Consider the following 144,179-nt stretch of genomic DNA (forward strand, 5'->3'; position numbering starts at 1 on the left):
GGTGACGGGCGAATGAAGACGGCAGCGGCCACCAACCCCCCCCCCCCCCCCCCGGAGCTCAGTCAACTTGGAACCGAGGCTGAACGGATTCATGCGGGAATAAAAGATGCATTTAATGCTCCGGGAACATGTGATCAGTACTGAAGTGGGAGAAAGAGAGGAGGTGTATTAGTCACCTACGACTCTGTGAGGTGATAATGTGTGTGGCCTCACTGTTTATCTTCATACTCACTGATCACTGATTCTCCTCCTGAGGCAGACTCGTGTTGATATTTCACAAGTAAGAGTACATGCACGCTCTGCAGGTGATCAAAGAGCACGCTACTTTAACAGCCATACTTTAAATCTTCTTATCGCCCTCAGTCAGCGGCACACCGGCCTTCACGGTATCGGCGGTGAGCATTAACATGCATGCCAGGCCTCGCACATGACTCGTTTCGAATTCACGCCGTGTTGATCCTTTACATGCGACGTCCACACACGGCAGACACCATGACAACAATCGAGCCCAGTCTTTTCCACTCCTAATCCTTCAAGGAGACATTTCGGTTGAAGCTCGGAGCGAGGTGGTGGAGGGAGAGAGACGAAACAATCACCCACTGATGGAAAAAAAACAACATTTCATTCTAGTTGTTATGGTCAATGCTCTTAATCGAACTATACATTATCAGATTCAGTAAAATTGTTTCTTATAGCAAATGTAGGTTTAGCTGTTCTATCACATCATATCCAGAGTAAAAAAAAACTGAAAGCTTTGCACTTAAAAACTATTGTCAATTTGCTTCAAAACTGTAATCGTCCACAGTTGCTTTTGTGCAAAAGACAAAGTATCAGTTACTTTCTAACCACATTTAATTGGATTCCAACTCGCAGGTCTTCGGTGTGTCAGTTTAACATGTCTACAATTGAAACAGACACACAATAAAGCTTATTAAATGGAATGATAAACTTCTAAGCTAATAAAGTTGGGATCTAAAGATACAAATTTGTGGTCATGCTCACTTGTAACTTGTGATCCTGTACTTAAGAATTAGTCAAATAACATACTTAGAAATAAATCCAAGTACCACAAATTCCTGCTTAATTATAGTAATGTGTGATGCAATTTACTCGCTCCGTACCTGATGATGTGTTGATGTTATTAGTGTAACGTTGGAAAACGTTTGACGTGTCTCGTTCTGACTGTGTCATACAGAATACAGAGGACGGGAATGAGCGATGAGTTAAGCACATAATGAACAAATCGACTGATTAATTTTTGTAGCTGGAGGTGAAATTCACAGCTTTTACAAGCCGTTACACTGAATAACTTTTGTATTATTTTGTGAATACAATTCACCTCTCAATGATAGCAACATTCTTGGTCTTCACAACTTTGAATTCTGTGTTGGTCTGGTTTTGTATCTTAGACCTGCAGTGGTGCTTTGGCTGAGGAGGCAAAAGTGGAGCGTTTTCAACTTTACAGGACTTAAGTTGTATTTAAAAGATTTCATAAACTGTTACACCACAATCATAAAAAAAAAAAAAGAAAAAATGTCTCCACGGTCACGACCTGGTCAAGTGATTAAGTTAAGAAAGAAATCAAAGCTAAATAAGGGCTCGCAACAGAATTAATGCTTCTTTCTGCTTTCCCAGCCTGTGTTGCCGTTGCAGTTCACTCACAGGTTGGCATTAGCTGACGCTGGGGGGCAGGGGGGCAGGGGTGGGGGGGCTTCAGTTTCCAAGCTGCCGGTTTTCTATTAGCAGACAGACGCACTAAAACTGTAATGAGCGAGTGTATTTAGGTGCTTTTTTCCCCTTCACTTATCATCGTAATTACCGCGTACCATTAGAGACGCCATGACTAAAACTTGCTTGGGAGCTTAACTCCACTGCCGCTAATCCGGGTCCATAGAAACCGTGCAGGAGGAGCCGGAGCGTTCCAGAGAGGGATTTGTCTCTGGGTATACTGGGCAGACCCGGGCATGCCACAGGGGAGTGTCAAGGACGAACACAGGCTGGCAACGGCCCGGCGATGCCTCACTCTGGCAGGACGAGGCATTTTCACAATTTTCAAAAAAAAACAGGCCTGACGAAAGTGCCGGGACTCGGCCGACGACGTGGTCAGATGTTGGATCACAACTACAGATGCTTCCCTGTCAGGAAACGGCAGCGGGGCTGGTCAGTGGCTCAACAGGAAACGCCCTGTCACCGGCTTGAACGCTCTGCTTGTTATTTGCTTTGTTAGGTGGACTTCCAGCCGCGACATGTCACAAACAACATGGTAGTCCAGGGAAAGAAAAAAAAAAAAAAAAAGGAGTGTTACTGACCCCTGTATTTGGTAATTATAACATTTTAATGCTACAATTGATCCCCGGTAACCTCAGGAGAACAACGCGTGTCCTGTTTCATGCAGTTCATCGTCTCCTCTCCTCTTTTGACTCCTGCTTTTTGAGTAACAGCCTCAGTGTCTCGGGATGAAATATTCAAGCCGCCGAAGTAATCTGAGTATCGAGCCAGTCCACCTGCTGCCATTGCAGACCATTTGAACCTGATCTCAAAGGAAACCCGAGAGCGACTGCCACGCTTTTGGGTGTAACGGAGCTGGTGACAGAGCTTCAGTCCTTCAATGGGTCACTAACGTGGTGTCATTGGATCTTGACTGGTAAGAGGAAGTTTGAGGAATTCTATTTTCACATAGCATGGCCCCAGACTTTGTGATATCAGCCTTGAGACTCGTTATGGATATGAAGCACAGCAGGACACATACATGTAGCAAAAATAATCTGAGGGTTATTTGCATTTTTCTTTAATTTGCATGTTTTTTTAAAAGTCTAAACTCTTGTATAGCTCCTATAGGGTCAGTCCTAGAGGCCTGGGATCTGGCCAGTATATAAAACAGGCCTTCCTGATGAAAATGTAACCATAATCTAAATAGGCGTGGCCACGGCGCTCCAGTGACTGTCTGATGGTTCGCCATGAAACGGGAAGTGATGCGTAACTCTGCTCTACATGCTGCGATCTGCCTGAAATCTTCACGTTTGTCTTCATAGTGTTGCCTTGAAAACATGGATATGCTCTCTGTCCATTCACAGCCGCAGTGCAACCTGTTGACGTACAAGTGAAAATAGTTACTTTGAAGGCTTTTGCCACATATTCTGCAACTATTTGTGCGACTCAGTCTTTGATCTAAGTAATCCATTAAGTTGTAGCTATAAAATAAAGCTAATATAACTGTGCTTTTTGAATAGTTGCTTTCTGGGCTAATACCAGAATCTTATTTATTACCTAACTTCCAAGAAACTTCTAAATATATATTATTATCACATAGCAATAGCCTGGTATCCTGATGTAGAATGTATTGAGAGTCTATGCTGTACTGTTCAAACATGATTTCGGCAAGAGTGACAAAATGCTACGAAGTAAGATCACCCTGAAAGGTTTGTTTCCATCACTTAACACAATACAGTCAAATATTTACTGTAAATCCGTTGACTGGTTTTGAAGGAGCTCTGTAGGAAGGTGGTCTGACTCGTCTTTCAGATGGAGAGCTGACTTCTCATGTGATCACAGGCAAACAATATGTTCAATTCAATGGTATTTATCTTGGGGCCAAAATCAATACAGTCATTTCACATTTCACATTTCATAGAAAGTCATAAATCCACTTGCTGCAGATGATTGTTAAGACTCTTATTTATTCCCCATGAGTTCCTGACAACATTGGCTGTATGACTGGTGTCATTGTGTCTGTTGCAGAATAGATCGTAAAACCGATCACATGCATTGTTAATAATGACAAAATGTTGAAAAAAGTAGCACTTCTTCCAGACATGCCTAGAAACTTTTCTACAGTATGACAGTAATATTGCACAACATCAATACACAACCTTACTGAATGATGTCACTAATAAGGTGAGCAGTCAGAAACCAGTGTTGTACAAATTACCGCCAATCCATCCTGATGGGGGGGCATTTATTTCTTTCATATTCACATTCTTTCACTACTCTACCTGGCACTCCTTCCCTTCTGAGGCACAATGACGAAGAAAGTTTTCGACTGATTATTCAAAGTTATTTTTCCTCTTTTTGCACTATAATGCTTTAAATGTATATTTATTCATTTCTAGGTCCAGAGGCTCTGCAGCAGATCACCTTTATTTTTATGTAGCCGAAAAGTAAGGCGTGTGACTCATTACCTGTTGGGGTTGATGAGTGCATGGAGATCCAGATTATTCCTCCTATGTGATAACCTCTCGTTGTCAACATTTCCCCTCCGTCTCACAGCTGTCAGTAGTGGTGGCACTCCCTCACCAGGAATGACCCAGTGTGCAGACTCACACTGTAAATCTCTGTGACGTCTTAATAACAGCTTTATGCCTCTTATAGCTGGCGGAACTAATGCTAAAAACATTTTTGCTGGCTTAATGTTCTCAGAGAGAGGACTTTTTTTGTTTGCGGTCTTTTGTTGTGAATTATCGTGTTGCAGAACTTTTCACCCTCCCAAATATCTTGACGCTACCTCCTATATGTCCGCTTATGGAGATGATCAAAACAGGTGCTGTCGGTTTGTCTTTCCATCACAACAGTGTATTTATTTGCACTGTGGATCAGGAGCGCGCCGCCCTGTCCCATGTGCCACCCAATCCCCCGAGGCCCAGGGGCGGGGCATTCATGGTGGCACAGAGGGGTGGGGGGGAGGGGGAGGGGGAGGGGCACCCCATATTCCCATTGGTTCACAGTGATGTCAACCTGAAGATAATTTCATAATGACACCTATTATGTCCTTCATTTAACCTTTGGGACATTTCCGTGTATTCGCTGCAAGAAAACAAAATTATCTAAACATTAAAAGCAAGCAGCGAACTGTGTGAATTTTGCCATTTGCAGTGATATAATTGATTACGTCTTCAAATCTGCGGTCTTATGTCATCCAGTCCGAGGGGGGTTTTGCAGATGACACTTGCTCCGGTTATAAAACCAACATGACAGCCTGGTCTAATCTTCTCACAGTGTTGGAAATGTCACAACCAACATGTCACTGCAATGAGGCTGTGCTGCCGCAAGCTACTACGACTAACAGTCCACATGAAATATGGGCAGAAAATGATGTGACACCAGTGCTGCATCAGAACCATCGTCTGCGGTGTCATAACGCTGGATCAGGTACTCGTGCTTTGATTCAGTGGCACACAAACATCACCACATCCCCATAGACACTAATGCTCCTTTATAAAGAATCTATATTACTAGTCTATATTGAACTTTTGCCCTGAATAATAACGGTACTATACATACTCTTACATTCTTGATTTGCTTGCTTTGTTTAACATGACTAACAGCGTTGTGGGTTTTTTCCTCTTACTTATTTAATTATTCCAGCAGTTTTCACAGCCAGTTCAGTGAAGATCAACACTGTTGTCAAACTTACTATTTGACCCAGATTCACGAAATCCTCTTGATGTATAAGACATATACGAAATACTAACCCAAACCCTCATAGGACGTTATCAAATAATTGTGAATTTGTAAAACAACAAAAAATAAAGACCAACACAACATTGGAGAGGATTTTTGGATTGACACGGAAAACATGGGGGAAAATAAAAACCGCAAAGATTCAGAAAAGAGAGACTTAAGCGGTGCAACAAAGAAAAGATTCGCTCATAAAATCTGCATTTAATTCAAGTCATTGAGAACTAAGTGAGGAAATGTCTCTCACCAAATTAACGGCCGCAGCTCTACTAATCGTTGGTTAGGGTTAGCAATTTGCACCTCATTTATTTTCGAATGTGGTAAAACCAGATACAGTCATAAAACCCCAAAGAATTTCAAATGATGTAAATCATATTGACCGTCATCAAGCACTCAATAGTGAGTACTCATTGGGGCAAATCCACGGACAGTGCACAGTGTGTGTTATTAGTAGATTTGGTTTCACGTGTCTGTATGTGCATTGCCCAAGTTTGGTTTTATATGATAATGGTAAAATACGAAGTTTGCCGGTTTTGCTTCATTTAAGCTGCCTGTGATTATGCTGATTAGCTTTCTAAGAGTGTGACATGTGTCAGATGTAAAAAAAAAGGAAATGTCTGCCCTGCTATTGATGTTGATTGTGGGGAATTAAGTGGGAGAATTACAAAGACAAATTCTGAACTATTAAAGTGAGATGACAGTGGTGACCTCCTGGTACCCCCCTGCTCCTCAAAAAAAAAAAATGTCTTTCACTGGGCGCCACAAGGGGTGTTACGTCACTGATGAGAGAGAGAGAGAGAGAGAGAGAGAGAGCGAGAGGGACGTCTCCTCCCAGTGCGTCTTTACGCACAAATTGCGCTCCCGTGGTCGGCTGAACTTTTCCTGAGTGACACCATCCTGCCCGACTGACACTTTGACGGCGAGATATTAAGTCACGGGAACCCATTTCACGGAGGAAGCCTTGGAAATCATGTAGCGATGTCAGGCCGTGAGCCACCTTTTACCTTATCCTCAGTGTTTCGTCCAACTTCTCGGAGCGTTGCGCGATGGAGTCGAACGCGGGACGCGGCGATGGGAACCTGCACGCGCTTTGAAGACCGAGGTTTGCCTCCTTAAACTTTTTCCTTTTTTATTTATATATAATCTCTCATTCTCCCGAGTTCCAATTTTCAACCTACCACTCCCAAGCGATTTATAATTATAATTTATAACGACAAGGCAGATTCTTTGACGCATGTAGGAGTGAGCATGTGTTACCAAACCATCAGGATTATAACGCAAGGAGACGTCATGTTGCACTAATTATTGTATTAAAATGGTATTTGGCCAGTGACAAGTCTGTATTGGTCAGAGCTGTTGCTCTTAATTTCCTACATTTCTATAATTTTTTTAAATAACCTTTAACCATTTGAATAGAATATTTCAAGTTTACGCTTGAACCCTTTATTAAATGCCAGTTAAACTTTTGTAATTTAGTTTCACTTTTTTTTAACTAGTTGTAGCCTACATAAAAAAACCCATCTCTAAAATTTAGTGCCGTTCTCCCTTTATTCTTCTCGCATGTTTTACAGTCCTGTTACCACATCTTAGACGCTTTTAAATATCTATCCTGCAATAAAATGTCTACCCAAAGTACCCAATATAAATCGATGCATTGAGTTTATCTGTAAAAGTCTACAGTTTCTGCTGCGGTAGTTTTATGTGTGATGTGCACAAGCATGGTATCACAGTTTCCTTTTTTCTCGCTCCATTTTTTTCTCTCTCGATCAGCTGCACTTGTGCATTGGCTGGAAATAAAAGATGCATAAAGGGCCAAGGGAAAGGAATAAAGGGCTCATTAAAAGTGTTAAAGTAGAGTAGTCAGTAGTACATTTCATTACGTTTACTGATTCTACAAATTGCATTCAAACGACATCAATCTGTGTGTTTAACGTTTAATTTTGGAATGTCAAAAACTACAAACCGAAGTTTGAAGAAATGGTAAAATGCAGATGCTCCCAAATAAAGTCATTATAATAAATAATCTGATGGCTAACAGTTCTGTGCACCTGTGGTGAATTTCAGAGAAACTGTGTCATAGTTTTGGATTGATGCAAGGTCCACATTCACAGTAGATTCATGAAAGAAAAGAAAAAAATATAGATTGAATTTGAATAAATATTGGTGATTAATCTGAACCAGGCTGCAAAGTGCACAATGTGCCCTCATATGGTGTGCGCCCGGCTTGAGGTGGGACTGCAGTGCCGGTAATTGCATTCTAAGGCAGCTTAAAGGAATAAACTTCTAAAGAGATTACTAACACAAAAAGAATGTTTCAGTTTTGCAACTCCGTTTTTTTTTTTTTTTTTAAGATACACTGACTGTTTGACAGGACAATGAATGGACTTTATTCTGTTTCTTTTAAGAGCTTTAAGGGGACAGGATATTTCTGCCTTTTGGCCTGTCAGAAATAGTAAAATATTCCCAGGTGGCCAATAGATTGAAGTAAGGCGGCATAAAGAGGGGCTTAAAGGGAAGTGAACAAGTGAAAGCGAAGCTGCCGGCAGGTGAGGCCCGGCCCACATATAAGTTTGACTTCTAAAGCCACAGGTAGCTCAGGTATTACTTGCGGTTTAGCCTTCAAGACTTCAAAAGACACTCCTCGTGACTATTTTGAACTGTCAAAACATGTCCATAAACCCTAACTCAGCTTGGAGTCGAGGCCTGTTTTGGCTGCTTCCACACTGACCCCTGCAGCTGAATGTTGGTCGACCTTTGCTGACCTCTGCAGGGTGGCGGGTTTGTTCCTGAACAGAGACCTACAGAAGCAGGATTTAAAAAAAAAAAAAAAAAAACTGCCGGAAATGCCTCTCTCTGTCGGCTTTTCCTGCGGGAAGAAGCAGGACTGCGAGCTAAACTTGGAAAGTGACGAACGAACACGAACAGGAACTGCAGACATTTCCCAGATATGTTGCCCAGAGGGCTTCATTGTTCTGTTAACGCCATTCATTTTTCTGAATTGGGTCAGTGTGAGGTTCTCTTGACAGTTCAACATGCTCAACCTCTGGTTGAATTTCTGCGTCGCGTTTTCTTCTCAGACATTTATCGGTTTACGCGCTCGCCGTTTCTGATGGACTTCCGAGTTTTCTGCAGTCATTTTAGTCACTCTCCAGACGATGACAAAATACTGAACAACACCTCCAGTCAACAGTCACCTGTCTACCAGGTTCTATCAATTCAAGAGGTCTTGCATTTCCTCAACAACATGTTGCTGAGTCACTGCAGCGATTACAACGATCGGAGTCTCAGTCTATACAGCTCACAGTATCAGGCGATACCATGCTGCATAATTAAACCTGGAACATGTCAGTGCAACACAAGGTAGCCTCATAAAAATGCCTCTGGCAAGAGTGACAAACTGTTGTTTGGTGATGAAGTTTACCTCTTCAGTCTCCGATGCCTTTCATGACCTGGTGCTGATTGCGGAATTTATGTGGAACTTTGCAAATTAAATGAGAGGTTTGGTATGTTTCAGTGCAACATCATTTTCTTACCCTCTCTTTTCACTTTGTCTCTTTCTCTGTGCGCACGGAGATGCACGTTGCAATAGAGCATGATCCAGATGTACATGTTTCACATTTGTGATGGTGGAGTGATGCAGATATGCAATAATGCCCTGGCTGCCCATGCCTGTTCGAAGAAACCGATTTTAATACAGGCGCAGTCAGCGTGGTGGCCGTGGCCCCATGCAACCATATTCTTTACAATTATTTGAGTCAAACATATAGACATAAATCCATAAATCAATATGAATTAGTATAACTTCATGTAATAATATGGATTGCACATGTACTCTGAAGAGCAATGCCCTTTTAACCCATTTTGAAACTATTTGTTGCACTGTAAGATATTTTTAAATTCATTTTAAGTTGGAAAACCTACATGGCATGCAACTTACTTTGATAAGTCACATTTAGACTCATGCAGCAAGTTCTGTATGACTCATCTATTCTTATTGCAGTGCTCAGTCTCAATTTGTCTCTCTAGTGAGGATGACTACTAGAGGGACTCATTGTGTTGCTTTTTTTTAAATAAAGAATATCTCTTGTGTTTTGAACATCTTCATTATCATCTTATTTTTATTGTATTTTGCTTTTTACCTTAGTATATGTGCAGTATATTTGTGCTTCTGAATGAAAGTTCTTCCACTGATGGTCTTTTCTGAATGCAGTACAAAATCCCTCTGATCTGATTGTCGGCGTTCTGTCAGAGCACCACACTGTGGTGGCCAAAAGTCCTACAACTGCTTATCAAAATATAAACCTGGATATAGGAGGAGGCGCTCACATAAACTGACGTTTGGTTTCTTAAGGGATGCAAGCCAGTTTACTGAGGAGAGTTTTATTTGATATTCAAATGTCATGTTGCTTGTGGTTTGGTTGCTGTACAGGATGTGCGTGTGATGGTGGACAGACGGAGGCCAATCATGAAGCCTGAGCTGAACTGCAGCTCCCAGTGTGATTCCCCACTGTGCTTCATCCAGTCCGGAGTCAACAGGCAGGAAGGCCTCGACATTCTGCAGAGACTATGCGGTCTCCGTACGGTAAGTGCTCGAAAAAGCAAACTCCGAAATGATAAAATGCCGGAAATTAATATTGTCACAGTATTTTTTTATTCTGCTGCTCAGAAAGTTATCCCATCAATCATCACTTACATTGTTTAAATTAGAATCATTTGGACATATTAAATGCTTTCAAAGTTACTTGTTTTTATATGTTTGAATTATTTGAGTAAGTTTGTATACTTCCTAACATCTAATTACTCTCACCGTATAGAGTGTATCATACCACCCAGTGGCGGCTGGTGATGGATTTCTTGGTGGGGCTCTTCATTATTGTTTAATTTCATCCCATGTTAAACTAATTCAAATACAGTACTTGTATAAACCACATTACTACAATCTTGCCTTTTTTACATTGAGAGAGGCCTCAATGAGTGATAAAACATTGTAGTTTTTTAAACCGCTAGTGAATGCAGGGCACTTATAAACACTCTTTTATTAACGTACTTGTAAACAAATACAAGCAGATGCTTAATTAGTCCCTTTTAGAAAACTAATGGGTTTTGGGGCTGGTTTACTGGAAATGACAGTTATTCTGAGTTTGGGGAAAACAAAAGGTATATCAGGTATATTTTCAAACAACACATCAGTTCATCATTCAAAGCATTGTAGAGTGCTGTAAGAGACCTCCAAAAAAGAATTCAAAAATAAACTGTGCTTTTTTTTCAATAATAAATATGATCATATCTAAACATTTGTAAACATTGATAAACCTGAAACATTTGCAAAATTCTGAGCACATTTCTGTTTGTGTGCGTTTAAAAATAATTAGTCTGGAGATAATCTGAGATAGTCAGAGTTAATAATCAATGACTCACTGCTAGTTTTCTTCATCTCAACAGCTCGTAGAAACACGCAAGAACAAACCAGAACTCACTTTAAGCCAATCACTGAGCTCAGGGCGGTTTAAAAGGCGCCCCAAGATTCGGACATGAAATGATGCTGATTGTTTAAATTTTTTGTCACTCGCTCTGGTGTCAATCAGTCATTGGTGGGATCGATAAACCCCGCCTCCTCGGGGTGGAAGCTTTCAAGTCATCCCAAGCGCCTGCTCACACACACACTACTAGAGAGAAAGAGAGAGAGAGAGAGAGAGAGAGAGAGAGAGAGAGAGAGAGAGCGAGAGAGAGAGAGAGAGAGAGAGAGAGAGAGAGAGAGAGAGAAATCAAGAAATCCCATTTTTTTTATTGACAAATATCTATAAAAAAATGAAGCGAAGACAGTTCAGGGCCCATTGTTAGTTTGTTGACAGAAACAGATTTTGACAGTATTACAGATTATTAATATACAGAGCCCCTGAGTGGCCATAAAGGGGGAAAAAAAAACAATAACGTGAGGGAACAAGATAATAAGTCAGTAAGTTTATAAGGTGAGGGAACGGCATAATTTAATTCGTGGCCACAAATCAATTGATGTCGTTCCCTCGCGTCATATTGTCGCGACCGTGGAGCCGGTAGCTCTAATTAGACTGTTGTGCTGCAGCGCACCTGTGCTGTGTTACACAAAGTCAGCTGCATCAGATATAGAATTTAGAAGCAGTTTTCCATTGTCGTTTTTTCTACGCTTTTCATTGCAACTAACCTCACTTGTATTGCATTATGACGCAAGGGAATGAGATCATAAGTCGTTACCTCAAGTTAATAACGTGAGGGAATGAGTTACTATCTCATGGCTACGGATTAAATTATGTCGTTCCCTCGCGGTATTAACTTGAGGTAAGGACTTATTATCGGGTTCCCAAGTGTTATTTTTTTCTCTATGGCCACTCAGCAGCTCAGTATTAACATATTATATATTTAAAAACAAAAAAAATCCATCTTTCTTCCACCAGGGGGCGACGCCCTGGCGCCCTCTATGGGCCAGCCGACACTGATACCAGCCTAACATCTCTGAGCGATTTTGTAGCTTTCCACTTGCATCGGCAGGGAAATATTGACAGTCCAGAATAGTAATGGGGATGGACAACTGCAGCTATGTTTAGTAGCATCCGGTCTCCGGTGCCTTAAAGAGACGGGCGAGTAGCAAGCAGCCCAGTGAGGACGACTCCAGAAAGTCCAAACACAAAGCAGACGAGAGGGGACACAGTGTCAAGGAACACTAGCAAACCAGGCAGGAACCAGGTAAGTCATCTCACTGATTTATCTAATGCTTTACTATTTTAATTTTATGCCTAAAATTGAAAACTTCACTCGGGAGCTCTGCTCTCTTTGCCTTGTTATGATAATGTTGTTGTTTTGAAATGGCCAGAAAATGTTTTCATGTGCTGTTTCAGTTTTCGTCCTCACTGAACCTCTTCCGTATTGGTTGTTGAACTTGGATGGCGTGAAAACAGATTACCTCAAATACCCCTTGATGAAATGTGACACCGTGTTACTATTTGGGGATGTAGACTGTTAGCTGGTCACAAGTATTTCTATGACCTATAGTATAGCAGTAAGACAAAAATACAAGGAGCTGAGATTCCATCAAAATCCCACCTGTTTTTCTCTCTGAATGTGTTCCCAGATATGGCGACTGCTGGCTCTATGCTATCCAAGGAGCAGCTTCTTTGCCCCATCTGCCTGGATTTGTTCAACCAACCGGTGTCCACCCCTTGTGGCCACAACTTTTGTCGGGAATGCATTCAGAAATACTGGCAGAGCGCTTACCTGCTGCAGTGTCCAGTGTGTAAGCACAAAATGTACAAGAAGCCTGACCTCAAAGTGAATGCCTTCATATCAGAGGTGGCTTCTCAGTTTAAGGAGCTGATGGAAAAGAAAGATGAAACTGACACTAGTGACCAATCAGCAGGAGATGTGTCATGTGATGTGTGCGTGGGGAAGACAGTCAAGGCACTTAAATCTTGCCTAGATTGTTTGGCTTCGTTCTGTGAGACTCATTTAGAACCCCATGTTGTTCTGGGCACATTCAAGAAGCACCGCCTGATAAGTCCCATGATCGACATGCAAGACAGAGTATGTAAGAAGCACGAGAAGCTTCTGGCTCTGTTCTGTAAGACTGACCAGATGTTTGTGTGCCAGATCTGCATCAAGAGGGATCATAAGGCTCATCGCACTATTCACATAGAGGCCGAGAGTCGAGAAAAGAGGGCTGAGATTGGGAGCATCAGCGCAGAAGTGGAAGACATGGTCCACAGCCGGCTGCAGAAAGTCTGCGCAATCAATCAAGCTGTTGAGCTCAGCAAAAGAAACACAGATAGAGAGTTAGAAGAGAACATGGAAGTCTTCAACAAATTGCTCCAACTTGTCCAGAGAGGACAAACGGAAGTGGCGGATGTGCTCAGTGCCAAGCAGAGGCAAGTTGAAAAAAAGGCCAGCCGACTCATAGCGGAGCTGGAAGAGGAGGTCGATCAGCTCGGGCACACCGTCGATGAGCTAAAGCAGCTCTCTCACACCGGAGATGATCTTTACCTTCTCCGCCGTCTGCTGGCTCTCTCCATGATGCCAACCGTCAAAGACTGTTCTGACGTCTGTGCAGAAAGTGTTGAACACGTGGGCACGATGCGGAGAGCAGTCAGAAGAGTCACCTGCCAGCTGGAGGAGACGGCGACAGCCGAGGCGAAGAGGCTTTGTGAGACGGAGTTTGAGAGGGCTCAGCGGTACGCCGTGGATGTGACTTTTGATCCCAACACGGCTCATCCCAAACTGGTGCTGTCGGAAAGCAATAAACAAGTCCGTCATGGTGATGTAGCCCTGACCCTCCCTGACAACCCAGAGAGGTTTTACCCTGGTGTCAGTGTTCTGGGGAAGGAGGGTTTCTCCACTGGAAGGTTTTACTTCGATGTCCAGGTGAAGGGGAAAACTGAGTGGGACATCGGAGTCGGACTGGAATCCGTGAACAGAAAAGGAGGCGGCATGCTAAACCCTGAAAAAGGCTTCTGGACCCTTGGAATGAGGAGAGATGGAAACTACTGGGCGCTCAGCAGTCCACCGATCTGCGTGCCGCTGGTCGAGAAGCCTCAGAGGGTCGGGGTGTATGTGGACCTGGAGTGTGGGCAGGTTTCCTTTTACAACTCAGACTCTCATTCTCACATCTACAGTTTCACTGGATGCTCTTTCAACGGAAGCCTCTTCCCCTACTTTAACCCCCGTCGCAATCATGGTGGGGTCAACTCAGAACCTCTTGTCATCATGCCCATCATATAGACTTCTAAAGCATGTGATCACTGTCTCCTACACGTACAGTTGGAACTTATTCATGTCTTGATTTTTTTAAATTTAGAATACAGCCGTAAAGGTGTGATTGCTTTGTTGCTTTTTGTTTGAATAAAATATTGTTTGCTGAAGTGAATTCTGGGTTGTGTTTTTTTGTATCTAGACATAAATCACATCAGTGATGTTATGCACATGCATGAGGTGCATCCGACACGCTTCACTTGACATTTTCACACACCTTTCATGTGTAGATGGCAGAGGAGCTCCCAAGGCGTTCCCTCTCCCCAGTGTTGACGGCGATGGTGTGCACGCTCCTCTCCTCTGGCATCCTGCTGGCGTTCTGCTTCCTCCTCTTCACCCTGCGCTTCAAAAACAACAGGTAGAGAGCAGACAGAAGCACATTCAATCAAATACAGTTGTCTACAGAAGAATTCAGTGTGTGTGTGTGTTTGTGTGTGTCTTATAATCAGGATAGTGAAGATGTCCAGCCCCAACCTAAATATCTTGACTCTCATCGGAAGTGTCCTCACCTACGGTAGCGGCTTCCTCTTTGCTGTTGATGAACGGGCTCGCTCTCAAGGCGGAGCATCCCCAGCCGTGACACAAGTGAGCATCAGCGGCACCCTCAGCTCTTTATTAAAGCATCCGGACATCAACTTGCAAACAAATAATACTTTACTCTTTACTGCAGGCTCAGATGTGGATGCTCTGTGTGGGCAGCACCTTGGTGTTTGGACCAATTTTGGGAAAGACGTGGCGACTGTACAGAGTGTTCACCCAGCGAGTGCCTGATAAAAGAGTGGTATGGAGGCTTTACTCTTCTTGTAGTTACATCTTTGATTCACATGCAGAGATCAGCAACTGGTGCAGTGTTTTGGTTTTTGTTCAATGGCCACTATGTACGTCAGATTTGTTTCGTTAAAGACAAACAGACATTATTGCTTTGCTGAAGAAAACTGAAATGAAGTCAACAATCTAACTGGATCAGTAATTCCACTTTGTACCAGAGGTTAGTGAATTAAGTCACTCAGCTGGTTTTACTGCATTAAGCCAAATAAAAAGAAGCAGCAGCACTTACAGATTCAGGCTTGAGCAACAAGCTGTTTGCAACAATTAAAACTCAAGTTGGGAAAAGGTGACTCATTACTGCCACCCAATGCATGAAAGTAGCTTTTCCGAGGGCTGCACAGTGTATCACAAAGATATGGTCATCACAGTATCAACAGCTGCAATATACATATGGCAAACTGAACTGTTATAAGTTATGATTCCATGCATTGCATTCATACTCAGCATTTTCCTGATAATTCAATAATCAAATGGGACAATGGATTTAACATTACAACATACCTAAAAGCTGAGGAAGCTCCAGTGTTCCCAGGTTTTTCTTTTAACGACATGGAGTTCGCTGTAAATGCAAAATCCCATCAGTAATTTACTTTCGTTGCTGTGATTGCAGGTTAACTTTCGCCACACTAAGGTCGTACTTGTGTTTTCAATGTCGTCTGTAACACATAACCAAAAATACCCTACACTTAAATGTAATATAACTTAAGAAAATTATATATTTTAAAGCAACGGCAGATGCTTCTGTCTTTATCAAACACAGCACTTGACAAACTATGGCCAAGATGAGAGCATTTTCACCTTTTTTTCTATATGTATAATTCATATTCTATTGCCGTTCTAAAACACATTTTACACAATGAAACACAAATTAAAGCTTGATACATTTCTCCATTATATTTTGGTGCTTCCTGTACTGTTTTCATATTAATCATCCTTCCTTGGTATTTAGTGTCTGAGAATCACCCACGTATAATGAGTTTTAACATGTGCAAGAAGATTTTGCGTGGGAGGAAAACGGTCGTTTTTTTTTTATTGGTGACTTTACTTTCTGCCTCAGATCATCCGAGACATCCAGCTGATGGGCATGGTGGCTCTGTTGATCCTGGTGGACATGCTGATCCTCACGACCTGGAACTTCACCGATCCCATCAGGTGTTCACGATCTGTTGGCGCTGTTGTCAAGGTAGGACATCCTGACGGTCTTTTGAAATTTTGATTGCAGAATAATGCGAGGATGAAATGTGAGTACTAGTTGTTCACCCGGTTTTTAATCACTCATCCTCCAGCCTTAATATTTGAAGTTATTCTAAAATGCATATATTGTATTTTGATATACACAAGTACTACAATTTGTATCTTTCCATATAAGATGTGTGTATAGTATGCCTATTCTTATTCTGTACAATTGAAGTAAGGATCTTAAATGTGGTTTGACTGTTTCAAGATACACAAGTACTACAATTTGTATCTTTCCATATAAGATGTGTGTATAGTATGCCTATTCTTATTCTGTACAATTGAAGTAAGGATCTTAAATGTGGTTTGACTGTTTCAAGATACGTGTTTGAATCTCATCAAATGTAACTATGTTTTTTCCATATGGCAAGAGCTATATTACGAGAAATAATATTAAGTGTCAACTCACTGATATATGTGTTTTTTGTTGTAGAAGATGGAGAGGGACATTTCCTATTCTTTGACTCAGATGGACACGTGTTCTTCTCTATACTCGAATCTGTGGGTTATTCTCATCCTTTTCCAGAAGGTAAGTCCGGCTTATTCGATCTCCTTTCAAATACAATTAATAACTAAACTGCTGCCAAATGGTCATGTTTTAACTTGATGCACGTTAGTCATCCCGCATGCCTAAGACACAAACTGAAAAGCTGATGGAAATGCAATTGAATGAATCATTTTAATCGTTTGTGCTAAAAAACTTGAACAAAAACTGCTTTCAAGTCTTTTGATCATTTATTAAAAGGAAATAAAAAAAAACCTTCCTATAGCTTCATTATGTCAAAAAAAGCTCAAAATGAACTATTAAATGTGTTGTAATATATGAACTCCTTTGCTTTGCCCCATGGGCCTTTTCAGGGTGGTCTCCTCCTCTATGGCGTCTATCTGGCTGGACTGACCAGTAATGTCAGCCATCCTCCCGTCAACCAGTCTCCCACCATAATCACAGCCGTCACCCTGGTCATCTTCTCCTCCGCCGTGGCCATCCCTGTGTCCATCTTCCTGCAGGCTTGGCCCAACTTGGTGTGCAGCACGGTAGCGGGAGCCATCTTCATCTGTACACTCGCTACCAACTGCATGCTGTTTGTGCCTCAGGTTAGAAACAGACACGACAAGGCACACAGACAGAAATCATAAGGAATACAACATTTATTCTTTTATTAAATATAAAATGTCAGTAGCTTGTAGCTTTGGACAAACGGCATGAGTTTTCCATTCATGGAAATTCACTTCAAACATGTAATTCCTTATAGTGTTTTTTTTTTTGCATATTTGTATGAGAGAACATCGGTGAAGTTTCAGTCATGCAATAGTAGGATACAATGTCTGGATTTGTGAGGATTAATCAGACAGGTAGTGAGACATGCAACAGACTGAATGATAGAATGACAGCTGTGTATGACTTTCTTTGTTTAAAAAAAAAAAAAAGCACTTCATTTCTATGAGTGATTGTGATGCTTGCACTTGAGGTTTCCGTTAGGTTTTCCATGTCTCTCAGCAGAGTGTGACTCACACAGAGGGTGTCTATGAGTCAAGGCTACGTAGGCTGTTGCAAACAGGTTTATGACTCTTTAAAGAGTCTGGCAGCGGGTTTATGTTATAACGCAGGAATGTATCTCCGGCGGAAAGGAGGGAAATATTTGAACAATGAGCAATGCACTCAAGCACACCTGGACAGATTCCGATGTCAAACAGTGCCGATAACATCGAGTACAGGATGATAATGTAAAGCAGAACCACTGCTAGGAGTTAGTGTGACACGTTCATTAATTACATTTTTTTTTTTTTCCATCTGAATTCTCCCCCTTGCTGCTGTGCAGCTGACCCAGTGGCGGCAGTTTGAACATGATCAGAACAACCCCAGTCAGATGGCCAAGTACTTCAGCAGCCCCAGTAAGAGCCAGCCGTCTGTCTACAGCCAGGACGAGATCTGCTACCTGCTGGGGGAAAACAGCTCCATGAAAAAACTCCTTAATGAGGTACTGCCTGCATTTTTTGCCCCCCACAATTTTTAATATTTCACGAGTTTTGTTTTACGAGATATAAACCTTTGAGTAACATCACGGTGTTTTGTGTTATGTTTGACTTTTTTTATGATGTGTTGATTAATTGGCTGTCCTGGGTACCTTTAATGTGGTGCATGTTACTGGTGCCGACCAAGAAAAAAAACTACTTGCTGCAGTCTTCATGTGAAAATATACAAATATCTCAGCAAACAGAGAAACACTATTTCGATATAAGATGATGGGAACTATACATATAGAAATGTACAATATAGAGTATAAACAGGAGGCTCTTTAAAGTGGGTCATCTTCCAATACAAAGTTTATTGTGTCCTTAGGCAAGGCACCGAACTCTGCCAACGGTGGTTGTTTACCTTGTATGACAGCTGTTTCCGTGTGTGTATCAGTAAATGTGATTGACAGTGTAAACTCAGGCTGCTGAAGCAGGGAAATCTGATTGATACCCATCTACCGTTTACTGACATTCTAAAAACGCACTCAAAAACAAGTACAAGTGAATCAATGCAGTTCGTGGCTTCCTCGCAATTATTTTTTTAGAATACAAATTAAAAGACTATAATATCTGCAAATTCCTTTCACAGGTAAATCCTTTATGTGTCATTTCTGTTAAAAAAAAAAATCATTCTGTTGTTTTCCCACTACTGTTTCAGAAAAACGCAGTAATTGATGGTCTGCAGGAGCAGGTGAACAACGCCAAGGATAAACTATTACGACTCATGTCAGCGAGCCACCCTCCTCATGCTCAGGACATAGATTCCTCCACCACTATCTTTAACTCCTCATCGACGCAGACCACGGAGCTTCAGTCTGAGAGACCCTGGTCTTCTTCTTCTTCCGTCTCTCCGAGAGACCCAGTCTCCAGTCTTGCACCCGCTCAACTTTCACCTCACCCGCTTCCTACGCCTGCTTCTATACCTGCTGCTGCACTGTCTCCTGAGCCGGTTCCTGACTTTCCCGCCTCGGTTTCCTCCCCTGAAACCCAGAGGGGTGCGTCCGCCACTGGTTCTACCGACCGAGACGCAGCAGAGCCCGTGTCCCCTCCTTTCGCGGGGTTAGCGCGTACAGCGGAGGGGACCGTTCAGTTTGTCACTTCTCTACAGTCCCGTGAAAGGGCTGAAGTGTTCAGCGCCCGCGCTGGCCTTACATTGCAACTGGAACCAACCGCCCCACCCTCTGGCTTCATCAGCAGCCAACAGCTGCAGGAGGTCCTCCAGGAGCTGAGTGTGGACGCGGTCACAGAAACCGCCCTTCGATCTCCCGGTCAGGCATCCAGAGCGTCTTCTCAGCGAAAGCCCTCCACGCTCTCTCCTCTCTCCCCGCAGACGCCCCGGTCCCCCCATCCCCCCGACCTCTTCCGTTACCCCAGCATCTCGCCCTACGCAATGAGGAAGCGCCGGCCGCCCTTTCACTCCCCCAGAAGGGGTTTGGAACCGCCGTGCTTCTACGCAGCGTCAGACATTGCCAGCTGTGGGCGGACGAGAAACACCTGCGAACATCAGAATCCCGGAAAGCACCCGGAGGGTCCCGCTGCAGCCGACGCGCTTCACAACAGCGACCTTCACGCGGTAACGGCGGGGGAGGATTCGGAGAACGAGTTGGAAGCGAGCGGAAAACGTCAAGGATGCATTTCAAGGTCTCACAAATGTTCAGGCTCACAATGCGCAGAACAACACCGCATGGCCTCGGCAGACGCGGAAGTGAGCGTGGAGAACGGCCGGCAGCGTAAACACATGAGGGACTCCTGTGGGTACTGGGACTCGGACTCGAGCAGCTCGACAGATTACTGCTACTACCACCGCCCGTACTGTGACTCATGTCTGCAGCGAGGCTCGCTCATGTGCTCCGACAGCTCCTCAGACTCCTCCGACAGCGAGTACGACGACTACACCGGCCTCTACCGCCCCTCGCGCCCGGTGGTATTCAAGGAAGACCTGAAACCCACCTTTGTGTGAACTCACGATTAAAGCACTTTACTTAATTATCCGTTTCAACCTCTTGTATTGATGTTCGGAGAGACGTACAAAATTAACTTTGCTGGTGAAGCAGACACAAAAACCTTTGTACTGTATATGAAGCTAATGTACTTCTTGAATGGGAGATAATCTGTAGCTTTCAACAGGAATGAGCCATATTGTTGAATCTTGTATTCTGAGGCAGAGACGTTCTTTCATATTTGGGAAATATGCAAATAGTGTTGGGTTTTTTTTTCTTTTCAATTTTATTAATGTCATTATTTTTACATTTCTATTTTTGAATGACAGACTTTGACATTCAAACCCAGTCAAACAAATTAATTTAGAAAAAAAAACAACCATTTAAAACCTGAGATTCAAAACACATTTTTACATGTTTATAGAAAGTCCAGTGTGTTATATATTGTGCAAATGCTGTATTTATTTTCATATTTATTTGTTCATGATTTGTTTTACAGAATTTGTTGCATTTTAATAACATTCCTTTGAATGTTAATTTATTACAATGTTCAATTATGAACTGAGCTACAGTGAGAACAGTTCATGTCCACATTTTTTCATCATGTTGAGTCGATTCGTTTCACTGAATTGGCACTACTACCACCACGCAATGTACCTGCTTGTGTAAGAGTGTATCACTTCTCCCCATTTCAGTGTAGTGCAATAAACGTCACGTTTTGACAGGAACGAACTAAGTAACTAGGCCATGATCATAAAACGAAGTCTGGAGGCCTGTTCAACCTGCTCATCAAGCTGACAAGCTGCTTTCTTTAACAGAGAGCAGATCTGTTACTGGTCACTTTAGTCATGTTTACTGGAGGAAACGACATGAAAAAGTGGAGAAAAAAAACCAACAACAAAATGTGTGGTCTTCATTCACAGGATCGACAGCTCTGCTGCTCTAAAACTTAGCTTGCCTTTCACTGCTGCTTCTTTAAGTATTTAAGTATTTCATGAATGAATTCAAGAATTGTTAAAAACCATGTTGAGGATTATCTTCTTGCAAGTAGAGGTCCAGATTGACCCACAGTGTTGACTGTACTGTACTGCATTAACATTATAATGAAAACGTGTGCACATTCAAAGGTTCATTGAACGAGGTTGAAGAGTTAATGAAGTTATTTTTCACAATTTGCAGTAACTCCTAATAGAACTGCATTAGATGTTCAAAAACAAACTTCCAATTCTTGTCAGTGTTACCACTCAACAATATAAAGTGTTTATCTGTGCAGAAGAAACTTCACATCACTCGTTCAGGAGGTCCACCCCTATTAATTATAATGTATGTTATCCACCAAAGCAGGAGCAGTCAAATGGAAAGTGTGTAAATCATGGGTTTTATGTAGCCCTGGATTGACCCTGCGAACAGGCTACGTGCCAAAAATGAGCCTTTGTTAAGCCACATTCTCACTTTTCATGCTATCATTTTTAATGAATCTGTATTTCTATGCTGCTTTAATTCTCTGTACCAGAGTGCATGAAGTCAAACCATTATGAAAGATTTAATTTCAACATAAGACAGTTATAATGAAATATACAGATGCCACCGTAAAGCACTCTAATGGTTCAGCTATTAATTGTTCTTATTATGAAAGCACAAATCATTTAGGTCAGGATATTGACCCCCCCCCCAAAAAAATAACTAACTTAACCTTGTAAAATCTGTATGTTAAGCTGTTGTAAACTCTGCTCAGTTGGTGATTCTGTGTGCATCAAGTCTAATTCTGATTTTCATTCATGACTGTTTAACAAATAATAATATACCAACATTGAAAAACATTAGCCATCCTGTACAATGTGACTTTAAGCGTGACCAAAAAGTTCACAAGATTGAGTCATGATATTGTTTCAACACCAACAAAAGCTCTATCTCCACTCATGTTTTTACATTCTTTTTATATACTTACCATTCCTTGGCTGTAACTCTTGTACACTATCTCCTCTCTCTCTTGCTCTCTCTCTGTATGTCTTCCTTTAATGGGAAAATGTGTGTTTGCCGGGGGAAGTGTTGCTCGGAAGGCAAAACAGTGTCTTGTATTACTTTCGCTCAGCTGCCCACATTGGAGATGCTGGTGCTCTTTATTCTGCATATGAACCATTGAAGGACAGCCTGGGAGGAATTCCCTTTGATACGGAGCACGAGAAAGTATAAATAACCCACACAAAAGATGAGCTACTGGCTCACCTATCACTGTGAAAGAGGAAAGACATTCCAGCCAAGTTCAACGTTTGGTTGAAGTAAAGGCAAACTGAGGGTTAAAGAAATCACATAACATCCTTGGTAATGCATTCTATATACGTACATGAAGAGTATAATGTTTCGAGATCTCCCAGAAGCAAATATGACATCACTCAACCCACATTTGTGGATCTACCTTACAAATACTATTTCCTATTAATGGAAGAAAAGTCTTTACAACATTTATTTTGTCAATGTGTTACCCAATTTGATGCCAATGATATTTGTCATATATTTGCAGATTTTTAAGGGGTGGTTCTCTTTGTCACGTGAACAATCCTAATTGTAAAATGGGTAAACGCATAAACTGAAATGCATAAACCCATAATGAGAAGGTCTATGTTCACATACTAGCTAGGTCTTTCTGTGTGGAGTTTGCATGTTCTCCCTATGCGCATGTGGATTTCCTTTGGGTACTCTTGTTTCCACCCGCAGTCAAAAAAAACATGCATGTGATGTTAATTGGTGATGCTAAATTGCTCCTACATGTGAATGTGAGTCTGTGTGGTTGTCTGTCTCCGTGTGTTTTCTCTGTGATGGACTGGAGATCTGTCCAGGGTTACTGCCCTCACCCATATGAAGCTGGGATTCCAGTCCCCTCCACCACCCTGCACAGATAGCGGTATAGAAGATTGATGGATAATATTAAGAATAACATGACTAATAAGAATGATATGAATAAGAATTAGAATTTGTACATAATGTACTGAGTTGAAGTAAATCGACCTGCATGTGCACACAGCCTGGGACATGTTAGAATTCCGGTGTTATGACATTAATGAAATGGATGTGTTGGAGCGCCGAGGTGAGATATAAAGTGTCGAAGAGCGATAGAGGATGGGCTTCTGTGACTAACATAGCAACAGTGCTGCAGGACCACCGGTGCTCTGTGACAGCTGGGTCCATTTGAACTGGCAGGGCGACTTCGGCGTCTGATTGGTCCACAGAGCCATCAATCAATAAAGCAGGCCCGCCCACTGTCCGAGTCGCGGTACGGGGAAAAGGCCTTTGAAGTCGAGAGGGCGGTGCCGAGCAAATTATGCCATGTGGTGCTCGGGGGCAGTGTTCTCATTGGACAACAGGAACACGGTAAACGCCCATTTTTGAAGGATACCTCCTCTGATAGGCTAACTCCACCACCCCAGATTCACGGGCTGCGCGTTCACAGCAGTACAATTCTCCATTGCGAGTTACGTCGACTGCGTGGACCTCCTCCCCGCACAACGGAGCGGTCCCTGAAGCTGTTGCACGAAAAAGGCGTAGCGAACCTGCGCAGCGACAAAGACTGCGAGCCCGAAACCTATTGGGAAGGAATAAAAAAGAAATTCAGTATCGTCGCACCCTCGTACTCCAAGGCTATCGTTTTGCGAGGTCCCGGTAAAGACACCGAGGCGTGATTTTGAGTCGGCGTATCGTCAGCGTGTCGCGTGCGGAGAAGTGTGGCAGTTGGCGGATTTTCCGTTGGACGGTGTGTAGAGGCTCGGGTACAGCGAGGGAGCCGCCATGGCAGTCGGATCATTGAGCCTCCACATCGGGATATGAAGAGGAACTGCATGTGTCCCGAACCGTCAAGAAAACGCCGCAGTTATCTGTGATCCGCACCGGATCAGCAACTTGAACTCGTTTCTTCTTCGTCTTCTTTTTTTCTTCTCTTCTTCGTGGGATTGACTCCGCACCCAGAAAGAAATCTCTGTTGGTTCGGAGCAGAGGGGGGCACAGGGAGAGGCCAGATTCATGACTATTTTAGTCGGAGACGTGTCTTCAAGGGCCCGCTGAGAGAAAAACCGGGGACATAAAGGAAGAAACGATGCTCTGATTGACCCTCGGTGTGAAAGAAAGGGTAGTTTTTTGTTTTTTTTGTATTATAAAGGTGCAACGAAGCGGCGTTGAAGGACTGTGGGGCTGAAACTGGACCTATTTTCTGACTTCTCCCTGTGAATTAACGTGATCTTGAAATCCGCTGTCATCCCTTTTGGATGAGAAGGTTCGGCGGATCGATCAGCCCCGCCGTTTAAGCAGAGTCAGTCTCCACCAGGAGCCGAGTGAAACCAGGAGGGCTTTTTGGATCATGTCGGGTCGGCCCAGGACCACATCCTTCGCGGAGAGCTGCAAGCCGGTGCCGCAGCCCTCCGCGTTCGGCAGCATGAAAGTCAGCAGTAAGTACAGTCCCGGTAATTCCAAGAGCAGCCGGTCCGCATGCAACCCGGGGCCTCGCTCGGTGTGTCAAAGCCTGTATTAGCACGGTTAGCCTAGCCCTGTCATGTTATCTGTGTCGCGGACGGAGGTTGGACGGCGAGCCGCTGCTGCTCGGTGTGACTCTGCTGCTTGGACGCCGATGCGCTCTGACGCGCCGCCCCGGGGCCGGGCAGTCGTCCTGTCCGGGCTGGAGCAGGCCGCGCCGCGTCGAGCCGGGGCCGGGGGCCACGGGAACATAGGCTTGGCACCGGCCCAGCTTTAGCCACTAAGCAGTCGCCATTTACCGCAGAAACCGCGTCGTTTATTGTCCAGCAGGTCTCGTAGCGGTGTCGCTCCGACGGCACCAATCATGTGCGTAATGGAGTTAAAGCGATAGGGCCGGTTTATTACGCAACTTGTCAAAGCGGAAGGTGCGCCCATAGGCGACTCCGGCGAGCCTGCTCGGGAGGCTGCTTTACAGGTCCTATTTCTAAAAGGGCCGTGTCTTGAATTAGACGTCGCGACGCGGCTGGAGGCAGCGTGACGCGGCGTGTCCTGTTCACGAAGCCACCGTGGCACCGTGCCGGAGACTGGCTCTGGAACGGGCTGGCAGGGAGGAAGCCATGCGGACCGACGAGGCCTTCCACTGCCTGACTCCTGGGGGGGGGGGGGCTGGCAGGCAGTGTGGGTCAATGTGCGCGTCTCTTTCCCCCCACAGCTTCTGCACTAAATTAAATCTTGCTGCGAATTTCAAAGCACGTTGTCCCGGATCCTTCCGCTTTTAATATTTCATGTTGCAAATGGAGCTTTTATCAGAAAAAAAAAAAAACCCTGAAAGAGCTTAGGATAACCTCACCTTCACTCTGCACCATTGCATGACCCACTTTTCTGCTTGAAATCAAATTTCAGACTGCGGTGTCTTCAATATAAAGTGAGTATTTTGTCCTGGATTGAGACGTCTACAGTACCCTATTTGGACCCCGACCATTTCTTGCACCGGGTCAGGTGTGTTTTTAAATTAATCAAAGGTGTCTGTTCAGGAATGTTGATGGTGCTTCAGCTGAGATGTGATCATGATGCGTTTTAGTGGGGAGAGGCCTCCGGCTCTCATCTGGGCCTTGGCACTGGAAACCACTTAGTGGACTACCACACACACACCCACACACACACAAGCATGAGCAGGAAGATGCACTCCCTTCCCAAACCCTGTACGTGTCTTGCCCCAGATAAATGCACGGGTGTTGTATTCCTTTTTTTTTTTTTTTTTAAATGGAACGAAGGATAAAATGGCCAGTTGGTAGGCATAATCACTTTACTCCCAAGTTTGATCAATGTAGGCGCTTGCGGAGTCTTTGGCCGACTTGTATTTTGGGCACAAGCCACTGGTTGGGCTGATCTATTCCACCCGGCATTACATGTTAAATTATTCCTATTTTGACTGTATTTGCCTTTCTGAGTAAGGTGACAACACCTCTTCCTGTCTTATCCAAGCATGGCTGCCAACTTTTCCTTTCACATGTCCTCGGTTGGAGTAGTGTTGCACCATAAAAGAAAAATAAACCAACCACCAGCTCACATTCTGCATTTGGCACAACTTTAAATAAAAAAAAAAAAAAAAGTAACATATCATTTTTCAGCATAGAGGCTTTGCATACAGACATTGTCAGTTTGATCACAAATGTACTTCGGTCTGAATTCATACCACATCATGTCACCTTGCTGGAATCAAACTCAACTTATTTTTGCCTTCTTCACCAGTGTGTCATCTACCGTTATTCTGACCTCCACCATCCCTGTGCACACGTACACCCTTGGACACGGTTTCGCTCACATGTGTGTGAATGACTTGGCTGATGATCCCAAGCAGCTGTGTGTGTGTGTGTGTGTGTGTGTGTGTGTGTGTGTGTGTGTGTGTGTGTGTGTGTGTGTGTGTGTGTGTGTGTGTGTGTGTGTGTGTGTGTGTGTGTGTGTGTGTGTGTGTGTGTGTGTGTGTGTGTGTGTGTGTGTGTGAGATCCTGGAGAGAATGCTCTTACCCCTCCTACACAGGCAGACGGAAACACACACACACACATGCATATACATACATGCTTAGACGCACACGCCCACATGAGTACTCCTTAGTTTTTTGTTTTTTGGGGGGTGAGGCAGCTGGCCAAGAACAATAAGCGGCTTGTTTAGCATTTCAAAGCTGCAGCTCTCTCTTTTCCCTCTTTTCTCCTTTTCATTTTCCGTGTCTTTCTCACACTTTGCAAGTGATGATGGGGAAACAAAATGAAACTAATTAAACTCTTTTGATTCCAAATGAAACAGCAGGGCCTACAGACGAGACAAGAACCAACAGAATCACTCAGGATTCAGAAGGGAGCCAAGTTCTGAGGGAAAGGCGAATATGAAGACGATCAATGTCTGTCTGGTGGCTGAGCGTAGTCATTATGGCGGCAGAGAGGGGCGACTGTGGCTCTTCAGCTCCACACCATGCTGGTATCTAAAATCTATACACCTACATTGGTCAAATGACTCATTCCAACGTTGCCCGGTCTCCGTGACTGGTGGCATTCCTGTGACTGGATTTTCCTGTAATGGAGTGAATCGGCACACCAACGGTGGAGCAATTGTGAGAGCGCTTGTGCCTGTGCACATTTTGGGTGCTTGCTTTTGGCTTGCGCCATAGTCTTAAAGCCCCGTTGGTCTCCGAAGAGCAGACGAGAGGCGGGGAGGGAGGCCGGGACTCGGGGAGCAGATGCTTCGGCCGCAGCCGAGGCGAGGACATACCTCCGTGATGTCCCGGCGCACCACGTGTCGACGGCGGTCCGAGTCCGCTCGTCACGTCACGTCGCCGGCCGGAGCTCCAGTGGGACGTGATGCAACGTGACAATCATGCTCAGAGCACGTCCACACACAGTGCGCCGGGGGCACGGGAGCGGCCCCGAGGTCTGTCCTCGCGTCACGTTCTTGCTTTCGGCAGTCGCATCCAGCGGTGCCAGCCACCAGAGTGTCTGCAGGTGGCGCTTCGCCGGGGCGACATTCGCTCGCAAGGTCCAGAGCCGCCGCCCCGGCTGAGATCACTGTTGCAACGTCGCATATCTGCGGAGCTCTAAACCCCCGCCTACATTTTAACCTACTTTCTCCGGAGGAAACGCAGCAGATACGGCTCCGTTCACACGTGGCCGTTACCGCTCCGTTCTTCCCCTGCACTTTCCGCACGGGGGAAACGAGGCTTAGAGCTCTGGGCCTTGGACTGATTATGCGGTCATCACTTAAACGATGTGAGGAGTGAGATTCCCCAAACTGTCTTTGTAAAATCTGGGTGTGAAAGTGGTGGAGGGGGAAAAAAAAGGCTTGCTTTTCTCTCTCATCAACACTTCTACGGGGGTCCTTGATCAAGGTCCAGATTTTTCCAGAGGAGCTGCTCACTCATTATCAAGTCAGGCATTGACTTAATAGAGCAGTTTTCCCAATGTGAATTTGTTTCCTTTTGTGAGTACTCATTTTGCTGCAAGGAATTCTGTCATAATCTATTAAACTAGAGAAGAACCTCAATTGTAAGAGCAGTTCTAGCTTTAGGATTGATGTTTGCTTTTCCTACTTCAGTGCACATACACCAGCACAAGAGAAATCAGGAGTAATAGAAGTCTTCATTGAACAGTTGAACGTATGCCAATTTTGCATTATTTAACAGTAATAACATTATCAACTGTTTGATTGGGATTCTGGCTTCCGAGCCTTCAGTCAAAAGCCAGAAGACGCTGCCCTCGCACCATTGGCTCCTCAGGGAAGCACATGACTCCAAGCGTGTGAGCCTGTGGTTCCTCTCCTACTGGAACAGATTACTGGTGCGACAACGTATCAGCTGGGTCAACCTAACCTCTCATGACGGCCTAAATCAAGCTTGCGGTTCTTACTAGTTGATGAACAATGAAGCGTTTGTCGAAGTTTACTTTCACGATGAGAAAATAAGACGAGCATTTCAATAATTCAATAAGTTGTCACAATTTTCAAACAGTTTTACACACTTTAGCTTCATTGGCTATTGTGTTATGATTCTAATTGAAGATTAAAACATTTATCGAAAGCTAATGCTGCTTATTATTTGGCTGTTAATCATAAACACCAAGACACGCCCCTGTGTTTCTTACCTTTCATTCTGGTGTTCTTGGGAGGGGGACAGAGACAAACGCTATAAATTGGCAGTATGATCGGAGTTTGTACAATGATGTTTCATCTTAATGTCCTGCTTTAGAGACAGATGTCTGTTGTTGAAAAGAATTTGGGCTCAAAGCTATAATTCACATAGTTCCCTACAAATACATCCATTTGAGAGTCAGATCTCAGAACCCTAATTTCTCACGACGGTAGAATATTTCTTTCTCTCATATGTTAATGCTTACGATGCCAATAGTAAACTTTATTAAAGCACATTACCCTCTTAATATATTTTATGTTTGTGTTGAGGACCTCATTATCATGCAATACGAAGGACATTTTCACCACCGGTGGGTTTAAATGTGGTTGGTTCTCCTGACTTGTACTCGAAATGTAATATATGATCGAGTTGTTCATCTACAGGAAACAAAACAAACATATTTGCCCAGTTTGGTGTCATTGACTAATCAGCCCACAGTGTTCTGTTATCGCTCTACACTGGTAGAGCAGTGGTCGCCCCCACTGTGTTTGCATGTTGGCCGTATCCAGGCCTGGCCTGAGCCAGTCTGGTGACCCGAATTGACTATTGACGCCTCTGGCTACAAGTTCCAGCTGTCAAACCAGTGTCACTTTGCCGCTGAGTAATACAGCTTATGTGCATGAAATAATGGCCTGTGTTTAACATTGGTTGTGTTCCGGTGGCAGGCCGGTTGACAAAGGAATCATAGTTGCATTGTGTGTCCCTGCGGAACGGGCAGCATTCTTGCCATTCTTTTGTAATTGTTCTGATTCCCGTTGGGTTTTCTTGGGGCAATTAAGGCGTGTGTGCTATATTTCTCGGGACATTCATTTAATTTCACTTCAGGAAGTGGTCCAGGACGGGTTGGCTTATGAGAATGTAAAGATACTTCCAGCTGAAAAAATAAGTCAAATATGCTTGCGCATATTGGTCGTGATTTTTCGTTTGCGTCCCTTATATGATGAAGAATAAATAAGTGTGAAGATTGAGAGTCCCTGCAAAGGATTGTGGATTTTTTTTTTTTTTTTTAACAGATTAGTGTGTCAAAGATCAGGCCTCACATTGCGCTTCGAGTCAGATGCAAAACGCAAAAACACGCGGTTTTAAAATGTGCTGATTGCTTTGTCATTCCCTATTCTTATCAGTGTGAGCTCTCACTGTGTGCTGTGCTGCGAGTGTGTGTTGTCTACAATGTCTGTGACTATGAACAGACTTTTCTCACGGTTTGAGGAAGTGCAGAGGCGTCATAGAAATGGCCCTGCTGGAATATGTAGGCCGTCGTATTCATCCTTCTCTCACACACACACACATGGTCTTGGAAAGTCTATTTCTGAATCTCTCGTCAAGTTTGTCTTTCCAGACTTGGTCCTATAAAACCAGACTTTTCACCTCCACTCTCTTTTCTATCCTCGGCTTTTTCATCGCAAACCTGAACAACAATGTGCAATGTATGCATATGGATCCGGGATGGGCATCGTCTTGTGAGAGGATGAGTCTATGCAGGACCTATTCATCTTAGAATCAATAATGCTGCCTGGAAAACAGGCTCATACTGCCGGCGAATTTAAAAATGGCTAACGCCATCAATGCTCCACACTCTTATGTGGTTTCCGAAGTCAAAATGTAGATTTTCTGGTTTTGAAACGATCCAAGCCCTGCATGGTCAATCAGCAATTTTTATTTTTTTAGTATTTGCATGCAGACGACTCGCCTTTTTTAAAAAAAATTTGAAAAATTGCCAGACGTCAACACGACGTGGCCACATCCACCGGTTTTCAGTCAAATCCCGTGGCTCGCCATCGTCTATGATGTGCACTGCATGCGATGTGAACGGATGCTAAACGACACCACACCCTACAACAGACGAGTTATTTTTCAACAACGATAAGGTTTCGTTCAGCATTATTTTGTTCACACTCGGCTGGTGATAAATGTGCACACTGCTGACCACCTTGGAAATGTACCGATTATAGTTTTTTAATTCAGGGTTGGTCTTATATTGAAGAGTTTGGGAAAGAGCGCTATTTTGGGAAATTAGTACTGTAAAGAAACCTACCATTGCACAGCTTGCCTGGTATCTTAGGGGTTAATTACACAAGCTTTACAAAGACTGAAGCCATTGTGGCATGTGACACGCTCTTGCCTGGTCGCCCTTTTAACTGCCAGCTAATGTAGACTTTACTCCTCGACGTGACTATTGATAGGAGAAGGGAGGGGGTGGATGGAAAGAACCCATTCAGCTCACATTTTAACACACGCCTTTGCTTTGACACAAACAAGTGGACACATCTGAGAGCAATGTAGTTCCATTGGCCTGGTCATTGAGGGGCCAGTTTCGACCTTTTGTTGACCCAAAGTCAGAGTTCATGCTCATTCAGCTAGAGTCAGATAGTTGAGGATCCATTTTTAAGTTCCAATGTAAAACCCAAGTTTGTGGAGAGAAAAACTGCCGTCGATCAAGAAGAAACCTTGTGAGAAAACCAGGGTGGTGGGTCATCTACCCTGAAGGTGGCAATTACAGGAAAGGATCCCGATTTTAAAACAGGAAAAAAGTAAGAGTGCAAGCTGACAGCAGTGTGAAACAAAGATCTGTAGTATTTAGCTCCGCAGCCACAGCTCTCCAGAGGAAACTTCAGAGAACGAGGACAAAAAGGGAAGGACAAACAGACAAAGAGTTAATTATACAACTGTGGCATATAGAGCATGTCCATGGGAAGTGCGTAGAAGCCTTTAAGCAGTCTCAACCTATAGCTGCAAACTGAGAGAATGCTTTAAGGGGACATGAGCCATTACAGTATGCAAGTACTGCTCAGTAGGAAGCCTTGATTTAAATTTTTTTTTAACTTTATCTCTAAATGTACTTTTGGGAAGTCTCCATACTACTCGAACATCTTGGAAAAATAAACCTGTCCCTGTTCTAATGACCTACATCTCCCATAAAATTATGCAAGTTTTGCAAAATATCTCAGCGTTATGCTAAAGAGAAGCTCTCCTCTCCGTCGTTATCCTCGAACGTTTGTCCGTGGGTTGAGGCGTTCACCCTTTGCCTAAACTTGGTCTGGATTTCTTTGAAACTCTTCCTACTTTGGCTGTAAGACAGAACAAGCTAATTAAAGATCTAGGTTAAGACTCTGGGAAGAAGAAAAAAAATGAATGAATGGGCATTTTTTTTTATCATGGTTTTCATTTTCTAGTTAAATGAGTGAAACTATAATAAAAAAAAAAATTTTGTTCTGTCATGCTCCACCTGTCATTTCCTTCTCCACGCCTGTAAACACAGCTCCCGAACATCACTGCGCTGTTTGAAACGCCTCCATGCGTAACCGCCATTCGTCTCTCTCTCTCTCTCTCTCTCTTTTTTTTAGGAGATAAAGATGGCAGCAAGGTAACGACAGTCGTGGCCACCCCGGGCCAAGGGCCCGACCGGCCACAGGAAGTGAGCTACACGGACACGAAGGTCATCGGCAATGGCTCCTTTGGCGTCGTCTACCAAGCGAAACTCTGCGACTCCGGAGAACTGGTGGCCATTAAGAAGGTCCTGCAAGACAAGAGGTTCAAGGTAAAGCTCACTCCCTGATCCACTGATCCTTTTATTTGAGATTATTCAACAATAAGCAGCAAACAAACAGCAAAGCGCGAGGCACCGTGTGGAAATGACAACGCCTCCAAGCATGCCCTGTTACTCTTTTTTTTCTGAATGAAGTGATCCTTCACACGAACAGGGAGATCAGAGAAGCTGCAGGGGGGAAAGAAAATATAGAGAAAATAAAAGGAAAACTTCTTAGTGGTTTGGATCCAACACATTTTTTTTTTTTTTTACTTCAATGAGTGGATTTTCTCGTAGGAAGTGTGTCAGTAGTGGGAGGGCCCCGCTTTTTTCACAGAAACGATCTTGAACACTGTGATTCTCGGGGACATCTGTCAAGGTTGAGTCTGTTTGGCACCTTGAAAGTGTGTTTCTGCGTAAAGCTCTGCAGGATTCCTTCCTGGAGGCTCTGAATAGATTTGACTGACTGCTCGTTGCTTATTCCTTAGGAACGACAACGTCTCTGCTCACTCGGTCAGTGTGTTTTTGGCGGCGTTGGATATCATGAGGATATAGGGTATATGTGGGTCATTGAGATTTTTTTTCACCAGTAAGACGAGTTACAGCATGTTGATTCCGTTAATTTCTTCTGACCCAATTTCTTGTGTTGCTCATGTTAGGAAGTCATTATGCCGTTATCTGACTAATACACATTTAAAAGGACAACATTTCCTTTCTTTCTGCCACAAAATCATCAAAATATCCTGCTTTCAGATGAAAGTTCAGTATCTTAACATATTTAGGCATTTCGCAAGATCCGGCAATAAAAGATTTGTAAATCAAACAAAAGGTACACCTGGAAAAAGGGATGTTTATTTATGGATTCAATACTTCAGGCCTTTTATTGATGCTTGACACTGGAGTTGAATTATCTTCATCCTCCTTGCTCTTTTTTATCAATAAGTGAATTCTGGCAAATCAGCGATTTTTCTCCATGATTGCAATACTGTGAACTGAACCCGATCGATAGATTCCTGGTATTTGTAAATAGTGATTTACTTACTTCTATCATGGAATGTAGTAATATTCCAAGATACTGTTTGTTTCTATTGTATAAGCTGGAAGTTTTGTTTTTTTAAATGTTACATGGAATGAGTCTATAGTAGACATGGTTATCATTTCTTGGAGGAACTGGCAAATGAGTTGAACTTTTCTGTGATATTCGAACTTACTGAGATGCACCAGGATTTTAGTTAAGTTGCATTTATTCAAAAATACAAGGTTATAATAATCAAGAATCTGGTTCAGAGGGGCAAATTCTATTTTTTATTAGGCTAGTATAACACCTGATAGTAATAAGGGATAAACCTCATAAACCTTTCTGTACTTTGTGACGATAGACTGTTCGCAGTTAAAAGATTGGCTTTGTTACCGGCATGTGTTTTGCTAAACTATAATGTTGTGATGGCCAGCGTACGCAAAGGTACAAAATCTTAAAACTGAAGCGGCTGAATGTTCAAAAGACATTTTCAGGTTAACAAAAAAAAAAAGCACTTCGATATCAGTTGGACCCAAACTGCTTCATTCGTTCCACACAACAACAAAAAAAATCTGTGTTACAATAAACTAAATCTAACACAAGGTTCAGATGATATGGATGCATTAGACATGGTTATTCCCTTTTTGTTTTTTTGGCTCATTATTTTATGTCAACTTAAATAGTCTCAGGAGAGTCGGAACATTTTAGCAAGCGAGGTTCCTCACTGTTATCTCCCAGCCTCCCGACCTGCAGCTGCATTTCCCATGAGAGTCATCGAGGTTCACTCTGCCTGAAGCTTTTTTTTTTTTTTCTTTCTTCAACAAACTGGTTCAGTGAAATACTTGAACAGATCAGTGCCGGAATATTTTTTTTCTTTTCTTTTGGAGGCCCAAAAACACTCTTTCAGCATGTGTAAGTCCTCTGCTTAAAATAAATAAAATAAAATGAGGCAAATGAGCACTAAGACTCTTCACATGAGTCTCATAGCACGCGCCATCAAGTGTACGTACCCCGTTAAACACAAACACGCACCAAAACACCTGCATTCTATTTTCTCCTCATTCCCTCTCCTCTTCAAAAGCCTTTTTTTTTTTTTTTTTTTTTTTTCTCTCCATGCTCAAGTTTTTTTTTCATGTTTTTTTTTTTCTCCCCCCTTTCTGGTTTGGTGCTCACTTTTTTAAGCGATCATTAGTCGGCCGAGCTGCGTTTGTCAAACACGTGTGAAAGCTTTATTTTCCTCACTGCCACACGAGAACGAGCCAAACGGGGTCGTCACGTGAATCGGCTCTGCGTTTCAGGCGCAGCTCGATGCATGTCTGAGACTCTCCTGGTGGGGTTTGCAGATTGCTTGTGGTGCATTATGGGATAAATCTCTTCTCCCTTCCTGTCTGAGGGATCACATATCAAGTCATTGGAAAATGGATGCTCGCTTTAATATCATCGTTCACTCTTGTACAAAGAGAGCGAGAGAGCTCGTCTGCGAGAAGCAAGACTTTCACATACCTATTAAAAAAAAAAAAACAAGGCTTTCAATCTTTGCATCATTGTCAACAAACTATTATGGAGTTCAAGTAGAAATGAAGCTTTATGGTATTTAAAAGTACTCGTGTCGGTACTCTGTATCAGCAGGTAGCTAAAGCTGAGTACTCGTGTTTGAGCTCGTCTTTTGGAAAAGTCTCAGTGTATTGTCTGACAGTATCATGTGAAAATGGTGAAAACAAGCTATAAAGGTGTAATATCACCTTTATAGTTGGCCTGTCACCAATTGATTGGACAAGTTTGTAAGACCTTTGGTTAAGTCCTGGTTTTTGATATTGGATTTACACACTTATGTTGAATTGCAACGGTATTATTTTGGTTTTTTTTGTCATTTGTCGTTAGTCTCCAGAGGCTTCATGGCCGGGATCTGGCTAACAACATAAAGGTGTCCCCAATTCACTTCTCCGCATTACAAAGCTGTGGTTTGACCAAAGATGATAATCCATTTGAGAAAGGCACAGATCGGTTCAACCTTGTGGCTTTTACAAATGTGTGTGGTCAATCCTTCACAGAGGGACTCCATTCAGTGTTGAAAGTAAAAATGTTAATTTAATGTTTACAATTTCAGAATTTGAATGGCCAATATGTGATATTTTTAATGCTGTCCTTTGGATAAACTTGTAGATGTTCTGTTTTGCAGCTTTTAAATAATGGATATTGGCTTGATGATATGAGGCAGAAAACTGCAACGTGACAGGAAGAATATTGTGAAGGGGACTGAAGCCGGCCTGCAGGTACTTGAGGGAACCTCGTGTTCTTGGAGACTCATCTTTTTCATCAGATGGTCTCTTCGCCAGCTGAAATTGCTGGGGCAGACGGGTCGAGACAAATTTCTTTCGTAATTTGAAATGTTCCTTACATGCAGATCATTTTCCTGACAGGGGAACGATTTAACACAAAAGCACTCCAAAGCGAAGAAAGACTTGTATTATGAAAATGACGGATATGTCTGTTATTCATCTGGGGGGTTTTTTGGGGGGGGGTTTGAAAGACTTTTTCTTCTATTGTTCTGTGACAATATGTAGGTAAGCCTCAGTCATGGCCAAGTCACGACTTGACTAAAAATGGCAAACTGTAAAAATGAGCAAGCGGTGGATTCTTGGCGAGTTAAAACACAGGCCTCTCTACCAATTTGTCTTGTTTAAGCTTTAAAAGCCACTTGCTTACATACAGTGTCATTTATAAGCTTCTATCTACAGCGAAACAGCTTGTGTCTCTGGGTCTGCAGTCTTGATCTCCTTGTAAACTGCCTGTGGTTTTGTCTCGCCGTATGTGACAACAGTGTGAAAGTCTCAGGTGTAGCACGCCGACAATCCTGCAAACAACCCCCCCCCCCCCCCCCCCCCCCCGTCTTCTTTGCCTTCTGTCTGGCTGCTCTGCTGACATGCTGGCGGATGACAGGTCAGCAGGATGGACTGCAGTATAGCTGGAGCTGGGCAGGGCTTTTACTCAACAGCCTGTCTGCTCCTCCTCCATATGGTACCATCTCTCGTATAACAACACACACACACACACACACACACACACACACACACACACACACACACACACCATCGCAAACCACTCGAGTCCAGGAGGATGAGGGCGTTGGCTGCAGTGCATGATGGTTCGACGGCTCGTCTCCAACCCACACACAATGATGTCACTTTATAGTGTGTGTGTGTGTGTGTGTGTGTGTGTGTGTGTGTGTGTGTGTGTGTGTGTGTGTGTGTGTGTGTGTGTGTGTGTGTGTGTGTGTGTGTGTGTGTGTGTGTGTGTGTGTGTGTGTGTGTGTGTGTGTGTGTGTGTGTGGCGATCCCTGAGGAGGAAAGAGCAGGGGGATGACTGTGGGAACCTTTTACATCTGCGTTTAGTGAATTAGGCCGGGGCGAGTGGGGGGGGGTTGTCTTCGCAGAGCTCCCAAGATACTCTCCTGCACCACTGAGATGATGAAGTCTTGTGTATTGGGTCCATATCTCTCTATTAAAAAAAAAAAAAAAAAATGGGAGAACATCTGAGTGACAAGGGTGTAAATCCCCAAGAAGTGAGTCACAGCAGCATCTCTCCCTCCACCAGCCAACCCTGACCTGACCCACATAACACAGGATCTTATTAGTCACCCATTCGGACATTCAGTGAGCACGACACCGTTTCTCTCCTTTATATCGTAAGGCTAAAGAGGTGCAACGCGTTTATAGCACTGGTTGATCCGACTTCACTTTTGAACCGTGTTATGGCTGTTTCACTTCCTTCAGCTCGTCACATCTGAATTATTTTCGCTCTTCATTATCAACTGGCTCATTACTTGCTGTGCAATGCAACAAGCACCTTTTGTTGGCTCAAGAAAATTGCGATTTTTTTTTTTTGTTTAATTATGTAGAGTATTATTTGCAATCAGGCTCATGGCTAATGATTATTTCTGTATCAAGCATTCGCGACTCAGGTTCGGGGAGATGCGATAATAAATTCTAGAAAATACTCGTCACGTTCCTCCACATTTTCAAATGTTCAATGAAAATGTCCAAAGTGTTCTTTCTTAGTTCTCTCAGTAAAGGTAGTTTATGATCCTTTTGGTTGTATTTGACCGTCTCTATTCACATCATCATTTTGCTTTTGATTGTAATTATTATATCCTTGTGAGAAGTCGTCAAACCCCATTATTTTATCTTGTGACATTCTGCTTGGATAGAGCGTCGATTTATAAAAAGTGGTTTAATATAAAATGCCAGAATTTGACTAAAATGCAACACGATTGAATAAAATGGAAATGTAGAATATTGCTGTGCACGTCTCTGCACTCAGACGCTTCAAAATGCACAATAACGGAAACCAAGGTTGGATTTTTATACAATGACTCCCATCTCTTCGCCACAGATGGATTTGTGTGAGCTTTCTTGTTTGTCATCATCATCCTAAAAAAAATTTCATTTCTTTGTATAGTTGCTTCTCTAAAAGCTCTAAGAAGCACAATAGATAATTAAAAATGAGAAGCTCTGTATACTCTGCCTTTTCCCCCCCACATAGATACTCTACATATGAATCTAAATGATTGTGTTTTGCTGACATTTTGTTGTGGCAGTCCTGTTGTAAAAGACCTGTTGCTCATTGCACTGCCTGCACTCGTAAAATCCTTAGTCAGACATTTTAACTCGCATACCGTTTTCTCTCTGAGAATGTTTGCCGCTGGGCATTTATTTAAGACACAGTTGTCTTGTTTTTGGAATTAAAAAGCAGGATAATTTTTTTTCACCTTTATTTGCTACTTCTTGTGCAAACTTGTGACAGTGTCGTAGCTGACATTGGTTTCCTACGTGTTTCACTTAACTGAAGGCCGCCTTTCGGCACACTCCTGGTGCGTTGGAAAGCTGCCAAGGTCTTCTCTCAGATGACTCTCACTTATGAAACGTGCGTGAACCCTATGTCATGTCGCTATAACGTGCCTTTTCTTGTTTTGTCTTCCTGTAGAACCGTGAGCTGCAGATCATGAGGAAGTTGGACCACTGCAACATAGTCCGCCTGCGCTACTTCTTCTACTCCAGCGGAGACAAGGTCAGTCCGCCCAGAGTGTTTCCTACGTGTTTATATTCGTCTGCCGGAATCATCCGAGCTCGGAACTTTTAGCGCAGTGTGGTTTTATAGAAATCGGCCCTTTAGGAGAATATTCCTTCACTAACAAAGTGCTAATCAGGCACTCCAAGCTAAGATTAGAAGAGAAGGTTATATTAAAAGTGTTTATTTAAGGGGCAACATGATAGCCAAGCAGTTCATGTCCCCCCCCCCCCACATGGTCCACTCGTGCTTTGAATGACAAGCCTCTGGCTCAATTCCCTCCCGCAAGACCTCGTGCTGACTGCGGCGCTCCTGCTGTCTATACCACAGTCCTTACATCTCTTCAACTCCTCAATGAATTAAACACACAAAAAGAGAAATCCTTTGGAACGCCATCAGAGCCGAAACGACCATCAAAGAGACGTACCGCAACTGAACCATAATTATTTTTTAAGGATCAGCAAAGGAAAACATGAATATTTAAATTTCTGTTCAGCCAATTAATGAAACATGATCACGCTTTCAGAGGTGCCTCGCCACTGTGACTGAAGTGTAACTAAATCTATCATGTCGTCTTCGGTGTGTGTGATTTTGAGTCTGCCGTGAATGTGAAATGTGTCAAATGCTTGTATATCACAGGCTCCGACCCATTTATCAGGTCGGCTTCAATGAAAACCGTAATCCTACAATATCCTCCAGTGTCATGGCGCTCCCAACCATTTTCACTTTTAACAACTTACGTTCACTCCATCTTAATATGGTCAATGGATCAGTCTTCAAGAAGTTTGCAGTTGTTTGAATGGACTTGAATTATAAAGGCACAAATTCTTGCCTAAGGACACTTCAAATACATGGATATGTTGAGATTCCAGCTGAGGTGCATGATGTTTCACAGACCAGGACGAAAAGAATAGGGAAAAGAATAGGGAAGACATATTTTGTGCAGTGCAGCCAGGTTTGGACTCGGTCGGTCCGGAAAATGATCCAAACTGCAACAAAACTATTAGATGGTACAAATGATGAGTTCCATAAGTCATTACACACCCACTACTGCAGTTCTATGTAATGACTTGGCCACTGATCACATTTAGACGAACGTTAAAAGCATTAAAAAGCAATGGCGACCATTCAAAAAGTTTTCCAATCTATTTTTGTCACCTTCTAAAGACCCCCCCCCCACAGGTGGTTCAACAACTGCATGTACAGGCAGATCATGTAATATAAAAGTACATTATTTTCTGTTTTAAAAGAGCAATCCACTTTACACCTACAAGCCTTTATACTGATATTTGTAACATGACATGGTGGTTACTGGACCACAGCGTTTGCATTTGGTGGGAATCTTCGAGCCGTGAGAGTAAAGAAACGATAAGAAAATAGTAATATTACAGTGCAACACTTTATACCACACCTCAATTTAGCATTTGGTTCCTTATAGAAGAATGAGTGTGTTGTGATCTTGGCACGCTAATTTTAGTTTAGTCTGTGTGTCTAAATGACTGAGCTCACAGGCTTCAGGCAGACTCGTAAAATAGGTCAGGTTCCTCACAGTCATAAACAATCTCTTGGTGTCCTTGAAAGTCATTTTTCTTGCCATTGTCGCCTCATGTCTGCGTTGCCTTCTGAACCCGAATGCGTCCGTCCACCGGCTCGTCCATCAACACGAGCTCACCCCGAGTTAATTCAGTCGTCGATACAGTAAACCTTGACAGCGGTTGGGGACGTCCCCTGCCGCTGTCTTACCGTCTGTCGCTGTCAAACACGGGAGCTTTCCTGGAGTCTCCACGGCTGGGCCATGTCATTCGACGAGCTGATAAATGGGCAAAGGTCTGTGTGTCAAATATAGACACACATGGACTTGGCACACATGCTGCTGGAGACTCTACCCATGACACTGCAGCTAGAAATGCCTCTCCCCCGCTGCCCGAAGCCCAAGGAAAAAGCTGTTTGAGGACTGTCGGGGGAGGAGCCGGCGTGAGAGTGGGTGTTGGGAGAGCGAGTGCCGGGAGGGAACTCGAAGGCGCCCATTCGCCGGACAAGAGGGCGTCGGTTAATTCTAGTCTGAGAAGAGCCCTCCCCTCCGTGCTCTTCGCTCCGCCCCTGCTCCCCCCCCCCCGCCCCTCTCCTCGTGCCATGTGCTCACTGACCTCTGGGAATCACTGCAGATTCTCGGTATGGTGACACTCCGGTGGAGGTGCGTGTTGCAGGAAGGGCCCAGCACCCTCTCAACGTGACTTTTGCGACAACACGCTTTTTGTTATTTGGATGTTTGTGTCCCGAGCGCTTTTCACCTTTGCTCCTTTTTTTAACCCTCGCCTCCTCCATGTTGTGTTTACTTTCACGTCTCCATTTCCTCTGCCCCACCACTGCATCACTCTGCTAATTATGGGGACTGGCACCATGTTGTTGGTATGGCGATTTACCACCCATAGAGCCCAGAACCTAGTGAAGCAGGCACTTGTTAATGTTGGTGGTCAAATGGAAGCAGGTTGATAAATGACCAAACCTGTGAAACGTGAAAAGACACAAACGGGACAGGAATCGTCCAGTTCTAGCCTGCAGGTGTTCTCGTTCCTTCAGAGCAAGGTTTACACCGCCGTGAAAAAAAAAAAAGGCGGGGAGTATCGCTAACTGTAGCCGTCGGCGTATCCACAGGTAGCCTTATGTAAGTGCTGGAGTGTGGCGTCCTGCTCTCGCTTTTACCCTTTAACCACTTGTATAATGCCATGTTTAAACAGAAGGCCGCTGGTTCAAACAGCGTAGGCAGCTAAGCAAATAGCCGCCTGACTTTTACCACTTCAAGCTACGAAGTCGCGATTGAGAGTACACGTAAGACATTCAGCTGACACGTTTGCTCTACGCAGACGGACAAACTCACCAGTATTTCTGTAAAAAAAAACAAAAAAAGAAGTGATTTCTTGTAGAAAAAACCAAACATTACAGAGTCGGGAAGTCGAGCTTTATTTACATGACAATTTCATTATGTTTCAGATGTTCATTTACAAGATGTTGGCGTTCACGACCCCTGAAAACGGAAACGTGTACGCTCTGATTTCTGCTCACACTCTTCTTACACAGTGCAAGATTTTAAACGAACGTATTTACTGAGAGTAATGGCAACCGAGTCGGGGGTGACGCTCTGCTTGTTGCACTTTCTGTGAAGAGCACTCGAGGATGAGTGGGATGTCTGCGCGGTAGCAGGAGGAGGAGGAGAAAAGTCGCTGGAGCTGATTTTTGCCCTCGGGCCTCCTCCCAGGTTAACGCGGCGGTGAGCCACCCAGTGTCGCTTTTCTATTCACTGGAGCCCTTGGAACAGCTTTTTTTTGCATTGGATGCGCTCATACAGCAAATTCATGTAAAAACAACACGCGGGCGTTGATCTCCAGACTGCGGGTGAACGGCACCGCCTCCAGCTGAAGACTCGGGTCCTCTTCCACAGGATTTACGACGACGCGTCGAGAGAAGTGGAAAGTGGGAGTTGAAGACGGTGCCTGACATACTGTGTCGTGTGACTATTATGTGATCCTGCACACGTGAAAATACTTATTCTCAGATGCTTTTTGCCGCTGCGTATTATTCTGCGTCGGCTCATTCATCATATGTGCCTCACGGTTTTTCTGTCCTAGTCTGTATTTTATTTGATTTATTTTTTATTATTTCCACGTTTTGCCCTGCACTGATTCCAACAAGTCCTCCACGAGGTATACCACAGAGATTCTTGCTGATAGATAGATGAGCCAGTGTTGTTCAGGTGCAGGATTTTTACTCACCAAATTAGAGGCTGAATTATTTAGTTGGAGCCAATCAGATCCCCGCCTGGCTAACCATCTGGGAACAAGCCAAGGAAGTGGCTTTATAGTGAGGCAGGAAGTGAGTCATCACCGTTACCGGGCTAAATATAGCTTTTGGTGGTGCTAACAGGCGGCAGAGCAGGCTCTCGTGCCGTCACAAACGCTATCGATGGTAGTTTTGCTGCCGAGGGACCAATGACTGCACACAGAAGCGTGACACACACACACACACACACACACACACACACACACACACACACACACACACACACACACACACAGACCGCCGATGAGTGAAAGTGATGCCAGGAGCAGATGAGTTTGTGAAATGACGCGCTCCACGGCCAAGAGTCGTCCTGGAAATGCTGCTCCACATCACCAGCATTAGCAGGCGTGTGCACATGCCATGTGCTTCCATTATGCCCAGTTTTTTTATTTATTTTTTTTTTTTTCTTCAATATTCTGTGGCAGAGAGGAGTCGGTGCAGAGCAGGACACCGAAGGCTGGAGCTTCTTACAGGCTCGTTTCACTCGGAAGGAAAAACGATACCGACACTCAAACTACATCAGATGTCGTCAAAAAAACAGAAAGTCGGCATTCAATTAGTTTTAATTTTGAGACCTAAGAAGTTGTGCTTGGTAAATAGAATTGGTATGAGATGATAACATGAGAATGAAATGGGTTTTTTTGCAAGTAACAAGTATGAGCAACACTAAATTTAACTGGTAATAATAACTATAAGCATATTTGGTGTAAGTATAGTTCATCAAAGGAACTCACGCGAGTGTCTCAGTGATATATGGACATTTATGATGACATGAAAGAATCAGCCAGATGTGTGCGAAGTCAAATTATGAAATCGAGACGGCAGTATTGAGTGACGGGAAGCTGTGGCTAAATGAACCAGGAGTCCTCCAATTAAATGTCGATCCGATAAAATATCATGTAAACACTTCTATCTGATGAGTTGACCCGGCCTGAAGTTAAGAGCCGGTCAAAGCACATGTTCTAACTTTGTTCACGATCTGATCCGAGTCCATGTAAATGGCATTTCAGATTGTTTCCTACTGTGCGGTTCTGTAGCGTTTTGATGGCAACGTTGCTCCTCCATACTTCATAATAGTCTGAATCGTACGATATTGTTGGTCCCCATCAATCTGATTCTTCATTTAGACGGAGAAAAAACTATTAACACAGCTGCTGTTTGAGGCGTTCTTGTATTTTATTGGTACAAATCAGAAGTACAAACTCGTGAATGGGTTCAAATCATATACTGATTATATGAATCTAATAATAGCCTCCACCTTGCATTGAGCCTTTAAGTGATAGGTGATTTATTGGTGCCATCATTCAGTCCTTAACCAGGCCAGAGGGTTTTAACTGAGAGCTTTGCTGTTCCCTCCCACTCGTCATCAGGGACGAGCAGGCTAGCTGCGTATGCATGAATGGGTTTGTGAGTAATCTCCTTTGTGAATTTGTAAGGTGCTTTGTTGCTATTTATATTCCTTAACAGTTGCATTTCAGTATGAGCCATCTGGTTTTTTTTTTTCTTTCTTTCTTTCGTTCTTTTAACCCGTATGATGTATCGGTCTTTAACAATGGCTTCACAAGAAAGAGTGGCGATGACTTGGTTTGGGCCAAGGCTGCCCAGACGCGAAGGAAAAAGGAAGTGCTGGGGGGGGGGGTTTGGGCGGAGAGCCCTCGGATACAGCATCCTTTCAGGCTCGGCAGCGTGCTCCAGAGGAGATTGTGTTCGAATCAGCCCTCCCTGCACGGGCCTCGTCCAACCAGGAAACGAGGAAATGATATCACTGTCTGCGACTTGGGTCGGGGCTCGAGCCGTGATGACGCATGGCCGTGTTCTTCCAGGCCTCCGGGGAGATACAATGGATTCCCAGTTAGATTGTAAGGGGGGGGGGGACACTAGCTACATCAGCTGGAAAATAGCTTCTTTATTCATCATAAAAAAAATTCTTGAGATGTTGCACACTGAAAATGACCATTTGATGAGTTAGGGTTATAGTTCATCGACATTTGTTTTCCCCGAAATTGCACTTAATATAAGTCGACGTCCAAATGTCAGTTTATGTCCCTTTTTCTGACCTTTTTTGTTTTTTTCTTCTGTCCAACAGAAAGATGAGGTGTATCTGAATTTGGTTCTGGACTACGTTCCTGAGACCGTCTACAGAGTGGCCAGACACTACAGCCGAGCCAAACAGACTCTGCCCATGGTTTATGTCAAGGTACGTTTGTGTGCGAAAACCGTCACGGTCAGGTGTGTTGTACCTCAAGGCCAGTCAGTGCGGCTGCTTTGATGTTTTTGGACCGACGCTCCATAGTTAATATTTTAGTTTTTAAGTGAAAGCCACAGAACAAAATAGAATTTAGAAAATAAGTCCCATTGGACAAAAGCTCAACCACATTAACTCGAGCATTTCGACGTTAACATGCCCGCTAATGACACTCGGCCTGATGATATAATTCACCCGGAGACATTACAATCCTGCTCAGTCTGAAAAGATGCGACTTCCCTTCACACTGAACCCAAAAGACATTTACTTACTTCTGTTGCAGGCACACAAATGTTTTATTCTGATCTAGAAGCTTTAGTGGTTTGAAGAAGCAGTGTTGTCGGAGTATCTTTACATGCCTGATGGCGTGGAGTGGCTGCTGCTCTGCACATTATTCATTCTGTACTTCTGGGTGTTTTTTTCCCCCTCTAGTTATACATGTACCAGCTGTTCAGGAGCCTGGCTTACATCCATTCGTTTGGTATCTGCCATCGGGACATCAAACCTCAGAATCTTCTACTGGATCCGGAGACGGCTGTACTGAAGCTCTGCGACTTTGGCAGGTGAGAGACTTGAGTCTCAATTCTTCTGTCTCTTCGCAGGAGGTGACTGACATATTGGGAAAATTGGGTTGGTTTTTCAGGCGTAGTTTGTCAAACAGTCCATTGACGTGGAGGCTTGTTAGAACAGCTTCTTCTTCTTCTTTTAAAATTACACTCGGTCGATTACCAGAAACATCATGGATACTGTAAACCTTATGCAATTTACTCTCAATTTTGAAATAACCAGGCATAATAGCTCAATCAGCTATATTTCACATTTGCAGGTTGAGTCACGCTCTGTTTACTTTTATTTATGGAATGTATGCTCTATTCTCATATGGCTTTTATAGCTATCATACCCAGATCCAAAGTGCACTGATCGAAAAGTCAAGAAATGTACAATTATTCCTGTTAAACATACCGTATCTTAGTGTTATGTAGTGCTGTCTCTGGTCACTAAGTGGCAGCAGTGAGCCACTGGATTTCAGCGGTTTGTTTTTTCCAAAACATTCACAATTGTCAAAGTTCCCATTGGAGTTATTGTCTGAATCTCTTCCCTGACGAGAATTAAAGTGACTCACAACACCATCTAGTGGTACAAAGTGGCATCACAGTACCAACTCTTTATTTTATCAGTATTCTAATTTGCTTCAGAATGTTTAAAAAAAAAAAAAAAACATTTTAAATGTACGAAATGCACCTTCAGTGACTTTGGTCTGGATGCACTCTTTTAAGAGTTATTGTGCTTTATGAATTATAAAAAGAAAGCCACACGCTACAGAAATGCACGAGACCAAATGTTGTGGTCCGTCGTAGATTGAAACAAAACTTGTATAGCCCGACCTTATTATTTTTGTCAATCAGATTTTATCATTGTAAAGCATTCTGTATTTCAGCAGTGCATTTGGTGCTTTTCAAGCAGTAACTCGGAGCAGACATTAGTGGCTCATACTGCAGTCATTCTCAGAAACTCACTTCATCTGGACCTGGTCACAGTAACAATGACATACTTGGGTTTGTTTTTTTTGATGTTCAGCGCGAAGCAGCTGGTCCGCGGAGAGCCCAACGTGTCCTACATCTGCTCCCGCTACTATCGGGCCCCTGAGCTCATCTTCGGTGCCACGGACTACACTTCAAGCATAGGTGGGCTGACGTCACTCTCGCAGCATATGAGAAGTGTGTCAAGAGTGTGTTTATGGTGATTTATTTCAAGCGTTTTTTTTTTTTGTCCACATTTGCATGATAAGACGGTGAAGACTTTGGTCATCACGCCCCCGCTCCTCTTTCATTAACCCGCCTCTTCCTTCAGATGTGTGGTCGGCCGGCTGCGTATTGGCCGAGCTGTTGCTAGGACAACCCATCTTCCCCGGTGACAGCGGAGTGGATCAGTTGGTTGAAATAATCAAGGTAAAGGACGACGCGCTCGCACAAGAGCGACGGGCCTTTTCTCAGCGCGACGCCTTTCTCATCAGCGCCGTTGTCGTCCCGCAGGTCCTCGGCACTCCGACCCGAGAGCAGATCCGCGAGATGAACCCGAACTACACAGAGTTCAAATTCCCCCAGATTAAGGCACACCCTTGGACTAAGGTGAGTCAACAGGTACAGGAGCCCTTTTACTTCTCTACAATTCAATGTTGCAGCATCTTGCCATCTATGCTTCGCCGACATTCCGCCTCCTCACTCCCATCCGGCTTCGTCACCTTCATCCAGCAGAGCTCGTTAGACTCGCGTCAAGTAGAGTTAATGCAGAGAGGCGACTCGGTCAAAACTGTTGGTTTCCTCTCCTCGGGAATCTCCTGCTTTTCAGTTGCATGCTTATCAGATTCATTTGAGATTAACTGAGATAAGATTGAATTCAGTTTAATTTGCATAGCTCCAGGTAAAATACGTCGTGAGCGAGCAGAGGTAGCAGTGGAAAGTAAAAACTGTTAAGATCCAGACGTGGCAGGCGACAAACAAAAACAGCGAACAAGTTGACATCAGACAGGAAGCAAATCCACAAGCTGTCGACTTGATGAGCGCAGGCCCTCAGCCGGTGGTTTGTTCACTCGTATAACACTGCCGCACATCTTATGCATTGGCTGGCTGCTGCTGTCAAAGATATAGTTTAGTGTTGAAATGGTACATTCGCCATATGCCTGTTGACTGTCACAACAGCAACCGTTAGTTTTTGAAAATTGTCCATATAAGCACAATTAATTCACTCTGTTCCAAAATGAAAAAGCAAACATTTTAAAGTGCTTCACTTTCTAATAAATAGAGAAAACTCTGCTCATTCCACTGGACAATCTTTTTGTCGTAATCATAGCATGAAGACTATAATGGGGTTTTTTGTTTTTTTTTTCCGGTCAGACTGTTGCAAATTAAAGCCGTCTGGTGGCCTACAATACAAGAGCCACATTTGACCAGATTACTCAAACCTGCTGCTTTATTTAGCCAGTAATTATTGTGAGCGTCACTTGAGACACTGACGTGTCCGCTGCACTCCCAGGCTCTCGTCGGGGACGTGTAGTAGAAAAAACAGGTGGCAAAACGTGACGGGACATCTTATCTTTAGCTCCTGTCAGCCTTTTCATAAGAAGCAGCGCTTCCATTGGGGAAATAGATCCCTCCAATCAGCAGGCAGCAGCGGGCTCTCATGCCCTCTTCTGGGGCGCCTTGCTGTGGCCAAAAGCTGCAACTGCACGTAGAAGTGTCCAACTCGTTCATTCATGCACTCTCATGGAAAGATAGTTCAGTGTTTCATCTCCAACTCCTCAGGAGGCCATGCTCTTTTGTGTTTGTGTGCAAGCATGTGTGTGTTAGTGTGTGTAATTGTGTTAACCGCACTCAAATGTCTTCTTTCTTTTATACCAGCACACCGGGAGAGACTCTCTGCCATCACGGCTAACTTTGTCTATGATTGGCGTTCAGGTGTTCCGGCCACGTACGCCTCCGGAGGCCATTGCTTTGTGTTCCCGCCTGCTGGAGTACACGCCAACAGCGCGCCTCACCCCTCTGGAGGCCTGCGCACACTCCTTCTTTGACGAGCTGCGTGACCCCAATGTCAAACTGCCCAATGGGAGAGAGAAGCCCTCACTCTTTAACTTCACCACACAGGGTACGCAAGTGGAGGGAAACGTTAAAAAAAAAAAAAAAACCTGAAACTAAACATTCTCCCACGAGCCATTTAGCGCCGTCAATATAATTTAAAGAACATTTAGATAACGTCCGCAGGCTTTGATTTATCAGTAAAACCTCTCTGAAACAGGCCACTAACGTGGCGTCCATAGAGGGTGGAGATGCAGGAAGAGATGGAGGGATTTCATCCACAGAAGACCTGTGGTCCGTTTTCCCAAGACGTCGGGAAACAATCTGTCTAATAAACCCTTTTTAAAAAAAACAACAACTGTGTGGACGTGTACTACGATGAAATATGTTGTTCATTTTAGGTAAACAGTCACTAAATACTGATCCTACTTCTGTTTACTGGATGAATATCAATAAAATTGACGCCTTTTTTTTTTTTTTTTCCCAGCATTTCTTTCATAAAGTGCTTAAATGCTTTTTGCACAGTACTGTATGTAGTCTGTTATCATTTTGATAGAATATTACAGTTTTTTTTTTTTTTAATAGATAGATGGATCAATAGCACTTAACCTCCTACCCCCCCCCCCAAAAAAAATCAACAACCATACTTCCACTCATACAGTACCAGATTAATATTAAATGCACATAAAATAAAACAAGTTAAAAGGAAAACCAAATAGTAGATTAAACATCCAGTTATGCGAGTTAAAATTAAAAAATAAGCTTTAAGATTGAAATTAGGATTAAAACCAGTTCAAATGTATTTAAATTCAACCACCTCTAATTGCATTCGGTGATTAGATTTGCACAATTGTACACAGTGATATAGAGGTGTGGTATCGAAAACCTGACATGAAGAATCCCCCTCCGGATCAAAAAAAACAAAAAAATGTTTTCTCTTTTTCTTAAACGGATCCTACCCAGCTGGCTTTTAACCAACATGACCTTTCAACACGTTATGTTCTCTTATCTTCCAGAGTTATCTAGTAATCCCTCTTTGGCCTCCATACTCATCCCTGCTCACGCCCGCAGTCAAGCTGCCGCCTCGACCCCAACCAATGCCTCTGCCACCACAGGTTAGTTTTTTTTTGTGCCATGTTCCTTTCCTCACGCCCCCTCGTTTTATGTGGCCGTACGCTTGACCCTTTAGCTCTTGGCCACCCTTGCTCCGGTTTATGTTTCCTGTTATCTCTGAACCTGGAAAGTGATGTCACTCAGTTCTGAGGGGCATGGATTTATACCTGGACGTACCAAATCAATCCCAGCTCTTTGGTTCACCCAGATGTATATTTATAATGAATAGAACTTGTGGCTCGGACGTCCACAATGACCTGCTCATGCTCTTGGTACATCTTGTGGATTGATTTACTTACATGACTGTGATTATTAACCATATCAAGATAAGAGAAATGAGGGTTGAGTTCCTGCCACATTGGCACTGCGAGGCAGATTATAGTTACCGCCGTGTGAAGTTTGCACAAGCGGTTCTGTTTGTTCACTGTGGTTATATGTATTTTTAATAACTTGTGTTTATCTTAAAAAGGAAGATAACACACAAACACCTTACTCAAAACTGCAGTTTGCAGTATTCTTCTTCTACAATAAGAAATGATTGCATTACAGCCTCCAGTTGTACAGTTCTTTAAACATTGCTTTTTATATCGTGTGCAAATTCCTCTCCCTGTATTAAATATAAGAGTAAGAAGCATTGCCTGGCATTTAAGTCTGTCACGAAAACTCAGTTTTCCTTAATGAGGTCATGAATTAAGCATTAATCATACCTTTGAAAGACTGATTTCGTTTGTGCATCACATATTGGTTAATTACAACTAGAGGATAAAAATCCCTTTTTAAAGATTATCTGCTGTAAAACAAAATATTTTTATTCAATATATATGTGCCATGAGTTACACACCCACACCCACACACACACACACGTGCCAAACACCAGTAATAATCCAAGAGGCATGGCAGCATGGGAGTAAAGGACCAGGAAACTACCTGGTTATAGTGTCTTCAATGCATTTCTGAGGCGGTTCGGCCGATCGGATCACATCCCGAGGTTTTTTTTTTTTGCCTCGTGTGGTTCTGTGCGGCTGCTCACTGTAAACACACTCCTGTTCCCTTCATCCACCTTTCACCAAACTGAGCGTCTCCTCCTCCTCCTCCTTCGTCCTCAGACGGCAGCAGCACAGAGCGAGGTCCCAGCACCACCACCGCCTCTGCCTCGGCCTCCAACTCCACCTCCTGAGCCCACGGACCTCCCGCCCTCGCCCCAGCTCCCCCGTCTCCGCCTCGGCCCACAGCCTCTCCATTGCCCCCCCCCCCCCCCCCCCATCCACCCCCCGCTCAGGGGGTGAGCTCTGCTCGCCTCCCTGACAGTAGCGGAGTGACGCTGATGCAGTCTGGGTTCAACAGCGCACCACCTCCACCCCGACACCGCCTCTCCTCCCGCGGCTGTTTGAACTCTCCTCCATCCTCCGTCAGAGACATCTCTCCGTGCACTTTTAACCGGGGAAGTGAAGCCCAGGGCCCGAGGTGTTGCCGGCTGTACTATTGATAAAAGTACACTGTACATGTATACACAATGCTAGCCTGCTAATGTTTGTAAGAGGACAATCTGTAGAAACGTCCTAAGCTGTTCCCCCCCCGCCCCCCCGGCCTCTCCCTTTGTCCTCCCCCCTCACATTCTGCCATTTCTCTGCATCCTCCATCCTTTGACCTCTGACCTCGGTGACCCCGTGCCATCAACCCCCCGCCCCTCCGTCCCCCTTCGGTTCCTTCTGTAGTGCATGGCCTGAGTATGGTAGGATCACCTGGGGGTCGCCACGCCCTCCCACCTTTCACCTCCACTTCCGCAGACAAGGCATGAGGCTCATGCACGCGTACACTCACACTCACACACGCACTCACACACACACTCACAGACACGCACACACACACACACGGATGCATGATGATCCTGATGTATGTGGGAAGAAGCAGTCCACTCGGGGGTGTCATATTTGGACAGTTTCTTTCTTTGCCTGGGGTTGTTTTTAAATGGTTGGCGAGCTGTTTCACTCGGCCTTGTTTTAAATATTTGTTTTGTACTCCTGGGTCAGATGTTGTTGGATTGCCACGTGCGATGGATGTGACATGTGTCTGGTCCTGTGTGCTTGTATAATATATACATACCATACGAAGCAAAACACCCACGCATACACAGTTTATATATTAGTTTTTCCTTCTGTATAAAAAGTATATATAGATATATGTATATTAACTACAATGGTTCAGAAATCATTTATGGTGAGCTCATATCTGTCGGTGCAGTGGCAATATTTGCCGCTGCCTAAAGACAACAGATTTAGAGAAGGTGGTGTTTTTGTTTATCTTGTTTTTCCTTTTTTTTTTCCCCCCGCTGGAGTGTGGTGAGATTCCAGCAGCCACTTCCTCGTTCTCCTGCGTTGTCCGTATTCAGGATGTGGATGGATCTAGGGCATTGCTCTATTCCCCGTCTTTGTACCAACCTTGTCTGTAACAGCATTTCTGTGACAGTGCCGTGTCTCGACAAACACCTTTTTCCTCCCTCTCTCTCTCTTTCTTTCTTTCTCTCTCTCTCTCTTTCTTTCTGTGAAGAATTGTAGTTGATTTGTTTTCACATCCCCCCCCCCCCTTTTCCTCCCTGGACTCTGAGAAGTCCCAGCGGTGGTCTCCGGCACACCATTGACTGTCCCGTGTGCCGTGACCACTGATTCAAGTGTTAGCCTAGCTCTCTCTCTCGCTCTCTCTCTCTCTCTCTCTCTTCTGCCTGCAGCACATAGAGCCACTCGGTACAGTCTGTCGAATCGTCTTATTTACAGAGAGTACTCACTACAAAAAGAAAAGAAGAAAAAAAAAAAAAAACAACAAAAAACTGAATTTGTATATACAGTATAAATGCTCCTCACCAAAATTATGACTTGTATGACTTGTATGTTGTTTTTTATGTTGTTATGTTGATTATATTTTCCATGTTGTGTTCAAGGTATGTATATATGCAGACCCATGTACTGTTTATGAGCAAAAACAAAGATGACAAAGGGTGGGGAAAGAAGTAAAAAAAACAAAACAAAAAAAAAAACCTTAAGTCAGGGCAAAACTGATGTTTGTTTATGGATATTGTAGATGAGGATGATGATCAGCTTTATCCAGCCATATGTCCAATCTTACCTGTACAGTACAGTAGATGACAGCTGTATTATTGTAACAAGAACTAGTCATGTATAGTGTAACTATAGTTTGGAGTGCCTTTGCTTTCATACACCTTCGCCTTGTTTCCACCCTCACCCAGCTACCCCCCCTATCATCAGTGTCCCCCCCCCCCCCCCCCCCCCCATCAGCCATACACACATATACACATGTATTGACTCTCCCTTTGGTGCTGTTGAATGTCCTACTATCCTGCAACATGCTCACACACGCTCACTCTCCCACTCGACTCCACTTGTGCACCGTTCCCCACTTCAATGTGATTTACAAATGTTGCTCGTCATCAGGACGAGATCCTCCTGAGCTGCAAATACAGTGGACAAGTGTTTATTTTAATACATGTCTTTATATATATATATATATATATATATATATAAAAATCCCCTGGCATGGACTCCGGGGTATGAAGAAGTGAGTGGGTGGAGTTTCAAAAAGGCCTCACATACTGTCTATCGACAATGCGGTGAATATTTGTGTATCCCTCACAGTGTTGGTTCTGCTACCAAAGCCAAACTCTGATGTTAGTCGTGATGAGCCATCCTCTTGAGGCAATAACTCTCTTTTCCTCTCGCTGCGCATTCTGTTCTCTCTCTCTTGTCCTCCGGCTTTGTCTCTCGTCCCCCGTCCGCACGACGTCGGGAGGGAGGAATTCAGTAGCACCTAACGGGGTCGAGTCATGTAGCCTTTTCTCTTCCTGTCTCCCGCTTGCTGTAATTTTTGCATTCATGAACGTGTTGCTATACCCACCACCAGACGGTTTGACCACTTCGCCCTACTCCCGACTCCAGTTCAATTAAAACACAATGGCTCAACAAAAAAAAAAAAAAAAGCAAGTATTTATACTAGTATTTTATTCTATGCTTTACTAGTATAAATAATTGTGAAAAATGCCAACTGGGGGTTGAAGAAAAGAAGAATCTTATAAAAAAAAAAAAACTATAAAACATCATGTATAACAGTACTATGACTTGAATGCCTGTTTGTGACTGAAATTTTTTCTTTCATTTGTTTTTCTTTCTGTTTGTTTTTTTTGTTTTTTGTTTGTTTTTGTTCTTTTTCTTTAGTTTATGTGAAGGTATGCTAAATGTGCGCCTTTGTAAATATTCCCCTCTGCGTGCTCCGAGGAATAGTTCCCTGGTACTGTAATTTGCATTAAATAAAGAGTAGGATAGCCTGGAAATGATCACGAAATGTGTCCCTTTGCTCGTCTTTCGGTGCGTCTGCTTCGTAAACCAGTTATTTAGCAATGCCCAGAGTCCCTGCAGCTGCTCAGAGAGGAAGTACTTCCAATGCAGCATACTTTGAGTGAAGCTAAAAGCCTCTGATGGAGCCCAGAGTTAGAAAACCATTTTACATTTTCAACATCCAACCACTAACCATAATAAACTTGAATGTTGATATCTTTTTTTCAAGAAACATTCTATATCAGTTTTCAGCCATTTTTTTTTTTGAGGTAATATCCTCAGGTCGGTCTTGTTGTAGGTATGGCCACAGCATGGCGCTGTTGCTCTCATTTAGCTTTATGTGTCACTACACTAATATAACAGCACCTTTCGTCAGTTTCATTAAAAACATACAAAGATTTATTGGGTTTTTTTTAACAGCATCAGAGCACACAATGGGGGTAAAAAAAGATAATCTGGCATAACAAATGCATAAAAAGACCTTCCAGTTATTTCTATGTTCTTCAAAAATGTCCTCTCAGATGACAAACAAACAAAAATGAATGTGTGTATTCACAGACACGGATGCCATTTGTTCAGCACAACTGAATTGAACCCTAATGTGCAGTAATGTATCTGATTGTGACCTATTTGTGTGGCTGTCAAACACGCTGAGGCACTTCCATTGAAGTCAGGCTTATGTTTGAACGCAGCCCACACCACTTTCCTCTAAACAGATCAATCACAGTGAACAGCAGGCTTCAGAGGAGCTTAATCATTGCAAATGATCATTACTGATCATCTGAGTGGAGAAATCCTTTGAAAGGGCGATCAATACCACTGCATTATCCACATGCAGTGCATTACAATAAACACCTGAGATACACGGATATTTATACTGTTTGTTGTTAAGAATTTAGATTCATCTACAAACTTTCCTTTATTCAATGAAGGGAAATGAGCGGTGTGAGACCAGCAGTTTGCCCATGAGTGGAGGCAGTGAGAGGGGGATACGCAGACCAAAGAGGATTCAGGAGAGAGAAGGAAGATGATCTGAAGTGGAAATCTTCAAGGCGAAAATGGCAAAAGAAAAATCATTAATTTGGGGCCTTGATCTAGTTTACCAATGTCTGTGAAATTGCACTCTTTGTGGCCCCTGAACTGAAATATATTTGATCTATATTAAAAGTCATAGTAGGATGGAGATATATTATAGTTGATGAAATATTACAAAACGACATTTGAGTGTCATTTCTGTCAGCTTAAAGAAGTTTCTAATACGCAGGAACATTGAAAATGTAAAATAAATGTTTGCTTTATACTTCATTCTGTGAAAACTACAAGGGGCACGCCGAAAGAGAACGCGGCTCCTTTCCTTTTTCTGTCCATGCCGAGGGGACGGCTCTAGTCGTCTTTACTGACCACCTCCATGATGAGAGGTGAAATGGTGTCGGGCTGCATGTCCTGTATCTGCAGGATCTGTTTGCTGTAGTCCTCGGTCATCGTCCTCATCTCTGTGAAGCAGGCGATCACTTTGGGGTACAGTAAGCTGAAACAACGCCAGAGACGAAGAGAGACTGTCTGTCCGGGTTTCGTCTGCATGAGAGACGAATGAGATGAGATTGAAGTTTTCACTCACTGCTTTTCTGGATCCGTCCTCTTGCAGTCAATCCAGGTGTTCAGCGTGAGCGCCAGGTTCTCCTGGATCCGGTCGACCACGCCGTGTTGAAGCACCCCAGGGCGATCTGGAAAGATAACCTCACTTCAGTTGAAATGGAAACTATTTAAGGTTTGTTCAGTTTACTCATTTCATAAACGTGTGTTTGACAGCGACTAGGATAGAACGTCTGCTTTTACCAGGCGAAAACAACGACATGGCCTGGATGAGCACGTATTCCTCCTCGTGCAGCTCCAGCCTCCTCAGTGTTTGGTGCAATTTCAGCAGGGACTCCAGAAGGAGTGGCTGGAAACCCGCTGAAATACAACGCAAACCAGGTCGGTGACTTGACTGGATTGTAAAAAATGATAACAGAGATTCAGTCGAGCAGCAATGAGGCGGTAGCTGCAGATGTCTTACATATTCTGTCTTGCTCCATTGTAATGTTTTATTCACACTGTATCTACAAACAAAATACACTGACAGAGACATTTCTGAACACATACTAGAAATGTCGTCTACCCCCATGTCTGGATAGTGTATTTACAAGGGATTGCACCACTTGCCTCTGATTTATTTATTTATTTATTTTTCTCATTTCCCAAAGTAAATTTACGGTACATGGCAGTGATTTGCTTCAGGAGCCATCATGTTAAGGTGACTGTCATGGCTTCAGCTTTTAGAGCCATGAAGGAATCAGTCGTAATCCCGAGAGGGTATATGAACATTGAGCTGATCGTTTTGAGCAGGAGACTGCGAGCTGTCCGCGAGCCAAACGTTTTTGTCGAAGACGGTGATTATGTGAACCGCGATGACCGCGATTAATCTTTGAGCACACCAGGCCAGTTGGACGACATTCTGACATCTTCCCACAGGAGTCACGTTACGGCTCCGACAAGAGGTGAATGACGGCGCACGTATGCCACAACATCGCGAACTACGTGGATACGTGAGTAAATAAACAGTCTTTTCCTCGTTGTTGCTGTTGACTCTTGTTTTCAGATACGGGTACCGTCAACCGCCTAAAAACACCTGCGGGGGTCATCTTGGGCGTGACCGTTTGTGTCAGAGAGAACAAAACATCCACTTTCCCTTGCTGTTACTTCATGACGCCACCAGGTCATGTTTTGTTTTGTTTTGTTTTTTTTTTAGAACAGATCCAGTTTGAATGAAATTATCAGCATGCTGGCAGTGCTGCGTCTTAAAATCACAGCGTCTTCACACGTCTTAGAGGCCTTTGTTTATTGTACTTTTGCACGACTGGAATTCCTCAGACAGGTCATCCTGGTACACGTCTGCCTTTTTAAAAGATGAACATCAGAGCATTCATCCGGGAAGTTTTCCAAAAAAGCAGAAAGATCTGATTCCACCTCTGAACTTAATAAGTCTGCGGTCACTGTGACGAACTGCAAAATTAAGTAATGGATAATTCATATTGAAAACTCATCTCGTCTTATTCGCCCATTCAGCTTGTTTATATCAAAAGGTTTTCATTAATCCTCTGTCAACTGACAATCCGACCTCAAATCTTAACAGACATAGTGAATATATAGGATATATTTTTGTTTCCTGTTAAAATCGATGAAAACAGGTAGCAGAGCAGCATTAAAAACTCTTTTCTCTGCCTCTACTTGATGTATTAATAGGCTTTTATGGATGTTCACTTGCTCTTGAGTGGCAACCAATATTAGACAAGTCACTAAACTATCTATTTCTAGAGAGACGTACAGTAACAGAGTCCAGAGGGCTGCTGCACCTTTCATGACCAAAACAACATCGTTCTTTGCCACAAAAATGATTTGGCCAGGCGCTGCAGTTAACCTTAACTATAGCTAATATTGCCGATTATACAATTCAAGAATAACAATTAAAAACCAGACATTTTATTACCATTTTACCAAATCTTTAGAGATCACATTTAATTTCTGTCTACGTATCAAAACGTACAGGCGAAGCAGGAATGTCGGCACGTTGAAGACAGACGAGTTGATTCACACTGAGCTGTTCTTTTAAACAACAGAACTATAAAAAAAAAAAAAAAGAAAGAATAAAGCAACCAGAAAATGTATACAAATATCTGCACAGGCCTGTTTGCACGGTGCGGGTTCTCACCTCGTACTGCGTCGCCAAGGCAATATGTCATATTTCCACATATCCAGTTGTTGGCTTTCGAGTTGAAAACCATGTTGAAGCGGATCTGCATAATTTCAAACGTGGCTCCCTTGAGCAGTGATATTTGGTCCCCCATGCTTAGACACCTGGGAAAAGAGCAACCTGATATGAGATTCTTTCAAGGCAAACTAAATAAATAAATAAGCAAAACAGACAGTTGACACACAAGTCACATGTTTACCGGAAAGCCTGAAAGCTTTTGGAGAACCGAATGATGTCCTGGATCATGTACGTTGTGAGGTCGAAGGGCTCAGTGGTGGATTTGATGACCTCCTGCAGGTTTCTGTCTATAGACTGTAAAAACAGACGTTGAGACGGCGGGGGTGACGGACGTCGTCATCGTGTGCTGCGGTCAATCACACACCTTGAAGCCTCTGAAGCAGGAGAACGTCGAATCAAACGTGCTGCGGTGGCCGCTCAGCAGCTCCTGGATCAGCGCTTCCTGCCGAGATGAAAGCTGTGACGCTGCACTTCGCATCCTCTTCTCCTGGATACGAATCCTCCGCTCCAATATCTGTTCTTCTGACATGACCACTGTACCGGTTGCACACAAAAAAACATGTACTGAATGTCCCACAAAGAAAACACACAATGTTTGTAATGAAAAATGGCATAAATACTCCAACTGCAGATATGATGCAAATACAAATGCTGTGTCAACATACACATATAAGCATTACATTGATAAAAACTATCAGAGTATCAGATTTCCTCTCATTATTTCCTGCCACTTTGATTAAAAAAAAAAAAAAAAAAAAATTTCACATGCAAAACAGCTTGTTCCTGTTGGACCTGGATGTGACTTACTCTCTCCACGCATGCCGATGGCCTGGCATTTGTGAAAGCGGCAAGCTTGACATGAGCGGCGGCTGTTTTTTGTTATGGTGCAGTTATTTAGGACTGGACAGTGGAGCTGAGTGGACCTCTTGATGGCACGTCTGAAGAGCGACAACAGAAACAACAGTGGTAAAACTGTTCTCATCTCAGAGAAAGTAAAGTAAGCTGATAAATGAACTTAGATAACGAGAAGTGATTAATTCAATTTATGAATACAGACTGCATGGCATTTAAAGCGGCAATGACTTGATACTGATATAACTATGACAGAAACGTGATCAGTATGGGACACCACACATCAGCTGTACTCTTCCCTAACACAGGCAGGCCTCAGGGGCGTGTACTAAGACCCCTTCACTTGTCCCTTCAGAGAGACCACCGGACAAAGTCCATAAGACAATAACGTGGACACCAACAGCACAGAGACAAAGGGAACGTTGCTTCTGTAAGATTGAAGCCTCTAAAGCCCAAAGAAAAAGCAGAACTGATAGCGAGCCTACGAAAGTTGCTTGATGAATTTTTCAACAATGTCCGTGCCTTTTACCAGATTGAGAAATTCTCTCAAATCCAAGGTTTGTTTTGAGGAATCATTCATCTTAGACGCTCCCTTGTTTGTGGACGAGCAACAATAATCAATGCACAGTCTGGGTTTAATCATTATTCCGGCCATCTGAAAAACCAGCACTGAACACACACAACTTTGATAAGAAATTGAACACATTTCAAAAACATTTTGAACGTTTCCTTGCTGTTCTGTGTGAGATTCAGTGTGATGCTCACAGAAACACTGCAGGTATCAAAACCTCTTCACCTGAAGAAGCTCTTGCAGCCTTCGCACGTCAAAGCGTTGAAGTGGTAACCCCGGGCCAGATCCCCGCACACGCCACAGACCTTAGGCTCCTCTTCGTCTGTGACCTTTTCCCCCTCCTCATCCTCACCCTCGTCCTCTTCGTCTTGCAATGTGATCCACGGATAGAGGAGCTCCTCTCCAGCGTCTTTGTCGTTCATGTTCGCCTGGGGATGTTTACAAAATAACTGACACCATTACCTTCAAACTGACTCCTTTCTAATGCTCGACTTGTTGGGTAGAAGTACAAAGGTGAACGTGTTAATCTTATGCACAAATAACTCCGTGAGATTGATTTCATCTGTCATCATTCTGCAACTGACTGAACACGTGTGATGAGCCCCAGTGTCACGAGGTGTCTCTTCCTTCAGACTTGAATAATGTATACCGTCTAGGTTTTCTGTACCGATACTCGTCAATGTCAAACAGCAGACCGTCCGTTTGTGATTTGTATTTGATATCGAATATAACAAATAAGAGAAGGTCAATTTGAAAGTCTTGAGGTGCTGGTCAAGATTTTTCGCTCTCTTCATGTGATCCCAGACTGACTCGATGACGATAGGATGAACAATGTGTGGGGCTAAGATATCATGCATTACATTTTTCTTTAATACCACCACATAATATTTGATGTCATTGGTTGTGAATGATTGGGAATTAGGGTAGTTCACTGCAGAATAACCGACCAGGTGGTACATTTAATTTGCCATTAATATAAAAAAAATCAAAAAATACATACATACATACATACATGAATGACTGAATGAATAAATAAATAAATAAATGAACGAATAAATGAAAGAATGAATGAATAAATAAATAAATAAATAAATAAATAAATAAATAAATAAATAAATAAATAAATAAATAAATTTCAACCCACCAGAAGGTGAGGCCCAGGGGCTGATTCCAGATGTCCAAACAGCTGAGCAATGAACCCAGGTGAGCCGGTCAACAGGTGAGAAGAGCAAGGTGTCGCCGCAGCTGATGTGTTGGATTCTTTTTTCTTTTTTCTTTTTCATATATATATCAGCGAAGGAGGCTGCATGTGTCCTCGCCTGCAGATCTGTGAAAGGAAAAGTAAAAAGTGCAGCTCCACCCACACTGACAAAACAGACGCAAACCTTTTGTTGGCACAGTGGAAAAGAACGAGGCAGATCATAACTCTGCGGAACAATGACTCTGGCGTGGCGGGTGTCATGAGGGGTCAATACAGTGCAAATGAGGTGTTTTAAAAGGAGTCCTGCGATTTGCTCTATTATTTCTTCATGAAGGTTTTCAATTTAGTTTGATTTGCATTTTCTTTGTCAAAAAAATAGTCAAGTCCGTCCTGCTAATCTCTTCAATAATCTCAAACCAAGTGTTCTGAGAAGAAGGGTCCCTCTGGTCAGTGATGGGTGAAGTGGAGAATTATGGGGAGGTGTTTGTCATTTCGTGGAATACTCTCAGGAAGCTCACCCAAATACAATGATGGATACAGTCCCTGAGGATCTTTTGTACAATTTTCTGCTTTTCGAGAATACTTGTATGTTTCAACGGCTCCCAAAATGTGATGATGTCTGAGAGGGAGAGTCCAATATATTATGACAAAACGAATTAAAAAAAATACTCTTTGGTATCTGGCCTACATAATTTGCTTTCTTTGCAATTCGTGTTCTGAAAGTTTAGAATATTCTTCATAGTTTGTATGACTTGCTCAATGCTGCATGACCCATTAGGGCAGGGCCTGTGTGAGAATGGTTTATATTTCTAATGTGTCTTCATTACACTTATCCAACAATAATTCTTGCAAAGAAAAAAGCATGTTTTAGCAAAATATTCATCATTTAATTGTTTGTTCGGATTTGTTAGCGGGCAACAAAACGATTCAATCCTGCAAGGAAAAGGAAACCCTCTGATGCACAATAATGCACAACAACTAGTGTTCTAGTGCTGTATATTTAAAAAAATGTGTATTTCCATCAAAAGCTAGGGTGACATCCTCAGCAAAATGTTGTATTTTAAAGTTTCAGAAATAAAAAAAAAACTCATGTTTGATACCTGTAGATATGTCTGGTCTTCATTATTAAAATAAATATGATTTGAGAGGAAAAACCGATCATTTAGTGCTGTCGATGGATTAATAAAATAACAAATTAATCGTGCAATTTCCTGTAATTGATTGCATTGTTTTCCTACTTAAAGGTATACAGGAGGATTTTCAGGAATTTTAGGAAAGAACCGCCCTCTCCACCGTTTGAAAAAAATGCGCATGCGCAACGCTGTACCTGCTCCGGAGACGGAACGCCTCCTAAAACGCGTGCGAGAGACGTGACGAGCCCAGTTCTCCTCGTGCACGCTCTGTTTACAAGTCACAAGTCGGCATCGCTCACATAAGCTCACTTTACAAGAAGATTTGCACCAGAAGGGGTGAAACTGTGTAAAAATGTCCGAGAATAATGCGTCGGGTCGGCCAGCGGCATTATGAGGACCGTGTGGAGTGAGCTGCGCGCAGGGACGAGCACGTACGACGGGCTTACGTCATATATCACCAGAATGATTGACAATTGGGAGGACCAGTTATTTTGATGATCCACCCGGAAGAAGAAAATCCTCTACTATACCTTTAAGACTGAAGCTTGTAACGTACATTTATTCAGTAAATACCATGGAATTAATGTAGACTCAACACACATAAACTATGTAAATTCAAAGACGATTTTGGTCACTTTGTTTTCGCTTTGAGTAGATGCTGTTTCTCTCTTCAGAAACAAACAAACAAACAAACAGGGCACGCACGTACGCTGTTGTTACTTCAGATGCAACGTAGTAACATAACCGTTAATGTTCTTTTTACAATTGATGTGACTTTGGTAAAACGTTGCATAAGTCTGATCTTATTTATCGTGTTGAACTAGTTTTTGTTTACTACCTTGCTACACTTTCGTTCTTTACTGACGCCTCCTTCGCTGCTCTGGATTTGCCAATTCTTCATAAGACCAAAATGAGTGTTTGAAGCGAGAAATACAGTCTGTGCATGTGCTTCCGTGTGTTGCAGGGGAACCCAAACGTGTATTTCTGATCAAACTTATCAGAAATGCAGAATTCTTCTAATTTTGAAGTGTGACTTCACTCTCAAAACCCTGCTGAGTGATAAACTCACCCTGTTCCTTCTGCGTGTATTTGGTGTTGTTCTGCCCTCTAGTGATACAATCTAGATGATCACTTTACGTACAAGGAGATTTTTTTTTGAATTTCTTTAATTAGATTTATTTTATTTTATACAAACAAGAACACATCATATTGTTTAACTTAGTGCCCCATTGGAAGGAAAGAGATTTATTAAAATGCCAGAGATTTCTGCAAATGTGTAGAATCTCCTCAGGAAGAGACGGGTAGTTTATACATTTATGTCAAGTTGTCCTTTTATCAAATGTTTACACACTTGCTGCCATAAAGAATCAAACTTAACAATGAACCAATAAATCTAAAGCCTTGACAACATTTAAGAATAAACAGACTTTTATTCGAGGCCTATATTCACTCAGTGTCAGTGTGATGCTGCTGGGCTTCTTTCCTCCGCCGGGTTCAACATCTCCTCCAGGAGTTGTCTGGAGGCTCTCTCAGAGGGCCGGACCGGCTCTGGGGCCTGCAGAGTACCGAGCTGGACCTGGGAAGGCTGTGCAGTCTGCTGGATGACGCTGCGAGTTGCCTGCAAGTGGAGGCGCTGCTTCTGGTGCACTGGAGAAGAAGTGGAAGGGGGGGGGGGGGTCAACCCAGAGAGGGAAACACCACCTTCATTTGTCACGGTTCCTAATAGCTCCTGGTAAGAATTGTGTGTGTGTGTTTTGATGAAAGTGATAAATAATGCACTTAAAAAAAAAAGTCCCACCTCTTTTCTTGACGTTTATCTTCCCCAACTCAGGGATGAGGAAACTGTACATCAACTCGGACACGATCTCCTCCGACTGAAGATCACTGCGGCTGACGACACACACAGAACAGTTTCAAGATCCCGAGGTTCGAATTCCTCAAATGCGACGCATCAGCAGACGTTGCGTTACCTCTCCTCCATGGCATAAGCAATGTCATTGACTTCTCTCATCTTCTTGTGGATCTCCTCTCTGGCCTGCAGGCCAGCTTCTTCGTCAATGGTTACGAGGATGACGTCCTCCAAATACGAGTCCACAGTCTGCTGGTGTACCTGCACCACCTTTGTCAGGACGTTACACACAAGACGACTAACTGCCCGGCTATATCGTGATACACCTCAATTCATCATCTTATTGGCCCACTCGGAACAGAAAAAAGTCCCACATGGACGTACTTGTCTGAAGACCTCGTCTTCCTCCCTGCGTCTGCGCTCCTCCACCTGTCTTCTTCCACTTTCCTCGGCCTCGCGGAGGCGGCGGTCTCTCTCAGCCAGCAGCACGATGGCGTGAATCCTTCGCTCCTCCTGGAGACGGGTCAGTTCCTTGGACATGGTGTCGAACAGCTGCTCGAGCTCTGTGCCCACAACTCCAGCTTGAGACGCATGCACTTGAGCGATCTGAAGGACAGAGAGAACAAGGGGGGGGGGGGGGGGGGGGGGATCGTTTGAAATATGTGTTTAAAAAAAAAGAAAAAGAAGCCGGTGTTTCACCTTGAGACTTTGCTCGTCTCTCTGTCTTTTCAGTGTCAGCACAAGCTCTTTTTCAGACTCCAGAAGCTTCTGCTCATCGGCCTGCAGGCCGTGGACGGTCCTCTGCTCCTTGATGAGGTCCATGTGGTTTTCTTTGCCTTTAAACATCTACACAACGACACACAAACAGAGAGAGACGGACAAATGTGAAGAGAGAAGTCTTTACGGTAGCATAACATTAATGCAGGTGAGCCGAGACGTCCACACCTCATACTGGGTACTTCTTCCTCGGAGTAACTTCTGCAAGTGAATGACGGCAAGCTCTGTCTCCTCGTCCCCCTGCAGAAGACAGTTATTAACGGCTACGCCTTCAATACGGTATATATGTGATTGGAAGCGAGAGCGATGAGCCGACCTCGGGCGGCTGCTCCACACTGGGAGTGACAGGACGAGGAACTGGCTTTTCCCTTTTGACCAGAAGCTTCAACTGTCTCTCTGGTTGTTTCTTGTTCGGTTCCTCGATCCAGTCCTGTTGGAGGCATGTTGATCAGAAAGCTTCACGCAAAACATGGGTTATATGTTCATCGTTCCCGTTTTACCTGGTATTTCCTCATGCAGTCCAGGGAGCTGGACACCGGGGGCTGGCTGACTTTGGGTTGAGACTTTTTCAGCGTTTCTTTGTGGGCCGAGGCCTTTAGTCCCGCTTCCACCTCCTGCAGCCCTGTCGTTCACATCGAGCTTAAAATGAACTGAACGGTGAAGTGATGCTGTTTGCGTGCGTCAGAAAGAAAAGAAATCTCGATACTGACCTTCATAGGTGTCTAGGAGGCTTTCAAACTTTTTGGTCTTTTGGTTGTTGAGTACATCCCCGCGGATCTTAGGGACAAAGGCCGGACAGTCTCTGACAAGTCCATGTGGTGCAAACTTCCTGTCCATGTTTTTCCTCTTGGCCTCCAGCTTTCTCACTGCTTTAGGGAATAAAAAAAAACAAAAAACCTCGATATTATCTCAAACCTCAAACTGCACATGTATGATCCAAATATTCTGCCAGGAGATGATTTGTCTTACACCTCATGTAGTCATTGTGGGCTTTCTGTTGCCTCGCCTCCTTTTCCTTTTGGAGCTTCAAAAACATCTGCATCACTCTGGACTCGGAGAAGCCGCTTTGAGCCTCATGCCTCTCTCTCAGCAGATCCTTCAGCACAGCGAGACGAGCATCTTGCAAACTGCCAAGCAAATGGGCACAAAACCAAAAAAAATGCACATGCTGCACAACCCTTCATGTGTTCATCATAACACATACGTTATACCCTAATAGCCTTGGTTTACTTAGAAGTTCAGTTTTAGGATTTAGGACAGGACTCTTTTAAGTTTTAAGTTTAAAAAAACAGTGGATCATTTCCTTTTCATCCAGTATTCCTGCTCGGTGGAAGAATTCTTTGGGTTGATTTACTGTTCACAGACTAAAGGGGTTCACCTCAAATCACTTTATTCACACGTGAAACTCTAACATATTCACCACTCATTTCACTTGTGGTAGGTTCAATGTATCCTTGTATGTGCCTGTAAGCAACCCGAAGCACCGCATCATTGCCAGGCAGCTCTACTTTGGTAGCTGATCCGTCGAGTGCAGGAAAGTGCAAAGTATGTTTCCACTCACTTCTGGATTTCTTCATTTCTGTAAGTCCACTCCTTGGCCTCCATCTCCTCTATCATACGCCATCTCTTTTTCAGCTGGCTGGGATCGTTCAGTGGAGGAAGGCTGGCCTCCCAAACTCGTTTGGCCCGAAGCCTTTCTATCAGTTCCACCTCTGCGAGACCAGCAGGAAGACCGTGACCTGCAACACAGTTATAATGATCAAATATACATAATCATAGGCGTGGACTCTTTATTCAACCAGGAAAAAAAAAAAGACTGGAGACGTATAGCTTTGACGACACTAGTTTACAACCGGTTTGTTGTACCCCAAGTCAAAGCTGCCAGTTGCAGGAGTTCTGAGGGACTGGTCCCCGGCTGCACCACATACTGAGGGCTGTAAGGATCCGTCTGTGTCTCACTCTCCCTGTAGTCTGTTTGCACCCCCACTGTGACATGGCTCGGCTGCTCCTCAGCATGTCCTGCACCGGTTAGGAGGTCTTCTCTAAGGGGAATCAAGTAGACATATTTGCTTCCCAATTAAAAAAAAAAAAAAAAAAAAGCGGGGCTCCAAAGAAATTGTTTGACATTTTGAAGAATCAGTAGCTCTTACTTTGGCAATGCAAAAAACCCATCTGGAAGAAACTGATATCCAGGGGGATTCAGGGGGCTACGAGAAATGAACATCAAAGATTCTCTCAAAACCCCAAATTGAAATTAAAAATCATGTTTATGGCAGTGAGGGTTTGCTTGTCAAACAAATAATACAAACACAGCACCGTAGCATTAGACTAGACACTGGTAAATCAAACCGCTTGTAATATTTCCAGTAGTCTGATCCGGTCACTTGGCACTCGTTGTTTTTCAGCCACGACTGAGTATTGGGACGAACCCTGTGAAGAAAACAACTACACTCACAAAGCGGCAAATAAGCTGAACACAGGATCAAATATAAACTAGAATACAGTTTATTCTTGTAATACAAAAGGAGTTGCTGCTGGGTGCATGCTGTGTTACCCAGCCAGCTGCTGCAGGGCCTCTTGGCGCTGTTCTTGATGGACTCTGTAGTGATGATCTCTGTAGGCCGGTACCGGGCCTGCAAGGTCCAGTTTAATGGTGTAGCGTGGGCTGTCACTAAACATCGATGTGAACTCGGGCACTCTCCTCTGATCGAGACAAAGACGGTGGATATTGGAAAGTGCATTTCACATTTCATATTTTGTCTTATTATTTGGGATGACATTAAAAAGTGAATACAAAGTGGAAATATCGATCCAGATTCTATTCACAGCAACTGCCCACTTCACTTTACATTCATAGATTTTAAAGTTTACAAATAAGTTTGTTTTCACCACATTATCTTATCTTGTGTCTGAGATAACGAGACTTACGACCCTGTTGCTGGAGCCATAGGCTTTGACAGTGGCCCTGGCATGGTCTTTCTGTGATGACAGAGTGTACACAGGGTCTGGGGAGGTCAACAATGGAGGTCAATGGCCGCCGCGTATCCAAACATCTTTGCATCACTGAGTTTCACTCACCATATAAGTAGTCGTATACGCGTTCCTGCTTCACTACCTTACTGGCATCGCGATTCTTGGTGATGCTGACGGTGGCAGACGAGCTCATTTTGGCTGTTTCTTGATGGAGTCGACGTGACACTGTAACCATGGAGACGGTAAACTGATCGAGCGGAAGGGGGAAGCGCTGCGCGGTGGTGCGTTCAGGGACGCACGAAAATAGATAAACGCACATCTCATTCGGAAACTGATACATGAAAACAAAAAAACTATTTATGCTGATTACATTATGGTTACAAAGTTAATATCTTGGTTCAAAAAAATGATTCAACATATATGAACACACTGCTGTTTTCTTTTTTCGATAGCTTGCAAATTAAACATGTTAAACTAATTAAATATTGACTGTAATGTAGGTAATGAAACAATGTCACTGCTCATGTCTGATATATATTGAATTTCTATGTACGAGCACATTTCTGTGTCCATTTTCTTTGTTCGACTTTTGTGGATACAGAATATGTCAACTATTCTTATACTGTCATATGCTGTTAATGCCGCCAGGGGTCCCTGTCGGTTTGTTTTTATTCTTCTCTGACTTTCACAATAATGAAGACAAGTTGTATTGCACGAATGTTTTAATGATTGCTCGTCTCCTCTGTCTCATCTGAGTGTTTCGTGTATGTGTTTTTACTGTAAAGCATTTTGTTCTTGAAAGTGCTATATAAACTAGAGGTTTGAATTTCCGGAAGAAAATGCATGTAAATTCCTTGTGGCATTCACATAATAAAGTTATTATTATTATTATTATTAATAGTATATAATACTATAGATTCAGACACGCATCATCCAATTGCTATTACTTTTAAAGTGCCAGTATCAGCTATAACTGTCTGATAGACCTGGAGAGGATTAATATATTTCAGTAATAGTAGTAGTAGTAGTGCAACTAGTCATGGCTCAGATGGTAGAGTGAGTCAGTCTCCAATCCAAAGGTGTGATTAAACCTTCTGACACTGCTGGAGTGATGAAAACTAAAAATAGAAGTTACGTCTGTTTACTGAAGATAAATGCATGAATCAGTTTCTCCAAATCAGATGCTGAACAGACAGTGGACCGAGGACGGAGCCATGTGGAACTCTGCACGTGTTTTTATTGATCTTGGACTTGAAGTTACTTTTTCATTCACATGTGCTGCTTTATTAACTTTGAACCAGCTCTTCTCACTGTGCAACAACGCACCATTCTATAACTCAATGATTTCATGCTTTCAACCATCAAATATGTTTGATTTAAAGTCGATCGAGCCTTGTCTGTACATTTTCGTCTTCACATAATTCATTTTAATGTAACTTTATTAGTCATTTTTAATAATCACACTCACAATTTGTTGGTGGTGACATTTTCTTGATTCGTCTTGAGACATCCCTAATTTCTATGCTGTGACCACAGGAAAAACAAATGCCAATAATATATACATGATCTTATTTTACCTCGTATTTTACCGGTACGTCCTTTTTGTAACCTCGAAGGAGTGCAGAGTCTGTTGCTTTGAGCTGTCTTCACTCATTGTTTCCATTTTGTAACCCAGTATTCATTTTAATGTGGGGAGCAGCAGGAGTTGATAAATACAGCATGTGCAAGACCGATCAGAAATAGCAGATGTTAAAAAGGGCCTGACGCTGTGATGGGGCCTCATTTGGCCCTTTTCGACAACACGTGGGCAGAACATGCAGCAATAACGAACTGTAGTCGAGCTGCGGGCCAAAGCGATGAGCATTCCAGCAACAGAGATGTAAAAGTCAATAAATTCAAAGTGGTGGTGCAGTCATCAATGTGCATGTGCTGGAAACTGGTTCACCTTTCCTATCCTCCAACTATACTCCACAAGGACCACACAACATGCCTCCACCCTACAATGTGATTATTCTATAATCAGCTGTAACAGAATTATCTGTCAATAAATTAAACAACAGATAAGCGCACTGATAATCCGAACTGCATCTCTGCAAAAGGCTGGTGAATGACAGCTGGTGAACTTTGTCTGCCCTGACAACCGGCGGGCTGTGAGCCAACAGAGGAGCAGAAAATGGGTCAGGAGAGATTATGCTTCACGTACTGATGGAGACAATAAATATTAGTTCCCCGTTGCTTGTTGTTCGGATAGTCAGATGGAGATGAATTTGGCCAAAGCCTCTTTGAGCCACTTAGAATGATTATTATAATCAGATTAGAGTGTATTTATTTGTAAATCAAATCCCTCTCATTGATTTATTGAGCTGACGAAAACTCAGTATCATAACACCCATTCTACTGGCTGCTGCCTGATCAGGTGAAAACAGTACTGTAAGTAATGTTTGAATGAATGTGTCCCCCATGGTGCACAGTAGTGTTGCGGTGATTCTCTGACTCAGTCATGTTCTCAAAATGAGATCTCAAAGCAATGAATAATCACAGGCTCACAGAGTTTGTATGTCTTGTGAATACCCAGCTCATGTTGATGATCAGTTCTTTTATCAAACACGGTAGAAATTGAAATATTTTCAGACTTGTGGCCACAACTTTAGTCAAACTGCAAGTCAGACAAAAAACAAAATCAATCCTGGTCTTGGATGTCCACTGCTCACTATATTTTCGATTCCATGAGCTTCAACAGACCTAAATTTTATTTCCCTTGCTTTTATGTGGCCTTCCACCCAAAATGTGACTGTTTTGTAACTATGACATCATCAATGGCAGTTTCTGTAAAAACCAGGCAGGGACTCTTAAGGTTCTGGTGGTTGGTCTGCACTGTGCTATTTTGTCTCATTTTCTTTCTTTTTTCTTTTTTTAATTTAATAAACTTTCTTTTTTTTTTCACGAGCCCAGTTTCTTTTCAGGGCTGTCGTATTATTAAAACTATATGTGTAAAATACGTAACGCTATAACTCCAGACTGCTTCATTCACGTCATGTAGGGTCACCGGGGCTGGAACTAACAGGTTACAGCTGAAACAACGCCAACTCAGGGAAAATCACACAAACGTTCCTACTACACAACCACCACCGGACAATGTTTCCATCCTTTACACCTTGTCATCCAAGCTCTGCCAACACACAAACACACACACACACACACACACAAACTTTTGATGTGTAAGGGAATTTTACAGTCACCGGTCAAATTTTAAACACATCTATTTGGAGAATAGGAGCAAATTTGTGTCCCAGAAGAAACTCCTCCAGGGAGAATTACAAACAAATAGGCCACTGTCCGAAATCATGTTTCTAAGTGTGATCATAAAAAAAAAATGAATTAGCATTGTGAATCAGTTGTTCTGACCGTGAATAATAGTGACAATAAATATGTGAAAATGTCTCATGATTGTTTCTCAGGCTGCTTAGTTTGTTGTCAACACCAGATTTGAATTATAACATTAATATGAAGAACTTTGCATATGGTAATATTACTTATTTCATAACTTTTATCATTTTCACCAGAGAGAGAGAGAGAGAGAGAGAGAGAGAGAGAGAGAGAGACAGAGACAGAGAGAGAGAGAGAGAGAGAGAGAGAGAGAGAGAGAGAGAGAGAGTCAGTCAAATACCAAAACATAATCACACATACTGATTCAGAGGCATCAAACTCAACACACATCCTTCATACAGTATTACAGTATAGCAGATGCAACGTATTGCAGCAAGGCAAATTGAAAACATACAAATTCCACACAGAAAGGTTAATCAATGTTATCATGGATATTGTGACCAAAATAAATCGATTATATTTACATCAAAAAACACCTGTCATTTTCTTTTCAAGCGGTTTAGATTGTTGCACAAGATAATTCTTCTCCTCATACTAAAAAAATAGACCAGACATCTAGAATACCACTTAACATGGTGATGTAATTTATTATTAGAACCCTTTAACCTCATCTTGGTGGATTTATCATGGATGGCAAATTAACTGCTTTCTATTTGTACTGATTTTGTGTGTCAGGGTCGTGTGTTGGGTCACTTCCTGGAAACAATATTTCACCCTGATCAGATCTCTGTCAGGTCAATTCAATTCAATTCAATTCAATTCTTTCCTTTAGTAGAGGAGGATACAGGCTCAGTGCTAAAAAAACATACACAACAATTAGTAAAAAAAAAAAAAAAAAAAGGCACCTAAACAAAGTATGCAGACATTGTAGCCTCGGGTGTTGAACATAACCAAAGCCAACAAGCTTTAATCTTCTGCTTTACTCGTCTCCACTTTTAAGGCTCAGGTTTTCAAAAAGATTTCTGAAGCCTGGCTGCAGGCATTTTCTCTCATTCAGCCCCACAAAGAAACATCAGTGAGGTCTTTGGTGAGTTCATCCTAAAGCAGCCGAGTGAGGTCGAGCTCTGCGCGGGCCAGTCAAGTTCATCTACATCAGACAGGAGAGAAAAAAAACGCTTCTTCACAGAACCGACTTGTCTTCACAGGAGCAGTGTCAAACTAAACAAGGAAAGAAACTCCCCAGACTTTTGCAGCGAAGTTTAAACACACGGTGACGTCGCGAAGGGAGAAACCGGCGTCTGAAAATGTGGTCATTGAGTTTGAGAATTACAACAGAAGGTTTTTTTTTTTTTGGTTCCATTTTTGCAGAAAAGCTGAAAGAGTCTGATGATGCACTGCACATCTCACTGTGACTGAAGGCTTCAGCATTCTCTCACAGTGAGACCACCCCCAAGTTCTGCATGCTGTTGCTCTGCATGGGTGAGTTTTCCTCCAGAGACCAGATAAATAAGTCACATTTTCCTTGTGGGGAATTCCGAGCTGCTGCAAAGTGCCATGCTGGATGTAAAAACCCCTTCAGGATATCACTGATCTGTGCTGGGACACCTCCATGTCAGAATTTCTTCAAAGCTAGTAGTCGTCATCTTTATCGAATTCTTGCTGCACCTGGACTTTAAATCCTCCGGTTAAGAAGAGGTTACGTTGTGGACTCCCAAACCTAAATTGCTGTAAAAAAAAAAAACCCCAAACAAAAAACAACAACTATTGCACAACAGCTGGAGACCTCCGAGGTGTGTTATGTCACCCCGAAGCCAGCTCTGAGTCAGTTGCTGGCGAGCAGCCCAAAGTACATTTATATTTTGGCCATATCAAAGACTGTGTGGACCCATGCTGAAGACCTGTAAGAAGTCGTGTAATGGAATAAACAAGAAAGCTTATGTAAGTGAGTCGAAGGTCATGGAAATAATGGCCACCCGTGGCGCACGCACGCACGCACGCACGCACGCACGCACGCACGCACGCACGCACGCACGCACAAACCTCTGCTTACAGGTCTTCTGAAACTCTTGAAGTCCACATAATCAGCAGATCTTGTCAAATACAAGGCCCTTTCTTAGCTTGGGATTCACAACTTCAGTTCATGTCTGAAAGTCAACATTTCCCAAAATAAAATCCATTTCACTTCAGCTGCCTGTCTGTTTTCTAACCGACGTCTGCTTTCATAATTAATATGCAATTTGCTGAAATAATGCACTCAGAGCGTCTACAACAGTTCCTGGGGTCCTTTATGTAAGACTGTGTGTGTGTGTGTGTGTGTGTGTGTGTGTGTGTGTGTGTGTGTGTGTGTGTGTGTGTGTGTGTGTGTGTGTGTGTGTGTGTGTGTGTGTGTGTGTGTGTGTGTGGCACATCAGACGGTTTAATGAGTAATAAGGGATAATAAGGGAGGTCTGTCTCCCTTTTTTCTGTTTTGGTTTTGCGGTGTAAATCACACACTCAGTGAACAGAAAAGTGAACGACTGTCTCCCCGTGTGTCGTCCATGACTTTTGATTCTCTTTTAATCTCTGGAAAACAAGTACTGACTGAGCAAGAAATGAATATTAATAGGAACCGTCTGCGGCATCACACTGGCCATGGGGAGGAAAACGGCCGAGACGACCGACACACGTGCAGTCGATCTATAAAAAGGAACAAAAGAGAATATTTTATGCCTTCGACATGATCTGCCACAAACATGACTCACGTGTGTGTCGGCCATCTGAGGGAGACACGAGGTGTGGGCATTGAAAGAGGTCTTGACGCTGCGCAGGGGATATCAGTGCTTCCTTGATGTCTTTGGTTTTATTCATAGGTCAGGAAGCAGCTGCAACTCACCTGCCATTTGTTGGCCCCTCTCATGTTACCTCCCATGTTTCACTGTCTGCTGCAAGCCGCGGCCACGTGTCTCTTTAAAGGACGATTTTTGAAAAGTTCACGATCCCTGTTGGGATTTTCTGCAGCGTCGTCGTACTTTGTGTAATAACCGCTGTGTGTCTGCTGATTGCGGTGCCTTTCTTTGGCCGCTGGTGTTTATTTAAGAGAACGGCATCACAGTCTTGTGTTCTTCAGCTCCAAATGATGAATGGGAAAAGGAAAATAGGTTTGCCGTTTGGCCCGGGCTTGAAAGGAGAAGATGTGGGTTTGTCATGCAAGAACACCACCCTGTGGTGAGCCGGTGGTTGACGGAAGGAGGTTGTACGGGGACGAAGGCTCCGCCGAGCGTAACTGAGGGAGCAGCGCCTGGAAAGACAAAGACCGACTGCTAAACAAGCTCAGAGGAGGACGGCCGATTGCTGTGCAAAGGATCTGCACAGAACAGCATGATGGGCCGTGAAGAGCATTACAATCCAGTTAAAACTGACTGAAAAACACGAGTAGATAAGATGTAGTGCTTATTGAGACGACGTTTCCTCGTGGACAGGCTATGAAATGATATAACAGTAATACACATCTTTTAAAACAATGTTCTTTCATGCGTTGATCTTCCTGTTAAATTCCATCATTGGCGCCATCTACATTCTAGTAATTTGAGTTCTCATTAAGGTTGGTGATATGTAAAATGTGATGTCGCCCTCCTTTGTCAGTTTTCAGTTGTCCAATTCTTTTTTTCCCCCAAACATTGAAGTGAGATGCTTCAGTGGGCTTGTTTTACCCACATTTCTTTAGTAGTTAAATAATGAGTTTGATAACGAGAATAATTTACTTGACTTTATATGTTTCAAATAAAACCTACATTTCATTCAAGATGATGCAGAGTGACAAGAAGACTACAATTGCTTCAATGGAGCTCAGCTTTTGTACTGGGGTCGCCTCCAATGACGTCCACATCTGTTTTATACAAGACCTTTGTTCTTTGCTTTGAATGAGATCAAATGTAAATATGACGGCCTGAGACATATCTAGAGCTGTATAAATATCCCATTCAATCATAATTTCTTTTTGCATGAATTATGCAAGAATTTTTATCATTAAATGTCCTCATTGTGCAGGTTTAACATTCTGATCTAAGACATTGATTGAATTCGGCTTGAACACAATATATAACATTGATATTTCTGGCGTGTTCATCTTGTACATGCAGTAATAAACCTATGCTGTTCTACCCTGAAATCCGAGGGAATATTCAGTGGTTCCCCTTCACAGTGGGTATATTACAATAAAAGACCTTTAAAAAGCATTTCTTTTTTTTTTTTTATTGATTTCTTGGCAAACATGGGTTGGAGCGTTGGTGTTGGTAACAAAGAGGCAGATGAAAGACACACTAATCTGTTTCTTTTGATGCCAGAAAAGGTCAGACTCATGTGCCTTTCCACCCTCCCGCCCACCTTCACTTGGACACACGAGGGGACATGAATACACAAATGCATACACGTCAGCATGAAGGGAATTCTCATCTTTTCACATGTTGCCAACAAATTAATGATTTCATAAAAGTGCGAGTTAAAATGTTTGTGTTTGGGACTGTAAAATGTGTTGTTTATCTGTTTGTGTGTGTGTGGGTGTTAATCTGTCTGAAGGAGACAGATGAGGGGAGGGAGAAGAAGGATAATTGTTTAAAGGAAGGAATCCAATATGGACTCTGTGCCTTTGTAGATGAGACGGAAGGTCTGCGGGGTCATTTTGGGCCATTGAAAGCAGGAGGCTTTCATCCAAGGAACCTCACAGCAGTGTGGGAACATTTTTTTTTTTTTTTTTTTTTTTAATATTTTGACAAATATTAAGTCCAGGTCAGCTTTTAAGGAAAATAACTTTGAAGATGTTTTCTGTTTTTGTTTTTGTTTTGTTGTGTTTTTTTAAAATCACACTGTATTTCTGATGTGATGCACCTCAGGTTGGTGTGTCACTCAGCACTGCAACACCAAGAAATCCCGTTTGGATTATACCTTTTAAAAAGTTATCTTAATTCAAAGTTCTTCACAAAAAGAGAAATAGATGCAAATGTTTGCAAGCACACATGTGAACATATTTAAATAAATACAGCTAAATTATCATTTGCAGTCAATATTGTGAGGCGGCCAGTGAGGTGAGAAGAAAACATGAAAGAAGTAACTAAGACAAAACAATGAAGTTATAGAATAGACTTTAGTGCAAAACCCTAAATTACGACAGCTACAGATTATATACAAAGACTTATAAGGAAAAACGCAACGAGCTTAATAAAAAGCATGAGAAGGAATTCATTGTTTTACCATTAGAGTGCTATCAAACCCAAACAAGCAACAAAAACCAACCAAAAAAAAAAATCACCCTTAGAAATGTGTGATTCAGATTCACAATGACATGAAATTGATGTTATGAATGATGCAAAAATAATGAAAAAGTTTGGCGTTCCACACTGACCTGCAAGAAGGTAATGAGGAATTAAAAATCAAATGAAAACCACTGAACATTACCAATGGTCATGATTGTGGGCACGAGTTTCACAGTGTTTAAAGTGTGTAAAACTGCATTTTGAATAGACATTTTATCCCTCATGTATCCAAAGAAATACAGGAACTTGGCCAATGTGGAGCAGCAACAGACAACACATAATGTGTTTTAATCATAACAGGAGTTGAGTGTTTTTCCAAGTGGCACCTCACAAAAGAATTAATTGCCCACCCCTGGGGTAAACTGTTAATCTGTTTATCAATAGCTGCCAGATGAAGCTACTTCAAGGGATGTCCAGGATTTACTTGATCTGTATATCCCCCCAAATGTAAACACGTACAATTACATTCTCGCACACGCCCAGTCTTTCTTCGCTACCGGCTTAACAGGTGTCCTCGGCTCTGGACTCCACACTCCCATCAGTCCTCAGGGTCCCAGCACATAAACCTTTCCCCTTGTTATGTAACTGTACTTTGTTGGAGGTCCTAAATTCTTTTCGAGCTGCGCCTGCAATTTGTGGTATTTAGGTGTAAAAATGCTCGTGTACATCTACCGAGACTCATGAACCACCTCACAACTTTGTCAAATGGGATTCAGCCTGGGCAAAACAATGACATTGAAACGCTTTGGTTTCCTTTCAGCAGTTCATGCCATCATATGAGAGAAGAATTGTAAAATGAATCAAGAATTTACAGAGATATATCACTGTGCTGACGCTCTTGTTTTGTGATCCTGTGGAGGATTAAAGCACATCAGATCCCAGGTCTCATGGGACTTATAAAGGGAATTTGCCCAACTTTCTCTGCAACATTACTTGTTTTTTTTTGTGTTTTTTTATCAAAGCTGCAAAATGTGTGTCAGAAAAACAATGTGTGGGAATATCAGCATTCCTGTCCAGGGAGTTGCATGTTTTTCAAGGTAGGTCAACAGTATAGCAAAGGGAGGGAAAACACAACTAATGGCTGTTTTGACTGAAACTCACGAGTGTGATAGATCATATCAGAAATGACCTCATTGCACATTGAGCTACGCATTGGCAGACAAATGTGGACATGAAGCCAAATGGCCTTTCTTATCACCATTCCTCCAAAACGTGTCTTTTGCCAAAGAGGGCAGCTGAGGTCCTGAGTGTAAAACAACACTTTAAAAAAACCCCCACTGAAAACATTGCCGAATACAGCCTTTACATTTTCACAAACATACTTCTTGAGAATAGATTCGTCACAAATCCGTTTGCGTCAAACCAAACCTGAGCCAAGGAAACACCCCTTCGAAGATTGTTGTTTCTGTCTTTGCAGGGAGGTGACCTACAGGTTTTGCAGCGCCGTTAAAGTGCGACGCCGTTAGATGACCTGCTCCAGGGGAGCTGGCGGCTCGTTGTGAGGTTGAAGGTTCAAGTGCTGACATAATTCACAAGCTCAGCGCAGAAAGAGGTTCACCGCCGCTGCCTCTACTTTGGGTTGAGGAAGAGAGAAGGGTCAAGTCAGAAGCACTCCCCGAAATCTGGTGGACATTTTGTACTGCGAGAAAAAGTGTTGATCGGCTGCAACATGAATCCTGTTTTAAAGCTGGTTATTTCACCTGTCATGAGCTGCAGCATGTCTGCTGGCTTCTGCTTTACGAAAGCCGCGCACAAGATAGTCAGACCTGCGCAACATCAATCACGACGTGACATTTTTATAGAGTTTGACTGAAGTTGTGTCACTGGATTGCACATCTGGATATTTTTTGGCCTGTGATCTTCCCAAGACCACATTGCAAATTACGCTCTTTAATTCTAGGAATTTACGTCCATATTTTAAATTGAAACAGTCATGCTGTGTTAGACAGGAAGTGAAAAAGCCCTAATATTTATAATGAAACGTCTTAATCGATATAAACAATTTACTCCAATGAATACTTTGAGCAACAAGATAAGTTATTGTGTAAAACCAAACAGATTTCAATTAAAGGAGTGAGTTAATGTAACTTAATCCATTGGAGAAAAAAAATGCAGTTATTCTTATAAGGTTGCATGACTTAGAATCAAGCTTTTTGACTTGGAAAAAGAACAAAATGAGTTAAAACTCCTTTGTTTTAAGTATCCTTATATTTTGAACTTGAACTATGAGTCATGATGATTTATGTGCTCACAGAAATTCAGAAAATGGGCTGATGATGTTTTTACAAAAAGTTTCTTAGGATTTCTTATTTGTTTTTATTGTGAACTTTAAACTGTTCTGAATTTTTCTTTTAATAAACGAACATATGAATTCCAACAATTTTCAGGTAAAGACATTAGCTGCTGGTCAGGCAGGAATATCGTAGTAAGACGTCAGAGTGAGGATCTCCCCCAGCTTCAGTCTACACGATGTCCTTATCATGCTTTTTGTTGCTGTTGGTGTGAATGTGACCGTGTGTAACTGTGTGTCGGATTGATGATCAGGTTATACCCTTGGTTAGAGGAATAGGGAAACAAAACGTAGAGTGCATTTTAAATCTCAGCTCTTCATCAGGAGTCTGGACTGATTTTCACAGCACATGTATGTGGCGTGCCTTTGGGCCATGCGGATATAGAAGAGAACAAACAACTTGGATGTGGATCAAAACCTTTCCACGATCCGTCTCCAGTACCAAAGGTAGTTCTAATTACTATTATAATAATAACGATCACAAGAAGATTTCAGATGAAATGCCGCCCGCTATCGACTTGTATCTTCACTATTTTGGGTTTTTCACCAAAGTCTGATCCACTCTGACTGGCATATGTTTCGATTTTTAGAGAATTTCTGCGGAACTTGATGTGCTATTTGTGTACACGCTCCCAAATCGGGCAGAGGAAAAAGATGAACGAAAAGAAGGAAAAAAAAACCATGGCCCGAGGATAGTAATCTTTGCCTTTTAGAGAGGCAGGCACATTGCAGGTCTATATTGGGACCGTTTAGCGAGTGCAGCGCAGCTCTTTCCTCCATCGTCCCTCACGTCACAACTCTTCTCATGGGTCCCACCCTATTGATCTCTCTTCTGGTGTCCCATCATGCAGATATTTTCCAGAGAACAACGGCTCGCTTATAAACAGACTCACAATCAACCCGCAAAGACAATTCACACAGGGCAACTTTTATTAAAAATCAGAGATATCTTGTGAGCATCGGACATCAAATGTACACAATATACAAATGGTGCGTTTTACAGCAAATATACTTTCTATAAAGACAGCAGCAGCAGAATTGGCATGTACAAAAATACACATTTGATTTTTCTCGCGCAACACATCATACCAAGGTAACAAGATAATATTTATATATATATATATTTATATCTGTATCATAAATATGCAGGACTGTACACATTTTGCTGTAATGGAGATATCAATAAAATTAATAACACAGGATGAAGTAGCTTTTGAGACCATTAAAAATTGCAGCACTTTTCTGGACAATGACTGCATTGCACTGTGCAGTTCTATAAACACAACGTATAACAGTCATAAAAAACACTTCTTACACTGTGCTGGCAACGCACTTACAAACTTTCCATTGTAGTAATGCACAGTGCAGTGAGGTCACTATCTGTCAAGTGTCGCCAAAGATCTGGACACTGCCGCGATAGAGTGAAAAACTCATATTATTATGGACAAAACAAATTGAGTAAGAGGGAGTTTTTAAAATGGTGCGCCCAGCTCAAAACACACACACACACACATACACACCCATGCACACACACACACACACACAAAGAAATACCAGTGAGCATTTATTGATTCAGTGATTAAAACCATGTACTTTATGACATAGCTCACTTGATGGATGGAGTCGCTCACAAACAGTCAAAGTGCTCTGCGGGATTGGAATAATTAGTAAGTGGATTGGACACTGGACCTTTACACCTTCAGGAAAACACAAGTTGTGAACAGAGATAAAAGCATCTAAAATGCACAAAACTGAAGCAGTCATCATGGCCACATTACTGTTGTTTCTTATGGAAAGAAATATCAAGACACAATGGTGTCCCTTAAAATGTGTCCTTAGCAAATTGAAATTAAATTAAAAAAAGATTAAAAGATTAGTTTAATGTTTTTTTTTTGTATGTTTTAGACATTTTCTGAGATGTCTCCTTATTTTTCTGTTTCATTAGCGTATTTGTCCAACTTTACTTTTTTTCTTTTTCATGTGCTGTAAAAACTACATGTTGAAGGCAAGACAAGGAAAGGAAAAAAAATAAAAAATTCCCAGAAACTGAAGCTTGGCACTTAATCTGTAACACTGACCGATTTTGGCAAAATCTTAAATTATTGTTTACGAATCCAGATGTCAAATTACACTGTTTCTCAATATCTTTCTTTGAGATGACTTCAGTAAATCAGGGCGGATTGCTCAACAGATGATTGGAGGAGCTCAGTTGCAGCCTGCTGTCAGATACTGTAACGTTTTCAGTCCAAATGTTTGACAGATTTCTGTCACAATACAGTAAGTTTGCCCAAAAAATTAAATGAACCAGTGAAGCAGGAGGTTCATCTGTACCTATAAAAATGTTTAAAAAAATTTCAAACAACTTGGCAGTACCATTACTGTGATCTACGGGCAGGAAATGGGAGTACGCACAGGGATATAATCACATCAATGGTGAAACAGTCAGATAAAAGTGAACATATCAGATAAAAGCCAGTCTCCCACGTACAGTTTTCCTCTACAAAGTTCTTATTTACACGTACGACTCTTCTGCAAAAAAAAGCTGTTCAAAGTCCTCCAGCCGCGGGTCGCTGCACCGCCTGGTCTGCCACTCCTTCTTACCCTGCACTATGGCCAGCGCGACCTCCTGACTCCTCCGCAGGCATGCGTCTGCATCCTCCTGACTCTGGGAGGTAAAGTAGTCCCTCACCGCGCGGGTGGCAGAGGCCGACAGGCTGGGGTGTGGTTTGGTGTGGTCCACCTCCACGTCGGACACTTTGGAGCCGCTTTCCCGCGGCGGGTTTTTAGACGTACGGGGCCTGTCCAGAGTAAGGCTGTTGGAGGAGTGAGCGCACGCCGTGACTTTGGCGGGCTCAGATGCTCGGCGGGGGAGCGTCCTCCTCCCTTTGTGGCCCTCCGTCGCCGGAGTTAGGGAGTGAGACTTTGGCCTTTGGAGGACCAGCGTGGTGGCACCCTGTCCATAAAAAACACCCTGCGGGGGCTGCACGGAGTCGCCTCCCGCCAGCTGCTGCGCGACCTCACCCCCCGCGTATGCTCCGGCGCTGTCAGGGGAGGTTGACGTCGTCTCTCTGGAGGTGAAGGTCGGGTCGTGAAGCTGCCTCAGCTCCTTGACCGTCAGGGGTCTCTCAGTCCCCCGGTAGAAAGGAGAGCGGTGACGCTGCAGCTGCATTACAGCCTGCTGGTACGACGGAGGGCTGCTCGATCTCCGCAGGCCATTCGGACTCGTCACCCCTCCCTCCTGGCCCGGGACGGAGGAGCCATCAACAGTCGAGTAGGATTTCCCGTTCACCAAATGCAAGACCTCCGAGTGTCCGCTTTCGGGCTGCCTCAGTGACAGGGCCCGATCCTTCTTGAGCCACGTATTGGGATGGAGGCCATGTGACTGGGAGGTGGATTGGCCGGTCCGGAGGGGCTGTGGGGGTTGGGGCCAACTGGGCAGGGCTTCCCTCTGAGGCGGAGAGCCCCGGGGCGACTGCTGCGGCCTCCCGGGGAAAAAGGGGGCGAGAGAAGCAGGCTCAGATAATGGAAACGTCCCGTTTGTGGCGTAGTCAGTGGAGTACTGTGAAAAGGCGGAGTCTAACGAGCTGAGGGAGGAGCCTGTTGGGGAGGTTGCTGGGGAGGACAGGCTGGAGCAGCTCGCATCCAGTTGCAGCGGTGGCGGAGGAGCAAGCTTCGTCTTCCTCCGTCCACCATTTTGGATTTTGGCTCCTCTTTTCTCACATCTCTCCCCTCCCTCCTCGGTCAGCTGCAGCCCGTTCAGTCCCCGCTCCAGAAACAGTTCATCCTCCTCCGCCTCGCCCTCCATCGCAGCGTCATAACTCGCTTTCCTTGGTGGCAGGTGGCCGTTATCCGCATGGGCCATCACCATACTGGAAGGCGGCGTGCCGGTCAAGGCCAAGGCCGGCTCCGAACTGCGTCTCAGTCTCCTGGGACATTGCGACGAGCCGTTGGACTGGCGGGCGCGAGGCTGTCGGACTGCAGGGCTGAACCGCCGGGTTCTGGCCAGAGGAGGGAGCTGCAACAGGAGGTCCGTCTCCGGCTCGGGATCGGGGTCCGGGTCGCCGTCACTGAGCGTGATGACGGAGTCGCGGCTGCGGCTGTCCGGCTTGTCTTTGTCCCGAAGCGGCAGCTGCTCCTGGTACGGAGACTCGGGGTCGTCGTTCAGCTCGTTTTCCAGACTGTCATAAGATGAGTCGTTCATCTGGAAAGACGACACATCTGGGAAGGCAAAAACGAAAAGGAATAAAAAAAAAAAAAAAAGAGGATTTAACAGAGAAATGAAACTAATAAGCAAACAATGTTCATTTGTTTTGAAGTCCACACGCTACTCTAATAAAGAACATTTGAAAAAGCAAAGCATTTGGTTTTGTCAGTATAAAACCACATGGCATCTGCTTTTTATGTGGTTGATGAACTTTTATCCTCGATGCCAAAGTTATTTAAGTTTTAGTGAGTGCATGTGACCATCATCGGCACTCCCTCGAGGTAATGTACATTTTATTGAGTGTGTTCTATTATGACTGATGAGAATAGTGCCACATCTTAGCATGAGTGATAAATAAACAGGTCTTAGACTGAGATAGTAGAGGGACTATGAACTAGTAGAGCAGTGTTAGGAGTATGGAGGATGGACCAGGACATTCTGGGAGGGGGGGGGGACCCTCAGGTCTCTCATGGTGGTGAGGCGAACAGGGGACAAAGCATCACCCTGCCGTGAGCCACTTAACCTTTTAGTGGTTATTTATAACGTGAAGGAAAACTGAAGAGGTGCACTATATGAAAGAGAGGATCCAGTGTTGTCTGGATCGGCACCTGTGACCCCGACAATCTATGAAAATGACTGCAGGTCAATCTGCCGACCCCAATCAAGGGGACCGAAAGAGCTCAGGCAGACTCCGAAACCATCCAGCGACAAGGTTTATAGTCAGGTTTTTATTTTTAAAAGAAATAGTGCAATGGTACAAACTTGGAAGCACAAGTTTGCATGATGCTCAAACTTCTTCTTACGATAGTCAAATTTCAACTTTATTATGTGCAATTCCAACATTTCCATTGCAGGCCAATAGCAATGTGGAATTAAAGTAAGTCTTTGTTGTGTGTCTTTTTTTTTTTTTTTTTTTGGAAAACCCAAGTAACCAACAAAGCTTCACCACAAGTTTATGTAACTAAACTGATTTACAAAATGGGTCTGATTATGGGCTGAAAAGTGATGTAATGGAGCCTGGGCCTTGCCATTTTGGCGGTTTTAATAAAAGAACAGGGAATCCTGGCTATAAATCTAGTCCACAGACTTGGCCTCAATCTTTAAACCGGTTTCTTTTGAGCTCGTTCGTTCTGGTCTGTGCTCTCGATTCGGGGCTCTCACCGGATCCGTGATCGCTGCTGCTGCTTTTCTGGCTGAACGCTCTGAACAGCGAGGCGACGTCTCCCAGCACGCCGCTGCAGTTCTCTATGAGGAAGCGAACGAGCTCGCACACCTGCAAGAGAAGAGACACCACCTGGTTACATCACGTCATCGCCGACATTTCGGAGCCCTCGCTCCGCGCCGCTGCACACGGTGACAAGTGATTTTCAGTTGCACAACGAGATGAAGGAGTGTTGCTGTTTGTTCAAACGGCGCTGAAGCTGTTACTTAAGGAGGCAAAGCAGCCAGAGTTCAACAGTAATTTGGCAAACAGCTTGTAAGCGCCTGCGTGAGCTCGGCATGCTGAGTAAACAAACGCGTTGCATAAAACGAAAAGGCACGGGTTTTCTTTGGTGATCCGAGGTGTATTATGATACGAGATTATGACACATAATGACACGAGATCCTTTATTCACCAAAGTTAAATCAGCTTTCTCTCAACCTTTCAATGTGTATTTAGGAACGGAACCCTGGTCCATACATCATCTAAAATGAAAGGAAATGTGTGTTTGGTGTCAGTGAGTGACGACCAAACTATTGCAGCCGAGTTGTTGAACAATCTACAGAGATTCCTGTTTGTTAAATGAAAAAAAAAAGAAGAAGAAAATGCCATTATTCCCTGTTTGTTCAGACTTTAATCATCCAATCCACAAAACTACACCAAATTGCAAGCAAAGAAAAGTAGTTTAGCTTCAGGAGAAACAAATTGTTGGTGACCTCACATGTGTTTCTTACAAATGTGGCACCGATTTTAAAGTGAATTAAAAAGGAATGGTATCAGATCTCAGGCCAAACAGCTGGGTCCCAACAAAGAAATAGTCCCCCAAACACCAAAATCCTAGCGTTTTATGCATGATGTAAACTTTTTACACAAACAGATAAGAGGCATTTATATAATTAATACAGTTACATATCTAAGGAAGCATTTGTCCATTTGCATTGGGGAAGGAAAACCTTAACCAAAAACATATAAATGCATGCTGGTGAATTTAGAAAATGAGGAACTGAACTGTGAGATCAAAAAGCTCGACATTTTTACCAAAGAATCCTGGTTTGGAGTCATTAGGGGGGATATTTTGAAATCGTTGTTTTCAAAATGGGTTTGAAGCAGAAGTACGGTGGTTTGATGAAAGACTTATGGTTTAGACTGCCGCTACCGTCTTCTTCATTCTGTGCAACTACAACCCAAATAACATTCTGCTTTCAGTTTCAAACAGTTGTCAAAATTTCTGTTTCATGCTATTATTCAGAGAAATCTTGGAAGTTCACATGCTGGCACTGATTTCACCCTTCATGGTTATAAAGAAGTATTTGCAGATCTCAGCCTCCAAGAAAGAAGCATCAACTCTTTCTTCTCCATCAACTCTTTCTTCCTCGTTTCTGGTCGATGTCACGATAAAGTTACATTACGTCATTTGAAACCTTTGATATGAAGGTTCAGGGAAACACTCATTGAATGCTATGTTATGTGAAGTCAATGTGGGAGGATGCACCCCCCCTGCCCCCACCCCACAAAAACAAAAAAACAAAAAAACTTTAACACAACACATGTTCTGTGTCATGCCAAGCAGCTATTTGTTGGTCAATGGCCCAACTTCCTAAAGTTTTTCATATAAAACACATTATTAAACATTATTATTATGCAGACTCCCTGGTTTGCACCCCCGCTGAAAGTCTCTGGTGCCCCAACACTTTGAAAACAACCAGTCTAATTCAAAACATGTGTTCATATTTATATTGCAAACTCAGCTGAAAAAAACCCTCAAAAACCCAGAGGAAATAGGATTCTGTGAAACTTCCTCAATGCTCGGTAGGTTTCGAAACACTCCAGCAGAGTCAGTGTTGCGTATATTATCAGTCTACTTGGAATCCGACTTCAAACAAATCTCCTGGCCGCTGAAAGCATCGTCTGTTAAGCTAAACAGACGCAATTTACGAAACACATATGACGTGCAGCGACACAAGTCATCCGCTAACGCCACTCAGATATGTTGGAGCCTCCCCAACCGTGGAAAATTTCCACAAAAAATCCCCATGACGATTTTATAAATATCTGCCATCATGATCTGGACATCAGTGACTCAATGGAAACACGGTGAAGACAAACAGACTCTGTGTTTGTGTGGCTGGATGTCGTCTGTCCAAATGCCTGAATGAATCTACATGCATTTGACGACCCGCGTGTTGAAACAGTGCAGCGGAGAATAACTCTGGAAAAAAAAGAAAAGAAAAATAAACTAATTTTCTTGAACTACTTCCAAATAAATCAGACAATGGACGGAGGCTGTTTTCCCAGAAGGGTCAGTGATTTCACAACATTCAGGAATTTCCAACCAGCAGAACTTCAGAAACTAGATGTAAACTACGACTTTCGATCCAATGGTGACATTTTACTGGACGGACGACTTGGTGAGCTCAGTTCAGCAGTTGTGACCAGAGTGCAGCTTTTCCTCCTGCTTCAATCTTTTTTTTTTTTTTTTTTACAAGAACACTGTGTCTTTTCAAACAGCACTTCTGCCCGCAGGTCACATATCACTTTTATTAGACTATGACTAATTTTTAGCCATGTTTTCCACATCTTACTGCAGGAAAACTGAACTTGTACATACACAGCAGACTCAAACTGATGTACAAACATTTCTCCTGTCTGTGAGCTGTACTCGTTTCTCTTTGCATGTCACTGCAGACGTCCACAGGTGGATTACAGTTGCTAAGCTGTAGGATAAACACATTACTCTAGAGGACATACACACTCACTTCACATCCTTTTCACTATTTGCCCTTTTGCCATTAAATACACTGAAGTATTCTACTGGTTTGCTTTAGGGCAGTGGTGTACAAACATTTTTCACTGATGACATATTTGACGATGTGAACGTGTCCAAGGGCCATCAGCTCCCCAATTACACAACATTATTATACACAATTTTAAAAAAAAGAGAAAAAAAAGTATCTTATTGAAACTTCTTTTTGGGGTGAATTGTTATGCAATTTGCATAAAATGCATTTTAATAGTTCTTCCACATATAACATAATTTGTATGTATGCAACACAATTTATTTACCAACATGAGTTGGAAAACAAGACTTCCATGTTGCATGCAATAAGCACATTTAAGGACAGAGGTTGCAGGCATATAAGATAAAACCTTGGGCTGTAATTTACCCTGAAGACATGCTTATACATACTTTTTCAGGGCAAGTGAAATGCTCAATTATCTACAAGTTAACCCATTTTATATAACCCAGTTTATATCCAAATAATGATGAATGCATGATTAAATGTCGAACTTTGAGATCTGTGCTGTGTGTGTCCGAAATTTGTAAATCCACAACAACTCTCTACAACACCGCTTTATCCTTTTTGTTTTCCTTCCTCCAAGCCACTGCGTCCGATGTATGCATGAAAAACATACTTGAACTTATGAACTCGGCAAATGCAACAAGTACAAATGACTGTATCAAGTACCATTTTTGAACACACACACACACACACACACACAATGCATGCGGTATGTCTTATTTCTTGCAAATAACCCATTATATTGCGGTCAATATCATGTACACAGTATATTTACAAAAATAATCATGTGGAAAAAAGAATTGTCTGATTCATTTTCTAATAAACAATGATTATATTCTCTGTTATTTTGGTTGCTTTTACATTTAACAAAAGATTTGATCAGAATCAGATGTGTTTAGGCTTCTTCAGATGGAAATCTCACCAATATGAAAAGCTTTTGCCCGAGAAAAGTTAGGATTGTTCTGGATTGTGGACACTAATAAACACTCAAACTCTGCTGAACAACAACAGTCTGTTTTATCTAGACAGTGTTGTGATCGCTAAACCAGCAAGCCAGTCATTATTGCACTTTCTTTCGACTTATCTGTCTGGATTTGCGCCGTCTCCTCTGACCTGCCACCCTCTGGGTTTCATTTTTCACTCTTTCTCCTCTGGCACGTCACTCGTCTTTCATTTAATCTCGCTGCTCTCCTTCAGTCACTTATTCAGCATTCCTCACCGCCACTCACAGAGCGCTGCTACGTGAGAGAAAGCACTGCCGGAGAAAGCCTCTGGGCATCCCAGAGACTTTCACCCGTCCATCCATCACCACCCCATTCACAGTTTGTTTCTTTTTTTTTCTTCTTTCTCTTTAGGATGTTATCTTAAACTCTTCCACTGTTAAAAAAAACAGGAACTTCATATCAACAAGAAACCACGTGTCTGTCTGCTGCGTTGAGACAGGTTCAGTGGCACTGCAGGACACAAATGCACTTGTTGGTGAAATTATTCTAATATTATAAGCTGTATGGAAGAGAAAAACTACAAGGAAAGGGCTCAAGCTAAGAATTCTGACGAGCCTGGCAACAAGCTTTTTCACATTAAGTAACGCACGTTAGTTTAAATTGGCCCCTGATTCTGACGAGCCAGGTGGCAAATGTCAAAAATGTCACTTTGTTATTCTTATTTAAATATCAATTTTTTTCTATCCAGAAAGACCTACTGTGCTCTGAATGAGCATACAAACAGGCTGTGTGTCGAAGGAAAGAGTTATCAGAGGAGCGTTTGTGGAACAGATATTTGGGTCTTTGCGGCTGCTGAGGGTATTTGTGCTGACAAGTGTGAATGTGTGTGTGTGTGTGTGTGTGTGTGTGTGTGTGTGTGTGTGTGTGTGTGTGTGTGTGTGTGTGTGTGTGTGTGTGTGAGGAGCGAGAAAGAGGGGGTGTTTCACAATTTTCCACAAAAACACACACTTTGCCTCAGGATTCTGCAGAAAAATTCTTCACATGTTTTCTCAATGAACCCCCCCACCCCACCCACCCCGACCAATTTGAGCCTCATACAGACACACAAACAGACATTTGAAAAGATTAGCGAGCCACACACAGTGAATTATGTGTAACGCAATAACTCGGACTTTCCGAACAGACCACAAGTCGAAAACCTTTGCATGCTTTGGTGACACCATGTTGGGTTGTTTTGGATAAGAGGGGGCTTCCTCTGTGGGCTCTGGCTGGAGCTCCGTCTTCTCAATGAAGCCATTTCGGGCGAGTCTGGCGGAGCGAGTGGTTTTCATTCTCTCGAAAGTTAACTTTAGATTCACTGGAATAATCGGAAAAGCTGTTGAAGTGAAGTTTCACCTTTTTTTTCCCCGAACGTTATACTGACTCATTGAATTCATTGACCTCCTGCAGGTTACGTGTTGCTCATGTGTGTTAGTAGGCCGGGTCCTGCTCAGAGGTCAGTCGGCACATTCAGAGGAAAGCCTGTCGTGTGCTGAGAAAGTACTTATTAAATGTGTGCGAACATGCATGTACACGCATACCAGTGTCGGTAAGCCCTCAATATCTTAACTGTCAGTCAAACTCCGGCCCGTCTGTCTGGCCACATGAGTTTCAGACCCAACACAGCGGCACATGCACACCCTTATTCCACTGAAACGCTCCATCGTTCCAATCAGTCCACTGATATTTGATTAGATGCACCATCCAAGCTGAATATTTTTAGTTTTTACTGTATTCTAGCTGTACAAACACAATATTTGTAATTTAATATCTTCCAAGGTCCCACACACAGAATTTGTGAAATACACCAAAGCATAAAGAATTCCTTTTAACCAAGTTTAACATGAATCTGTTCGGCAGCTCATCTAATTCTCAGCAAAAATGTACTACTCTGTGAAAGGTTCAAAACTTTGCATCAAATTGGAGGTTTTCCTGATGACACGTTTGGGTCATCCTATTTGATTCTCACCTTTTTCGTCGCCTCCCCCTCAATCTCAGGGGTGCTGGGTGCTGGAGCCCAAAGCATGCTGGGAGCAATGCAAACAGACAGGTTGAAGGCGTTCATCTGGTTGTCGTGGGCGTTGCCCTGAATGCAGTGCAGCACGGCGACGACATGTCGCAGCAGAAGCAGATTCTCACTTGGCAGAAGGTGGAGCAACCTGCCAGAGAATAATTGAAAGATCAACTCAATGAGGACAGAAGGAGGAAAGCACGCAAGGAGACGACAGCAGGACATGGGTGTGTGTGTGTGTATGTGTGTGTGTTATCCTGTTTACTGATTTCAGCCTCCACATAAATGCGTCCAAAAAAATCTTTCCACTGTTGTTTTAATGTTGGTTGTTTATGATTTTCTTAAGCAGAAGGAATTCAGACTGTTGTTTCTGGAAATGAGTTAATACTTGCTCTCTCTCTCTCTCTCTCTCTCTCTCTCAGAGAGAGAGAGAGACATAAACACTCATGTAATTAAAAGAAAAATGAACACAGTGTGAGGTGTTGGTTCACCATAAGCCACCAGTAGACTCATTTATTAAAAGGTTTTCCTTTAGTTTGTCACTCATCTGTTCCAAGAAACGTCAGTGCGACTTGTGACTCTTATGTTTGCTTATGAGGCAGGGACACAGTGCCAGTACGGTATTTGGTCTTTTACCTCTGGACATCCGGCAGTCTCTCCTCCTCTCCTTCACCCTCCATCGCATCCATCCACTGGTGGTACAGATCCACACACAGTATACTGCCCGGGATATTTCTGAGGAAGTCCTGAAGGCAAAAACCATATTAGTTAATCATGAGTCCCGAATACAGTATAGGTTGCAACTTAATTATGTGCCTTAAATGTGTTTTGACCTATTTACGGGCATTACATTTCAGTACGATGTCACTTGGTACATAGAACGTTTCAAAGCTACAGTGTCAAATCCTGGTTCTGGAGAGCTTTAGAGGATTACACATTTATTAGAGGAAGTACAGTCCCGTCCGCCTGTGTAAAAGAATGCCTAAAACGAAATCAAGATGGGAGATGAACTATCTCTGTTAAAGGGAAAAAAAAAAAAAAAACACCTGGGCAGCTGACTGGATGTCCACCACAGCAGCAGCTGTTTTGCCTGGATACTGAACAATGCTGCACCTTGTGTTTGTGACTGGCCGCCTGCCTGGCTGTGCAGAAACAGATTATCCTGTCTGGACTTGGGCAACTTTGGACGGACTTCAGTCGAAGCTGCTTTATGTTGTCTGGTTTCAAACAAGTGAGACGGGACAGGGCGGCGTGCGGCGCGGCGAGCTACCTTGAGAACTGCTGCGATGACAAACACCGACTGGTGTGTGATCTCCGGGTCCTCGGTGCCGCTGTCCAGTCTGTCTCGGAGCTCCCTGCAGGCCTTCGCTCCCGCCGAGCGCCTGAAGACGCCCCTCGTGTACGGCCCTTCCAGGTACAGGAACACCAACATGTCCTGGAGAGGGACGATTGAAATGTCACAAAGACAGAAAAGTTTCACGACATTTGCATTTATAATAACTAACTACATTTCTACATCGCCACACCTCCACATTCGTCCCTCAAGCTCTCTACTCGGCTCACCATGACGGGCTTCGGAAGTCCATTTTCCGAAGTGCACAGAAAGCTCAGGGGTCGTCCGAACAGCTGGCCCTGAGTCGGAGACGGCGAGGACGGAGACAGGGGCAGGCCGTCCAGCTGTGAGCTGGAGCCTCTCCAAAACGGCCAGTTGATCAGAGATCTCTTTCTCTTGAAGGTCTTCTGCGGACCGGAGTCTGAGGGGGGGAGGGGAGAGAGGAGGAGGTAAGCTGTGGTTCCCTATACACACACAACACACCACAGCAAATCTTTTAAATAACTGAAAGCGGCCTATTACATCATATTGCCTATATCTTACATAATCTGTAAACAGATGTGTGATGCAAATGTATGCAGACGTGTTCATGCCTGAGAACATTTAATATGGGGAACGTGTGAGTGTATGAGTAATTGTCACTGATTATCCCATGCAAGCATGTGAAAAAAAAAACCCCGACATGAATAAGGGTCTCTGTGTGTGTGTCTGTTGGGGCGCTCCTTGTCAAGCGTTCGCTCAGCGGTGCAAAGTCACAATGTCTATCTGTGGTGTTTAAGGTCCTGTCTGCTTGTAAGCCCTCCATCCGTCGGCACGCTCTCTGTGACATAACAGCTTATGAAAATGTCTCTACAGTTATGAAACTGCGTTCTGCGCGTGCATCTAAGTGTATTCTAATCTGAATGTACAGCAGGCAAACTCTTGCCGTGTCTTTGCAAAATCAAGGACTCGTATGTCTTGCAGGAACCAGTTCATTGCAGAGGCTGTTTATTGCTCAAGTTAGAAACAAAATGCAAGAAAAAAACGTTTCGATAGCTTCAGCATCCAAAAAGTATTGGCTGTGCTTTTATCACTGTGTTTTGGACAAAAACAAAACAAAACAAGCAAGACGGAGATCGTTTTTCTTGCCATGTGTAGACCTGACATAATCAATCAAACAAAACCAGTCAGTAGAAAAATTTACAAGTGACATAACTCGATGACGCAGCACCGCCTTTCTGAACCACGTATGACGTCGCGACTGCAGTAAATCATCTTGAGGGCCATTATAGTGAAACATTGCAACTTCAAATTGGCAACAGCCCTGAAATGATAACATTTATTTTATTAGGCAGTTGTGATTTGTATCCAGGGGTGGGACTGTACCAACAAACAAAAGATTCTTTTAGTGGGTGGAGGACGCAGCGGCCCAAAAGGCCCCACAACGTACACGGCATACTTCACATAGAATTCATCATTTAACGATCCGCTGTGGCGTCGTGCCCAAATACACTTGCAAACTGAGCTCAGCAGCAACAGAAGTACTGTTCTGGCTCTTCTCAGCAAGTCTCACCATCAGTGAGAACATATGACTTTATGTAAATCAGCTGTTGTATCATTACAGCTCGCTGGAAACTATTGTAAAAAAAGGTGAGTTGATCTGGAAACAGACACAGGCAACTTTTCGACTCTGTCGGTTTAATTTTCTCCTGGTAACAACAGGTAGAAGCTGATTTTATTTATTTATTTATTTTTTTACATCAGCGTGGATCTGTATTGATTGTTGATTTAACATTGTCGTTATTTTCATCTGAACTTTAGAGAAGTTAACCTTGTTTTAACTCCACCGCCAAATATATACAAACCATTTAAAGTTGAACCCTAACAGGACCATGTGATCTGTTTTTTTTGTTTGTTTCAGATGCCAATAATGAACAATGGCCTGATTAAAGAGACACCAATTTGGAAAGTTTTGTTCTCAAAAGAAGTTGGCTTGGGATCCATACTTTCTTCTTCCACTTCTACCAAAATGAGACAGGTTTAGACCGTCTTCATGTAAATAAACAAAGTTGGACAGTTCATCACTTTAACTTAATTTCATCAGCACTGCAGTCCAGAATGGAAACTTTTTAATTGGTAGGTTGAAAATGAGGACTGTTCTTTTGTGAAATGTGGAAAATATTGCTTTGGAAGAAATATGTTTCATAACAGTGGTGAGTAATTAGAATGTTACGAGGAGTTGCATTCAAAAAACAACGATTGGCGAAGAGGGCATAACTTTAACTTTCCAATATACCGTAATTATACGTATCTCCTGGTCAAAACATAAAAACAGTGTGTTGAGGATCTTTGCTCCAGACTACAGTAAATTATGTGCTTAATGAATCTTCCTGGGCAGCTGGTAGCATTGAAGTAAATGGATACAATTACACCCATAGTAATAAATTAAATATGTTTGGGGGAAAAAAGTATCACCATTAAAAAAGGCCAAATAAATTCTATTACATAATATTTTTATTTGGCTCAAAATGTCTCACTGACTTATTTTGTGTAAGGCCATGGCCAGATCTGCTTTAGACATTGATAAAACTTTGAACATCTCACATGATCACAGGTTTTCAGTAGGTTAGGCCTCCAGCTGGACAGTCAGAATCTGCACTGACCTCCAGTCTGCCAAAGTGAAGCGATGGACAATCGGCTTGGAATGAAGCGGTGCAGTGTAATTCATGTTTATGTGTGCAGTGGGTCATTGTCCAAGTCTTTCCTACGAGTTCTCTTCAGACCAAGCTAAATTAAAGCATGCATGTCTGAGAATTTTCCTGGCAGATCACCTCAGGACTTTAACATGTGACACCAACATATTTTGGGGTAAGAGGATTGAGCATTTTAGTTGACATTTAAGGATTGTTTTTAGCATTCGGGGCCACACTGCCTCCAGGATTAATAGATAATTAATAGATGAAGATAAGCTTCCGTCGAGGCCAACATCCAGTGCATGCACAGTTTAGCTCATTCTCAAGTTTGGTGGAAGTAATTAGGCTTGTATGGCGGCACGGCTGGCACACAGTGATTATGTAAGGCCTCTGTTATGCCTAAAGCAAAGGAATCTGAAGCAAAGCTTGTGGTTGGCAAACTGGAGCCTCCACGACTGGAAAACGCACTTTTTCATCCTAACTTGTTTTCCTCCAAACCTCGTCTCCTCCTTTTTCCATCCCGCTCTCTGTATCCACAGTTCATCCTCACTTCTGTCCACCAGTGTCTTTGTTTTTCTTTCCCTGTCTGCCCGTTTCTCTGTCACTCTCACTTTGGAGGTCGTCCTTTTCAGGTCCTCCGTTAGATTCCTCTTTCTCATGTCAGTCACAGTTGGTTGTTTCTTTTTCCTTCACCTCTGCCGGCCCTCAGACTTACTCAATCGCTGTGTCATCTCTTTTCACTTTCCCTCTTCCTATTCTCACACTCTTCCGTCCTTTCTGGGGTTTCTTCCTCTTTGTCTGTCTGATGTTTTTCTAAGTTTGATACTGCATCGCTGCTCACCCCTGCTGTAACCCGTTATCCGTTAAAAATCTCCTTTCCCACCAATCTAAAATGACTCTTTTTCTCCTCGTCCACCTATACATTCATCCTCGGGGCTATCAGCATGACTGAAAGCCTGTCGGTGTCCAGAGGGAGCACAAACAAAGAGAAAAAGGTTTATGTAAGTGAAGAAGGCTCCAGAAAGTACTTTGTGTTCTCTGATTTTCTACTTTGCATTAATGCTTTGGTATCCTCATATTTGTTATTGTGGTTTAACAGACAATCCGATTGATGGATGGATTCTTGTTACTGGACAAACATGTACTTACAAACCTCAACTGTCATATTGATTTAAAAAAATATATATTTGTGAGAGCTCTTTTTTTTTTTTTTACATCACCAAATTCACGACTCTTACTTCATAAATCATCTTCTGGGCACAAAAGTACGCAAACAGAAGCACATATTTACCAGTGGTCATATGTCTGTTTTGCTGTTTTGTTCAATTTCAGACCTCATTCTGAAAGGTCGAGGTGGTTTGAACACTCCTTTCTCACCGCAAGAATATTAGACTGCAAGCTTAAGGGTGTTTTACTGCACAGTTTACATCTTTTCCCTGGTCGTGGGTTTTCTGTAGGCACTCCAGTTAAATCCAACAGTCCAAAGACTTGCATATTGGGTGAAGTGGTGTTCATAAATTGGCTTTGTGTGTGGGTGAGAGTGTTTTTGACAGTGTGTCTCTGTGTTTGTCCAATTGAGGGCTGGAAACTGTCCAGGGTGGAACCTGTCAGCAGGAATCCACCTCAGCTGCCCCCTGAGACAGAACGATGGATGGATGGATGGATGGTTTAGCGAGAACAAATGTTTCCCGTGAATAAAATGTAAATCCAATGGTATCATTATTCCGTTAAATTGCAAAAACTATCGACTGCAAAGTTGAAAGTCCTTTCAAGCTGCTGCCTCACACAGCTATTCGAGGCGGCCCTCATACTGCGCCACTCAAAATCTATCTTACCTATAAGCTGCGGCTGTGCGGGGACCACCTTGCTGGGTTTGAGGATGAACTGACACTGGGTGTCCGGAGGAAGACATTGATCCAGCAGCAACACTCCCGGACAGTCGGTGGGACTCATCGGATCCTTTCCAACTCCTACGCCCAGTCCTCCACTGCTGCTCCCACCGTCTCGGATGTGGCTCATCTTAATGCTGAAGGGAAACTCGTGGCCTAAGTGGAAGGTCAGAGTTGAAAGGTCAGAGGTGGAGGGTCTGGTATGTGCAATCTGTGCACCGAACACAAAGACCCCCCCCAAAAAAATCTGACAGGAATTAGGGCAAAGCTGGTACCGATCAAGATTGTATTATACATTTTTCTGATGGAATACTGAGAGCTCGCTGCGAACTACAGAACAAAAGATTATGGTAACAGAATGTCACGGAAATACCACTGCGACTGGAAAAAAAAAAAAAAAAAACCTCTGAAATGCTCCCAGATGCTGAGATTTTAATGTACCACTGATGTTTGTACAGGAGTGACGCCCTGACATCAGCGTTTCTTTGAATTTGTGCTGCCTTTTCTAGAATCATGATGGGTGGCGGCTGAGAGGGAAAGATTTTAATTCAAATGAATCGAGGAAGTTAATTGAATTTTCTGCCAAATAATCAAATAACTAACAAAAGAAACAGCTCTTTAATGCGGGTAAACATTCAACCTTAATCTACACAGATGCTTTCTGGAGTTGTTTGGGAATCATTTTGATTCTCTTTTTGAACTGTAATGTTTATTTGCATGGCAGTTGCAAGGAGGAGCTCACCAATGAGAGGATATGGAGGTTCGTCCTTACTGGAATTCACCCACAGCCGATAGTCCTTCACACAACCCTGGACAGATACAAAAGAAAATTCAGCTTTAACAATTAAATGTTTCTTTACAACTGCTTGGTAGTTCTCCATAAATCCTTTCTTTGAAAATGCCAAGGTAGCATCACACCAAACTACAGTCCCTACCCACGGAAGTAATTGTCTTTGGTTACTTACGGAGATACCAAACTGCAGCAGAGCCATGTGGATGACATCAGTGGCACTGTCAGTGTTATTGACCGCAAGTGTCTTGGCCTGTTGGAAGCAGTTTAAAAACATTATGGAAATAATGCGGTTATTTGTGCCTCACTTGAATCATGTGGATGCTGCTGGATTTCACCAAAATAGGTGTCTTTCAAGAAGCAGGGAGGATAAACAAGAGATTCTTACATATGCACAGTTTCCAATATCCTTTGCAAATATTTTCAGGGGAATGGTTTTGGGATCATCTTTCTCTTTTCCCCCAGTTATCCGGCTGTGTGGAGCAGAGAAAAACAAAGAGAAGAGGTCAATATAATAATCGTCTTATAACTTTAATTTCAGTCGGACTTGGCAGACAAGGGGGGGGGCCTTCATCTCATTGTTGAAAACTGGAAATCACTAGTTAGACTTTACGATGATATCTTAAGTTTGGTTTCTTCTTATTTTATTTTAATTATTACAAAGGTACAGGAAGGTTATAACCAGAAACTCACTTGCTGATGAGTGCCAACCACTTCTGCTTCTGCTCTTCAGAGCTGAAATAAAAAAGGAGGGAAAGAGATAAAGCCATCAGAGGACAAGTCTCTGACTCGGTTATGTAACAACTGCTCGTCGAAAACTGCAGACCTCACCTGAAGCAATGACTGGATTCCACATGATGGAATAACATCAGTGAATGGGTACAAGAATGTGTATAGCATTGACAGAGTTGCAAATATACAGCACATAATGTGCTGTGTGAAGGCGTTCGCACGTATCGCATGTTCACGCCTGAGGTGCTCCGCTGGAATTTTACTGAGGTTCAATTGAGCAGCTTCATGAGAAGGAGCCGCTTCTGCTGATGATTTTTTTATGGACTTTGAACGCTGTGTTCTTTCACAAATATCCTCAAGCAACTGCAGAGAGGTTATTATTGAGCTAATTGGGCTGGTCCCGAACCACTGTCACGCAGTGCATGAGGTGCACGTACATTTTTCATAACAGGGGAGTCATTCACATAAAAGAGAACGAGTTCCTGTCGGGCCGGGGAAAAACAAGACTATATTTCATATTTCCACCCATTTTTTTCTGAATGTGGACGTCCGGCGTGTGCCAGTTTACCTGAAAGTGGCCACACAGTTGCAGGTGGGCCAGCCCATGACGAAGCTCTTCTCCGGGTTTGTGCTTCCTTCACACACCTCCTCCATGCAGTTGGCTGTCCACATCTCCCCCACTCGGACTTGGGCCTTCACTTTGAAGTGAGTGGAAGACCTGAGGGAGAAGGAAAAAAAAGAAGAAAAAAAAAGGGCGTGCTAAGTATATTGCACTACTATTTTATCATATGTCTAGTAGGTTGTTTCAACTTTAGCCCAGTATTAAATTCCAGTTTAAAAAAAGGTGCACTTTTTCTCAAGGTGCCTTAATCTTAAGGTTTCAGGCATTCCTCAGGGAACACATTAGGATCCCTTGAACCAAAGAAGCGGACTTATTGCCCTTCAAATAACATATCTGCATAAACCTCTAGCATATGGCAACCCCCCCCAAAAAAACCTGAATATAGAAGGAAAATATTAAAAGATTTGGGTATTTTCGGAGGTTAAACACAGACACACACAGCAGATGTGTATTTATTTACCACAACATCTGTAATTACGGAGCTAAATGCACACAGTTGGCACATAAACGCACTCTCTCTGCTATTACATGGATATAAAATCATACGAACACACACATCACAGAGCCAGTTTTCCCTTCTTGCGCGCACACACACACACATTCCTTAAACTCACTCTGTGCTGAGCCGCAATGTATTAAACCCAATTATAGCGTAGGGTCTGCGTGCTGAAAGGGTCAGCTCCACCCACAGGCACATGACTCCCAGGACGGACCACAGACATCCTGCTGTGTCTGCACCCAAGTCCTTCTGCTTACAGTAAGTCCAAAAAGTACACAGACCTGAAGTCGGTCTCTGTCTCAAAATATCTGTATGTTTCCATATACCAGCATGTCTGTAAAAATATTCAAACTAACAACCCCACCATTAGTTTTTTTTTTCTTTCTTTTTTTTCTGGTGCATTTCTTTACATGCGCAGTTTTTATATGGATCCGTTACAATTGCTATGATTGTACAGCGAACCTTATCAATTGAACCTCACGAGCAAAGGCCTTATGTCAATACATAGGGCACACAAAAATCAACCAGTCCGTGCATGTTTGCGTGTGTCTGTGTTGTACAAATGCCTATGTGCTCTTTAGGTTTCTATTTTAGAAAGGACCTCTGGGTTGTAGTTTGTGGGTGGAGAGCCCCATTCTAAAGGCCCAAGGCAGGCCAAGCAGAGCTTTGATCTGAGCCAGGCTTCATATGGATTTAATTGGCTGGGAAATAATTGCATACTGGGGTAAATTTGAGGGACAGAAAGGGAAAGAAGCGGCGCGGTAAGCAAAGGGGAAAATGGAGGGCATGATAAGATATAAGTCCATCATGCACAAATTGGTTTTCCTGCCCAAAACAACTCGTGAAAAAATGTCATATGGTTTCTAAAATTAGTTTGAATCTTTGTTTTCCTGTTTACTTTGCCCTGTATCCTTGCGTCCCTCTCAGACACACACACACACACACACACACACCCTGTCATTCCACCAGAGAAGCAAAGGAAAAACTTACTTGGCTTTGGCGACGAGCAGCGTGTCAGTGAAGAGGAAGAGGTGTCTCTCCTGGGTCTGCAGGCCGGTCTTCAGCTGCGTCTGGGTGTGACCCAGGAATAGGCGTCCTGGACTTTCAGCCAGGAAAGCCTGGACAAGTGGACAAGATTCTGGGCTGACTGGCGTCAGGCAGCTTTCCCTGGGGGACAAAAATTGAGACAAAAATCAAACAATGTAGACACACAAAATTGCATCGACTATTTAACCCCAGAGGAGAAATTTGCGGTCCGGAGGCATGCACTGAAACAACAGGTTTGGAAACCCAGCATGAGCTGCGGCTGAGCTAAAACTCTCTTGATGTCTCTCAACAACGGCACCAAGTTGTGAAAAAAGCTTCGGATGTCCAAATAGTTTGGGAATATCATTTAAAACCTAAATGTTGACGTTCATGCCATCATGTTCTTCATGATGACTCTTTCTGCAGCCGCACACTTAATCAAGCATTGCATAGGACATTTTTGAAAAATCACTTATTTGACCCCGTGTGAGGATTTTGCTCGTATTTACATGTTTTAGGTCCGAATGTCAACAGCTCTCGTATCAGAAAAAGAGAAAGAAACATGAAAGGTTGAAAATAGAAGTCCTTTTTGAAGTATTAATGGAGTTTCTAGAAATATAACTGAGGTTATTCGTGGATCATTTATATGCTGTCTTAATTATCCAATCTCTTTCTCTTTGTTGTCTTTTCTTCATCCCTTCATTGATATTTCATGTAAATGATTACATTTTACAAAGAAGAGGTTAATAAAAGTGTTAACGTGTTTCACTTTAATAACACGCAGTGTCGTTTGCTGTCAAAATATCTCACTGATGAACGGATGTAAACAAGGGAGAATTTTTTTTTTTTGAGAGGAAGCGGAAATACTTGCACTTGCTCCATCCTTTCCTGTTTATCCAACAGTACGAGATAAAAGCAGCAAATCACCACTTATATACACACTTTGTATCTCTACCTCTCTCAAACTCTTTCCTGTACACAAACCCACTCTCTGCTTAAGCATGTGCACACCATCCTCTTCACAGTTTGAGCTTTTCATTACTTTCTTACACATATTGGTGCTGGCAAGGATATCAACTAACCCCAACAGGAATGCAATCAGAAGTTCAGATTTTACTTGAAGCCAGAAAATCTTGAGTGAGTTCTCTGATACACCATTGTCCCTCCAGCTGCATTGCATAAGTGGTCAGTTACATAATTAATTAACACAAGACAAATGAGCATACTGGAGCGCTTTTTTTAGTCATTGCTCCTTTGTTTTCGTCTCTTTGTCTTTGTGTTTTATTCAAAAATAAACCAAAGAGGGTCCAAGTGTATTCAATTACATTGAACAAATGCTGCCAATTAAGCACTGAAACGCAGTTGAACTTGTATTGCAGCAGGACTCGTCAGCAAAACCCATTTTAGAAGTTAAGAAATTTCATCTAAGTCAAGCACATTATTCTGTAAATATTTTTCACGTGATTTTTTTTTCTTTAACTGCAAAATTCCCATAACTTTTGCATTTGCCTTGTTTTAGGCATTCTCAGAGAGATACATTTTTCCTCCTGTGCTTTCCTTTGATCAAATTTCTTGAGCGAAATCTTGTTTTCCATTGTTCCATGTGCCAGTATCTGCATAAGTTACTGAAGTTTAAAGGAGCAATGTGTGTTGCATTCAGTGACATTTGTGCAGTAACACAGATCTGGTGAAAACCAAGTCATGTAAACATTTCTATCTGATTTGATTGGCCCCATCTAATAGTAATTGCATTGAAGGACACGGTGCAACCCTCTTGTAATCCAATCAGAGTCCATGTAAATGAAATGTTGTTTGTTACCTAATGTTGATAAATATCACTTCCTGATGAGACACTGAAGAAGAACAGTGTTTCTTTGGTTTAGCAGTTTTTAAAGTAAAAAAGAAAGAAACAAGCTTGATTAGTTGCGCTAACAAACCCATCTTCATTTCTGGTGGGTTTCCAGGTTAACCTCAATGTGGGATCATGTGTACATGTTACAATCAGCCAATGTCACAGTTGAGATTGATCCACTGACAGGACTGGATGGTATTGTTGGTGCATGAAAACCTGATCTCTTAATTGAAATTGATTCATTTGAATTAATTAAAATTCACAGAAAATATGGAGCAGCAACGTTTTCTTTTGTCCTTCTAATTCGGGGATCCGGGTTCCAAGAAAGCTCCTCTTAGACAAGCACACGCACACATGGGCAAGTGGGCAAACCTTCCTGTAAAGCTGCTTTCACACTTGCCCCTAAAAAAAAAGACTACATCTTCTGTATTCACCGCACATCCCGCCCTCCTGAAAATGCAAGATTGACAGCTGAGCCGGCCGCTCTTTGAATCTGAGGGATAAACAGCTAATGGCTCCATTGTCGATGATGTGAAGTTGATAAATTGAGGGCCCACCCTGCGGGCGCATACATGACCATCTTTGTTGAGGCACAGCTTGGTTAGGACCACTGTTGACTTTTTTCAGACACAATAAGAGGCCAGTGTACAATGAGCGGCACAACACTGCATACTAATGTCCCAGCATGAACACACACGCAGCTGTTTGCATAGAAGTGCCTCATGAGAATGAAACAAGTCGGATTTATTACATTTAAAATTTTGCTGAAATATATGCAAATGAGATTAAATCTAAATTGCATCCATACTAATTGACACACAGATGCATAACCCCCCCCCCCCATTTGAATACCGCAGGTCCTTTTATCATTGACTCAAACTAATTATTATTCCAACTGCCAACAGGAAAGTATGAAGCCAAACAGGACTCCGCATCAAGAGACACAAGCTGCATTAGAATTATGGAAGCAATCCTCGGTTGTTGACTCAAATTTGACTCACTTCTTCAAACACGATGGTTTGCTTGAACTGAGCCAAAGGTTTCGTCATGGACACAAGTCCAATTCAAGCTGTGCCAGTATGAGACGGGTCCCAAGGATAAGGTGTGAAAAAAACCCCCAGCTGTGACTTCCTCTTATTTATGTTGTTCTCATTTTTGTCTTTGACCACAATCACTATCAGTTTCATCAAATGATAATATCAATATATATACACACTTCAGACCTGCAATTAAGATCAATGCGACATCAAACAGTGCACCTCAGCTGTCAAAGTATCCAGACGGTGCCTCAGGGCAGAAATGACTGCGACTCATATATCTGCATAACTTTGTGCATCTATACTTATGTCTCTCTGTGTCGCCGAGACCAATAGTAGCTGTAGTATAGTATATAATAATCTGTAGCTATTATGCCCTCGGTGTCAAATCATGACAAAGTCATCCTCGCACTGAGCCAAGACAGGTTTGTTGGCTTTCTGGTAACAAAACAGGTTACTGCCTCAAGGCTTGAGAAGACGACAGTCAGGAGTGGTAGTGATTCACGCCGAGTCCAGAGGAGTGTGGTTTATAGAGAGGACTGCGTTTCCAATCACATCATGCAGGTAAAAAGGTGTTCAGATTCAAACGAACTGCTGTTTTTCAATCTCATTGTCGGCGTCTTTCCTGTTCCCACCTGACTCCCTTTCAGCCTCAACTGCCGCGTTCAGCTCATTTCCATAGGCAAACATTAATGTCATCACTGGCTGACACACAGTCCTCTCTATAAACCCAGGGGAAACACACACACGATGAGGTCAGAATATTGAAACTCTTCCCCTTTTTTCAGGCAGTGAATAAGCCCACAGGCTCTGATATCTTTAGCAGAGCTCATTATTAAAACCAGGGAACTTGTATTGAATGATGTGTAAGTGAGCGCATGTTCCTGCCTTTTGTTATATAAAGCAATACATGTATCTGAACAACCAGACAAACCAGAAGGATCATCAATTCCACTGTATTTGACTCTTTTTTTGAAAGAGACGTGACAGCTAGGGCTCAGCCAGGATCAAATTGGGAATAAGATAAGGCAAAAACCGTGTGCGCATGAGAGTGAGGTCAGGAGGGTCACATGTTTTTTTTACTGAATGTTTTATGGTACTGCCACCTTACTCGATGAAATTTAGATTTTATTGCCTGAGCAAGAAGTGACCGAAACCCCAGTGTGCACCCATAATCGCCTGCACTGCACGGCGAGGGGGTAAGGTTACAATCCCGGATGAAGTACGACATTACGTGTGTGTGGAGGTGATGTAAATGGCTGAGCGAAGGTCCAGAGACCCTTTCAGCACCTCTCTGCCTGATGGGAAAGGCAGAGCCAAAGGGAGCAAAATAAGTATTCCCAGAGGCAAAGAGGGGGGGGGGGGGGGGGGGGGGGGGGGGGGAAATGTGTTGAATAAGAGTCTCTTATGAAAAAAGACAGCCTACATGCATTCAGACAAATTACTGCAATCCCATACACATATTCTTTAAATTCCTCACCGTTTACCTTTGAATCTGTGGTTTCATTAAAGCACATGTAAGCAGGGCCGAGCCGAGGCCAGATATGTTAACACGTGAACGAACACCCAGCATCATGACCGTTCATTATCTGTAGCCGGTTTAGGATGGAGGGAAAAACACATGGGTTTTTATATCATTTATTTCAATTGTTGGACTTTCTGCGATTCCTGTTCCTCCTGTGCACAACTGAACTTTCTCATGGCACTCTGGTTGTCTCCAATAATTCAAAAACATGATTTGAGGCTATTGAATGACTCCAAAAATTGCCTGGTGATGTGAATCTGAGTGTGTTTGAGCGTTTTCTGTTGTGACCAGTGACCTGTCCAGGATGTGCACTGCTTTGCACCCATTGTCAGACGGTTGAAAAACAACTGAAGATGGAAGGATGAAATTACTTGTGCTCATAAAAATATGCTGACTACTGGTAATAAGAACTGCTTATTACCACACAGTCAAGATAAAGGAAGCATATGTGGCTTTGTGACTGTCACAACTTCAACATGTCTCCAACAGCCTGAAAAAAAACCCCACTCCACACAGCCATGGGAGGTTTTGACCTCAGGAGATCTTTACTGGGCCCCAAACCTCCTGGTGTGAATCTAAAGGTTGAGGATGACAGCTGACAGGGCCGAGTTCTGGTTTCATATCTGATCTTATTTGGACTAGACCCACAAACACTGGACAGATAAAGTCACTCTGTCATGTTGTCCTCCATTGTCCTCTTGTATCTCCCTCTTCCTACGTCTGCATCCGAATATTGGAGCTGTCATTCTAACTTACAGGAGCACACTTACACATCCTGCCCCGAGAGCACTGACCCAATTCGCAGTGTGAAGTGTTTCACCTCAGAGATTTCGAGGGGAAGACGAGGATACGCTCTAAAAGTGCCACCATGGAAAGAAGTGCTCACGGGCATGCATCGGGCATGTGCGACTCAATCATGTCAAACAGTCGCAAAACACATCAAATGTCATCCGGCGATTAAGGGAAGCGATGAGACTTTAAAACCTGAATGTGGTCCAATGGCCAGCTTGCCTGTTTCCTTGTAAATATTCAAAAAGCAGCCAGTGGCACTGTGTCAAACCCCAGTATCGAGGCTAAAGTTCCACGTAAATAAATAGCCTCCCCAAGGGGTTTCTAATGACTTATTTCCGACAGCGTGAAAGGAAAAGGAAGGGACTTGTGTGATAAGATGGTGATGAAAAGCCTGGTAGCTTTGGGAGAAGTAAGTAGTTAAAAACCACTCAAACATGGAGACCCACAGCATAGTTGTGACAAATATAGAGGACACATTCATGACGTACTTAGCAAATAAAGTTTCACTAATAAGCATTGTCCTCTTAAAACCTTTTTTTTTTTAATCCTAACCTCTTACAATCCAATATTCAGTGAGTCACAACAAACATTTCCGGTCAAAGGAATTAATCCATGTGAAGAGAAAAAGTGCGACAACAATACCATCCAAGCCCCCGTCAATACAACCTGTTGCTGAAATATTATTGTTTACATCTTGAACCAGAAGGCTGAGTAAAACAAAACACGCGTGTCATTGTTGTGAAGAGAATTCACGATATTAAATCTGATTTTGCATGAACAGTACTCAGATTCTATAAATCCTTTAAAAGGTACAGTGATTTTTATCAATTTTTTTTCTCTGTGGAGTTTACATGTTCTCTTGTGCCTGTGTGGGGTTTGGTGTGGGCATCATGCTTGCATGCATGCTCATATAAAATACAGTAAACACATCGTAAAGGGAAGCAGGTCTGTTTGCTCGTACCTGGATGTGCTCCTTGATCTGGTGAGAGCTTTGCTGATGACCAGAGAGGGAGCCGACTGTCGTCTCTGAGCCAGAGTCTTCATTTTCTACATGGGGATGGAGAGAGAAGGAGGAGGATGCATTAGTGTGGCACAGAGTCTTCGGGATTTTTTTTTTTGCAGGCTGTGATGAATAGCATGTACAGATTTACAGAGAAGGAGACGCGACTGCATCGAGGGACACGATCAGCCACGATGGACGCTGGTTTTATGTCGTCAATCTGAATAAAAGAGGCTTCAAGACAAAGAGGATGACGACACACAAAAAGAAGACGTAATGGTTAACTGTGGAGGCAGAGAGGGTGAAATTATGAGATTCTTCATTTCAGAGTAGCATAATGTTCGTGATTGCTCGTATATTCGAACTGTAACATGATCAACTGTAAGCTCCGCTCACAGAAGCATGACAGGCATCTCTGTGGATACCACAGCTATTCCATATAACCCCAATCTATTTACAACGCAGCCAAACCACGTGAGCTCAAAACGCCCCTTTCCCTTCAGCACACACTCACAGTGGTTCACATTCAGAAAGAAGTCAGGGGAAACAAATCGGCAGCAGCGACACAAATCGAATAAAGCTCGACCTCCTGGATGTATTTTGCAACGACAAACGGGGGAACATTTCTCTCTTTGAAAAAAAAAAAAAATGTCATGTCAATCTTATTGAAATACAGTGAACAGCTTCACCAGGGCCTGAAATGTTCCAAAGAGAACAGCCGTACACCAGGCGGGAGAAATAAAAGATGCAGAGACAACCTGCAATCCATCATTATTAAATAGTTAAATTGGATTGATGGGATTTCTGAGGACAATGTTTGGGTTGAGGGTGTCAAATTTTTCATAATAGATGGAGATTAAATGAAGGATTATATCAGTAGACACTCAAGTGTAAATTTCATTGAGACAAATTAAAGTTTTAATAATGTACAAATAAAATAAAGTACAATTTTCTTATTAGCACATCTATGGTAATGTAATTATATCGCTCAACCCAGCAGACAGTGAGAAAATCTCTGAAAAAGAGAGGAAACCCCCCAAAATTTGCTCCTGCGCATGAAAGAAGCGCTGTATGTAATAATCGTCAGACTTACTGGGCTGACTTTCACTTTCGAAGCATGAGGGCTGGCGGCTCTGCTTCATTTTGAATTTCAACATACAGTCATTTGATGTGTTGTCCATCTGTTGGGGAAGTGGATCTGCCCACCCTCAAAGCAAATCACACCAAGTGGCTCTTCCTACCAGTTTAGCTTCCTAACAAACTGCAGAAGTGACCACCTTTTTGGTTTTCTCAGCCTTATCAGAATCACATTTTCAGAGCCCAAAGGTGACAACTTGAGGGTGATTGATGGGACACACGACACACTGACAGGAAAATGCTCCACAAGGCACGCAGACAAACAAGAGTGTACAAAAGAGCCCTGATGAGCGCCACAGTTCGTTTTTCACACAATCTCCAGAAAAAGCTGCAGATCAGGCCAGGGAGTGGCAAAAGTTACAACAGCATTTGTAGATTCAGGAGACTATTTTTCATTTAAAAAAAAAAAAAGGAGAGGAAAAAAAATCCCAAGCCTTGGACGGTGTGAAAATACTTACAAAAACATAATATGTTATGATAGGAAAACACAAGTAACTGAGTACTGGTGTCAAACAATGATGTGTGGGGTTGAAAGCAGTGGAGAATAACGTCAATACTTGGAACTCCCTGTACTGATAAAAAATACATGTGAAACACATTTTCCCATTCAAATTTTATAAAAAACATTTTAAACAAGGCACAAACACTCAGGTAAATCTATTTTTATAGTGTGACAAGGCATGAAAAAAGAGATTTACTGTGAGGAGACGGGGTTGCAAAAAAGCCAAATACTTGACACGTTCAACTTGCTGATGGTGTCAGTCATGGAGTGGGGATGAGGATAAGCGTTGCTGTACAAATCATCGGTTATTTATTTTATTTTTCTAATTATCTGTTTAGGCGTTTGCGCGCACCGTCAGGACACATTCCGTTTTCGCGGATGCTTGCAGTAACAGATTTTCGCCTGACGCTGATCGGGGGCGCTGTTTACTGCAAGTTCAACCAGCACTGAGACTATTGTCAGTGTCAGGGGACTCAGGGTGATCTCAGGGGAGAGGACTGGCGTCAAGCCAAGTCCTTATAGACAAATCAAAAATTAAATTCTTAGTTTTTTTTCCCTCCCCTCAAATATTGTAAATCCTCATACGGAAGACTAGTCAAAATTGTGAGAAACCCAGAAACGGATGTTTATGAAGTCCGACACCTTCTTTGAGAATCATGCAGCCGAAATCACACATTTATTTATTTATTCAGTATTGCCGTATTTACCAAGAGACTGATGGGAGTAGGTTTCTTTGTCGTTTACTAAAAACACCTTAGATCTATGGTGTCTTCCTTGCACTAAGAGATAGTGTCATCTCAAGTGCACTATGTGTAATTTATTCATTTTTTCCCCAAATAAATGGTCATCAAACAAATAAAATATGCAAAATAGAAGTGATGTTAAAATATAATGACTCTAAGGGCAGCATAAATAGCTGTTTTAATTTTTTTTTAAAGACAATATTCCCCCTGATTCCATGCATCAGTCGAACCTGTAAAGGAGCGACTGATCTCACCTTGACACTCATCAAACAGCACAATTTAGACAGAAAATGAGGCCCTGGTAATATGAAGAGTCAATTAAATAGGCATATTGAGATAGCCATGGACTGGGTTGGACACGAGACATGTCAAGTGTGTCAGCCGTCAGTCAGCCCCGCAGAGGAGAAGAAGCCACCGGTACCTTTTTGTTGTCATGAAGCGTCTTGGTCTCTGCCGTCAGAGAGTCGGGTCTGTTCTGCCCCATGCTCCCCTGCTGCGGTGACATGCTTTCCATTAAGTCTGCGTACATCCACGGAGCCGAGCGCACCGGCCGTACATTCCCATGACACGCGAGTGAAGAGGTCCCGAAGTCTTATCCGGCTGAGAGGAGAACGCGCGTCCGGAGAGGATCCATGATGGAGAGGCGTGGAAGCGCAAAGAAGGGAGAAGAGGAGGCTGGACGCGCGCACAAAGACTCCTCACTGAGCCTCCGACCGTCTGAACTGAGCGCGTCGGGCTCGATCCGCCCCGTCAGACTCCAGCTCGTCAAGTTACAGCGACCGAACACCTCACATCCGGCTACAAAACCGCAAATAAAATAACACTCTTAGGGTTTGCATTTATTTTATTGGATTGTTTTTTTTGTTATTTTTTGCCACGATGCGTGAATAGAGAGAAAAAATGTATGTATTTATGTCGGCTCCATGACTTATATCTTTAGTTGTGCATGCATCTGTACATATCTTAAAAAAAAATACATTTCCTTCCTTATATTCTAATATATATTGCCAGTCCAGCCCAGGGCAGAGATAGACAACCACTCACATTCTCATTCAGACCAAGGGGCAATTTAGGGTCACCGATTGACCTCATGTGAATGTTTTTGGACTGTGTGAGCACACAGGAGTCGGCTCGCAGGGGTGAGGAAACCCACACATATACACAGACACATACACGGGAAAGATGCAAACTCCACACAGAAATCTTCACAATTATGGTAAGATTCTGTCTTCATTTTCATATTGTAATAACTAAAAGCCCTGTGCTGCATAGAAAAGTGTGCATTTATGATAAAAAGTCATGCTTATAGAGTTTAACGCATTGTTTTAGGATATTTCACAGAGGTTCTACTGTCAACCATCAAGTACTGTCAATGCCTCCTTGGCTGTAAAAGTATTTTATTTGAAGACTGTTTTTTTTTTTTACAAAATGATATTCCAATGTGAGAAAACTATTCAGCAGAATAGGGAGTGTATACACCTCATCCTGTGTATGATCATTACCAGTTTGGTTGTTATATTTCAGCTGCAAATCATAAAGTAGGCCAAAGATGTGAGGAGGGGATGAATTTCACAATCTTCTGGGAAATGTAATGTTTCATTTCCTGCTGTGCTCTTATGAGTGATCGTGATTCATTTCGCAAACATGTACTTATTACAAGTTAGTGTTCTTCATAGTTGCTCTGAATTCAACTTACAAGCAAGTATACATTGTAAAGAAGTTGGATTGTGGGGTTTACTTGTTGTGATCAGATTTCTTAATTCTTGAACCTGAGAACTCCTATTTTTAATGTTCACACCAATTGAGTGTAGGTAATGATGTAAAACTACTTCTTCTGCTCCTTTTGGTCATCATTAGTTCAGATGTTATGAGGATTTTGACATAACTGCTGGAATGCAATGGAAAAAAAGGATAAGAATGAACTATTACCGGTAACTCAAACAAACCTATAACATGCGCACGTCCATGCGAGTTCCAAATAAGTTACTTCAACAGAGCTTCATCAGAGAACTTGTCATTTAAACTGACACACGCATTGCTGACAATAGTAGTGTACATAGTGTCTCAGCATACAGAAACAAGCACACAACTAAGAAATACTGAAGAGGAGACATAGTTTTCTTGGTAACTACTTTACTTTTTCTTGATTCATACAGTAACTGTTCTACTTCTTCAAGGAGGAAATACTAAAACAGTTTTATCTGGATCTTACACCTTATTCAGAAAAGTTGTATTTTTTATTTTGAAGGCGAAATTATTTCCGGTGTTCTCTTGGCCTTCTTTAAGCAGCTCAGGCATCTGAAAGCACACATCAGTTTAACTCTTGAGCTTGCCCCACTATAGGTATGTTTTTATTTGGGTGGACCCATCATGTGTTTTCTTTGTCTGGCAGTCAGTGCCATATAGAAGCTGACTGTTCTTGTATGACGGGAATGCGGTTTCCAAAACGTCCCATCCAGGTGTAAGAATGTACCTCCAAGGCCAAGAATAACATGACTGATGAGGAGGAATGTCCACAGTTATTTTATGTATAGGCACGGCGCATGGCCACATTTGACTTATAGCGGCAGCTACAGTGCACCCCAGTGTGGGGCACCGTCCTGAGTAGGTGAGGGTGTTTACTTTCAAAAGTATGAAGGTAATCAGAGAGCACGACCCCTCCATCGAAGCTGCGGTGAAACTAAGCCCGTTGAGCCTGCAAACAAAATGTTGTGATTTTCTCATAAATCTCTGTGTCCATTGGTTTCACAGTGTTGGACTTGAGCGTTACGGAGAAACAACGAAGTGGATAACCATGTTAGTTTCACAGAAATCCATTTATGAGTAACTATGATTTCCTGAACCACATACTTTTAGCTAATAAAAAAAAAACTCCCCAACGTCTGTCAAGAAATATCTCCAACAGCAATGCCGTGCAGGTTTGCCGGTTCCTCTCAAACACAAAGGTATGCAACAATTGTTCTGTCTTATCTGTCCCCTGAAAAGTGGCATGCACAGGATGATAAGGGCATTGATAGCACTCGGCCATCCTCTTTGATCATGTCAAAAGCTGCATGAAACAACAGAAGAGGATAATCCTGCGTGGCTCCTGTCTAGAGAGTTGTTTTACCTCTGAGTTCTGAAAAACAAACAAAACAAAAAAAAATACATTCTTAACTCAGCGATTAAATTGTCTTTTCATCGCGGACGGAGTGCGGCCGGATCATATTTGTTCTTGAACTTAAATTGCACTGCATGTGCCCCAGATGTGAGGGTTAAATTACTGCTTTTGTTTCAAGCTGTTCGGAGGCAGCTGAAGGAAGAAAAAAAAAAAAAAAGCAACACAAAATTGAGGGTGTGTCAGAAATGTGGTTGGAAAGGACATGGGTTGACCGTGAACGCTTCTGCATGGCGCTGTTTTGTTTTTACCTCGTAAATGTTCCTCTGTTGTAGTCACTGGGTTGCAACAATAATAAAAGTGCGTTTTAGAGGGGTTTTTCTTTTGGTTTCCATGGTGAACACAATGCATTTGTACATAATAAAGAAAGCCAAACGCTGCTCACTGCCAGGCAGAAGATGAACCAAGCTTGGCCAAGTGACTTTATGTCATGAAGACGTTGGAATCCTAAACTGCACCACGAGTGATTCAACCTTCAAATGAAACACAGAGAATCAATATGCATCTTTGTGAATGTTGTCTGACATTTCCTTTGAAGTGAGTTTGAAAGGGAATGTCTCCGTCATGCCCGGGGGGTCAGGCTATTGAATACCTGAAGCCAAGAAGACTATCGACTTGGACAGAAAACAGTCGTTTCCAGAGAGGAAAAATTAGCTGGAGAGAGTCCAGAGGTTGGACGGCGGAGGTGGGGGGGGGATGAGGGAGTTATTCCTGCACACTCATACATGCAGATCTAACTTCACACTCATATTTATATCCCCGAGTGTCTATTTAAAGTGCACATATGCAAACAAACACGCGTGCGTGTCGAGGGAGGCTGGCCAGAGGCTTCAGGGATGTGATGTGTGGCCTCGGAGGTTTAAGTCAACAGATTGAATTCGGGAGGGATGGATGTGTGACGGATGACAGAGAAGCTTCAAGCAGACAGGGAGGTGCTGCGTAACCCCAAAAGCGGCGTCCAGCAACCAGGGCAGGGACGCCTCCGCCACCACGGCTACCACAGCCACCGTCGTAACTATTTCAGCAAACCAGACTTCCATGTTAACGTCCAAAAATAAGGATGCCCTTGAGTCCCTCTTTGCCCTGAGCAACATAAGCCGGACATTTCTGAGTGACAAGTGTTTGAGCTACAGCTGGACGAATTCTGGATAAACTACTTCTGTGTGGAAATATTTCTCTGCTCACCTGCAGTTTTTGGAAAGTTCGCTGGTCTCATAATGCTCTACTGCTTCACTGATCTTACCTTGTTTGTGTCTCTTTATGTAAGAAACAAAGGTCCCTGCAAAGAGACGTTGTAATGACAGGTGGTGAAGAACTTAAGAAACCCTCCAACCCATAAAGAAAGCATTTTCTCTGAACGATCTGAACAACAACACATAAATACCAGCATTCTTAAGTAAATATGAGTTTGAATGTGAAGCGTGTTTAACACTTCGTTGTATATACCGGTAATCACACATTTGTAGTGAATACACAGGATACATGTGGTGCACATTAACCAAATGCATCCAAAGGCTGATATTTTCCTTGCAGAGAGAAAGCCTATGAAGCTGAATTGCAATGATATTGAAGGGGCTTCCAATTCAAACACAACATTTCTGCGGATTCTCTTGGTATTATTTCATCAGTGTAACAATTATAGAAATATATGAAGATCCTGGTTGTGGAGTTAACGTTCATTTCTGTCCCCTGTTTTTTAGATACCTGCTTTATCTGTTGTTTTCGTGCTGTGTAATAGTGATGGATGAGGCCACGCAGTGAAATGGTGATTACCACTGTCACCTCATAGCAAGAGGGCTCCTGGTTCAAGTCTGTGGCTTCGGGGGCTTTTTTTTTTTCTTTTGTGCAGAAACTCCAGTTCCCTCCCACAGTCGGAAAACATCTGTTTGAGGCAGTGACACAATAGTTTGTAAATATAAATGTGATTACAGTAGTGTAAATGGATTTATACAATACTTTTTAGCTGCTTGTAGTGTCATCAAAGAGGTTTACATTGCTCATAATATTTACCTCATGCATTTTAAACACCAATGGTGATGGCTTCCTCACTCGGTAGTGACATCCATCCATCCATCCATCCATCCATCCATCCATCCATCCATCCGTCCATCCAAAATTCCTGCTGTTTTGTTTTATTTGTTCTTTGGTTGTTTTGTAAACTGAAAATGTTTGCAATAAATGAGAAAAAACGAAATGAGACAATAAATATTTATACGGTAAATACAGTTTGTTCTCAGGTAAACCGGGCCTAATGCATGCAAAACACATTTGAATGCTTGTGCGTGCACATGATATGACTCCTAGTGTTATTCTGAGATGATCGCCTGCAAAACACATGCAAACTGAAAGTGCAATCTATCTAAAGTTTAGATTCTAAACGGAACACAGGTCGGCATTTTATACAGCTTGTTAGTAAATTAGGCTCTAAGTGTGAATAGAATAAAAACACTTAATAAATCCCAGAGAGAAATGTAATTGAGTCTTATAGAAATTGAAACATTGCTTTCTGTTTGAAAGTAGAGAGAGACCGTCACATTCAAAGTGGTACAGCCATAAAAAAGCCAACAATCAAAAAGCGTTTATACCTCTAGTTTGATTAAATGTTTACTAATGAATTGCATGGCCAGTAGGTTCATAATAATGAATAATTTCACAAAGCTTTCCAGCTGTTTCAGGGTATATTCTAGCATTAAGGATGTCTAAGAATAGCAGAAAGTGAAGTTTCATCCTCACGTCTACTGTTCTGGTCTTTACATGCTCAGTCCGTCATGTGTTTATTGTTCTGGAGTTTGCAGATTCAGCCTTTAAAGCCTGTGAGACAAACAGCAGGTTTAGTTACAGACAACGAGAGGGCAGGAATTTTAGCGTGAGTGTCTGCCACAGTCAGCGTGTCTCTGTCTCCTTCAGTTTGTCTAAACATTGTGGCGCGGGGAGGCCGAGGCGTATGGAGCCTTGGAGACGTGTGGAGGAGACGGACGGATGCGGCCTGGCTGAAAGGAACCCAGACAAAGCGCCTGTGGTGTGAGGGAGTGACTCAGGTAGACACCAGTGAGGAGAGACATCGAAACAATGTCGTGTTAAAAATGGTTATTGTAGTTCAGCTCACAGACACAGTTCAAAGATTATTTCTAAGCTCCTGTCTGCTTTTTTTTTTTAATTTTTTTTATCAGAGTTACATCACTTGGTTAAAGTCTTAACTTTTTCTTTGATCAGACTTACTGAAGTTTTGATCACTATATCAAATATTCTTGCATTATAGTGGCTGACCAAAGGGTTTATGAACAATATTTTTAAAATCTGCCAAATGAGTGTTGTCGCATTTTTCCCTTCCGATCTCTTCATTGTTAGGATTGTTTATCTTGTTGTTATTGTCGTCTGTTTCATTAAAATGATCTTTCAGGCATTTAATTCTGCATTGATCAGTGTTGAATGCCATGCATGTAAAGCACCTTCATTTTTCTCGATATGCTAATTTATTTGTCCATGACTGACCAAATATTTTTATAAATCCCACCCCCCCCCCCAAAAAAAAAAATGCAGGTATGAAATCATTTCTCCCCTTTGAGTCGTCTCTGATTTTGTTGAATAATTCAATTTTTCTAAAGTTTGTAGAGAGATAAGGTCATCGATCTGACGGGCTGAGACCACAAAGATGGTAACTGTTTAGCAATGAAAAAAAATTTAAAATACAGCATGGCTTTGAGCAGCGTGTAGTATTTTGTCACCGATTTTGATTTGAATGCCTGTTCAACATTTTTCTGACATCCTGGTTTGAACTCCATCTTTCTGTGGTGGAAACCGGTGAGACACACTTCAGTCTGTCAGAGAAACAGACGGTCTCAGCTTGGTTGTTGGCCTGTTACATCTGCGACACACACACGCACACACACACACGCACACACGCACGCACGCACGCACGCACGCACGCACGCACGCACGCACACACACACACACACACACACACACACACACACACACTGCAGACCCCTCCTCCCACTTCCAGACCCTCGAACGCGACTAATCTGATTAAAACAGTGTCCACACAGAGGGTGGGATGCTGCTGACAGCAGTGTGCGTGTTTGCAAATTGTTGTTGTTGTTGTTGTTGTTTTTGTGATTCACTGGCACTGTTCCACATATGACTAGTGTGCTGCTGAGATTTTTTTTTCAATCATTGTTGTATCATTAAAATTCCCCTGTTGACTCTCTGTGGCATCAATCTTTGTCTTTTTAGTACAGCTCCATCAATCAAACGTGTTTGTATGTTTTTGTATCTGAACATGAGTACGTGCACACGGCGGTAATGTGATTGAGCGTTCTCTGCCAAAGACAGGAGTCATTTTAAGGATGCAGGGAGACAGGTTAAGGTTATTTTCCTGGGGCTGTCAAGGCTCTTTAGGTTTCTGTCCAGGGGTCATGTGGGTGTCTACAGCATGTTTAATCACCTGAGCTTCTGTGTAGAAGCAGCAGGGGGCCTGTGTGTGCGTGGTTTTCTTTCTGTTTTTGTTAAAACTGATATAACTATTGACATGTGAGAGCCTAGTGTGTTTGGGTGTGATTGGTGAGATTGTGTGTGTGAGGTCTGTTATATTTTGTGCTGGTTTTTAGATGATATGGTTTGTAGTCTATTAGTTTCATGTACAGCAGCTTCTGTTTTGTGCTCCTATTTTTTTTCATTATCAGGGACCCCCTTGGAAACGAGATGCTGCATCTCAAGGGGTTTATCCCAGAAATAAAATGAAATGGTAACATGAGTCACCCAAACGAACAATGATTGAGCACTTACAAAGATTTTTTGAAACATTTATAAAAAAAAATATTTAAATTTGGATTTAAATACTGTTTTCAAGTGGAACTGAAATAAGCTGCAGCACATCTGATTAAAAAAAATGATAATAATTTTGCAGATCTCGATGACGAACTGTGTTGAAGCAAAGAAACAACATAAACAATCAATCTCTGTCCGAACCAGGATGAAGAAACACTATTAAAAAGAATGTCGTTGTCAAACTACATTCCCCAAATCTCTGAATGTAACCAAAAGCTACTTTGCACCTTTGCTAAATATCCTCATGGCATGTGAATAACAACATGTTGCACAAACTATTCAAGATATTTGTGAGCGACGGTGCTCACCTGACACCTGACACGTTGCAGTAAGCCTATCAGGTACATCCTAAACAGCATTCTGAAGAGGCATTGTGAAAAACATGTGAAATCGCCTTTGAATCCTTCCTTTTCTTGCCTCTGATACAATGAACACATTTCGTGCTTCAGTAAATTTCTTGCCTGTATGGATACTGATTAAAAAAAGAATCAATAAAAAAATGCTTATTAATATGAATACTATATATCTTATCTGCTTTATGGTTAGATTTGAACTGCACCCCCCCCCCCCCCCCTCTCTCTCTCTCTCTCTTTTGCTTATCCATCATCCTGATTTCTGAAGCTCTGCAGTCTGACACTCATGACCCCATCTGTCGAATTGACATCTTTAAACTCAGGCCACCTTTTAATACCTAAACAATGCTAACTATCCCGCAAAAAAACATGCAGGTATTTTCTCCAAAAAGCCTGTGGGAACTGAATCCAAACAACAAATTGAAACGAATCACTGATTTAATCTGAACCTAATTCAGCCATCTGCTTCTAATAAACGTGAATGGATCTCATGTTTACATAATGTTGTCAAGCTATCAGGAAGTGTTTCTATCTCGATTGATGCAACTGTTGACCTCAGTTGTGAGGTTTCATACAAACAACCATTGAATAACACATTAAGAATGAAAGAACACAGAATATTGCATCAAATTGAATTCATCATCACACGTTTGAGCACGAAATGTCACTATTTAGATAATTATCATCCTCAATCTTAAAAGTTCGATCTTCATATTGAGAATCATTTGCCATGATAGAAACATTGTTTAGGGAAGTTGTACTGTACATACAATGATTTCCAAGAAATATTTATAGGTTGTTAGAGGGATTGCCTTTTCTAAAAGACAGGACAATTTGCCATTTTATGTCTTTGCACCATCCATGACAAAAACAACTTTATTTCTCTTCATGTCTCCTATTTGGCTGTGGTGTGTTGAAGTTGGTGTAATTCTCAGAAATTGGATTAATTTTGAAAATAATTATGAATTATTTAGTGTTTGCATTTGAACAGCCAATCAAATATCCCCCTGCTTGCAGCCAGCAAAGGCAATAACTCCTCTTAGCAGACAAAACATCTAATATATGTTCATATCCGGTCCATCAGCTAAGCCCTCTGAGGGGGCTTTAAGCTGCTGACCTCATCAGACCTGCCAGCAAAGCGTCTGACAGCTTGACAAGGGGAAGCAATGAATAGAGGCTCATTAAAAACTACCCTCTTTCAGCAACTTAAAGGCCCTCTCCAGTCATAATTGAATGTTTACAACTTCTTCTTTTGTGGAAAAAATTTGCCTCCACTAAAAAAGGCTTGGAATTTTTTGGGAATCTTTGTGTAAATACTAGACGTCCTCGTTTGTTTCACAATAAACTCATTAACAGATGTTGCGGATCCATAAGTCTTGACTTGACTGAGCGTCTGAAATTATATAATAAGTCTTTGTATACCGCCTGCAACATTTAAAAGTTTGCACTGGATGTGTTTTGATAGGAAACACTAGTAAGTTTTTACCATGAATATTGGCATTTTCAATATGTTTTATTCTCTCAAAGTTACAAGGGAGAGAGCATCAAAGGAAAAGGCATTACCTGACTCCCACCCCAGGCTGTATCAAACATCTCGCTTCCTGGTTTCTTCAGAAACTGCCTCAAGCATGGAAGAAACAACAAAACCATATTAGTGGTTGTCACTTCACTTTTTCACTGCAACACTGAGACAATGCCATGATGCCGATAACGCATCTGAGTCTATAAAACATTGTTTCTCTGACTCCTTATAATTATTGAAATACCTCAGACTGACATGTCAATTATGTGTTTGAAATCACAGCATGGGGAGATGTGGGGGGGTGTAGAGGAGTCAGAGGGCCCGTCGAGAAATGAGAGCGTAATCAATCAGGCCTTTTGAGGGGAGGAAGGGACGAGTGGGTTGTGTTCACTTCAATCAGAAGCCTCATCCTTTCATCACTGAGTGTAGATGTGTGTGTGTGTGTGTGTGTGTGATTGTGAATTAATTTGATGCGGTGTGTATTTGTGTGCGCTATTTGTGTGAGTGTCAAAGTGTCGACAGAGCACTGTGTGAGAGTCGCTATCACTGCCAGTCGGGTCTTATCAAACCGAGTGAGGTCAAAGGTCAAGCGACCAAAAGCTGCATTCCACCAGGGGTCACAATTATGATATCCTGAACTCATAATGAAAAACCCAATCAGATTTATTTTGACATACATGTTGAATCTATGAAATGGTTCTGTTTTCTCCACTGCAAAGTGTTAAACAGCAGAAACTTAATTTTTTCAAACAAGTCACACAAAAGAGATAACCGTGGGGTCAAAGGTCAGAGGTCAACTGTAGAAGGCTATGGACTGACCCATGACTGTGAAAATGTGAACCAGATCCCACATGAGAGCAAATCTAAAATGTGCAACAGACTACTGAGATGCTTTCCTTGAATGATTTGTAATACATAATACATTTAGAATGACAAAAGTACCCATCAAGTATGCAGTGTTGACTTCATCATGAATATTAATTCAGTAGAAACTGGTTACAAATACCATTATTTTTTCAGGGTTTCTTCCAGAATTTTCCATTTTGTGATGTGATTTGACGTATTGAGCAGTCCATAGTTATACAAAGTGTTCAGAAATAAAGTTGTTTTTGTAAATGTATCTATTACTGGATGCCCAGCCAAGCTGACTCCAAAGGCAGAAGGAAGAGTACAGAAAAAAAACAAACATAGGCAAAACGTTCTAATTATAGGTACAGGTTGACCCTGAGCCCGATTCATGACTCTACAGAAAACCGTGATCCGACATTGTGTGCATTTACAGACCGTCAAACAAGAAGCTGCTTATTTATGATAAGATAACAATAAAAACAATCTCACAGCAGTCCTTAAACATGTTATGTTGAGAGTTGACACATCAGAATAAACGTCAAAGTGTGGGGATGCCATTTTCCTGCTAATGAACAGGGACATGCTACAATAAGCTGGACATTCCAAAGTTTTCAACGTTGTTTTTAAAAGAATTCAATCATTGTGTGAAGTTGAAACCCATCGTTGTTTTATAGCAGACAAATAAAACTCAGTGACAGATAGAATCTTGATGACACACTCTCACACTTTACTTTGAGGATATTATTGTATTTTCTTTAATTGTTAAGAACATTCTATAAATATCCCACTATGTGATTGTCGACTGGAATGTACTGGTAAGTGAGTTTCAGTTTCATGTATGACCGAACATGATAAGAACAATGTAAACAATGTAAACGAGAGTTATTCAGTGTGATATCCATGTTGACAATGGAAAATGAAAAATCCTTACAGACTCATGTGTCTTACAGACATATAATACACTTAGTGAACAAACTCAAGTATCACGAAATAACAGTAAGTGCACAATTTGAACTTTCACCTGCACTTTGTAGTTCATATATCAAAGGAATGTATTTGCGATAACCTTCTTTTGTTCTAACCACTTGGTACCATAGGTCTAGATAAGATTTGAATTCTTTGTCATCATGAAGAAGAAAGTAGTTTCTTGCATGAATCAAAGAACATGACACGAACAATAAAAAAAAAAAAAAAAGAAAATCAGTTTCTTTCTTCATTATTTCTCATAACATATGAATGACACAATGGCAATCAGTTTAAAAATATATACCCTGGAAGGAGGAAGAGATTTAAGAGATGTGTGAGTCTGTGAAAGAAAGAGAAACGCTGATTGGAGCGTAAGAATCAGTAAAGTTGTTATTTTACTGAGTGTCGTCCCTCTGTGGCTTCACTCACCCTGCAGAGATTATCAAGGCGCGGTCTGGATTTTGTTAAAAGGCAAGAATGCGTGTGTGCGTGCGTCTTAATGAGAATAGATGGCACGTCTTGCGTATACAGTGCCAAAAATAAACTGGGAGCAGGAGCAGAATTGCAATGCTGAACTTTTCTTTTTCTTGCATTTCGTAGCCACAATTAAACCACCTTCATTTCAGAACATATTCACAAGCTGTGTCTGTGTGTCATGGCACCGAGACACCAACCCGCAACAAACCCCCCCCCGCTGACTTCGGCATGCTCACGGTCACAAAAATGTGTTAGTTGCACACAGAAATGCTCACCCAGCTCGCTCCCGGTTCTGTTTTCAGGGAACGCCTGTTGCTATTTTTATCGGGGCTGTAGAACCTCTGTGGAGCCGTGAGTGCTGTGATCATTTCTTTTTCTTTTTTTTTCCTTTGCTGCACATTCAGTCATGTGCTGTGTCAAAACAAAGCGGTCAGAAAACGTGCAGCTGCAGCCGGGAGCCAACTGTTGATAGGACTCTTGGCCTGGTGCCCTGAAACACTACCATCCCGCTGTGTCAACATCTGTGTGCATGTTTGACCATGTACTTGGCTTTATGTACGATAAACACCCCCGCCTCTCTGATGAACTTTGCTCACTCAGAAAACAAATATGACGTTTTTATAATGTGTGCAATCGGGACAGAGATTTGGGTACTCCATGTACCTTAAAACAAAATGTGTCTACCACGAGAGAGAGGAGAGAGAGAGAGAGAGAGAGAGAGAGAGAGAGAGAGAGAGAGAGAGAGAGAGAGAGAGAGAGAGAGAGAGAGAGAGATGAAAAGAAAGTGTGCACAACACTTAGTGATGTTCATACAATGGACTAATAGACGTTTGAGTTTATTCTTGGCAGTGTGCCAGAAATCTGCAACGGGAATTGTGCAGGCCACACACACACACACACACACACACACACACACACACACACACACGCACGCACGCACGCACGCACGCACGCGCACGCACGCACGCACGCACGCACGCACACACACACACACACACACACACACACACACACACACACACACACACACACACACACACACACAGTAAGTCATTAAGGCCTTTGTTGCCATGGCAGAGGTCAAGGTACCTTGCAGGAGGAACAGTGACTTCCATCGAGGTCCTGAGTGTCCCGTCTCTCTCTCTCACTACATGAAGAACCGCAATCACTTTCTCTTCCAGCATCTGAAGACCTTTTCGGCTAAAAAGGAGCTCTTTTGTACAAATGACACTTCATCACCCAGTTCAGTTCCAGGTTTGGTGGTCTGTCTGTGTACATATTCTGGAGTTTCCCCCCATAGCCCCAAAATAAACTTTGAGGTTAATCGGTCACTGGAACTTGGCCATAGGTGTAAAAATGCACCATGGGTAGTCCTTTGGGTTTCACTCCGAAGTTTGAACGGTGACTTCTTACATTCAATATATGAATGACAGAAATCCATCATTATGGTCATCAAATAAAAAGGTACATTTAGGTTCGATGAGCACGCTTACATGACGCTGGCATTTAATTTGAAACAGAGCATGCACATGCAAGCAGCTGATTTCAATTTGGAAATTGTAAAAGCTTTCGAGTGCTGGGTAGAAAAACAACGATAGAAGGCAGAGAGGGAGATTTCACAAATGTAAAGGAGAGGAAAGAAACAGCCACCTTGGTAGATCCATCTCTCTCAAGACAAAGAAAGGTGAAAGACATTCAACTCTTTGTTCCCCTCTGCCCTTTCAGCAGAAGCATGATGGCCCATGTCTTTGCAAAAGCTATCAGCATTTTCTAAAGCCTTCCTGTCAGTGGAGCAATCAACCACGAGATTTATCTGCATCAGGAGGCTCCAGCCGTCACCCACAACTCATATCAGCAGCCGCTGTTCTCCGCATCTGCACTGCCTCCAGTGTTCAGCGGGCGGTGACATTTTGATGACATTGGCGGAGATAGAAGTGCTATCCGTTTGATCCGGTCAGAGGCGGGGGATGTACTGCATTGGTGCAACGATGATTGATGGTAGTCTCATGGGTTTCATCAAACCAAGGCTGATTTAGTATCTTAAATTATGCCTTCATCCGACCTCTGACACATGATAACATTTTATACCTGTGGAAATAATCAAAACATTTGGATTGTGCTTTGACCATTGAAATCCATGCAGGTAAATCCAATTCAATACTTGACATTGACAATGCATTTCAATACACTTAAAAAGTGACTTTGAGAAGGTGATTTTTTTAGTGTTTAACACAATTACAATTAGTAGCTAGAACGTGCCCTCGGTAGAAGGCATACCTTCGCCAATGCCACATTTCTTTGCGTAACCCAGTTAGGGCACACAGGTAAACCACTACGAGAGTCAATGCACTCAAAACCAGTGTTTCTGGATAATTGCCGGACCGAGATCTAGAAATAGCTGCGAGCTCCGGAGCAAAGTTAGCAGTGTGCGAGCATGCGGCTAATGGCCGCTTCCTTGCTGCAGGGGAATCCCAAAATCTAATGGATTGGTCCTCAGATGATGACTAATCATCCATGAAGATAATATGCAATTTGGGTCTGTATTTTGGGGGAAAACTTGGTAAAATGCATACATACATACAAACCAATGAAGACAAAACACGCAGACAAATCAGTGACCTGTGTGCCAAATGTATTGATATGTAGACGACCGGAAAGACACCTATGAATCTTGTTACTGCAGGTTACCTGCTAGAAACAATGCTAATCCAACCTACTGACAAAATGACTTCATTAATGGCTCATTGGCTCATATGCTTGATCCTCTCTCTCTCTCTCTCTCTCTCTCTCTCTCTCTCTCTCTCTCTCTCTCTCCCTCTCTCTCTCATGCATGCACACGTATTTTCCATAAAGACCTACAACGACAAAGCTGACTCCAACTTGTGTCTTCCGACTCTTCCAGTGTTCTGGAAATCGTCTGTGAAGCTTGAACTACTGCAGCTCGCAGGCTGTCCATCAGACGACCAGCTGCTGATAAGATAACTGTTGTGTTTGATGGTGTTGCTATAGAAATGCAGCGAGTGACATGTTATTTGGCTTGCATGCACACATTCCTCAGTCACATTTCCTTCCGAAGCAACTATGAAATTTTTACAGCTGTTTGATGAAGGGCAGACCAGGGGTCACGCAAGAGAAACTATCTCTGAGCCGAGAGGTTTTCCATTTGAGTGTCATTTTGTTTTATTGGAATTTGAAAATACACTACCGGCTCCTTCCTGGAGTTTACTTTAAATATATCTCACAGGTAGCCCGAAAGCCAGGGTGTGTTTTTTGGTTATTGAGAGTAAACATTGTTGATTCCTCCTAATCACCTGCATTTTAGGCTTTTATCTCGTAACAAATTTCAACAATCACAGATGCCTATCAACTGACACAAGTGTATACAGTGCACCGAGTCTGACAAACACTTGGATAAATACATACATATATATACATATAGAGAGAGATGGATATAACTTTTAACTGTTATATTTATAGTACTGTTTTTAGATGGAGAGGATTTCATATAAGAATCATTGGGCTTCAATCCTTCCCTGCACAGTTTGCTTTCATCTTTTTGTAATTCTGCAGTATGTTCTTATTTTTGCAAATAAAGGGGAAAAAAAGAACAAAAATAACAGATAACTACATCTATCTTGAGTCATGAAAGCCACTTGAAAGCCACAGTACTAAATCCCTCATAAAGTTCAGCTGAAGTAAATAATATTAAGGAGGCTGTTTTCAAATCTGGATTCAAACAAGAAGAAGCAGCATTAGATAAAGTGATAAGGACATGCACGTATTACCAGACAGCACTTAGCTCAGTTCATTTATGTGTTTGCCAAGTCATCACACGTGTGTGCGTGTCCGTGTGCGTGCGTGTACAAACATCTAAAGCATTGAGTATGTGGCTCTTGGTAAACAGGAACTGATCCAACACTGAGAGAACAATTTCATATAAACAAATTGTAAAACCAGCAGAAGGCTCAGTGAGCCGGACAGATAGGCAGCAGTTCTGTTACTGTGTATGACAAACTCACCCGCTGAAAACATTAAAAAAAAATATTTTGTTACAATTTTCATAATAGGGAGAAGTTATTTTAATATTGTCAGTGTTAACAGATAGCATTCCTTTATAACATGTTCTGAACTACATCTCCTTCTTATCAGATTTCCTTTTTGCACAAGATTTTTTTTACATTTCATGTTAAATCCTGGGCTTCAGTTCGATCATGGATGTTTACTGAGTGTGTCTCAATAGTTTTACCTGCCACTTAATGAGTTTTCTTTAAACATGTGGCCAGTTTATTAAAAGACAGCAGAGGGAGCTACCTCTCTCACTGCAGTTGTAAAAGTTATTAGAAAGACTGCCAAGACCTGCCAGATGCCATCTCATCAAAGACTTTATCGCTTTTTCTCCTTGTGCCCACCCCCTGATAAACCCTCTAGCCTTGTCCTCCCTCCTTTTTCACCAACACCTCTGTCTGTTCAGTCTAAACTCACTCTCCTCCTCTACCTCCTCTACACCCTGGGTATGCAGGGTCAGTGGAACATAACAACCCCACAACACTGCTTACCCACCACCCCTCTTAAGGAGCTGGCCTAATACCTCCTGCCACCACTCCGACTTCTCAGGCTTCACAACCGGCTTTGTCACGACAACTGTCCGAAGCCCAGAAGAGGTGATGGAGCCAGACAGATGGAGCTACTGTACCATTCATGCTAAAACACTAAGATCTAATGACACATTGATAAAAGGTTTTGCACTATGAGTCCAAAATGACTTCATATTAAATGATGCAATCAACGTTTGAGGTCCTAAAAACATTGATTGGATTCCCCTACAATCAGTCAGCCAAAACATTACCGGCTCTACAAGGAGTATTCCACATAGATCACAGCATTTGTTCTTGTGTTGTCAGTTCACTCCCACTATAGTCAGACCTCTGACTAAATTAAGCCAAGTAAACTATACTTGTATATATATAGTAAGTAAGGCTACTGACTGTGATGTTTATCAATATAGAAAGTTTAAAAAGTACTCAATTTACATCAACCATTGTTCAATAAAAAGACTTTCTGTTTTCATTCAACAACAAAAGATCTCTTGTGTTGCTAGTAGCTAGCGCCTTATTAATTTTGAACATGAATGTAGTTTCAGATTTGTAAAATTATTATACATTTGGACTGTGCTTTTTTTTCCGTTCCTTTTTACACTTGAATAAGTTGAAAGAAAGTATCTGTACTCGTACTTCAGTAAAGAATGAGAATCTGTTCGCTCACTCTAAACTCCATCCCGTGTCACCAATGTCCTCAATGTTGGGTCAAGAAGCGAAATTGTTCTCACAAAGGAAAAACCAACACATACTTACGGCACATGCTTTGAATCAGTCACGTGAGAACAATTGCATACCTTCATATAGCATGATTACTACACCCCCCCCAAACCCTGACACACACACACACACACACACACACACACACACACACACACACACACACACACACACACACACACACACACACACACACACACACACACACACACACACACACACACTCTCTCTCTCACAGGGCTGAGTATATAAACAGTCACCTTACATATCTGAAAGCATATACAGTGCACATCGCTGATGGTCTGATTTGTTTTGACTCAGGGCCAGTAATGATATACCTCCAAGACTCTGAAGATAACTTTAATGATACACCATACTTCATGCCTTATGAACTTCAAACCCTCACAATATGCATGTTTGTGTGTGTGTGTATGTGCGGGCGCACATGTTGATGGAGATATAATTAATACAGCATCAGACACATGGCCCATGGTGCCACGCTGGGCTTCGTTGAACACAAACAGACCGCCATTCTCTCACTGACCTCGGAGTCACTCAGCTTTCTTTCTAGTAAATATGTTGATGTTTTGAAGAAACCTCGCACATGGAGGACCACGTGTTGGAAGGGATTTCACTACAAATTGAGCACTGTTTACTATTTACTATTTTGTGAACAGTGAATTTTGCACAAGTTCATTTGACCAATGTTTCTCTAGAAAGAGTTGATTGAAGTCATTCACATCAATTGGCAGATTCAGGAAAAATAATTTTGTAATTCATTATCATTAATATTTGCCTGTGACTTATTCATGACACACTAACAAAACTGTTACATGCTCATGCCCAATGTGGCTGATTTGATGCATCTGCACCATGTTACCTTACAATAACACAAAGGGCACAACTCCAGTAAGTAGTACTGTGTTTTCAATTGCAATGAAATTCAACGTTAACATATTGTGACAGTGTTTGTAAAACTGTTAACGGCAGTAGTAACAAACTTCATGTGACTTGTAATTATCTCGTAAATGTATGTCAAAGCATTTATATTTCCCTTTCGGCACTCGAGCGTTTGCGGAGAAATAAAACCAACGGACATTTACTCTCTGTAAACAACAAAGAGGACAGAATGTTTACAAATGAGAAATGAATGACGTTTTCGCTATTGTTGTTATGTACACTGAAATCCTGAGTGCTTCTCAAAATCCAAACAAAACTCGCTAATAGGGCACAGGTTGACTCTTAAATGATGATGTTGTTGACGTTAATCAACTAACACGACAATGTTTCACGTGACAACACCTAATCCGGGAGCGGACGGAGACCACGATGCAGTTAGTATGCCGGGCCACAGGTGGACGCTGTTGCTTGATTTCATAATGAAATTACACAGACATGTGTGCAGAGGACAATACACTATAAACGTGAAGAAAATGGAGAACACCCGACATCCGCATGGACTGATGACACATCGGATGCTATCGGGGGTGAGTCTCAACGATAAAACTTCTCACGTGGATGATAAATCTAGAATACAGCCCGCGAGTCATACCACTACGGGGCCGCCATGTTTGTTTACAACTGGGTGAATGGAGGGGAGGGGGAAGCGATACACATGCGCAGTTGCAGGATCTGTAGCTTCCGGCAGTCTCCGCAGGAGGGAATAGTAGCCGTGAAAGAATCTTTCCACCTTGGGAGCCGAATTAAAAACTGGGCGGATAGAGTGCATCCACATACTGGCACCATGTAAACGGACCCCCTAAAAGTGAAGGAAGTTTTGTGGATACAATCGTATTCGTTGTTATGTAAACGCGGCCTAACATCCACATTTTTACTCTACCCAACCATATATCTTTAATTATCCAAGTGGGAAGCTTGACATGAAAGGGTATTATTCCAGATTTGAATTCTGGTATTAATTCTTGTTCGAAGATGTTGATGAGTTTACAAAGAACATGCCAACAAAATGTGTTTATTCAGCTACATATATGCCCCAAAGTATAATTTCAATAATAATGACTAACAAACACATTTGGAATCATCTAATCTTTTGTTTGTGAGAACAGATGCATGTGTTTGGCCTGTCGGGATGCTGAGAAGTTCAGCAGCCTCTGAACAATGCTGGCGGTCTCTTGCAAAAACAGCATTCCTCTCAGTCTGCCCGGTCTGTGGGCCACCTCACGTGATGCCACCTGACTTCCTACTGTACACACTGACTCACATTTACACCTCTGTGATGCCATAAATCCAGTTCTGAAAATATGAGTGTAACAGCCAGGAATTGACTGTGTAACCAGCAGAGGAAACGGTATTAAATTCACAGTCTCTCCTGAAAAAAAACTATTTGCCAAAATAATCAGATATCAAGCATGTGTCTATTCTGTCCTAATGATTAAAAACCAGGGCAGCATAACACGTAACAGACACTCAATATGCAGGAAGAGCTTTTTTTTCCCTCTCGTTTACAAGAAACTCTTTGGTTGTGGAGGATCAACAGCTTCATGATAAGATGAGATCAGTTAAGCTATATTTATCCGACAAAGATACAAATCCAATATTTCAGCAGCAGCATAGTGTGAGATGATAGATTAAAAAAATGAAGGTTAGGTAGCACAAAGTTGAATATGAAATATACAAAATAAAAACACAAGCACCTATTATCGTATGTCTGTTGTGCAAATGCCATTTGTTACATGTTCAGATTCAGTTAATGTAAATGTTAGGATGACATTTTGTGAAGACATTATGATCAGTAGATTTACAGTAAACTGCAAACATTCAAAGTTATCACATATCCTCTGGTGTGTTTAGGAATTGATGCATTCCTTTGTGTCCATTTAACCAATTTTGGGAAATTACACAACAAATGTAACAATAAAATAACAAATGTATATATAAAGTAGTCCTTTTCTCAACTTAATGGCTACCCCCCAAAAAAACTTGACTATTCGGACATGAACTAAAATTGTGGTACTCTGTTGTGACGTACGCAGCAAATTACACTACATGGTAAAAATAATTTTTCAGTTTGAATAAAATTACATACTTAAAGGGCATACTTACAAAATTGTGCTTGACTACAATGACTGCAGTGTTTATGTGAGTATTTGTAAATTGTTTTTCCTCTCCTGCAACTATCTGTATTCAAGAAATAATCTTTATTAAATTGCCCAACACTGATTAAATCGGAGCTGGGGGAACTGATAAACAACACCAGGCTGAGGAAAGCATCTGGCAGCATGGCTCGGACCCTCCTGGAACAGCTCAGCTCTTTCCAATCACATCCAGATCTCTTCTGGTCTGCTGGCTTCAACAGAGGCGCAGAGAAGTGGTTGTAATAATGACTGAACTTATCCCTCTGAATGCCACCGACATTATGTGTACTTTATTGTATTGCAGAGATTTCTATCAGCATAAAAACACCCCGAATCCAAGGTTATGAAACAAAGCACGAGGCACATAGGACGGTTCAGTCTGCTGCATGTAATGGTTTTTATTCCTGTTCGTAGGGAAACACCACGAGGTAATGTTGCTTGTAGCTGAAGTTTATCTGCAACATAATGCACTAAAGCACTAAACATAAGTTACGCATCACAACAAGAAAGTTCCTCTTGATGGCCTCCTGTCGGGAGGTTGCATGTCCCCTTTTATTCCACGCACAACACGAATATATGCTTTAGGATTCAGTGGAGAGTCCATATTGACCGCACAATGGAGCAGATATTGAAGACAACTAGATATGTGAGCATTATGGAATTTCATTAATTTCCTTGTCCTCATTATATAATCCACATCTATCTTTTATTTTTAACTGAGGAATTGACCATATTTAACTGTACAACACCAGTTCCACCAATTGCTTTGATTCTAATGCAGATTTTGACTTGAAATTGACAAGAGATCATGAAATATCTCAGATATTGCTACATCAGATACTGCTACATCATTCTTCAGTCTTGCTTTGGCAGTTTTTTCCACTCAGAAATTCAACAAGTGAATGCAACAAGTGTTAGAACTTGGCCTGGTGTATGACTGTGAAGTGACGTGTGAAATTCCCACGTAAGCTTCTCACACAAACTGGACATCACTGAGTGTGGGACACGTGTTTCATGTGTGGGAAAGTCCTGGAAAAGTTGACTAGCTTCCCCGAGCCCTCCTCTCATCTATATCAAACTGGAAACACAAACTTACTTTGATACTGTGAAACTCCACGCAGCTCCCGGCCCTGCTCCTTCCTCCTTGGTCGTCTTCCATCCCAACCAGCATCTCCATGTCCGAAAATCTCTGACCTCCGGCTGGCATTATGTGTCTGTCCTGAGAGGATGGGCCAGCTAAATTGGCATCGGCTCAATCTGATAACCTTGAATTGTCGCCTCCTCCTTCTTTAATAATCCAGTCTTCCTTCCTGTGTATCTTCTCCTTCTCCCTCCTCCGTTGAAGTTCAGAAACCTCCTCCGTCGCACCTGCAGCTGGGTAGATCCATCAAGACCAGCCAAATGACCGACGAGTTTAATTCACAAGAAGTTCAAAATACAAAATCAAAAACAACCTAAGACTGTTTTTTCCTCAACTCTGCAGCCTCTCTTCTCCTGCCTGCATGGATGACAGGGTGTTTGGTTCTGTACAGTCGTTCATCCCCACCCCACCCCACCCCACCCCACCCTCACCACCCATTCATTCCATCCCCAGACAAGCCCGTCTGGTCCCATTGGCTAGTCAGGTGGAAGGGGGCGAAGAGAGGGCGGGGCTGCAGGGCAGAAGGAGGAGGTGAAGGAGAACATGATGAAGGGGGTCGTAAGGAGGGCCGACAGCATCCTCCAAACTGTCACACGGGCAGTAAAAGGAGGGAGAAAAAGAGCAACGTGCTCTTCTGTGATGGGTGACATGTGTACGATCACCTCCTCCTCTTCCCAGTCCCGTCCATTGTTTCAAAATTGTGGGGTCAACAAGAGGAGGGATGTTGGCAGATCAGCATAAGCCTGTTCATCGAACCAGAGACTTAACAGAGGAGCAGTGGAAGACAGAACCAGAGGAAGATATCGCAGAAGTGTGTGTGTGTGTGTGTGTGTGTGTGTGTGTGTGTGTGTGTGTGTGTGTGTGTATCCTGACACTGCACTACACCGTTGTTGCAGTCACTGTTGCTCCAGTGCCCTTTGCTATTCAGATACACTGCAATGGTGAAAATAGGCACCATTGTGCCGAGCCGTTTAGCCTGGTGTGATCACACACACACACACACACACACACACACACACACACACACACACACACACACACACACACACACACACACACACACACACACACACACACACACACACACACACACACACACACACACACACACACAGAAAGGAGCATTTATACTTCATTGTGCTTCCTTGTCTCGTTGGGTTAGGTTTACAGTTACAGACCAGTTTGGATTTTATTTTATTTTTTTATTTTTTTTTGTAGTTGTTATAACCACAATCTGCATACAGGGAATACATTTTGATAGCAGACAAACAAAATATACAAATACAAACTTGCGTGTGGGTGTATGTGTGGACTTTCTTATAAACATATTGAGTTTGATTTTGTCTAAAGCCAAACAAGTATCATTCTGCATTTGATTTTGCTTTTGTCACAAAACACAGAGGACGCAAATGAAAAGGTCTCGACCAACTAGGTTTTGACATGTTATTCAGAGTCAGTTGAAGATGGGTTCAACACCAAAAAATACGAATTAACTGTGGGTAGCAGACACAAACATTCGAGATGAATTGGCAGCTGACAACATTACTGATGTGTCCACTGGGAGTGAGGGAGTGATGAGGCCAGCTGGCAACACCGAAGGAGTAATCAGAGGAGGACATGAAGGTAGAGTCAGACACACACACCTGTAATGAGAGAGAAGCTGCTGGGAAGCACAGCCAGCCACTCATACTCACAAGAAAGTACAAAACACTATGCCAGGACTGTGACATTATGGATATTACTATTTTGTTTGTCTGGATTATCATTGTAGTGACAAATAAAAGAATAATAATTTTAAAAAAAAGGAATTATACTGAACATCACCTTTTTTGACAAAAAGCAAAAGATGGCTTTCAAAAAGTGCAGCTTTGACAGTAATTATGAGAGCAGAGTTGCCTGCTCACTGTATCAGGGCTATCTGTTCATGATTTTTTTGGAATAACATTGTCAGAGAAATGGGATTACAAAACTTAAGCAAAGTGAAAAATGATAATAGAATAAAGTTGTTTAAAAATGGGTTAACTCCCCCAAGTGTTGTGGAGGCAAGAAAGCACTAAGTTTAAAAACAATATCAGATTAATCGTCAATGTTTTGCCCTTTCAATGTACATTAGCAGCCGAGGCCACATTCAGTGGCCATTCGATTTATTAAGTGAATCAGAGTTCAGTCTAATTTCTCTGATTGGAATGTCCCTACAGGGAGGGATCTACATGTGGTACATTGTGGTGTAGCAGTTAGCAGAGTGCTTTTCACAGGAATATCCCTGTCTTGAGTCCTGGCCATGCGGGCTTTCTGTGAAGAGTGTGCATATTCTCCCTGTGCATTATTCCCAGTTAATAAAAAAAAAAACAACTAGCATTTCAAGGTAATAGTTGACGTACGGACATGGATGGACGGCTCTACATGTGTCCATTATGTTAGCAACTGACATGGATGCAGGACTGAATTGTTGAGCATGCAATGTTGACATTATATGACAGAGCACAATCTCCATCGCTCGCGCCCGTCACGTTTCGCCATGGTTACAGCAGGTTTCAGTTCATGGAAACCAAAATACAAGGAGGCCAGACACAAAGGAAATCTTTGCACCTCTTCTGGAGGCTGACATGAGATACTGTTGCTGGTAATGACACAGCTGAGAGGATGACAGCTTCCAGGCTGAGACAGTTTTAATAACTTAAGTCATGTATGAAGAGTAAAGAAATGGCCTCGAGAAAGACGGACAGATGGGATAAATAGCATAGCAAATCATAACAGCTGCAAAAGCCAGACCAGGTGAGAGATTATTAGACTTCAGTTACAGGTTGTTGTTTTTTTTTCTTGGGTGATTTTCTTTCACTTAATCATAACTTTAGCAGGCTTGAAGCTGTGTTTACACACTCCACTAATCATCACAGCCACGGATAGAAAAGGTTTCTTACAAATACCTTGAGTTCTGAATGCAATTGAGCACAGCTTTGGCCTCATATGGGCACACAAATACGAGCGCTGACATGTCGCTTCATGGCCTGCGGTGGTCTCATTTAATTTGCTGACAGCCTGACAGTGCGGCGCACATGAAACACATTGCTTGTGCTTTACTGTGGCTTTTCAGCAGATTTCATTGAAATATAATACGTTTTGAATGACTTTCTACTGCAGTGGTTAACAATGATTTCCCAAATCATGAAAATTGATTTAGTGAGTTCTTGAGGAGGACTCTTACCCGTACACTGCTCCCGTGAAGCTGCCACTGTGTGTGGATGGATGTCATAATGTAAACTAAGTAATCCGATTGCTGATCTTTTATATTAACAAATACTTCATCTATTATTCCTGCACTGAACCCATGCCTCCTTCCACTTGTTATGATCTGCACACTGCAGGAATCAGGCACTAACACAAAATTAGAGAAGATTTCCTGACATTGCATTGTGCCTTGTTTGGTTTCTTCCTCATATCCTTTACTAATACCTTTTCTGGACTCTTGTTTCCTTGTGTTTACATTTGGCCTGTGCTCCAGTTTCAGCAGTTTATAGTAGCCTTGTGCATGTGTATGTTAGGATAATACTGCTGCTTATGCCATGCTGTAAAAATAAAAAATAACCTGGAAAGATGTTTATTGTTAAATGTAAAAGCTTATTCTGTGTGTTTTGTGGATTGCCTATAAATGTCAAACCCAGATGAATGGATGATCAGGCTGAATTCATGAACTTTGATTGCAAGCATAAATGTACTTTTTATATATTCAAGCCTGTGGAACAATCGTTTATTTGCTCGTGGTGGAAAATTCTGTGAAAAAAAATCTGCTTTATTCACTCAAAATATCCAACTGCCGCGCTGTTAGGTTCTACTAATAGGTGCCTGTCTTCATAAGCCCATCATATTAGTGACTGGCCAATCCTTGGTCTGGCTCTGGATTCGACTAATTGGATCACAGCTCATTCAAGCTTTCATAATGCCCGGCTGACAGCAACAAAGTTAAGCAGACAAAGATTTCAAAGTAGACAAAGGGACCAAAGATGTTTAATTGACATCAACACTGCTTGCTTCTACCAGGCAATGTCTTTATTTAACTTGATTAATGCACATTTTTTAATAATCAAGCAATTTTTAGTCTCAGCGTCCTGACCAAGTCTGCACATGGACAGCAGGGATGGGGATCAAACCACCAATGTTTAGAACTGGTAAATGATCCACTGACCAGCAACTGCAGTGTCTATAGTTTTCAGTTTTAATGGGTTTATCATTGAATCGCTCATCAAACCACATTTACCTTTTCCCGTACATCCCTGACTGCAAGCTGTCGTAACGGTGGTAGTAATAGTATACACTCCTAGACACAGCAAGTCAAATTCATAAACTTCATTATGTATAAAGACATTTTGAAGAGGTGGCCTTCCACCTTGTAAACGTGTTGAAGTATACATAAGGATGACACTGAGGGACAACTTGCACCTTGCCTGGTAGCTGATGTCCTTGTGTGCGAAGAGGCTGCTCAATGTGCCAAACAAGTAAGGACACTGTTTCACCCTGTTTTTCCAATAATTTCTGGGCAGGTCACTGGACATTGAAAGACAAAATAGCCTAAAATGGGAACAATTTCATAATTATGGATCCTGATTGACCAAAGATCTTTGTACAACAGATTCAGCTGCATAACAGCAGGTGTCATTTGGTGTTAAAGTTATCTAGGAAGCTTGATGCTCAGCCAAGTAGTTAAATGAGTAATTAGACATTTGGCAAAAAGCCTCAAAACTCTGATCCCTTCTCGTGCACCATCTCCTGTCCTCCCACAGCACTCTCTCCATCTCACTGTTCTGCCTCTTCACATCTTTTCACCCTCTTTATCTGCTCCGTCTGTCTGCTGTGTGTGAAGCCTGGGTCACATTTTCACTCATTATCCCGTCTGCTCTGCTCTGAGTTTAATCACCTGACGTGTTTTATGTTCACTCTAATAACAACTTTAACTCACAAAGCTCTCCCCTGTGGGACTGACTAGGAGGGGTGGTATTTGTCCTCACATTCGATTTTACAGTTTAAAGTAATATGAAAATTGAAAATATGCACAAAAAGTAATGTGTTGACCTATTTCACAACCGCTGCAGACAGATACTTCCAAAATTATTGTTGTGATGAGTGAGTTCGAAAGACTAATGATTCTCATCACAGCTGCACAAATATTATCAACTTTACAACCCAATTAGGTAACATACGTTATGTATGGCCTGAAAATAATGCTAAATTGCTGAAGTGGCCTGATTAACTCACATGCAAGTTGAGTAATTGGTCAACTTTTGTTCAGAAAGCACAACCTGGTTTGCTTCCAGTTTGTTAAAACAGGTATTTAATATATACACACACACACACACACACACACAAACACCGTTAATAGCTCAAAGTCTGTACAGTAATGGAGAATATATGTTCCATGTTGTTTGAAAGTTTCAAAATGAGTGCAATCTGGTGGAGCTTGTTTTATTGAATGTTTTAGATCAGGGTTGTCAAACATAAGGCCAGTGGGTCAAAACTGGCCACAGGAGGCTCCAATCCAGCCAAACCACCACAGCAAATTGTAAACAGATTTTTTTAATGGGTTTATGTTTTACTTCATGCACTGAATATTTCTATGGGTGACAAAATAGAAAGCAGGTTTCAGGTCTAAAATATTATAGGTTTGTATGATCTTAAACAAAAAGTTCAACAATAAAATGCAGGTTATGCAGTCACACTGTTTTGTTGAATAAAATAACCCCTTTTCTGTGCATGCTTTTTACTACCACTGCAAAGTCACAATAAGATAGAGCACCCAGAAAAAAACCCTCTTGTAATTTCTCTGTTGAAACCCGATATTCTACTGGGAGAGCTTTATTGCATTGTTCCAGTCTGCAATAACAATAATGTGGTATAGTGTGTGGTCCAGCTCAGCTGCAGAGGAGGGTTGTGGGGGATGTCTCTGGGAACAGCTATAGGGAGTAGGAATTGCACACCCCTGCTGCTCACATATGCAGTAGCTGGCTGGGATCGCCATGAAAGAGTGGCAAGAGTCAGGGAGCGAGCTGGAGCTGGGACAAGAAATGAAACTTGTGAGGGCCAGTTGGAGAGCTGGCTCGTCATGAAGGCGCCCTGAATGTGCTGAGTAATTGTGAAATAAAAGCCTTAAGCTGGAAGCGGCAGGCATCCTTCTGTGCTGGGAAACCCGTGGGAGCTTTTGTTACGATACAGTCAAATGTTACTTTTCAATTGTTCTCAATTCCTCATTTGTTCTCGAGAAAAATAAATATAACAGACACTTCACATACTTGTTTACATTGAAAATTAGGTTCAACATAATCACAAAAACTAAAAAGAGAAAGTAACCAGTAGCCTACATTAGTATTTGTCTTTCAGTAGAAATTTATGATGAAAGAAAAAGAAACAGAAAAACAGTGTTATCATCAGTAACATCAGCGGCTATGTTTTGACATCTCATGAAAGATACCTTTTGAGAACATATTTGAGCTCTTCCATAGCCATCTGATGGCTTGTACATAAAAAAAAAAAAGTCCTTGATTATTGACTGCCAAGCCAGGAAAAGCTTTGCTTTGCTATTTCGCTAATTAAAATTCCAGTGTTTCTGGCTCCTGTTGTTGTGCTTTTAAGCAATACTGTCTGCGAGCTGCTCTGGTTGGCACGAAAGAAGGAAGTTGGCCAAAATATTTTTGATTGTTAGAGTGGTTTTGTTTAGTGGACCCTATTATGAACAAGACCTGTCCCACAATGTAAATATCACATTCATTCCTGGATCGCTCAGTGGAAAGTCTGTTGTCCAACACAATGACTGAGTGCAACTGAAGACCAATTCTGTTTTTCCATATATCAGGTTTTTCACATTTTTTATTTGTATTCCTCCATGAGTGATTGCTCCAATGAAATGGCGACTGTCACCGTCAGTTGTTTTCTGATTGATTCCAACAAGAGCAGCTCTTCCAAATACAATGATGGAGGCTCGATCCCCCATCTTGCTCGGTGCATGCGCCAATCTGTCCAAGACAATGAAACCCAAGTCATTGGCGTATGAGTGAAAGTGTGTTCAAATGGCAGAGTATGACTCCTCAAGTCCATTTCACATGAATCTTTGTGTCTTTCTGTGATTTGCCCTGTGATGGAATGGGACCCTGCCATGGGTGGATGCTGCTTTTTGTCCAATGTCAGCTGAGATAGACTGCAGTTCACCGTGATCCTAAACGTAGACAAGGTGATTAAAGAAGATGAATGGTTGTTAACTTGTCCCATCAATCTTATCGGACTCATATTTGCTTTATCATCTGCTCTTTAAATTATTGTGCAATTTAACTTGACCCTTTAATTAATACAAGATAGACTTATATAGAGGCTCAGTGAACTCAGGCATGTCTACTGCACCCTGCCTGTAATCAGTTCGGATCAGCTCCGGTGTCCCGTCACCCGGAATCGAACAAATTGGACAAAGCGGTAAAGAAAATGGATGGCTCGATGGATGTTACCACCAGTACATGTTACTCACATGTCATGATTCCCTTAGTTACTTGTTACCTTTATAAAGAGTGGAATTACTTGAGTTACAGAAAATCTATACTTCATTGGATCTACCGTAATCTATGGTTAAGTGAGTTAATTGGAAACAGTCTGCTTCAGCAGCTGTCTATCTATCTATCTATCTATCTATCTATCTATCTATCTATCTATCTATCTATCTATCTATCTATCTCTCTAAATAGAGTATCATATCACAAACACAGGATCATATTCCCTAAATATTTGCATATGAGGTGGACAGCAGAACTCAATCTCCGGCCCTCACTGTGTTAATTCACTGTTCAGCCACACGACCAACGCGCCACCCATGACAGTGTTGACGTAGTGATGATTGGGCCAGATAAGAGTGATCCGGTGTGTGCTTCAGAAAATACCACACGTCTTATCAGCACGTGATGAGATTTTTTGAGAGCTGAAAAGTCAATGTTTTTCTTGGAGATGACTGAGGTTTGGCTCAGCTCATACTGGGCTACATACCATATTATCTTAGAAACAGAGACTAATCTTATGCTCACATCTATACTCAAGGGACAAGGAAAAGTTTGCCAGGTTTCTTTTTCCTTTTCAACTGTGGTTTCGACATCACTGCAAGCACACGTGTTTGTGCAGAAAAACACACTTTAAAACTCATCAAAACTTCACTCGCACACTGTCCCAGAAACCTACATCTCATGCACAAGCCTTTTTCTAATTATGTGATATTCATCACTGAAATACAGAGTTAAATCTGTTCCTACTGATGGAATGTACTAATTTGACCTAATTCAAATAACCATAGAGGTCATGACGTAAACCTCTATTTACACAGATTTGCCCACGAGCACAGGTGAGAAGTTATAAGGTATGATGTACTTCATTATTTCTTTCACTTATCTGACATTAACTTTGACTATTTTTTTTTTTTCATTTGTCAATACAAATTCTTAAAATTGGCTTGTTGTTCATTTTAACCTCTCACAAGGGTGACTCCGCATAAAGACCCTTTTAATTAGTTTCCAAGTTTGGTCATTTCAAGCTGAAACTGGTGAAATACTGAAGTCATGACATTGTCCTTCTGTAAGTCACTTATTTAAGGGTGAACATGAGACACGTTTAATGACCCATATTTTTGTTTTCATGATGGTGGCACGCACTGTTGCATGTGAGTTTGAACAGATTTTACAGAAAGAAAAAATGTTTTTGTTTTTGTTTTTCAAGCACTTAACCGATATGATATTAAATTCCTCAGTTAATGTAAAAAGCATCTATACCATTTTCCTACTTGGGATGCTACATCCCATATTTTGTTTTTCAGAAGCAATGTTATGTCATTATAAATCAGGAATTCCAAATATCAATGGCAAAAAGAAAACAACAACAACAACACAACTAATGACGCTAATGAAGACATATTAATTCAAATCAGGTTTATCAGGTCAAGGCTTACTTTAAAGACAGCAGTTTTACTGGTGTGTCTTCATATTTGAAGGAAGAGGAATGAAAGAGTGGGACACACTGAGCACGCCTGACCTTTGACCTTGTGAATGTGACTCAGTTTAAAACAAATCAACATGAATCATTTGTCAATTTTATTTCTGGCAAAGATTTTTGTATTAATATTGCAAGCACTACTTAATTTGAGAATCTAAATAATTGTGGAAATATTTGGTCTCCTATTAACATCAGCGGTTCACAAAAAGTAACAAAGACGAGATAAGTGATCATTAAAACCTCTCTGGAACTAAAGCAAAAACTCAGCATTCAAATCATTTGCACACATTTTGCATGTGTCCGTAGAATACATCTTCGAGATGGAATGTTTGGATAATTAAATCCTTTTGTGCTTTCAGAGCTGAAGAAAAAAAGTCCTCGGGAAGGGGAAAAAAAAGCATGACGAGTTCAAATTAAGGTTGAGCTTTCTGCACAGATTTTGTTCCGATATGCAGCTTTCTAGTGATATGACACAAGACAGGTGCGGAATAATTGTTGTGGTGAAAACTCAAGGCAGCAGCATCTAATTGAAACCATAAAATTTTCCTGACATGTTTCTTAATCTTGGGTAGTGGATGTGTGGAACTAGAATCAAACAATGTGGGAAGATATAAATATATGTGTTGTGCTAATTTGGCAATGTTTTCATGTTTTCCGTTTGTGACTGAGTAAACATGACCATTTTGATAATCACAAATAACCTGCCATGGGAAAATATCCTTGTGTTTTTTGTTTTGTTTTGTTTTGTTTTGTTTTGTTTTGTTTTGTTTTGCAGCCTCGGAGTAACAATGTGCAAAGTGAAGTATTACCTGTGATGAATGTGGATCCGCATTCCAACTGCTTCCCGCTTGGCGCCAAACTGTATTAGTGCGAAGTGAAGGCCTCCATGTGACAGTGCCAGACACTGTCATGTGCAGAAAGCAGAGGAGCCCCTCTTCAAGTTTCACATCCTTTCCGTAAATATCACAAACAGAAGAGAATAAGATGCACAACACCCACCTTGAACTTGAGCATCCTAAAGCCAACTAATCAGACACATCTTCCCTACCAGAAATAGAGACAAGACAGCCCTCATCAGTGACCCAGGTACCAAATACTCTCAAAGCACCTGACACAAAACATCTAAAAAACTCCGACACCCATCTTCTATATGGCTCCATCATGTTCAGGGTAGTGGAGCAACGTAGCCAGTCCAAGCTAACTATGGGTGAAGGCATTGGATATCATGGAAAAGTCAATAGTTCATCGCAGGGAAAACACAGAGAGGCAGACAAGCACACTCATTCACACCTGAATACTCAAACCACTAACCTCACATAGATGCTTTTGCACTGTTCGAGGAAACTAGAAGAAACCCACGTACAGCAAACTCAAAACACGACAGTCGTCGTAGTCGGACTCAGTCTCTGGTGAAAAGGACAGAAACCCCTTCCAAGGATTTGCATGGTTCAGTGGTTTCCAGCATCACTATACTCCTCGAAGGGTCACACAGGTGAGACAAGTCTTCAGTGGAGACACAGACAAACCATCTTATGCTGCTTTATACTATTCAGGATTGCAGGATGACAGAGCTGATCCCAGCTAACTAAAAATCAAATCCCATGTAACAGGAGCATGAACTTCACCCACCTCCTGCCTGGATTAGCAATATTGAGACATTTTACCACTCAGACAGGCTAAAGTTGAGACCCACATGAGCCCACATCCGTGTAGTGCAGCATGGGTTGTATCATTTACCCAGTGTGAGAGGGTGAGAAGAGACATGGCTCCGCAGAAGAGGTAACACGGGGAATAATGTGGTAATCAGATACACAAATATAATCTTTTTGTGTTTTTGAAGTTTACTGCCAATTTGGTATGGCAGTATCCATCAGGTTCCATCCATCAACCCAGGCTTGATTCCTGTTTTGCTTTTGAATTGTAAAAGAAAACTCAAGAATCTGAAACCTTCAAAATCCATATCAACAAGCCCCAACCTGGATTTGCTGTCCTGCTGCCCATCTTAAAAATAAGAATATAAACCCTGTGTCACTTACATCAGTGGGCTTTAAAAGGTCCAAACATGTCCAGCTTTGTAACCCTTGCGTGACACTATTTATGACATTATACTATTTAAATAATGTGATTATATACAGAACACTGTTTTATTTTCACCATGATGCATTACAGAGAAGAAAATGTATGCCCTTTGTACACCAACCATTGCAGGGTTGACAGGAGATGGAGAGTCTCATTAATTTAATTCATTATGGCCGTCATCACCATGAAAGTTAACTTTGGCTCAGTGTGCGTGAGCATAAGCATGAGCTGGCTCTCTGGTTCCCTGCCAGTAGAGCATTACCAATCCAGTCATGGACAGTTTGCAGAGCACTAATGAGTGCCATTTCTCTGCACTAAAGAAAATCAAAATATTATCCTTATTAACAATCTGTGTTAACAGATAAATACTCAGACAGCATAACTACAGAATGCAAACACAAGGGGAACAGAGGCATTTCTCTCGGGTCCAAGTCTGCTTGGAAGTTATCAGATTGAAAGAAATGTTTTGCTCCAGAGGTCAGAAATGCAAAAAAAAAAGGATACTCAAGAGTTTTGATTCAGAAATCACTTGAAGCTCATTTTGAAGAAAAGAAAGAAAGAAAGAAAGAAAGAAAGAAAGAAAGAAAGAAAAAAAGAAAGAAAGAAAGAAAGGTTGGACCTGAGCAATGTTTTTTGACACCTTCTCTCTTCTTCAGGGTTTTCCACGTTGGATTATCTCAATATATAGCCTCTGTTTCCTGTATCCACCTTCCTTGCAACAATTGTTGCATGTTTTTCAATGCCTCCGTCACTGCTTCAGATAGCTGATGGCCTCCTGTACTCCCTCATTGCCCTCCTTCCCATTCACACACATGTGCTCTGTTTCACTCCTGCTCAGCTTCATCCCTCTCCTCTCTAGTGCGAACGTCCACTTTGCCAGATGACTCTCAACCTGCTCTCTACTCTCACTGAAGATCACTATGTCATCCGCAAACATCATCGTCCATGGTGACTCCTGTTTCCCGTCTTCATCTGTCGGCCTATCAGGATGCAAACAAGAAGGAACTCAGAGCTGGTGGTGTAATCCTACCTCCCGTTCAACCTCACTGCTATCATACTTTCACATGTGCCACTCTGACATACTTCTCAGTCACGTCTGACTTCCTCGTAGAATTCCTCAGAATCCCACAGTTCCTCTCTCAGCACCTTTTCAAACTTTTTGTCAGAACTGACAAAGCCACAGTGCAACTCCTTCTGGCTGTCACTGTACTTCTCCATAAGGGCTCTCATTGTAAGTAAAACATGTTAAGAACGTTGACTGAGCTGAACTTGTGTGGTGAGGTTGCTCCATGGTACGTTGCAAAACCCTCAAAACAAAGGTTCTGCCAATTGTTTTGGGGTTTTTTAATTATTCATTTGAAGCACACTTCCTCAATCTTTCGTATTTGTGACTTATTTTTGACAACACAAAGTCTGGTTATTATTGCAACAGCACCAACAGTGGGGTAAAACTAAACTTTGTCACAACTAATGTCAAACTCCAACACTCATATTCAGTTTTCAGAAAAAATAGCTGATGAAACACAACTTGTAGGTTCCAGAGCTGGACCCTGACCATTGTTTTTAATTTAATTTAGGATGAATGACTTGAAATTATTAACTTCTTGATTAACAAAGTACTACTGTCCTAAAAAGTTGTAGCAGTCTTTTTAATACGTGGAACTATCCATCGGACTAACTTAAAAAACAGCTATTCTCATTTCATTCTAAGTATACTGTAACTGCGTTCTTCAAATTAGGTCATTGTGCAAACCCTTGCCTGATTACTGACAACCATAATATTTATGAACTCGAAGAAGTACTTTGCAGATGTAATTGTTGAGTGTTTCTCGAGCAATGTTGGCACATTGTGGGGTAGATGGCTGCTGGCTCGCGTCAGATATTTCTCGGAAAGTATTTGCGCCTTAACTCTAAGCTGAAGGCAAGAAGCAAGACCAAATTAAAAACAAACAGTGCAAAAACAAGAATGTAAGAGATAACAAAACATAATTTTAGAGTAAAGCTCTGTTTAGCAGCTGGGAGGAGTCCCAGTTGTTTTTGGCAGCGGTGCACTAATCCGCCCACGTCAAGCCATTAATAAACAGCTGGTTTATCATTGAGCTGTGTCCAGTGAAGTGTCAGAGCAAATGGGTCAGAAAATGCCTCTCACTCCATTTCTTCTAGCTCTGGGTGAATAAAAACACCACACCAGAGTGTTTTGGGGGTGAGAAAATATAGACCTTAAAAATACAAAAAGAAAAACTTGGAAATAAAAGAGTGGGAGTCCAGAGAAGACAAGAGTGGAATGCCTTTCTTTTTTCTTGAATATGTTTTCTATTTTGCAAACCTACTACCATACTGGTAATTTGTGGGAAAGGGGTTATGCTCCTTTTGTTTTAAAATGTTGATGTCAGTTGTTGTTGTTGCTTGATATGAAGAAAGAATATTTTCAGTTCGATTCCCTGAGTCAGCAGTTAGGTCCTAGAGCAGAGAGAGAGTTTCCACACAGCCATGAAGGCACAGGCGGCCATTGGCTTTAAGTGACGTCAATACGTTTGGATCATGACCAATAATTGTGCAGTGTAATAAAAGGGAATTTAATCCCTGACATGGAAGTAATTTAATGATAAAGGACATGAACACCAACGCCCTTGTGAAAAAGGCACAACAGAGACTGTACTTTCAAAGGTCACTGAAGAGAGTCAACCTGTCCCACGATGTGCTGCTGTCCTCCCACAGATGTTCTGTCGTTGTTTGTTGTCATGATACTCGTTTTGACCACAAACCCTATTTATAGTTTCTATTGTCTCCCTTGTATATATACTTATAGTTTGTTTTTTTATCCTTATATTTATAGATGTTATCTTTTGTCAGAGGTGTACCATGCACTATGAGATTTGTCTTTTAATCTTGTTGCTCTTGTCCAGTGACAGTAAACTACTCTATTCTATTATTAGGTAATGTCCTTGATTCCACTTTGAGGATATGTTCGTATATTTTTCTATATAAAAAAAATGAAATAAATGTTACACATGTGGTAGTGAGCCGCATAGGAGTGTGGCACACTTGTCTCATAATTAGAATATCAAACGGTTGAGTCAAGTTCAATGGTGACCCTAAACCTTACCTACTACCCTACTTTATCAACACCATGTCAGTGTAAATATCAGTGTGTGTGATTGCATGTCTCTCTCTGTTTGTCCTAAGAATAACTGGTGACCTGGCTGGTGTGTATCTAGGACAGGTTTCCTGGAATAGGATAAAGCAGTACAGAAGATGTACTGTATGTATGGATGGACAAACGGATGGATAATGTGAGGTTTGACAAAAGATATTGCTCTTGCTTTTCACTATTTTGGCAACTTATGATTCAGTTTTACTTCCTTCTCTGAGGAACACACACAACTGTGCCTATTAGAAACTCCTGAAGAGCCATTGCATTACAAATCAATTTTGCATTAGAGGTAACCCATTTCTAACATCCACGCACGTCAGTGCTCTTTATAATTTACAGTGAAGGAGCATGTTGACCTGAGGCAGTGGAAGTGAAGTTTTTGATTAAGCGCTGAGTTTTGGCAGAAGAATAGGAGCAGGAATCTGGTGTTTTCACTGACCTCGCACTCCCACACCTGGATCCAAGTTCACCTCCAGCTGACAAACTGCAGTTTTATGTATGTACTGTACATATTTGTGATGATGTGTATGTGTGTGATGTGCTGCTCTGCCTGCCTGAGGATGCTACAGCACACATAATTGCAGTGAGGTGTGAAGTTGATGACTCAACCCAGCCTGTCAGCAAACTGCCTTTCATCTCTCCGCTCACTGGCTGCACGGGAATGTATGCATGTGCCCCTTGTGTCTTTATATCACTCGTGTCAGGAGATATGGTTGGAGTATATTTAAAAGGAATAACTTTTTCCCTGACATTGTGTGACCAGTGCAGCAAAGTTTATTTTAAATAATTCTTTCAGTTGGACATTTCCCTCTTGTTATTAAGTTGATGTTACCTGTTCTTTTATGTCAAATCCATATAATGGCCCAAAGAAAAGCTGCTTCAATTATGGAAACACAAAAGTCTCACAAATTGTTCAGGAAAAAAAAGACGAAGAAAAACATGCAACACAGAGTATGTCCTAAACTGGCATTATTATCCAGATTTTGTGTCACCTAAAACGATTTGTAATAGTCTAATCCTGAGTTTCAAAGTGTCTGGCAGCAAGTGGTAATATTCTGGTTCTAATAGTTTATAGATTTCTATGAATGATAGATCAAAAAGAATTTGTCCGTATGAGTAACTAATCTTTTTTTTTTTTTTTTTTTAACAACTGAACAGATTTTCTGTGGGTAGTATGATGGGTATTTTCCCCAAATAACTAAAAAAGCT

At 42.3% G+C, this 144,179-nt stretch overlaps 5 protein-coding genes across 7 annotated transcripts; 2 read left to right on the forward strand and 3 right to left on the reverse strand.

Annotated features, from left to right (window-relative positions):
- Positions 1–6,434: 6,434 nt before the first annotated feature.
- On the forward strand, positions 6,435–21,327 carry gpr156 (G protein-coupled receptor 156). 2 transcript variants are annotated; one of them, XM_080498054.1, is made up of 10 exons: positions 6,435–6,556; positions 9,884–10,036; positions 14,460–14,587; positions 14,679–14,814; positions 14,900–15,010; positions 16,115–16,240; positions 16,727–16,822; positions 17,152–17,388; positions 18,114–18,272; positions 18,968–21,327. In XM_080498054.1, the coding sequence occupies exons 2-10, from the start codon at positions 9,896–9,898 to the stop codon at positions 20,267–20,269; spliced, it is 2,436 nt and encodes an 811-aa protein (XP_080354180.1). In that variant the 5' UTR covers positions 6,435–6,556; positions 9,884–9,895; the 3' UTR covers positions 20,270–21,327. The 2 variants fall into 2 exon arrangements, with proteins under 2 accessions (XP_080354180.1, XP_080354181.1); XM_080498055.1 differs by lacking the exons at positions 6,435–6,556; positions 9,884–10,036 and adding an exon at positions 12,110–12,174.
- Positions 21,328–23,762: 2,435 nt separating this feature from the next.
- Positions 23,763–53,717, forward strand: gsk3ba (glycogen synthase kinase 3 beta-a). 2 transcript variants are annotated; one of them, XM_080498050.1, is made up of 11 exons: positions 23,763–24,685; positions 32,233–32,426; positions 38,416–38,499; positions 44,423–44,533; positions 45,014–45,144; positions 46,160–46,266; positions 46,433–46,530; positions 46,615–46,722; positions 48,037–48,223; positions 49,170–49,268; positions 50,373–53,717. In XM_080498050.1, exons 1-11 carry the CDS (start codon positions 24,598–24,600, stop codon positions 50,441–50,443), a joined length of 1,278 nt encoding a protein of 425 aa, XP_080354176.1. In that variant the 5' UTR covers positions 23,763–24,597; the 3' UTR covers positions 50,444–53,717. The 2 variants fall into 2 exon arrangements, with proteins under 2 accessions (XP_080354176.1, XP_080354177.1); XM_080498051.1 differs by having other exon boundaries at positions 46,615–46,710.
- A 1,275-nt stretch (positions 53,718–54,992) lies between these two features.
- nr1i2 (nuclear receptor subfamily 1, group I, member 2) lies at positions 54,993–60,098 on the reverse strand (the record flags this gene model as incomplete). The annotated part of the gene is made up of 9 exons (XM_080498207.1): positions 59,985–60,098; positions 59,066–59,268; positions 58,225–58,355; positions 57,782–57,951; positions 57,599–57,711; positions 57,358–57,503; positions 55,446–55,562; positions 55,228–55,333; positions 54,993–55,137 (listed from the first exon to the last, which is right to left on the reverse strand). The coding sequence occupies exons 2-9, from the start codon at positions 59,260–59,262 to the stop codon at positions 54,993–54,995; spliced, it is 1,125 nt and encodes a 374-aa protein (XP_080354333.1). The 5' UTR covers positions 59,263–59,268; positions 59,985–60,098.
- Positions 60,099–62,630: 2,532 nt separating this feature from the next.
- On the reverse strand, positions 62,631–66,966 carry cfap91 (cilia and flagella associated protein 91; the record flags this gene model as incomplete). Its single annotated transcript, XM_080498208.1, has 17 exons — positions 62,631–62,821; positions 62,973–63,064; positions 63,145–63,293; positions 63,408–63,629; positions 63,723–63,869; positions 63,969–64,040; positions 64,117–64,230; positions 64,301–64,422; positions 64,511–64,669; positions 64,770–64,927; positions 65,362–65,539; positions 65,667–65,819; positions 65,951–65,982; positions 66,150–66,230; positions 66,355–66,503; positions 66,729–66,779; positions 66,898–66,966. 17 exons carry the CDS (start codon positions 66,964–66,966, stop codon positions 62,631–62,633), a joined length of 2,139 nt encoding a protein of 712 aa, XP_080354334.1.
- An 11,625-nt stretch (positions 66,967–78,591) lies between these two features.
- LOC308131860 (rho GTPase-activating protein 20-like) lies at positions 78,592–107,729 on the reverse strand. Its single transcript, XM_080498731.1, has 15 exons — positions 107,451–107,729; positions 104,609–104,694; positions 98,406–98,582; positions 96,863–97,012; positions 96,256–96,297; positions 95,951–96,035; positions 95,738–95,815; positions 95,515–95,581; positions 94,719–94,928; positions 90,442–90,632; positions 90,149–90,313; positions 89,515–89,624; positions 88,837–89,026; positions 83,044–83,155; positions 78,592–81,896 (listed from the first exon to the last, which is right to left on the reverse strand). Exons 1-15 carry the CDS (start codon positions 107,556–107,558, stop codon positions 80,191–80,193), a joined length of 3,477 nt encoding a protein of 1,158 aa, XP_080354857.1. The 5' UTR covers positions 107,559–107,729; the 3' UTR covers positions 78,592–80,190.
- Positions 107,730–144,179: the final 36,450 nt, after the last annotated feature.

This window comes from Blennius ocellaris, assembly GCF_963422515.1.
Source record: "Blennius ocellaris genome assembly, chromosome: 6".
Lineage (NCBI taxonomy): Eukaryota > Metazoa > Chordata > Actinopteri > Blenniiformes > Blenniidae > Blennius > Blennius ocellaris.

Coding starts and splice junctions, on each gene's coding strand:
- gpr156 (XM_080498054.1), top strand. CDS start 9,896: ATGGTGGACAGACGGAGGCCAATCATGAAGCCTGAGCTGAACTGCAGC. Junction 14,588..14,678: donor CTGCGCTTCAAAAACAACAG/GTAGAGAGCAGA, acceptor TCTTATAATCAG/GATAGTGAAGATGTCCAGCC. Junction 18,273..18,967: donor TGAAAAAACTCCTTAATGAG/GTACTGCCTGCA, acceptor CTACTGTTTCAG/AAAAACGCAGTAATTGATGG.
- gsk3ba (XM_080498050.1), top strand. CDS start 24,598: ATGTCGGGTCGGCCCAGGACCACATCCTTCGCGGAGAGCTGCAAGCCG. Junction 44,534..45,013: donor TGCCCATGGTTTATGTCAAG/GTACGTTTGTGT, acceptor TTCCCCCTCTAG/TTATACATGTACCAGCTGTT. Junction 46,531..46,614: donor AGTTGGTTGAAATAATCAAG/GTAAAGGACGAC, acceptor GTCGTCCCGCAG/GTCCTCGGCACTCCGACCCG.
- LOC308131860 (XM_080498731.1), bottom strand. CDS start 107,558: ATGTACGCAGACTTAATGGAAAGCATGTCACCGCAGCAGGGGAGCATG. Junction 90,314..90,441: donor GACTTCCGAAGCCCGTCATG/GTGAGCCGAGTA, acceptor GTCCCTCTCCAG/GACATGTTGGTGTTCCTGTA. Junction 81,897..83,043: donor CAGCAGCGATCACGGATCCG/GTGAGAGCCCCG, acceptor TTGCCTTCCCAG/ATGTGTCGTCTTTCCAGATG.